Source organism: Xenopus laevis, chromosome 4S (assembly GCF_017654675.1).
Source record: "Xenopus laevis strain J_2021 chromosome 4S, Xenopus_laevis_v10.1, whole genome shotgun sequence".
Classification (NCBI taxonomy): Eukaryota; Metazoa; Chordata; class Amphibia; order Anura; family Pipidae; genus Xenopus; species Xenopus laevis.
Window position 1 is genome coordinate 66888398 of NC_054378.1, and position 106814 is coordinate 66995211.

General features: G+C 37.2%; 3 protein-coding genes across 7 annotated transcripts; 2 read left to right on the forward strand and 1 right to left on the reverse strand.

Moving 5' to 3' along the window:
* The first annotated feature begins 31533 nt into the window (after positions 1 to 31533).
* Positions 31534 to 44488, forward strand: psma4.S (proteasome subunit alpha 4 S homeolog). The gene is given in 9 exon segments (NM_001087221.1): positions 31534 to 31617; positions 34336 to 34360; positions 34505 to 34547; positions 35437 to 35599; positions 36363 to 36440; positions 37054 to 37142; positions 38651 to 38781; positions 40246 to 40369; positions 44204 to 44488. Coding segments are annotated over 8 exon segments (786 nt in total). The 5' UTR covers positions 31534 to 31617; positions 34336 to 34357; the 3' UTR covers positions 44359 to 44488.
* A 2824-nt stretch (positions 44489 to 47312) lies between these two features.
* hook1.S (hook microtubule-tethering protein 1 S homeolog) lies at positions 47313 to 83469 on the reverse strand. Of its 5 annotated transcripts, none has more exons than XM_018260779.2 (22): positions 83261 to 83469; positions 74830 to 74915; positions 73442 to 73514; positions 72120 to 72170; positions 70208 to 70340; positions 68871 to 68938; positions 66068 to 66130; positions 65646 to 65729; positions 63023 to 63186; positions 61709 to 61849; positions 59885 to 60086; positions 59557 to 59667; positions 58516 to 58603; positions 57393 to 57447; positions 56635 to 56775; positions 54978 to 55071; positions 53845 to 53879; positions 53681 to 53763; positions 52930 to 53030; positions 52450 to 52551; positions 50263 to 50331; positions 47313 to 50066 (listed from the first exon to the last, which is right to left on the reverse strand). In XM_018260779.2, exons 2-22 carry the CDS (start codon positions 74850 to 74852, stop codon positions 49902 to 49904), a joined length of 2046 nt encoding a protein of 681 aa, XP_018116268.1. In that variant the 5' UTR covers positions 74853 to 74915; positions 83261 to 83469; the 3' UTR covers positions 47313 to 49901. The 5 variants fall into 5 exon arrangements, with proteins under 5 accessions (XP_018116268.1, XP_018116266.1, XP_018116265.1 ...); XM_018260777.2 differs by lacking the exon at positions 83261 to 83469 and adding an exon at positions 81996 to 82654; XM_018260776.2 differs by lacking the exon at positions 83261 to 83469 and adding an exon at positions 81857 to 82653.
* A 5404-nt stretch (positions 83470 to 88873) lies between these two features.
* On the forward strand, positions 88874 to 106547 carry XB5864909.S (provisional ortholog of ring finger protein 170 S homeolog). The gene is made up of 6 exons (XM_018260782.2): positions 88874 to 89133; positions 92462 to 92540; positions 93633 to 93741; positions 104320 to 104393; positions 105099 to 105209; positions 105910 to 106547. The coding sequence occupies exons 1-6, from the start codon at positions 88970 to 88972 to the stop codon at positions 106213 to 106215; spliced, it is 843 nt and encodes a 280-aa protein (XP_018116271.1). The 5' UTR covers positions 88874 to 88969; the 3' UTR covers positions 106216 to 106547.
* Positions 106548 to 106814: the final 267 nt, after the last annotated feature.

Here is a 106814-nt window from a genome sequence, read left to right on the forward strand (position 1 = left end):
GTACAACACATGGGTGTATACTGTATATTGAACATACGGATAACATAAAAATATCTGATACAAGAGTTCAATCGGATCCTGCTTACAGTCTACAATCTAAAAGGAATATATTTGTATTCAGGTCTGAGGTATTGTGGGAAACCCATAACATCCCAGAAACAAATCTGTGTGAGCCAGTTATAATACATATTACAACTGTTAAAGAATATACATTGACACATACTTTCAAAACTATAATGTCCACTATAAGTAGAAAGAAGCAAAGAATGCCAACTCCAACTAAAAGTTCAGACTTGTGTATTGAGAAAGACTTACAACTAAGCAAGGCAAGATATTATATCAAAGCATGCCTTATTCAGAATCAATACACATTCAGGTCTACAGAATGGTAGCGGCTACTGCCAATATTTCTTTCAGCCATGATAAATTACAGAAGTTTGTGGTCTTCCATAGAAATGCATGGAAACTCATGCAGAATCAGGGGAATTAGAATGGTGCCTATTTTCCTGTGCCAAATACTGGAAGGTGTTAGAGCTCTCTAAAAGATTTTTCTGAAGAGGACATTGGTTTTGTCTGTAAGGAAATTCAATGCCAGAGATAACAAGCTGGCTAGAATCTGGTTTGTGGTGATAAGCAGAGCTAACATGCATAAGTGGGCACTGAGTTAATGAGAAAGCTTTATTTTGCTCACTGAGTGTTTCAGCCCCTGTTACCACTGGATAAAGCCCTACTGGGGATTTAACAATGACTGTTTTTATTTTCTTCATTATTCCAAACCTGCTTCTCCTTTGTTTCAGGTTTTATCTCCATTATTATTAGGGGTTTAGCTAAGTATTTATAACTCTCGGCTGCAAATACAAGGCAGAAACACACACACTCCATACTTATATAAAAACAAAAAAAACAGCTTTGTTATGTATATCAGTAATTTTATACATAGAAATACTGTAGTATCTATTATCCAGACTTGGGGGTTTTATAATTTGGATTACCAGATCTTGAGTCTACTAAAAAAACATTTGACAGAAAATAATGCCACCAATGTGGATTCATACAGCTTAGTCACCATGAAGTACAAGGTCCTGATTTATTATTACAGATAAAAATTACACAATGTTAAAAAAAAACGTATTTGCTTAAAATGGACCTGTAATTTCAGTAATTCTGGATATTGGATTTCCAGATAAAAGATCCCATACATGTCCTGTAATTCTTCTAATTTAAAAGTTGCTTCTTTGTATATTTAATTTACCAAGACGCTATCTCTAAAAAAAAGTTTACTAAAAATTTGTGGAAAATAATGCATTTAATCTCCTGCTAAAGATGGATGAAGTATCTGCAAGAGCTGGGCTGGATTTTACCCACAGCAGTGCAAGACTTTTACAATTCAATCCAGGTAATTGTGTTGCTTCATTTCTAACACAAACACAGGTCTCTATGAAATATAATAAATCAAAGAGCCCACATGTAAAAGTTTGCTGTATATAAATACAGTCTTTTCATGAAAAATATATATTTTTAATAGTATTCACTCTGGCTCATGCAAAGGCAGGCACTCACAAGGGCCGGACTTTGTGAGCGGAGCTCCAAGGGCGCAGTGCAGGCCCTTCTTGTGTGCACGCCCGCCAGCAGAATGGTCGGTCCTAGTGCCGGCTCCTCACGAGTAAGAGCGAGCGTGCTCTCAAGCATCCGAGCACTTGGAAGCTTTGACTCCCCAGTGCTCCTTAGGGAAGCGGCTGGGCGGCATGCCTCCCCTAAAATTTTTCTAGTCCCGGGCCTTTGTGACCTCACCACAAATCCAGGCCTGACGCTCAAGCAACTTTGCACTCACGCAAATCAAGTACACTCATACATGCTAGGTTATATTAATCAATGAATGGACAAAGCAAGTATTTTATTCCCATATTCAATCGCTTGAATTTTTTGGATTTTTTGGAAACTTCAAAGATAGGGAACTCTGCTATTGACTTATGCATAACCTCAGCAGATCTGAGATGGCAGATTTTCGGATTCAGGCTTTAATAAATCTTGAAAAATTTGAGTTTGAAAAAAAAACATTTTTTGAGTTTTGCCCCAAAAAGCCTGATCTGAGTTCAATAAATAACTCCCTTTCTGTCTAACCCAATATTGGCATTATGTGCTTTAAATTGTGATTATTTTTTTTTTGGGAAAGTGGAAGTTGATAATTTCAAATGGAAATTAGAGATGCAACATGCATGCTGGTTTATTAATGAAGTAAGATGATTGTTAAAAGTTAACAACAAAATAATGATGGCTGTCCATTGTTTGTAAGGAATTGCCAGAATACTGTCCCTTGAACACTGTCATACACAAAGTGACTTTACTTGTTTGTTACCCTCCAGCTGTCTCTTGTAGAAAATGGGTTACATAAAACATGCAAAATGAGGTATATATAGCTGGAGCCCAGTTTTATAATGGTTCATTAACTGGGACTGTAATGGTACAGGCGCCCCAATGCAATGGATCTTAAAGTTATCATTTAAAATCAAGCATTACAGTCGTACAGTACAAAACAACAGAATGTACTTTTCTCCCTATCCTTGGAGCTGCATACTTTTCACAAAGTATAGTTGCCCTCAAATGTTTTAAATGTTTACTCTTGCTAATCCTCATTCACAGAGCCCACCCCATACTGGTGCTCTCATTACCCCTGTCTCTGGACACCATCAGCTCTCCTCCATGATGGGTCCATGAGTGAGCATAGCTACCCTCCTTTCCTTTATACCACTATGGTAAAGCCAACTGACTCTTCTTTACCAGAGGGGTGTCTAAACCAAACATGACCTACCATCAAAAAGTGAAGTTACACCTCTCTTCCAGCAACACTTACAGCTAATAAGACCAACTACACTGTGTGGGGGAATGGCTAAACTACTACTTTGTTCAAACCTAATGAATACATTTTAAATCACCTCACCATAGAGCTTTATGATGAGATCTGACATGTGGAGTTTATACTCTTAAAACATTATCACTTGGACACACTCTGTGACTATCAATAAATAGGTTATCCAGTATACAGGACCTCTGTGTGGCTTCTATTTTGTCTTGTTTTTGTCCATGAATTGTGATGCCTTGATGAGTATCCATGGAGCAAACAGCACCACAAATAATGACCTGTTTTTGGGATTGTAAAGCAGTGATCCAATAGCTTCTTTCACCAAGACATTGAATCATCAGTTAAGTCAACAACCAGGCCTCACACACAGCTATGGAAAGAAACTGTTGTAGTTACAGATGTCTGCAGACAGTACAATTATACACATTTTTTTGCTTGGCTCCACAGTAAAAGTGTAAACAGAATGATTCAAATCCAATGCTCTCCCAATCTCACATTTCAGTGCAGAGAAAGAGGAATGATAAATACTTGAATGTGACTCACAGACAGACCCACTTGTTTTGCTAATGGATGCTTCTATACTATAGTGAGGCTTTTTGAAAGAATGGTCTGTTGAAAGCTGGAGCTGAGTACAGAGCTGAACATACAGCTTCATATACTATACATTTAAATATTACGGGCTTTTATTCTTGAGAAAAGTTGATAATTATGAAGTGCTCCCTCTCCTTAGCGTTCCATATGGTGATGGTGAAAATCCCCATCAAATAAGGACCAGGGGTGTCACAAGGTTATTAAGAAAATGTTCAACTTTCCGTAATGTTTATAAAATAGTTTGCATTCTCAATAATTGAACTTGTCTTGCAAATTCAGTTACCAGAGATTATTTAAAGTGAAAAACAAAGTTTATTTCACACAAGCTTCTGAATTTTGAACTCACAAAGAGTAAGAACCCTGAACAAAAGAAATCACAGAGTTTTTATAGACATGTAAAAAGGGAGTTACCAGTGGGAGAGCATCACTCCACAGAACAGAAAAAAAACTGCTCTTATTTGCAAGCAGGTGGCTCTGCCCTCAAGGCCAGGGTACTAGTGACCAAGCCTAGGTTGAGAACAGAATCCACCCAAGTGGGGGGGGGGTTCACGGGGGAATTTGCATAAACAGAGTTGTATTCTCTGTCAAACTATTGAGCTCTACTAGATCTCTACTGATCTCCATAAGTTCCTCCAGATCGGAGTATTGCAGTCCTATCCTTCAGAAATAAGAAACCTTCCAAAATAACAGATCGACTTTTATACATAATAACTATTAGAATTATATCTTGCCAGAGGTTTTCAATTATAATTTTTATCACTTTACAATACACAATAACAATTTTCCCAATAAGCCTAATGTATACATTTTGTGAAAAATATTAAACTTTTTTTACATGTAAGAACCTTAGTGCCATTTGTCTGAATTGAGGTATAATACCTTTGGCTTGTAGGATTGCTATTTAAGCTTTTCTACAGGTCACTGTATCCAAAATACTTTTCAACATGCTACAGCATTATTATTATTATTATTATTTTCCATAGCACAGTTTAAATAAAAGGCCATTCTAATAATGTTCCCACAATGGCCCTAATGCATCATACAACTAATACATTAAATTTATCTGAAGCTCTCTATTATTGGTATTTATTCACTATTATCGTTCTTTATTAACTGTTTTTTTTTTAATATGACACACAAGGCTTTGTGTTTCAGCAGGGAACACAAAATTCATTTAATTCACCATTGAGGGGATCACTTAACTCATCAGGATCATGAAAGGACATCTGTTTTGGTGAGCTGGGGAAATAAGGTGGCGCAGGTGTTATATGAGTGTAAGAAGAGAAAGTGCCTACAAAACTATAAAACAAACACCAGGCGAGATACATTATTACTAGCTGGTTAGCCAAGCTGTCTGTAATCCTATTAGTTGCTTGACAACCGAACGCTTAGGCGAACCTGCGTGACCAGTTTAAGCTGTAAAATTGATGCCACCCTGGATTCTTCATATTGTGAAAATTAAGAATCTGAAAAATGACCAGCTCATGGTAATGATTTGGGCAAAGGCCAGTGCTGTTAAAGCGGCAGCTGCTGTATAACATTTTTGAAAGCAAAGATAGCATTCCCAACCAGAAAGGCTTGTGATTAACCAAGCGCTTCTGCAGCAGCTGAGCACCTACCAGCTCATTTTGGCTGTTACTTCTTTTCTGTCTGAAATGTACAAGAGCAGAAATACAAATGAGATTTGTCTTAATATTTTTTAACTTGTCTATGAAAATACCTTGAATTGGTAGGATTATATTAGATGCCTGTAAGCGATTCAAAGAAAAAAAGGGCATGGTACGAATTTACCTTGGTGCCTCGACATCACAGGGGTCCCCTTGGCCAGAAATTATCTTCGATAAAATAATAAACTACATAATAGCATATCTTACAATAAGTACAGGTGTGGAATCTAGTATCCAGAAACCCGTTATGCTAATATTCTGACTTGTGACATTTTCCATACAGTAGTATTTAAACAAACTTTATGTTTATGAATTAGCATTGTGCTTGGTGAGAATCTAGCATGAATCCATATTAATGTCTGAACCATCTTTTTTTTACTATAGAAATGTTTATTACTAACTACATATTACAGAATTACAGGAAATTTGCTGAAATTTACTGAAAAACAGATATTAGAAGAATTACAGCTAATAAATCATACACCTGTTTTATTTTTTATTGCAGAGATGTCCAAAACTCTTATAGAAATAGTTAAACTGCAACTCCCAGAATACTTAGGTAACCATAGGTAACAATTGCAAGGCTGCAGGTTGGATAGGCTTTATGCTTTACTTTGTTACTTTGTAGCAGACAGAACTCCAGTATTGCACACACATATTGTACACACACATATGTGTCATTATATAGGAGAAATGTCACTGTGATGCCTGTGCAAGGCAGGAATACATTTTTCAAGCACTGCAGGCTGTAATATACTGTATAACATGCATTTGCCTGTTTTATCTCTTTCTTAGTTATACCTATTGCTCCACATAACTGCTGATCAGTAATTTATAATCCAGTTGCCGGCACATGGTTAATTTATTCATCTCAATGAATTCCAGAAAGGGAAAAAAAATCATTAAATCGCTTACTTGAAACTCACATAGGGTCACCGTTCAATTAAATGTTGCGGCTTTTAAAGCCAATTCATTATGTGTAACACTAAATCTACTTATCAATTCATTAAATGAAACACACATGCCGACTTAGTTTACTACTAAAGCAGGGGGGTAAATTATATTCACAAAGTCCTCAGATTCCTAGAAAAATATTAAGCAAAAGGAAAATTTCTTATAATGCATTGCTTATACTGGTTTCAAACATAAAGTAATTTTTTAAGGCCTGTGGTTATAAATTGCTCTCATTATGTTTTTAACATATTTAGGAGTTTCTACAAAACACTGGAATATACATGTAAAAAATGATGGTTTGGAAGAAAACCATGAATTCCTGAAAATCATCTTGAAAGCACCAAAGAATGCTGTACATGGAAAAATCTATGAAGCAACTATAGAGATCATCCATCTAAGAGGAGTAAACTTCCATATTTAAGGAAAATCCTAATTCCTACATTCTAAAAGATATCTTTGGTACTTTTAAATACAATAAAACAGGGAAAATCTATAACTGATGCAACATAAATTCTTTTCTAGTAAATTGGAATACCTTTGCTGTGGAATACATTTTATAACGAATAAGGCAATTTAGTACTTGTGGGCAATTTAGTACTTCGAGGATGCTTTGTGTCTTCAGAATATATATGGTGGAATGTTAGAATTTGCCCTCCAGTAGGGGTCCTTAGGTGTAGCTATAGGTAGTAAATTTTAGTGTCAACCATTTTCTAACACAAAACCACCTGACCCTTTAGGAAGAACCCCCCTTACCTATAAGCTTTAAACCAGAAAAAGTTACGTGATTTATCAACTGGCGGTATGAGATTTCTCACTTGGGTTTGTATAATGTCATAATGTGCTCTTTAATTTGAACATTGAATACAAGTTGTAAAACAGACCAGCAAAAGCAAGTCGGATACAAGGAAAACACTTTACACAAATCCTAAAAAGCATTCATAAATATCCCTTCTGCTGTATTGTGTTAACCAACTAAAGATATTAAGTAGAAATCAAATATACGATGGATAAATATAAGACCACAATCTCAGCAATTTCTACAGAAATTGACTTCAACTATAAATATAAATTTATGATGGCCACTGTCAACAAAAATACAATCAGTCACAACAAGAATGACACTGTTTCTATTTCACTTACTAGTAATATATCTGACAATGAACTGGTACCTCTTTGCACGTCCCTCTGGTTTGTTTTCGTATGGTAATCTGAGACAGGGATTTAATTCAATGAAATTGTGAAAGAGGAATGCCACAGGCTGCAGTCATTAGAAAAACTCTGCATCCCTTTAGGTTACTTCATTTTAATTTAACTTTTCAAGGTGTTTAATATTTCCACTTCCTCATAAGAGGAAGTTGCTGTGCAAAGAAAGAAAGTATTCTTTTCATAGGTGGGAATTAAAAGTGTGAGCATCTGACCTAAATTATATAGTCAATTTATTGTTCAATTAGTTTAATTTATTGACCTAATTAAATAATAAAAGATTATTGGGCTTTGAAAGTTTTACACTAAGTAAGTACATTTCTTTCAGCTATGATAGAGCAGAAAATACAAGCTTATGCATTTTTATACCTGATTTATATTACAACCCAAACAATCCACAATTTGGTCCACTGACACAGATGATTACATTTTTGTCCATTTGTGACTAATGCCTCTGGATAAATCCCTATCTGTATGTGTGTAATATCTTTGTTACAGCCCAGATTGTTTACATGTTTATGGAATGCCACCAAGAGTACATTGTGTATACGAAAAAGGCCATAGGCTATAGGTTTTGCTTGCTGTGTTAGATTTGCAAGGAATAAAATAATCTGCTGCATCAAGAAAAATTCAGACAAAAATCAGCACTTTTGATTTCCTGCTTTATGATAAAAAGTTGGATTTATTGAATCTTTAGTCAAGAGTGACACCCTGTGGTTTTATGCACAATCTGCTGGCTTAATGTGAGTTTTTACCTATTGGATTTTGCTCAACTGCAATGTTGGCAGTCAAGATGCAATAGGAAAGGCACAGCAAATGAATACAATTGAAATAGAATACATAGGGGTAGATTTATTAACTTTTGAATGGTAAATATGAATTATTATAATAATATTATATATTATTAAATCCAATTAATTCTTATATTTAAAGATTTTTTATTATTTATTGGACATAACAGTTTATATACATAGACAAATATTTCACCACATTTGATGGGCAGCTACAGTCACATATTGTTAGTAGACAATAGTGGGGCTTACAATTTAAAAGGGAAAGAAAAAAGAGATACAGTGAGGGTGACCAATGTGGTTGCACAGTAACTATTAGTTAGGATGGTAATAGTAATTGCATAGTAAAAATTGGAAACCAGTAGTTAGTGTGTATGTGATGGGGTGGGGTTAGGTAGGTGGACGAGGTGTTGATTGCTTAGGTTATATGCTTGAAAGAAAAGGTGGGTGTCTGATCATTTTAAGTCCTGGAGGTTCAGAGAGTGGCTGGATGTGAGAGAAAACGAGGAATTTATGATTGAATTCTTGTGTGTTAAAGAAACAGTAACATCAAAAAATTAAAGTGTTTTAAAGGAATGACAATATAATATACTGTTGCCCTGCATAGATAAAACTGGTGTTTTTACTATACACACAATTAGAGCTTACATAAACAAACTGCTAGGTAGCCATGGGGGCAGCCATTCAAGAATCTCATTATGTACTACAGAGCTTATCTGTTATCTGCTGTGTATCCTGTGCCTTTTCAGCTTTGAATGGCCCCCATGTCTACACAGCAGCTTGTGTATATAAACTATAGTAATGTTACTGAAGCAAACACACTAGTTTTACCAGTGCAGAGCAACAGGACATTATTTTTTCATTACTTTAAAATACTTTTTTTCTTTTTTTGTTGCTGTTCCTTTAATCACACTGGTTGCCTGCAATTTTGCTTTGATCTACACAAACTGCTTTCACTTCACTGCCCCCTCCCTCTTTTGATGCTCTGTTCCCTTCTCACTCATCTTCTTCACAAACGTCTGCCATGTTCCATGCAAACCAGTTGAAATAATGCCTGTAAATGGCAGAACACTTCATTATGAAATATGCATTGAATTATGAATTAGATAACATGGCAGTATCTTCAGTCGCAGACATACTAGAAACCTGATTCGTTGTTTTAAGTACTGCCATCATGACTGGTTCCAATTTGTATATAAATAAATCAAAATATTATTGAAAACACATTAGAAAGAAATTACATAACAATGAAAACAAATACCTACTAAATATTTCAAGATATTTCATAAAGCTTCTGCCATTAACTGTAAATGTGTTAATGTCCATGGAATTATGCAATATCATTTAGTTAGTACCAATAATCATACCAATAAAGATATTAAATCATTTTCCTTTTAATATACAACTCTGAAAATATTAAATATAATCAGCTTTTGGTGAGTAATCTGAAGAAGAAATTAGAAGCAAGCCAATTTATACTCTGCAAGGAAAAGACCCAAAAATTCAGAAAATGAAATTACAGATATGGGATTTATTATTCGGAGACCCGTTATCCAGAAAGCTCTGATTCACATGAAGGCTATCTCCCATGGACTCTATATTAATCAAATAGTTCAAATTTTGAAAAATGATTTTTCTCTGTAGTAATAAAACAGTACCTTGTACATGATTACTAATATATATATACTGTAATTAATCTTTATTGGAGGCAAAACAATCCTATTGGGTTAATTGAATGTTTAAAGTATTTTTTTAGTAGATTTAATATATACTGATTCAAAATACCGAAAGATACCTTATCTGGATACACTGAGATCCCAAGCATTCTGGATAACAGGTCCCATACCTGTACTATGTATAATACTGGCACAGAATTGTAAGAAAGTAAGGTGATATTCCAGTTTTTCTTTTCTCTTTATTATCAGGTAAGTGCAGACTGCAAGATTCAAAATCCAGTGGCTTGAAGTGGAATTCAGAAAATACTGGCCTTTCATTAAAGCACCTGTTTATAAATGAACGGATTGCAGCAACCAGCCATATATTACTTGCCAACATAGACAGAGAGACTTACAGACGTCCTCTTCTGCAGGCAGGAGCAATCATTGCCAAGGATCTACCTTCCCAGCATACAGGACAACAGCTGCAGCCCTTTGAAAGCCGCATGCTTGTATGTAAATGTTACTTTGAGAAAAACACATTAATAATTCTGGCAATAGCTAAGAAGGTATAACTCATATGTAAATGATAGTTTTCTTCCCAGCAAATGAAAAACGTATATGGATTATTGCACAAATTTAATTATCTAATTACTCTGATCGAGGTTTCCTAAGTGGTTAAAATAAATTGAGCTAGCAGTTGAAATTACTGCTAAAGAGTGCTTGGGCCTTTGTGGCTATTTAATTAGATCTCTGTGATGAAGATGAGACAGCTTCACTGATGAGATTAAGGCGCTTATTGAGGGGGGAGGTAAAGAGCATATTTAGGAGATGTGCAATTCAGTAAGGGTTTTTTTTAAATAAGAGCTGCCAGACCCTGCTTTCATGAGCTTTTCACGTTCTCTGATATATATATATAAATATATATATACTGTATATATAAAATATATATAAATATATATCTATAAAATATATATAAATATATATCTATAAAATATATATAAATATATATCTATAAAATATATATAAATATATATCTATAAAATATATATAAATATATATCTATAAAATATATATAAATATATATCTATAAATATATATAATATATATCTATAAAATATATATAAATATATATCTATAAAATATATATAAATATATATCTATAAAATATATATAAAGGCTGGAAATATGTGGCAAGTGTGAGCCACATCTGGTTCTGACAAGCTGCTCTTGAAGCAATGTTTATATGCTAATATTTTTTCTTTTATATTGTGGTAGCAGAGATGTATTTGTAAAAATGTTTTATACTGTGGTCGAAGGCGAAAGGAATCTATTACATGGAGCTCATAGGTGCAACACAAACATGGGGTGTAAAGCCAGTCCTGCGTGGAACAGCGGCTCACTAAAGCAAGTTCCACCAAAGTATTCAGGCACAAATTCAGTTCGGATAGAAACAGATAAGTCATAATATTTGGAACATTCGTAATATTAGTGGGAAACTATTTTGTATTGTTTCTATGGTGGTACTTAAAGGAATTGTTCTGTATAAAAATAAAAACTGTGTAAATATATAGACTGTGTAAAATACATTTTTTTCAATTTAATATAACAGCTCTCTCCACTGATTGGTTGCCAGGCAGTAACCAATCAATGACATGAGGTGGATCAAATGGGTCATAACGGTTTGTTTCTAAATCTGAGCTGCATGCTAATTGCATGCTAAATACTAAGGATCAATTGCTAACTCACTGAACAGTTACTGTATGTCCCATGTGGCCCCCTTCAAGTCACTGACAAACTCAGAATTAGAGAACTGAAAAGAAGGAAGTTGGGTTCTGCTGTATGTGGCAGTTGTTAGCGAAAATTTGACAGAAATCCAATCTGCAGGGGACATCACCAATTTACTAAGAGGCATAGAGGACAGTTCACCAGCAAAAGAGTACATCACTAACGAAGTACTAAAGTGCGAATTTTACATTATGTTACTCCTTTTGCCAGAGTTCCCTTCGCTAGCTTAGACCTAGTGAACTGATTAAATGAAGCTATATCTTCCTCAATCTTATGTCAGTGACATCATATCCTGTATGCCGAAAGTTATAAAAATTAAAAAACAACGCTTACATTTTTTCATATTTTAAAATGGGATTGTCTTTAAAAGTTGTAACTGTTAAGAATATTTGTTGTAACCTTTTTTTAAACCAATTGAGGGGCATGTCATATTTGTTTTAGGGTGGTCTCATGTCTAGGGCATTAGATGATCTTTTTTGTCTTTATTTTGCTTTATTTTGTTTTTTAATAATAAGTGGCCACTTTTTGCACCAACATCACTAATAAATGTCTATATGACCTATATGTACCCGACCTATTCAAATTGACCTAATCGTAAGTGTACTAAAGAAGTTTCGTTAGGCATAAACAAACGTTAGCGAAAGTTCGTTATGAAATGCTCAAGCATACAAATTTAAGCTAGCGAAACTTCACTAAGACGCAACTTCACATTTTTTATTATTGGAGTCAAAACAACCTATTGGGTTTGATTAATGTTTAAATGTTTTTTTGGTAGGCTATCCGAATTACAGAAAGATCCATTATAAAGAAAACCCTAGATTCTGAGCATTCTGGATAACAAGTGCCATATTTGTACAGGTATGGGATCCATTATTCAGAAACCCGTTATCCAGAAACCTCCAAATTACGGTAAAGCTGTCTCTCATAGACTCCTTTTTAGCCAAATAATCTAAAATTTTAAAAATGATTTCCCTGTTCTCTGTAATAATGAAACAGTACCTTGAACTTGATCCAAACGAAGATATAATTAATCCTTATTGGAAGCAAAACAGTCTCTTGGTTTTATTTAACGTTTACATGATTTTCTACTAGACTTAAGGTATGAAGATCCAAATAACGGGATGATTCATTATCCGGAAAGCCCCAGGGTATGGATAACAGGTCCCATACCTGTACTGTATATGTTTGTATCAGACTTTTTTAATATTGTGTTTTCTTTTATATAGGATTGATGTCAACTGGAGAAGGCTGGCTGTGGAGCAATGGAAGACTAACCTGTAGTAATCTAAGACAAGTTGACTCGTCAAATCAAGCAACAAGTGGAAAATGTGTCTTTGTCTTGAAGAAGAAATAATGGTTAGCCAGACGATGTGCTTCGGGTCAGAAAGAGAGATCTGTCTGTTCTCTTCCTCTTCTGAACATGAGTGATTTGTCCTCACTCAAATTGGGAAATAAATGATTGTTACATTTAACCTCTCAGAATAATAAAGACAGGGTTTACAGATACATTATGTTTTATGGCTGAGGGGCAGTATCTTTATAATGCGCTGCATTTGCATCTAATGCATTAGTCCCAAAGGCTTAGACAGTGCCAGGAAAAAAAAAAGAACTGTTATGCTATTTTATGATTACACCACAAAAATCAAAATGAGATGTCTGAAACGATCCATATCTCTGCCAAATGCTTAGTTACATTTAGCACTTAATCAGTCTGAATTTTAAAATGGGTGTATCTTAGATACTCAGCTGCCTCTTGACACAGAGTACAGATATTTCCATAGCCTCAAAAACAAAAAACTGTATGGGTTTATAATTATAGAAAGTGATTAAATAACAGTTCATGTACTGTACATATAACTGTAAAACTTTAAACCCACTAGAAATAGTAACCCCTCATCATAAAATAAATGTGTCTAGAGATTATTGGGGCAATATAAAATGAATACAAAAAATGAGACCAATGATAATTTTTTCTTTGTCCCACACAATAGGGGGCAGATTTATCAAGGGTCGAATTTCGAGGGTTAAAAAAAACATTGAATCCTTCGAATTCGAATGAATTTACCGCAAATACTTCGATCGAACAATCGCATAAAAATCTTTCGACCGAACGATTTTAAGCGATTGATCGAAGGATTTTTATTCGATCAAAAAAAGGTTACAAAAGTGCTGGGGAAGGTCCCTATAGGCTAACATTGAACCTCGGTAGGTTTAAAGTGGCGAAGTATGTAGTCAAATTATTTTTTAAAGAGACAGTATTTCGACTATTGAATGCATTTTGGAGCCTGTCCACTAAACTGTGTGTCATTAGCTACTGTCTGCTCCTTACACCAACACTTACCCACCATCTTTAAAAACGATTGTATAATTTACAGTTTGAGCCACCATGCAGGGTATTAAAGGGGTTATAAACACAAAAATAAAATGTTACATAAAAATAAAGAAAGAAAATATTGTTCTAACCAGCTTTCTATTTTCTGCACTGCTCCTTCTGGCTCTTGAAACAGCTGAAGCCAACTGATAAACAGACTTCTGATGAAGAAGCATGGAAGGGATTGTGGGAGTTGAAGTCGTGTTTGGAGGAGAGCTGGTTTCAGATGTTTTGAATTACAAATAAATTTACCAATAATTTTACGATCATTTAAGAATAGTCTGTGTATATATATATTGGAATTCTTAGAATGCCATTGTAAAAAGCTAAGGTGGGGGTTTGACAAAGTTTTGGAACATAAAGAGGAGCTTGAACCCAAAAATTCTGAACACATCCGATTTTAGAGCAAATAAAAAGATTATATACGTTCATTATAAATTAAATATAACTTGAAACAGTCACAATACATCCTTCTATGTACAACTTGGACAGGTCATTAAACATTCTGTGATGGAAAGTAATCTACCAGATTTAATTTGGCTTTATAAAAAAGCATATATTTACCCAGATTCTTCTGCAGATTCTCATTAGAAAGGCTTAAGTGATCTGCAAAGCTACAGCACCAAATCTCCTCTTTAGCTTGTAAGGGATTTTACAGAGGCCATAACTAAAGCCATTTCATTGTGTATTCATCTGGGGCTCCTATGCAGATTTCCTAAAGTGGTGACAATGCAGATTTATGCTTGGTGCATTCTGAAAGGTCATGTTAACCAAGAATACAGAACAACCTTAATCTCATCTATCTGACTTAATATATTCTCCAAGTAGCAAAGCAAGACATGAGTAGTGGGCAAAATTCCATATCAAATGTTAAGTATTCTCGTATGAGATTTTGTTTTAGTAGAACATTCTAGTAAGCATTTTTGTAGGCATTTAAACAATAATTGGCTATCCCCTGATGTAATCTTGTAAAATATAAATTAAAATATTATTATGAGCCTTTCTTTCATACATGTTGTGTTATTTGCACTTTAAAAGTACAGTATTTTAATGTGACTTACAAGGAAAGGGAGTGAGTTGCCTATTCTTTACCACTAATGCTTTGCACTTGCTTCGCCTTTATCTATTAACATGGTGTAATTCATAACACAACCAGTATAATCTCAATACTATACTATTTTTGCCTATATGACTTATTAACCAACTGCAAGGCATATGGGGATAATAGGGTACACACTTGCACCCTTCACTTTGCTGAATGGCTACAGGGGACTGTGTTTGCCCCATAAATACAGTGCTGCCTGTATTTAGCAACATTGTATTCATGAGGGGTATGTAGGGACGGCATGTACTAATAACCCACTGGCCCTAACTGAGCCCTGAGAACAAGTTAGGAAGCGCCAGTGGGCATACTGTGCTACAGATCCCTCATTTTTGGTATGAAGGCAGTGCTATGTTGTAGCATGAGGCATGTAAATACCTTCTGTTTTCAGAAGGCTTTACACTGCATGTGAAAGGCTTTCTTACTCTTTTTAGAGTCTCACCTTAACCAGGTCAGTTTCTCTGCTTTGCTACTCTCCAAGTCCTACCCACTCAGAAGCCATGTTCCAATATCTTGCACTGATGAGATCTAACAAGATAGAAATAGGCTGTCTGCAAGTTTGGATATACTTCCATGTACACTACACACACCTGTAGTTGCAAAGATAGATAAAATAAATGCCCCAACTGCTGAAGCAGCACATATTGAAAAGGGTTTGATTAATTGGGTTCAAAATCAGATTAGCACACCCATACCTGCTGTATTTTAAACATATATGTGAAATATCGCCATTTATTATGTCTAATGTCCCAACCCTATTAAGCACCCTCATAATACTGGCAGAGCATTGAAACAGTAAAAATTGAGATGGCCAGTTCATCATGTTGCAGTGTATTGAAAAGGTCAGAGCTATAGAGTTACATTCGCCATAATCTCCCATTATACAAATCCCTCATACATCTATTGCTGTCTTGTGGATTCCCTCCATTCCCTACACTGAACAAAATAGATGTTACTATTTAAACCAAGCAATATAAAAGAATCATTTTCTTTGCCAATAATAAATTGAGTCCTTAATTTCATTATGCTGATTTACAGCACCCAAGTGTTGTCAATGTTCTGAAAGAGAAGATGAAAAGAGGATCTCGGGTAAGAAAAGGTATATCTTGCACCTTCCACTCCCAGACAGAAAATCTGCAAATTCTCAAATGTGCATTCCACTCAGCTTCACAATTAGTTCGGATCTTAGAATACAAACATGTTACAAAGTGTAAATTTAAACCTAGTATTTCAACTAGGTCCACATACACTACATGCATGTGGCCACCTGTTTGTCCAACATTCCTTTACAAAATCAAGGGAACTTAAATGAAGTTGGTCCTCTCTTTGCTGCATAAACAATCCTTATACAGGATTAGCTTTCATTCTTATGTAACAGATTAGACAGTATTGGCGAATGATTGGGCCTGCCTTGAATCTATTTTCCAATTCAGGACTTAGGTCTAAATTTTCACTTTGGAAAGATTTGCCAAAATGCGAAAATTCTTCTTGGCAAATAAACACTAGTGAAAATTCATCAGCACAAGTTTCTTAGCGAATTATCTCTAGAGTTACTTTCTTCCTAGTGAAACTTTGTTAACACTTACCTGTATGCTTACATCATTTATAATGTGGTGGGTACATACAGGTCATAGGTGTGTCTTTATTAGTGATGGTGAAATTCCTGGATGTGGACAATTATTATTAAAAATGTGCAAGGAAGCAAAATGAAGACAAAAGAGATCCTCTATTGTCCTAGATATTAGCCTACCCTAAAGCAAATGTGGCATGAGCTTCAAATGGTTAGAAAAGTATTAATAATATATATTTAACAGTTACAACTTTTAAACATAATCCCACATTAAAATATTTAAAAAAAGCCAGTGTTTTAAATTTTTTTATGACTTTTTTTTAAATACAGGATATGATCTCACTGACATAGTGATGTTGAGGATGTACAGTAGCTTCATCTTAAGGCAGGCAAGTAGACTTTGGCGAAAAGGGTAACGTCTTGGAAAAATTTGCAGATTAACGATTGTTGGTCTGAGCAAAAAATTCACATGGCAAAACGGTGAGAAAGTTCTCTAGCTCTGAGGTTTTTCACTAGCAAATGGTCTTCTTCGTCTTTTAGTAAATGAGCGATACCTTTGTGAATTGTCATTTTGGGGAATTTTTGCCCCTAGGTGTTTTTAAGGAATGGCAGAACTACTCTACAGTTACATTGCTATTAATGTCCTGTTATAAACATAAGAGCATATATGAAAACTGTTATAAGAACTTTGTAAAGAAAACACTAATAGCATTTAAATAGAAATATTAGTATAGTTTTAGTCTTGCTTGGCTCTCTGGCAGTGATTACCAGCAAGGAGCATGTTCACTGGAAGTCAGACACATATTGCCTTCCAGTGCCTCGGTTTCTGTTGGTAATCAGCGCCATAGAGCAAGGGGCAAGAAGAGGCATGGCCAGACATAGCAGCTGCCAACCCCCTTGTACGCGTACAAACTGGATTTACCTTTGTCATGACACATATTTTGAAAACAATAATCACATCAGTTGATTTATCTTGAATTAAAACTTCTTAAACGATAAATCTGAGAGTATGTTTTACTTTTACAATCATGCTTATTGCCAAGCTGGTGCTTCAAAAGTGAAGCATTTACTTAATACAAGGCTAAATAATGAGTATCCCTTAAACCAATGAATGAACATGCCAAGTCTATTTTAAGCCATCTCAGACAGTGGCTGAAACTGAAGCCAAAATTCAAGAGCAGAAGAAATGTCCTCTTTTATTTTGCTACATGAATGTGGAGTTTGATATTTCTTTACATTTAATTTCATTTAATCATTTGCCCGTGCCCACCATGTTGGAAAACCAAGTTTGCCTCTGTGTTATAATTAACAAATGTTAACAAACTTATAATAACTATCAGCATGATTGTCATCGCCATTTTTATGCCAATTCTTAGTTTCTCACTCTGGAATGTTTCTGTTGCCTACATTTTTAACAATGGCTTAAATGGATACACAAGGCCTGAGGTGGTGTAGAGAGTGGCATAGATGGCAGCAACTGGGTGTGTAAAAAAACAAAAATTCACACCTTTATAGTTTCCACGTCAAATTTCTTTAATTGATGGCATTACATCTTGTAAAATCAGATATAAATAGAACTACTTTATAATAACTATGCCATTTATTTTACACCACTTTTTCCAGCGTAAATCATTTTATATAGCATGATAGATAGGACCCTAAATGAATTGTGTGAAGTAGATAAAAGCCCTTCAACTTCATTTTAGATAAAAAGTATCATAGCTGTGCCACACAAGCCTGGGAAAAACATACAAACTACTTACATTTGGTGCCTTTGTTTAGGACCTTACTGTGTATGTTATTACTGTAAATGTACACACTGTAGCCATTCAAAAATAATTTTATATACCCCCTTTTATCACACATTTAAAACATTCTTCTGTCATTTGTGGATTTTTTTCCTTTCAGGCAGACACTTTATCCTATGTATATCTTGCATAATTATAAATATTAATTCTCTGTTATCAGAAGCTTCCTTTACCCTCAGGGACACAAGAAAAACAAACAGTGCATCGCTAACATGTACTGCCATAATTGCCTTCAAGATGAATTATTTTATTCGTTATCCTAAGTAGGTGGCATATCTAAAGGGATTGCTGCCATCTAGTGGTCTTTAAAAGCAAAAAAAGACAGTGCTGGTTTAGGGGCAATGCACTGGTAAATAGTTTTTTCAAGTCAAGCAAAGGTCAGTTAACTGTGTATTAGCCAAACTGCTTATGAGGATCAATGTTGTCTTAAAAATTAGGTGAGGACCTCATCTGAGGGAGTCATTCTTGTAGGCTGAAGGCTCAAAGTACAGTCAGATCAATTGCTACTTGTCACTGAGTCCTTGAGATTAAATGGCCATGCTGATGGGGAAGCCAGAAGTGTGCTTGTGCGTGTCTCAGTGCCTAATGTAAATCACCCTTCACTTCATGTACAGGTATTGGGTCCGTTATCCGGAAACCCGTTATCCAGAAAGTTCCGAATTACAGTCTCAAAGACTCCATTTTATCCACAAAAAAAAAAATCAAAATTTTTAAGAATTATTTCCCTTTTCTCTGTAATAACAAAACAGTAGCTTGTATTTGATCCCAACTAAGATATAATTAAAGGGGGAACTTCAAACCAAAATTTGATAAAGAGGCCCACATTACCCCTAATATACCCATCACAGTTACCTGTTTCTATGCTGAAATCCAGCTGTTTAACAGTTCTTCTCTTTCTGCATCATTTGAAATCCTGGCAGGGAAGGAGGGACTAAACACTGATGTTACAAATTGTAACAACTTCTCCACAGCTTACAGACAGCATGCAGGAACTACATAACCCACAATGCACTGCAATGTACCATTTCTTATTGAAATCACATGTACAGGGAATTGTAGGGTTTGGAGGATGCAGGCTGAGGACAGATTGCTGTTGATACAAAGTAACAGTAGTCAGCCAGCTCAGCAAAGTAGTCAGAATGATCAGCAGAAAAACATGGGGCTAGACTTAGGGAAGTGTACTAAACTATTAAAAATCATGAAAAGTCTGCATATTTTTTAATTGATATATATTGCAAAGTTGCTTGAAATTATCTTTAATTTTAAAAAGCTTAAGTTATGTTTGTGTGAAGTTCCCCTTTAATCATTATTGAAAGTACAACCAGCCCAATGGGTTTATTTAATGTTTACATGATATTCTAGTAGACTTAGATATTAAGATCCAATTTACTACATTGGGAAGACAAGATGAGTCACCTCGCACACCCTGGCCGTCAGAATTTTGCGAAACCTGGTGCTTACATAGTTACATAGTTACATAGTTAAATTGGGTTGAAAAAAGACAAAGTCCATCAAGTTCAACCCCTCCAAATGAAAACCCATCATCCATACACACACCCCTCCCTACTTTTAATTAAAATTCTATATACCCATACCTATACTAACTATAGAGTTTAGTATCACAATAGCCTTGGATATTATGTCTGTCCAAAAAATCATCCAAGCCATTCTTAAAGGCATTAACTGAATCAGCCATCACAACATCACCCGGCAGTGCATTCCACAACCTCACTGTCCTGACTGTGAAGAACCCTCTACGTTGCTTCAAATGAAAGTTCTTTTCTTCTAGTCTAAAGAGGTGGCCTCTGGTACGGTGATCCACTTTATGGGTAAAAAGGTCCCCTGCCATTTGTCTATAATGTCCTCTAATGTACTTGTAAAGTGTAATCATGTCCCCTCGCAAGCGCCTTTTTTCCAGAGAAAACAACCCCAACCTTGACAGTCTACCCTCATAATTTAAGTCTTCCGTCCCTCTAACCAATTTAGTTGCACGTCTCTGCACTCTCTCCAGCTCATTTATATCCCTCTTAAGGACTGGAGTCCAAAACTGAACTGCATACTCCAGATGAGGCCTCACCAAGGACCTATAAAGAGGCATAATTATGTTTTCATCCCTTGAGTTAATGCCCTTTTTTATGCAAGACAGAACTTTATTTGCTTTAGTAGTCACAGAATGACACTGCCCAGAATTAGACAACGTGTTATCTACAAAGACCCCTAGATCCTTTTCATTTAAGGAAACTCCCAACACACTGCCATTTAGTGTATAACTTGCATTTATATTATTTTTGCCAAAGTGCATAACCTTGCATTTATCAACGTTGAACCTCATTTTCCAGTTTGCTGCCCAGTTTTCCAGTTTAGACAGATCACTTTGCAAAGTGGCAGCATCCTGCATGGAACCTATAGTTCTGCACAATTTAGTATCATCTGCAAAAATAGAAACAGTACTTTCAATGCCCACCTCCAGGTCATTAATAAACAAGTTGAAAAGCAAGGGACCTAGTACAGAGCCCTGCGGTACTCCACTAACAACACTGGTCCAATTAGAAAATGTTCCATTTACCACCACTCTTTGTAGTCTATCTTTTAGCCAGTTCTCTATCCAGGTACAAATACTATGTTCCAGGCCAACATTCCTTAATTTAACCAGTAACCTTTTGTGTGGCACTGTATCAAATGCTTTAGCAAAGTCTAAGTAAATCACATCCACTGCCATCCCAGAATCGAGGTCTCTACTTACATTCTCGTAAAAAGAAATTAAGTTAGTCTGGCAAGATCTATTACGCATAAAACCATGCTGGCACAAACTCATAGTATTATGATTTGCTATGAAGTCCGGTATCTTATCCTTTATTAACCCTTCGAAAAGCTTTCCTAATACTGACGTCAGACTAACTGGCCTATAGTTTTGAGGCTGAGAACGGGATCCTTTTTTGAATAGAGGCACCACATTAGCAATTCGCCAGTCTCTCGGCACAATGCCAGATCTCAATGAATCCTGAAAAATTAAGTAAAGAGGTTTGGCAATCACAGAGCTAAGCTCGCTAATTACCCTGGATGAATACCATCTGGCCCTGGACCTTTGTTAATCTTAACATGTTCAAGTCTCTTTTGAATTTCTTCATGTGTGAACCATGCATCATTAGTTGTATTACTAGAATTGGGAGTGTTAAGAAGGAAACCTTCACTTACTGGTTCTTCATTTGTGTACACAGATGAAAAATACGAGTTCAGAATCTGCGCTTTTATTTTGTTTTCATCAACCAGCTGACCCCCCTCTGATAGTAAGGGTCCCACCCCTTCCTGCTTCATTTTTTTACTATTGACATATTTAAAAAATAATTTTGGATTTTTTTTACTGCTTGCTGCAATATCCTTTTCTATAGCAATTTTAGCTTGCCTTATAGCTTCTTTGCATGATTTATTGGCCTCCTTGTACCTTATAAATGTTTCGGCTGTACCAGCTAACTTGAAAGCCTTAAAAGCACGTCTTTTCTTACCCACCTCAACACCAACGCTTCTATTGAACCAAAAAGGTTTTGCTTTGCAACGACGTTCCTTGCTTACAAGTGGAATATACTGACAAGTATATTTATTAAGCAGCATTTTAAAGACTTCCCATTTTTGTTCTGTGTTTAACCCTGTGAAAAGCATTTCCCACTTAATATGTTGCAGAGATGCCCTTATACTGTCAAAGTTTGCACGTCTGAAATTTAGTGTTTTAGTTACTCCCTTATAGAATTGCTTCTGCAACAGAATCTCAAAGGAGACCATGTTATGATCACTATTCCCTAAATGCTCACCCACACAAATGTTAGAGATGAGTTCAGTATTGTTAGTTATTACAAGGTCCAAAAGAGAGTTATTCCTAGTAGGTTCTTGAACGAGCTGGAATAAAAAGTTGTCATTCAGCATATTTACAAACCTACTAGCTTTTTCTGTCTTAGCAACCCCATTACCCCAGTCAATGTCTGGATAATTGAAGTCACCCATAGCAACAACTTGACCCAGCTGTGAAGCCGCTTGTATCTGCAAGAGTAGCTCGGCTTCATACTCGACACTTATACGAGGTGGTTTATAGCATACACCAATGATAATTCTTTTTGATACCTTTTGCCCAGTCGAAATCTCTACCCAGAGTGATTCTACACCCTCACCAGTGCCAGCTATTTTTATTTCTTTAGCGCATGGCTTTAATTCAGGCTTTACATACAAACACACTCCTCCACCCTTTTTAATCCCTCTATCCCTCCTAAAAAGGGTGTAACCATTTAAATTCACAATCCAGTCACATGTTTCATCCCACCAGGTCTCAGTGATACCAATTATATCATAATTTTTAGAGCATGCAATTAATTCTAGGTCTCCCATTTTACCTGACAAACTCCGTGCATTTGCCAGCATACAGCGGAGGTTATTACTTTTACTTTTGAAATGTGCATTACTTGGTAAAGAATTATACGTTAAGTTAGTATTATTCTGTTTTCCTTGTAACAGAGGGACCTCCTTAGCTGGTAAACTGTATGCCCCCCTCACTCCTCCCCCATGACCCCTTACTAACCCCACTGCCCCGTCTACACTAGCTTCCCCATAATCCTTTCTCTCACCCACCCCCCCCTTGCCTAGTTTAAACACTCCTCCAACCTCTTAGCCATTCTTTCCCCTAGCACCGCGGACCCCCTTCCATTGAGGTGCAAACCGTCACGGCTGTATAAGTTGTACCCAACGAAAAGTCAGCCCAGTGCTCTATGAACCCAAACCCTTCCTTCCTGCACCAAGACTTTAGCCACGCATTAAGCTCCCTAAGCTCCCGCTGTTTTCCTAAACTTGCACGTGGCACAGGCAAAATTTCAGAAAAGATTACATTGGAAGACCTTTCCTTGATCTTAGAGCCTAGATCCCTGAAATCATTCTTTAAGGTCTTCCATCTACCATTTATTTTGTCATTAGTACCGATATGCACTAAGACAGCTGGGTCGTGCCCAGCCCCACCCAATAATTTGTCTATCCGATCAACCACATGCCGAACCCTGGCACCAGGTAGACAGCAAACTGTTCGGTTGTAGCAATCCGGACGACAAATTACCCTATCCACTTTCCTAATAATTGAGTCCCCTACAACCACAATCTGCTTGGCAGCCTCCACAACAAGCTTGACAAAGGGGTACGCCCCGAAAAGTTGCATCCGCAAATAAACGAGCAAGCGTTTCCCTGCTAGAAATATCCTGTTGTGCCAGTGATTTTCTACTTCTCTAAGAGCTACATTTTAATAATGGTGCCTTATCTAAGAATTCTCTTTATACTCTGTAGAAGTGGATGTTTTCCTTAAGGGGATACCTACACCAGAAATGAAACATTTTTATATCTATCATTGTCTTTGCATGCTGTTTATAATTTTGCCATAGAAGTATTTGCCTCATACATTTACATTACCTATCTGATCCCCCATGTTTCTATATGAGAAGGTTGCCATAGTTGTGCATCAATAGTCTGTTAGCATTAGATATGTTAAGAAGGAACAGTCAGGTTGGCATAACAGTCAGGTTTAGGAACTTCCAGTGAAAATTACTGACAATTCCTGACCTCCAAGGGTCAGGAATGACCCTTTTGACTTTTGCAACTGTCCTATGGTTGTCTTCATTGCTGTCATGAGTTAAAACAACAAAACTGTTGCTGTAGTCTACAAAATGCATGGTTCCTAGTGTCCATATATTTGTTACCTGCTGCCACAGTTTCCCACCAGCTGATTGACTGTGATCCACTGCCCACTATAACAATTAAAATAAAAGTCTTGTGTCCTTTTCTTAAAAATAAATGATTAACCTCCAGCAACATAAACTGGAAATTTAGATAAATTTTACAGAGGTTGATGACGCATAGAAAATGTAGATGAAAATAAGAAAGGAAATACTTAAAAAATTCTAGAAAATGGCAACCAAAGCAATATCAATGACAAAAAAAATGAAAGCAAATATGATGTAAATAACCCTGCTATTTTACAGCAGGAGGCAACCCTGTGCTGAATGAAAGTGTATTTGATATTTCTTTCCCACCCAGCATCCTTAGTAACAAGAAGGGAGTAGTAGGGATTATATTGCTCACTGCATTCCACTTGAATATGTTTGCCTTTGCTGAAGAAATTATATTATGGATCTCATTTCATGTTACAAGAAATCCATAATAACAGATATATCTTGAGGCAGCCAGCTCTACACAAAGCCTACTGGACAAAGGCAGAATGAATATAAACACAGTCCTTCAGCCACTGGGGTTTTGTTATGCTGTGTTTCTTAACAAGGAAATCTCCATAAACATAAGTATGTTCGATTTGATTATCGGTTTCTGTGTAACTATATAAACTCTCAAAATGGGGTGAGTTATGATGTTTTTGTTTGTTCTTAAAATGTGGTTAACAATGGAGGCTGCGGCATTGTATGGTAATGCAAAATAAACTTTCCAAAATGGCACCATATGACCGTTATCTCTTACAGAGTATCGGATTATGGATTTGAATCTCAGGATTGGTGTGTTCCCCGTTCAGCAATCGCTAGGGCTCTCCTATGCCCGTATATAAAGACAAATTCTGTTTTTTGTTTCAGCCTCAACAACCCAAGGTTTTTTGGGTATACAGCAATCCAATCTTGGAAATTACATTTACAGAGTACCTGGGTAAAGATTTGCTGTTGACTATTCATGTCTAACACAAGCAGCCCGCAGGCAGGAAAGGATGTAATGTCTGAAATCAAAGAGAAAATTGTTGGAAACAAATATATACGCTATAGAGTGGATAAACCAGAGATGGAATTAGTGCAGTGCCATTTACTCCTCTGCCCCCAAAAGTTCATAATGAGGTAAATGGTACCCCTATCCCATAGCTTTTGGAAAAATGGATGTGGGAAATGTAATCACTTCTACTTAATAGGTGCCCATCACTCCAAACCTTAAAGCCTGTGAGAAGAGGGGTTTTACATAAAGAGAAAAAATATATTTTTGTCACTCCTATGACCCCATGTCTGGACTAGGATTCTAAATACTCCCTTGCATTTTAAGTACACAGAGGCCCTAACAGCCCCCCAGGCGCAATAAATAGTGACTATGACAATGTCATTTCATACCCTGCCTAGCCACTAGTTAGTAGGTCAGAATGGAATATGACCTTAAGAGAGTCTTAAAAGAAAAATAAGCAAAAAAATAAGAATAACAATAACTTTGATTTCTCACAGTCAGTGTGTATTTCGATAGTTGAGCTCAGTGACACTAACAACCAGATTCGCATTAGAAAAAGGTAGAATGGAAACACTAATAATGCAAACACCATAAAAAAGATGAAAAGTTGCTTACAATGGGTCATTTTATATTGTACTAAAAGTTAATTTATAGGTCAATGTGATGTTTCTCATCACATCAGACCCAGTTGCCAGTTCCATGGGTTCAAAGAGAGACACACAAGTATGTCAGTGCATGGAGCATGAAGACCAAAGCTAGCATAAATACAGTCCGCTCATGAGCCGGTCCAACATTTGGGGGGCTATTTACTAAACTCTGAATGCAACAATCACGAAAAATGTGTGTGTTTTTTTATATAAAGTCAGACTTTTAAAAAATCAGGAATTTTTCTGAATTTTTTAAACCCCGAGGATGTAAAAGTCTTTATCTGAAAAGCCAGCATCTCAGACCTGTCGAGGTTGCATATAACTCAATAGGAGAAAGTCCCAATCATTTTCTGATGTGCGCTGGGTTTCGGGCAATACCTCGAAGTTTTTGGGTGAAAATTCCGAAAAATTTTCGGGAAAATGTAATAATAAATAAGCGTAAAAAACCCGAGCAGATTTGATCGGCGTTTGTAGCAGAAAATATTGAGATAAATTCGGACTTTGATAAATAACCCCCTAGGACTAATGCCTGAAAGTTTTTCCTTCCTGCATGTAACAATGTCATTGAATTTCATGATGTGCCAGTGTACAGTGGTGTATCTACCACACAGCTGGGGATACCTGGAAATCAGGGGGGAATGGGCAGTGGGGTCTGCTATATGATAGTTCCCCTCCTCTGTTCCTTCTGATGGTTTAACTTGCTGTCTGATAATCATCAATGCTTGTAAAAATATAAGGCCTGCCATACATTTTAATGCCTGAAAAAAGTGAGTGAGTTCTTGAATTCTAATTCTTCGAACACTGTCAGATGAAGGGTAGTGCCAACATAGATACTAAATCCAGCCTAAATCCAGATACAATACTTGACAGTTTTTATTTACTGTGCTTGAAAATAAATTCTGATTTGGGTACACAGTGTCACATAATGACTTTACTATTTAGCTTCAGGCAGTCTGCACATCTCATCAAGCTCCCATTTCCCTTTCACTGCTCAGTGCTATTGTGAATAACAACATATTCTGCAAAGGAGGAAAAATACAGTAAATTCAATTTTGTCTTGAGCTCCAAATTTTTAAAGTCTGCTTACACTAGAATCCCTTGTCTTACAGATGAGAAGCAAATGTTGATTAGTTGCAAATAACTAGAGACCAAGCAAAAATCACCCCAAGCAAAACCCAATAGGCTGGCTTTGCTTCCAATAAGGATTAATTATATCTTAGTTGGAAGTTCAATGTACTGTTTTATTACTACTAAGAAAAGGGAAATCATTTTTCGAAATTTGGATTATTTGGATAAAATGGAGTCTATATGAGACAGCTTTTCTGTAATTCAGAGCTTTCTGGATAACGGATCCCATATCTGTATTTCTAAAACCCCTAGTTTTTCAGGCATTACTAGCGAAAAAACTTTCTGAAAACCTCTAAAACTCTGAATTGATTAAAAATCGTCTCATAGGATGAATGCAGCTCCTCCCATTGACGTCTATGGGACCTCAACAGCTTTACTTGGCACAGTTTTGTGGTTGTTACACTTAAAGGAAAACTATACCCCCAAAATGAACACTTAAGCAACAGATAGTTTACATCATATTAAGTGGCATATTAAAGAATCTTACCAAACTGGAATATATATTTAAGTAAATATTGCCTTTTTACATCTCTTGCCTTGAACCACCATTTTGTGATGGTCTCTGTGCTGCCTCAGACATCACCTGACCAGAAATACTACAACTCTAATTGTAACAGGAAGAAGTGTTGAAGCAAAAGACAGAACTCTGTTAATTGGTTCATGTGACCTAATAAGTATGTTTTGTTTGGTATGTTTGTGTGCACAGTGAATCATCCCAGGGGGTGGCCCTTATTTTTTAAAATGGCAATTTCTATTTATGATTACCCAATGGCACATACTACTAGAAAAGTATATTATTATGAAAATGGTTTATTTACATTAAGCAGGGTTTTACACATGAGCAGTTTTATGTGATATCTTTTTATAGAGACCTACATTGTTTGGGTGGTATAGTTTTCCTTTAATAATTTTCAGATTTTTAGCGTTTTTGGGAAATAGAAAAAGATCGTGAAAAAAAATAGAAATCCAAATTGTAATAAATTGGCCGCATAGTCTATAGTTTTCCCACTAAATGGCAGAATGCATGTTATTCAGTAAAACAACATATTAAACATTAATTCTTGGGTACCATGAAAACCATAGAAGTATTTAATGTGCCTGCCAGAAATAAATGTTTTTTTTTTTCAGTAAAATTATAGCAGTGCTGTGATACTGGAATATATTCAGCTTCCTAAATCTAGACTTGAACCTGCAGCCATCTGCTTGGAGACAAAGCAACTGCCAAGTGATCTGCAAGCAGACTGATTATTTATGTATTCTATCATTAAAAATGTATATTGCAATCTGTCATTTCTGCATATGGCTCACTAATATCTCCATGGGAAAGCTAGTAAACAGGGAAATTAAAAATGCACTAATAAATAATAATCAATATACTGCCATGTAAGGTGGTCATTCTCACAAAAATTCTGCTTGCTCATAACATTGACACAAAATTAGTACACAATATATAAAACAGCAGATTTTCACTTCCCTTCCTACATTTTAAGGAAGAAAAAGAAGAAATGCTGAAGACATTGTCAAAGGGTCAAATGATGGCAACCATGAACCAGGGGTACAGTAAAAATTCCATCTTACTAAGATTTATTTCAACATAGTTATGTATCTCCCAGATACTGGGGTTTATTTATCAACTCTAGGCAGAGCTACACCTGGTCAGTAACCAGCAATCAGTCAATGATTAGCTTTTTTCCATTCAGATGCAGGTAAAACAATGAAAGTAAACATCTAATTGGTTTTGTGGGTTACTGCCCAGTGGAAATTTGTTCATAAGTGACCCCAACAGTTTCTACTCAATTATGCCTGGTTGAATATTAAAAGTATAGTAATATAACATATTTGAGGTCATTTATGATGCAATTCATTAAGGTCTTTGCGCCCACACCTGAGTGCCACTAGATCAACGATTGTTGGTTAGGTGTTGCATTCCCCATTAAAATATGCCAGGGAAGGGCTGTCCAACTGCCTGCCCTATGCTCCCTGGTTGTGCCATACTCTGCCTGTCATACACTGCCTGGGTGTGCCATAATCTGTCTGTTCCATGCTACCTGGATGTGCCATACTCTGCCTGCCCTGTGGTGCTTGGGTGTGCCATACTCTGCCTGTGTGTGCCCTGCTCTGCCTGTGGAACATAAGTCTGGTATTTATTTTTCATTTGAAAATTATTGTTCTGGGCGCCTAAAGTGTTTAATCATGTGCGGGGGGGGGGTGCTGTGTTAACCATAGGGGAGGAGGAGGCATATGGATTTAAGGGTATGTCTTAACATTAGTGATGGGCGAATTTATAAATTTAGGCGTCCATTTTGACGCCAGCGTATTGTCGCCTGGTGTCAAAATCGTTGTTTCGAAAAATTTTCACCACTTTTGCGAATTTCTCTGGAAATTTGCAAAATTCGTGGCGAAACGGGACAAATTCGCCCATCACTATTTAACATGTCTTAACTTTTTTCACCACCAAATCCACATGGAATTTTCCATTTTATCATGAAATTTTCCCAAAAAATTATTGTGTGTACTTTTTCGTATTTGACGCCCAAATACCGTGTCTTTTTCAGAACCTCAGCACAAATCAGGATATCTTTGAGACATCTGCCATTGACTTCTACATGAACTCGGCATGTCTGAGCTGGAGTACTTTTTTTTTGGACTTTTAACACCATCAGGGTTTAATAAATCACAAAAAATGCGAGTTTTTTTATGAAAAAATTGTTGTTTTCCCTTTAAAAGTCCAAGCAGAAAAAATCGAAACTTTGATAAATAACCCCCTATATGACAAACATACAAACGTTCTTCTTCCTTGTCTAATGTCATGTAATCTCTTCAGTCCAATGACTACTGCATTTACACTGTATTTTCATATCTAGTATAAAGCTGACCATAGACGCAAAGATCCGATTCCTCGATTCGTACGATTTTCGGGCCGCGTGTGGAGAGTAATTTTTCGTCCGGTGGAGATCGGCGTTTGGTCGATCGGACAGGTTAGAAAATTTCTGTCGGCTGCCGATAATATCTCTGCATGTATTGCCGATCGTAGGTTTTTCAGAGGGAGACTGTCGCTAGCTTTGGTCGGACATAACTTTCGTATGATTGCTGTTGGGCAGAACATCGGCTGATCTGTTCTTTAACTACTTATTTGATCTGAATGGTAAGACTTTGATTGGAATGGTTAGTGGCGGGTCGGGAGATGAGAAAGTCCAATCGATCTTTGCCTCTGTGGCCAGCTTAAATAATTCTAAAACAACTGGACTTGTTGAGTAATCATTGAAGACGTTTCACTACTCATACGATCAGCTTCTTGGCCCCATGTGGTTTCAAGCTTTTATTTGGCCCTCCAGTAGCTTTAATGTTAAAGAGATGTACAGGGCAAATACATGCAAAACAATTTTTATTGACATTTCATATATGTAAAACATGCAAGGTTTCAAGACTATGGGCAGGACTTGATGACGCGATTGGAGCCGACACGTCGCAATGCGACTAAACGCATGCGATGTGTCGGATTTTTTAAAGGAAACGGAAGTGAAGGAGAAATCTCTCAGGTAACAACTACATTTATCCGACTGTCGGATGAAAAAAACGCTGCATTTGCATCCGACAGTGTAGTTGTTACCTGTGATTTCTCCTTCACTTCCGTTTTCTTTAAAACATCCGACACGTCGCATGCGTTTAGTCGTATTGCAACGTGTCGGCTCCAATCGCGTCGTCAAGTCCTGCCCTAAAACAATGTAAGTGACATCTCTTCATAAATTACAATACAGAATTTCACTTATTTGGTGTTGGGGTTGCCACCTTTTCTAGAAAAAATACCGGCCTTCCTATATATTTATCTTTTTTCCCTATAAATAACATTGGGATCAACCATAATTTTTACCGGTCAGGCCGGTAAAATACCGGCCAGGCGGCAACCCTATTTGGTGTCTGTGGAGCAGGATAAACACAAAGCTATGTAAGGAAGCAGTACCAGTGCATTTGAATGTGCAAATGGAAATATTTAATTTCATTCCAGTTCGGTACTGGGATTTAAAATAGGCCCTAGTCAAGTACATAAAGGCCCAAACAGACCTCCACCAGCCCATAGTGACTGTCTACTCTATGGTATGTTACAGCAGCCCACTGACACTTGTCAGAGCCCACAGATTGCTGCGAGTTGGGGCCTGAACGACTCTTAGACAAACGTGGTTAGAATCTTGACGCAAAAGCTCGCGCGTATGGGCCATTATTATCCGTCTTCAATTCAATTCACATGAACAGAGCTGTACTTTCCCACAAACACTCAATGTCGCACTTCGCCTAAGCCGAGCATCAGTTCATTCAGGCTAAAGAAGGCTGGCTGGCAGTGGCAACTGGCAAAGCAAAACATATTGTGGGCAAACACGTAAAAACTCTGCAAAGTACTACATATGTGCCTTCCCCATTGTGCAAAATGCATCTATGAACCTTATCATCCCTATAAATGTATATGTGAGTAGAAGTCACAAAAGATATCGCTAAACTGCGTTTCCATAGCGAACGTACATCCTCTTCGCAACTAAAAGCTTGGCCCGCATCAAATATGGCAGTATAGCTGCTTCAGCGCTTTGCGTCTAAAAACGTATCCAAGCTTACGTATCACGTACAGAAGGAACCCAATGCACTGGGCATGCGCTGGCGGCCATATTTGGGGTATTTTGTGTGCTGTGTGACTGAGCTGTTTTGGCCGGCTAGGTGGATATATTCCTTCGGGTTCTGCCCTTTGAAGCTGACAAGATCATTGGTAAGTGCTTGTCATAGAGACCTGCAATTGTGGGACCCGGCGTAATTGTGTCGCTGATGCAGACACACGAATTGAGCGATGACAGGGCACATTGCACACCTTCCTTTATTGAGTGTTACTCACTTTCAGTTTCTTCTTCATGAGGCTGTATTTACTTGCAAATAGGACAGGGCCGACTGCATGGTTAATGCCAAATGCCTGCTTATTGCAAGGATTTACATTTCAAATCCCCATCATCATAGACGTCATGTGTGCATATCTGTACCAAGGGGGTAGTCCCTAAAGAGTGCCAATATTTATGCACTGCCCCCCCCCCCTCTTGCTCCTCTTTGTCAAAAATGGACAGTCCTGGAGTACTATTTTAGTGTGTGCCACACCATTCTGATCTGCTGGCTGTTATTGCTCAGCACTTTTGCCACTATAACCTGTCAGAATCATTTTTTCCGAATGCAAATGTATTTGGCCTAATCCCTCATCATTGCCATTGATTTATATAGTGCCAACAAGTTAAGCAGTGTTTTACATTCGTTTATAACAAACCCAGAGTACAATAGGCTTCGAGGGACCAACTCGCAAGAGTTTACAAACGAAAGGTTAGGGTACAATTGAGACATAATGGTTTCACAAATGTGTGATTTATGTTACAGCTATGACTAATTAATTCAGGTACTTTGAATATGTTTCCCTAAACAGCTGGGGGTTTTAGGGATAGTTTAGAAAGAAGGAGAAAGTCTGACCGCTCAAGGCAGAGAGTTCCAGAGAGAAGCACAAGCCCGAGAGAAGACTTGTAAATCGAAAGTGATGAGAGGTGAAGAGAGGTGAAGGAGTGTATTTTGAAATCAGAGATGAAATATAGGGAGGGTATTAATTGTTATGGCCTTGAATGTAAGTGTGAGTAGTTTGAATTTGATTCTAGAGGAGATTGAGAGCCAGTGAAGGGTTATACATAGGGGAACAGCTGATGTTGAGATAGATCAATGAGTCTAGCAGCAGCACTTGGAGTTGGTGGAATACCCGCAAAGGAGTAGGCTGCAATAATTAAGGCACGAGATAAGAGACTGGGTAAGTGTTCTGGTTGTGTCTGAACTAGGGTTGCCGGTATTTTACTATTACTATTTTACTATTAATAGGGAAAAAGGATAAATATATAGGAAGGCCGGTATTTTTTTCCAGAAAAGGTGGCAACCCTGGTCTGAACTGAGATAGTCATATTTGGGCAATGTTGAGCAGCTGAGTATGACAAGATTTTGCAAGTGTTGGATGTGTGGGGAAAAATACAGATGCAAGTCTAAGATAACTCCTAGGCAGCAGCATGCCTGTGTGGTTGAATGAAAGGTGATGTTAACTGTGAGTGGGGTCTGAGGGAAAGGTGAAGATCTTGGAGAAAATATAATAAATTCGGCTTTAGAAAGCTGGTTTCAGGTGGCGCTGATACATCAGAGGAGACAGCAGAGAGGCAGTCTGTAACTTGGACAGAAGGAGATAGGTCAGGAGTAGACAAGTAGATTTGGGAGTCATCAGCATAAAGGTGAGTACAAATGACTCAAAGTTTTCCTAGCGTAGTAGCATAGAGTGAGAACAGAAGAGGGCCTACGACAGAGCCTTGAGGAGCTCCAAGGGGATGTAGTATAAGTAGAGTTAGAGAAGGCAACTTCAATGGAACAATCAGAAAGATAAACTGTAAACCATGAAAGAGCAGTGTCACGAATGCCAGCTGAGTATAGAATGTCTAGGAGGAGTGTGTGATCAACTGTGTTAAAGGCTGCAGAGAGATCTAGAGTAATGCGTATGGAATAGTGACCTTTAGATTTTGCCAGGAGACGATCATTGGTGAGTGCAGTTTCAGTTGAGTATGTTGGGCAGAAGCCAGATTGCAGGGGGTCTATTAATTTGGATGTGAATAGTTAACGGAAGAGCAGCGATCAAGGGAAAGTTTTTTGAGGATAGAAGTGATTAGTGCTTGTTTGTATAAAGATTGAGAAGTACCAGTAGAGAGTGAAAGATTAAATAGGTGGGTAAATGCAGGAAAGAGTGTGTCAGAGGTTGGATAAAGGAGATGAGAGGGTATGGGGTCAAGGGAACAGGTTGTAGGATTTGAGCAGGCTAGAAGTTTGATAACTTCATCTTGTGTTGCAGGAGTGAAGCAGTGCAAAGTAAATGTAAGAGGACTGCAAGATAATGAGATTGTTGTCCCATGGTATGCTCAGTATAAGATCAATTTTATCTTTAAAGAATAGAGCAAGTTCCATTATTGAGTGGAGAGTAGAGAGGTGCGAATAGTAGTGAGTTAAATGTGGCGAACAGGTGTTGCCATTTAGAGGATAGAGAGGAGAATAAAGAAGAGAAGTACTGTCCATTAGCTATTTATATAGCTCAATTGTTGCAGAATATCATGAACTTTCAAATGTACTGTTATATTCTAAAGTGTTGTAGCAAGTTTATGCGTTACAAATGTTTTTTGCTCTAAAAAGCAAAACCACTAATGATAAATCTGCCTCTTCGTGTCTATTGACCTTCACAAAGAAGAAACAAAAACTGGTATCGATACTGTTTAAAGGGACAGATTACATGGAGTTATAAATTTATATATGTATGCATGTATACATATTTATGAATACTGCATGTTATAGTACAATATATTTGTATGACTTTTTTTTTAACAGATGGTTAATTGTTTTATTAGTAATCTGGTGTCTTTTTTTTTTTTCTATCTTGCAGAGTAAAGTGAATATCATACAACATGGTAAGTTGTTTTTTTTTTTTTGTTTCCCCCCCCCCCCCTAATTCAACTGTTTTATTCAATGTGCATTATTATATGAATGTTGTTAATCTAAATGGGATTGTATATTACCCAAAAGTCATAAATTACATTTTATATTTTTTTTAGTCTCGAAGATATGATTCCAGAACTACCATTTTCTCCCCAGAGGGTAAGTGTTAAAGCCTTAGGGTTGTTCTGCCTATTTGATTTGCTTATATTTTGTGCTGTTCGTTTTTTCTTCTTTCTGGACTCTACTATATATTTATTTATAGTTTTTGGTGGGTTTTTCATAAACACTTTATTTCAGGCGGGTCATGAATAGAGGAGGAAAGGTCTACAGGAAAGGGAGTTCGGGGCAGTGTAGTGGGCACATTAAGTGGACAAAGGTCTATTAGAGCATTAATGTCATTGAAATCTATTTAATATTGAGATTTATTTTTTCAACTTATTTATAACTTTCACCTCCTGTGCTCTTAGGGTTGGTCAGTCCAAAAGAACTGTGTTAAAATGCATGCTGTTTATAAAAAGTCAGGTCAATAGAAAAGAAAGACTTAGGAAAATGTATATAAAGTAAGACACACACTCACTGTAAGTTGCTCCGGGAGACTTCTCCGTTCTCTTACCTCCCAGGGCGTCTCTCCCATGGCTTCTGAGGTGCAGGCGCGCGCTTCCGGCAACGTCACAATTTCTGGTCGCGTGCAAGTGACGCTGGCATCAGTTCGTTTGCTTTCGTCTCTCGCGTTTTGACGCTGAACGTCATTTTCAAAATTTAAATAAAACAATCTGTTTGCTCTTTTGAGAAACTGATTTCAATCAGAATTCTGCTGGAGCAGTACTATTAACTGATGCATTTTGGGGGGAAAAAAAATTCCCATGACAGTATCCCTTTAAAAGCTATATTGTGCTTTTTGATCCAAAGGGCAAACAGTTAACATGGGGCAATTTGTAAATGTGAGATATTGTACATCCCCCATCAAGTATCAAAACAAAACTGTATATTTTTGAAATGTGAGAAATGTAAATTATTAATATATATATTTTTTCTTTTCATCTATCAGGTCGATTGTACCAGGTAGAATATGCCATGGAAGCTATTGGCCATGCAGGCACATGTCTGGGGATTTTGGCCAATGATGGGGTTTTGCTAGCTGCAGAAAGACGCAATATACACAAACTTCTGGATGATGTGTTTTTCTCTGAGAAAATATATAAACTAAATGAGTAAGTAGGTATTCATATTTTCAGCACAAAATCAAGTCTTTTCCTTAAGGATGTCCTTCCTTGTGTATCATTGGTTCTTATGGGGGCTACAGTTATTTGCTCCATTGTATTATGCATACATAATTAATGCAGAGGTACAAATATAACAAAGCTTTATTGTTCACTTGTTTTTTTTTCTATTTTACTCAAATAGTTAACAGACCCCAGAGTATAATCATAACTTTATTGTTAATCTTTGTGATTCTCCTTTAGTTTCAGCTTGGAAATGAACTTAGATCCACATCACAATTATACAGATGTACATGTGCTGTAATTTAGAAGGATATATTTGTACTTTTGGCATATTAGAACGAGCGGTTAATGCAATTATTTCGAGATTTGCAATTGAAATCTTAGGGATACTACTGTCCATAACACATAGAATTACTGCCTCGGTACGGCAGCCCTTTGGCATAATCAGATCAGAGAATATGGTTTTTGGGTTGGTTTAAATCTTCGGGCACTGAAGCCTGATCCTTCATCTAATTCGTAACTTGCACCCAGAATTGTTTTGAATGCATCTCAAACTGCTGATTAGATTGCTGTTCAATTTTGTGAGCTATGACACACAGGACTTTTTGATTGCAATGAACCTTCAGAAATACCTTTATGAAAACAAAGCTTTCATAATATCACTTATTATGTGTAGCCTCTTATAATGTCAAGATATAAACAAATTGAATTTGAAATTTGAATTTTTTATTATGCTTATTACATTTTTCAGTGATATGGCATGCAGTGTGGCAGGAATAACCTCAGATGCCAATGTTCTAACAAATGAGCTGCGCCTTATTGCTCAAAGGTAAGAGAGGGGTATCTGGCATGTTTTTGAAAAATATTTTTTTCTGCTTACTACTTCTACATCCAGTCCATTCTAACATATGAAAAGTCACTAGCTTTTTGTCAGCATAATTCAAACTCAAAGCAGGTCAGGTGAATGTTCTTAACCTATATTATTTTACTTGCAGTCAACTTCTTAGATATTTTTTGTTTTATAAGACAGTATATTGCAATCAAAACAAAATAAAATCATTCTTTCTATGTATGCTTATGTTTTCTTATATTTTTTACGACTTTTTTTTTTAATACTTTGAAGGCAAGTTGTGTGTGTGTGTGTGTGTGTGTGTGTGTGTGTATACTTAGAAGGAATCTTATGTAAATACACATTAAAGAACTACTGCTTCTAGGAAACGACTTTAATTTTAAAACAAATGACACAGTTTGTTCCCTATACAACAAGCAGGGGTTCACCACTTACGGTAAACTCCACAAAAGAGCCCCTACATCTTTAAATTTGCTATTTATAGGAATTACTAAGAATAAAAATGTATACACTTGTTTTTAGAAATGACTTCAAAACCATTTTTATTTCAGAGTTGCAGGTTAATGCTTTTATTATGTTTGTTGTTTTCTAGGTATTTACTGCAGTATCAGGAGCCAATCCCCTGTGAACAGCTGGTCACAGCACTCTGTGATATAAAACAAGCGTATACACAGTTTGGAGGTAATCTGCGTTTAATTGTATTTGCCAATGGTAACAGGTATGGGATCCGTTATCCGGAAACCCTGTTATCCGGAAAGGCCGTCTCACATGGACTCCATTTTATCCAAATAATCCACATTTTTAAAAATGATTTCCTTTTTCTCTGTAATAATAAAACAGTAGCTTGTACTTGATCCCAACTAAGAAATAATTAATCCTTATTGGAAGCAAAACCAGCCTATCGGGTTTATTTAATATTTACATGGTTTTCTAGTAGACTTAAAGACATACGCCAGAAATTACTCTTTTTATTTTTCTTTTTTTTTACATCTATCATAATATTGCCTTGAACTTGTAGGATGTATTTTCTTTTTCAGTCAAAACTAGTATTGTACAAACGCACCAATCATTGTACTGATAAGCAGCAGTGTAACTATAGAGGAAACAGACCCTGCAACTGCTGGGGACCAGGAGCTATTGTGGGCCCAGTGGGACTGATAAATAGTTGAGCCCCTTTTAGGGGATCATTTTGTGCATCAGTTCTGTACTTGTGTATAAATTTGTGTATACAATAGAATGTGCTTAAGCTTGATAAAGAGCCAGCAGAACTGGAAACATGTTGTGTATTAAAGGAGAAGTCAACCTGTGGGGAAAAAACCCTGTACCACCCACCCCAGGTAGACCTTACCTCTCCCCCCCCCCATACTTTGTGCTTACCCCTCGGCACAGACTCTTCCAGCAGAGTTGCACGTATCCATCTCCCGAGACCTGTGTGCGCTTACTGGGAGATCGGCAATTTCCATGTAATTCCGCGAATGCGCAGTTGTCGCAAACTGCTCCAACTCCCAGTCAGCGCACTGTGGACTCTGAAGATGGATGCGTGCAACTCCGCTGGAAGAATCTGCGCCGAGGGTTAAGTTCAAAGTATGGAGCATTTCCCCGGGGGGGGGGTAAGCCTGGGGGGAGGAGGGAGGGAAGTCTACCTGGGGTCGGTTGTACAGGGGTTTTTTCGCACAGGTTGAATCCTCCTTTTAGCACTTAAGCAGCAAGTACTGCATTGTCCGTTTCTCTCAGTGGCTTCATTAAACTACTTAGAGATACCAAAGTATAATTATGAATCTCTGTATTAGAAAATGGGTTTTGGAATATTTGGACTCTATATCGAAGAGCAACCACATTTATGAGGCTTTCCCTTGCAAGGCATGCTATTTTCTGTTCTCTGAGTAATTCATTCAAATTTAATCAGAGGTGGTGCATCTTATACCTTTTCTTACAGTACAAGTCGGTGCTGTACAGTAAAACAGGAACCACTGTTTACAATCCTTTTCTGAGGCCATTACCTACAGGTATGGGACCTGTTATCCAGAATGCTTGGGACCTGGGGTTTTCCGGATAATGGATCTTTCTTTAATTTGTATCTTAATACCTTCAGTCTACTAGAAAATCTGGATAACCGATTTCCGTATAACAGATACCATACCTGTATTATCTATTTTTTTTAATTAATTATTTATTTTTTTTGGTTACAGGAAAACGCCCATTTGGCGTGTCACTTCTTTACATTGGTTGGGACAAGCACTATGGCTTTCAGCTTTACCAGAGTGACCCAAGTGGGAATTATGGAGGCTGGAAAGCTACATGTATTGGCAATAACAGTGCGGTATGTACTTTTATTATTTCCATATTCGACTGCTGTGCATTTTTTAAACTAATTAACTAACTAACTAACTAACTATATTATTGAAGTACTATTTCAAGTTTTCATTTACATGAATCTCACTAGGTGCCTGAATGATTCCTTCCAGCTCAGAAAATAATTGCCAAATCCTCTTTTCCCCAATGCGTTTGTATCAGGTAGCAAGGATTTGTACAGGAGATTGTACAGTGGATTGTGCTGCATATGAGCATTATTATTACTAGGGATTCACCGAATCCACTATTTTGGATTCGGCCGAACCCCCGAATCCATCACGAAAGATACGGCCGAATGCTGAACCTAATCCTAATTTGCATATGCAAATTAGGGGTGGGAAGGGGAAAACAGTTTTTACTCCCTTCTTTTGTGACAAAAAGTCACGCAATTTCCCTCCCCATCTCTAATTTGCATATGCAATTTAGGAATTTAGGATTCGGTTCGGCTGGGCAGAAATGTTCGGCCGAATCCTGGATTCGGTGCATCCCTATTATTGACTACTGTCCGTGCAATACACAAAATAGCTTATTGCTCAAAGTATTGCTCAAAGTAGCATTCTGATGAATCGGCACCGCTATCACATTTAACAAATTCTTCCTGACTTTGTGGAACATTAGATAAATGGGAAAAGTAATCAAACAGCTTAGAAAATGTAAAGATTCACCAGTTTGATTTAATAACGCAGACCCTTTTGTTAGAAAAACAAACATTTTGTAAATATATCCTAGGGTGCATTGTTCAAGCCAAAAGTAGAATTTTTTTATTTTCTTACTTTGGGAGCCCTTGACAATCCATGTTTATTGATGTGAAAATGCACTGATGCGTCTGTCAGGATAACAGACCGTTCAATTTATTTAAACCCAACAGCGCGCACACAAATTTGGGGATATTGGCCAGACATAGCTGATACCAGCTGAGGGAAATCCCCAGCCCTGATTTGTTATTCTACTTGTACAGTTATTAATATTTTCTGTTTATACACCCCAGTACCTTCCAACTTTAAATGTTTAGTGGGAACTTTCCTGTTCATCATGTAAGATGCTCTCTAAACTTAGTTATGCCACATCAACGCACTGTTAAGAAACTTCTCCGGGTCTAAATACCCCCATGAAATAACATTGTACTACCAAGTAATTGTACTTTTATTGTTGAATTTGTTTTTCCTCAATCTGTACTACATACAATGATTGCCCTTGTACTGCACTGTAATTATATTCTTTGTACTTTCAATAAAACAGCATTGTAATAAATAAAGGTAGTCCCTTTAAAAGCTTAATACTATGGTAGCTATAGGGATCTGTTTCTACCCTCCATGTCATTTTTTTGGATTCACTTTGGGGATATATAATAGTGCAACATCAAGCAAAATGTTTGTGACAATGTGCTTTTCATTTTTCATATACAAAATGATGTTCACGTGCTTCCTTGTAGGCAGCTGTGTCTATGTTAAAACAAGACTACAAGGAAGGAGGAATGACGTTGAAATCCGCTCTTGCTTTAGCTGTTAAGGTCCTCAACAAGACCATGGATGTTAGCAAATTGTCTGCGGAAAAAGGTATTTTCTTTTGTTCTGTTTGTTGTCTGGTGAAAGCTGAAGTTGAAATAATGTTTTAAATAGCACTGGCATGTTTAGGTCCATCTTTTATGTTCCATTCAGCTGTAGGTTTTTGTTTTTATAAAGTGGCATAACTTTTGTGTTAATGCAGAATACTGATACTGCTCCCCATTTATATGCAAACAGCAGATTCTCCAGGCAATAATGGAGTAAATAGACTGATATTGCCGTGCAATTACACAGATTCTTTGCCCACATTTCTTTTTTTTTTTTTTTAAAGTTTTTATTTTAAATTTGAAACATACATCAATTACAAGAGCAATAGAAAGTATAGTAGAAAGGAAAAAGTTGAGAGAGAAGGGGGGAGGTAAGGTATAAAATGTCATAACCAATATATTAGTATGTATACAGTTAACCAGTTTGCACATTCAGCCAGGTACCGTATATACTCGAGTATAAGCCGACCAGAGTATAAGCCGAGGTACCTAATTTACCTAAGAAAACTGGGAAAATTTATTGACTCTAGTATAAGCCTAGGGTGAGAAATTAATTTTAGGACCTGGCCAATTTAAATTTTTTTCTTACTATATTTTTTTCTCCTTCACTGATCCTTTTTAATTATTTTTAACATTATTTCTCTGCCTTCATTTTCTATGCAATTTGCCCTCTTTGTATTTCCATGTGTCATTCTCTTCTACACAGTACATGAACAGTTCTCCCTCATTATGTCAAATGTACAATTCTTCCACCACCCACTTTTTTTATTTTAATGTTCTCTAAACCCCCTGCTTCTATTTCCTTTTATGCCTAAGATGCCATATATATCTGCTTTCCCTGTACCTTTGCCCCCTCCCCACCATCCACAAATAGCTTGTGTCTAGAGTCTAGTACTTTTTCCACTGTGCCTTTCTTCTTCAGACTTGACATGCTTGTAATTTACAGTCATGGTGTGACCTATGTAGTACAACAAACCTGGAGGAGCACATTGTACAAAAGAGATAAACTTTGGCCCCAGCCAAATTATCAATCACTGAGCTACGTGGATCGGTTGCTTCTAGCTGAACTCTGGCTCTGACACTGATCAGTCACTGCGCGACAGCAGAAACTCCGTACCGATCTGCTCCGTAACTCCTACAGTGTCCAACTGCGGCCAGAGTTCAGTAGAGGGTTACAAGCCAAAATGATTGCACTGAAGTGGTTTGTTTGAAAAAGAAGGCAAACGACTTACCACATTACTCATTTGCAAAGCTACACCCCCAGTCATCCACTCGTTCTGGCCCTGCCTGTCCTAGTCTTAAACACATTACGTTTAAGAAACTCAACACCAGCCTATATCTCACTTACCATCCACGTGTGCCAAGGTTCTCTTACTTGCGGGAGGAGCGCGCAAAGTTTCTTGAACGCGCCGCACTTGCCATTTGGGATATGTTGATTAACAGGCAAAAATTAAGGGCAGCTTGTGAGGATGTAGCGGCACTGGAACACTGTGACCCCGTAGCCATGCGGCACCTGTTGGTTCATTGATGGGAGTCAGATCTCACGTGTATGAAGAGGGGAAACTGGGCCCCTAAAACAAGGTGGTTGTGGGTAATCCGGCCCTGCGAGTACTTAGTGACGAGAGCTGAGAGGGGAGGGGCTGAGGGATAAGGAAACAGAATCAAGCCACGAGGGGGGAGAAGTATGGGCAGCACGAAGGAGTCACTGCACGCTACAATCAGTGAGTAAGCAGAAACTTTTTAGCTAACTCGAGTATAACCCGAGGTAGACTTTTTCAGCACATTTTGGGTGCTGAAAAACTCTGCTTATACTGGAGTATATACGGTACCCCATATAGCTTCAAATTTTCCAGGGCAGCCTCTTGAAAGATAGGTCAGCTTCTGGTTTGAGAGAGAGTCATTTATCAGTTTTTGCCAATATTGTATTGTGGGAGGGTTGAGTGATTTCCAGTGCATTAATATGGCTTTTTTTTTTTTGGCATGATATAGGAGCTGTAGGTAACAGATTCTAGAATAGGAATGCAACTGCAAGTCCCCTATTATCCCCAACAAACAGGTTTCTGGTGAACAAATACTTGGTAGTGCGAGCTTTTCATTCAAATATTGAAGTACTGCACTCCAAAATCTCTGGGTTACCAGACAGGACCAGAAAATATGGAACATGGTACCAGGTTCAACTCTGCACTTGGGGCATAGATCCGATACATTGTCATAGATTTTTGCCAGGCGATAGGGGGTTAAGTAAACTCTAAAAATTTAATTTGTATAAGCCTGTCCCTCATAGAGATAGATAGCTCTGTTACAAGCTGTAATGCGTCCTTCCATTTTTCTTCATTCAGGTCAGGGATATCTTCTTGCCATTTGCCCTTAACACTCTCAAGGGGAGAAGGACCGGCGGTAGATAGTATCGTATACAACCAGGATAGGGGTTTTGTTAGGTCTAATCTGTGTAAGTAGGTCTCAAGGGTCGTCACCTTTAAATTTACAGGTTTTGTTGGAAATTGTACGTTGAAAGCATGTCATAATTGCAAATAAAGAAATAGCATATCTGGGTGGGGTAGAATTCCTGTTGTATTGTGGCATATGGTTTACAGTCACCCCCAGACCATATCTCCAAGAGTTTTGATCCCCATCTGTGCCCACCTGGCGATGTCTGGGAGTGAGTGAAAATGAGGGAGGTGATTATTGCCCCACAACGGGGTATGGGGGGACCAGGCTGTAGAGGTTCCTCGGACCAGGTTTTGAGACTTCTGAAATGCCTGCACCACTGTGTGCATAGGAGTAGTGGTTTTGCCCACATTTCTTCAAGATATAAGACCATCATATCTCAATTAAGTCAGTTTTTCTGCAATGAGAATGTTGATGCTTTTGGCTCTAGTACCATGAATTTATTGATATCAACCCCACAGCAAGAGGGGAGCAGTAGTCACCAGAGGACAATGCCTGCTCATGTTGGCATCTTCCAATCTGCCTGCTGGTTTAATCCTGGTGATGTTCAAGGAAATGAGGTTTGTAGGATGAATCCAAGCAAGCGATTTAGCTGCAAAATCCTTTATTAATCCTGCTGATGGCATTGAAGGATTTAGTCATGCATACAGGTCTAGCTGAAGTTTTTATCAGCCTCTTATTTTGGTTCTATAAAAGCTGATTTGTTTAGACAACAGGGAGCAGTTTTTGTTCTCAGATGAAGCAGTTTTGTTGGTTCTGCTCAAGGGTTAGGGCACACGGTCAGATTCAGGGAGATTAGTCGCTGAGCGGCAGATCTCCTCTTCTTCGGGGCGACTAATCTCCCCGAATTGCCTTCCATCGGCTAGAATCTCCTCTTCTTTGGGGGGACTAATCTCCTCGAACTGCCTCCCGCCTGATAGAATCTCCTCTTCTTCGGGGGGACTAATCTCCCCAAACTGCCTGCCTGCTAGAATTTAAATCGTCGGCGGGATGGCACTCGGAGGGCTTAGTTTTCCAAAGTTGCCTCACGAGAAAACTTCAGGCGACTTTGGAAAACGAAGTGCTCTGAGTTCCATCCCACCGGCAATTTACATTCTAGCCGGTGGGAGGCAGTTCGGAGAGATTAGTCGCCCCGAAGAAGAGGAGATTTGTTGCCAGCGACTAATCTCCCTGAATCTGAGCGTGTGCCCTGACTCTAAAATGTAATCTACAAATATGGCTTTTGGTTAGGTTTGATATTCCTTTAAAAATGTTTGTATTTGGTGCATCTCAAATTTCCATATGGAGAATTCTTACTGTTTTTAGATCTAGTGTATTTAAACCTGTCCAAAATATGTCAAAACAGTGTTTTCCATGGAAATTGTGGTGACTTTTTTTTATTTTCTTGAAGTTGAGCTTGCTACACTAACACGAGAAAATGGAAAGACAAAAATAAGGGTTCTGCAACAGAAAGAAGTTGAAGAGCTGATAAAACTTCATGAAGAGGAAGAAGCGAAGATTGAGCGGGAGAAGAAAGACAAGGAGCAGAAAGAAAAAGATAAATAAGGAACCAATCTCCAAAAATAAAAGAGCCAGTTCATTTTCCTGTATATTTTCCCCTTACAAGAATGTCATTGATTTACTCAGAGTTGCTTGGTTCATCTTGTTTAAAGCCATAAAATAAACCCAACTTTTTCTTACGCCTACTCATTTAATGAAGGGCAACTTCAAATAATACATGGTTTCCTTGCTCACCATACATGATTGACTAGTGGAATGAGTGTGTGTACTTGTCTTGCAGCAGGATTACTCTATATACTTAGCTGTAGTTGGGTACTACTTAATGAGGCTGTGGAAACACTTAGGGGCAGATTTATCAAAGGTCGAATTTTGAATTCATGTGAATTTTCTTTAACTCTAATAAATTCGAATATACTTTGAATTCGATTGGGGGGTTATTTAAAAAGAATTTCTAAAACTCTGAATGAATATTACCAACTGAAAACTCAAATCAAATTCGACTAAACTCAAATCGACAAACATGTTCAAATTGGTCCCTGGAGCTCTCCCATTGACTCATACTTGAACTCAGCAGGTTTTAGGTGGCAAATAGTCGAATTCGATTTTTTAAAGAGCCAGGGTTTGATAATCCTTAAATTCAAATCAAAACTCGAATCTAGTTTGGATTATTCACAATTCGAATAAGTATGAGTTTGGACCATAAAAATATTTGAATTTTCAATTCGACCCTTAATAAATCTGCCCCTTAGGCATGCACTGTTGTCTCATCCAGATTCTGCTCTTGCAGCCAGTGGTACTGATAATGCACCAGCAATGTGTATGAGAGAGGGTATAGTAACCAATATGACAACATGAATGTGCATAAAATTGGCCAGTAGTCTTATAGTGGCACAGACACTACAATTATTCTTAACATATTAATGTAAACTTAAAAAGAAATTCCTATAGGTCATGATTAGTGAAATTTTGCACCAGTTTTCGCTGCTCCGATACTGTGCCATAAAATACAGATGAATGTATTTAATGTTTTGCTCTTGGCCAACCACCAAACAGGGAAATTGCAGGATTTCTCGACTGTATATACAGACCAATGCCGTTTCTGGGGCCACATTATCTGTACTAAATGCCCAGTGATGATATCAGCCTGTTTGTGGAAACCTTAATGGAGAACTAAAGCTTAATGAGAGAAGTAGGGCTTCTGTAGCAGCACAAGGCAACCCAGCACTTTAGCAGTAAAGATCTGTCTCTTCAAAGATACCCCAGTAGCTCCCCATCTTCTTTTCTGCTGATTTACTGCACATGCTCTGTGCTGTTGTCACTTACTGAGCTTAGGAACTGACAATTATGACATTTCTAGCCACATTCCTTTTTAGTGTTTAGTTCTCCTATAAGCAAAAGCTGATGAAGAGAAACCACAATATTACTAGATGATGTAATACAGACCATGCTTGTGAAAATTCTGTTAGGGGTCATTTATTTATGTCCATGATGGAAGAACTGGGAGCAAATGATGCTCATTTAACCAGTGTCCATCTATTGTAATGCTGTACTTACCACCTGCCATAGGTTACATACAGTATTCTGCTGCACCTTGTGCCTGCAAACACTAACTGACTGCTGAATCACATGCTGGATAGGGTGTGTGTAGTGTTGCTACCAGCCCACCCCTCATGAAAAAAACAATACAGATCTTGAGGCTGTGTAAATATATAAATAAACCTTTAAAAAAATAGTTATTCCTCAGGTTGCTTTTGCAATTTATATAAATGACCTATTTTTTTCAGTTTCAAAGCTACAGTATGTACATTTTTTGTTAACCACCAGTATAAAGAATTTTGTAACAATCAAAGGATATTCCTTAATAGAGAACTAAACCCTAAAAATGAATAGGGCTAAAAATGCCATATTTTATATAATGACCTTACTGCACCAGCCAACAATGATCCAGGCATTCAAACTTGTCACAGGGGGTCACCATCTTGGAAAGTGTCTGACACTGAGTGTGACACTCACATGCTCAGTGGGCTCTGAGCAGCTGTTGAAAAGCTGATGCTACAAGGCTGATTATTAAATTTTGATGCTAGTTGCACTGGTTTCTATGCTGTCATGTTTTAATTATCTGTATTAATTACTAATCAGCCTTATATTGTGACATTTCTATTCTATGTGTACTGCATATTGAGTCAGTCCCCAAGCTCACTAAGTGACAGCAGTACAGAGCATGTGCAGTGAATCAGCAGAAAGGAAGATGGGGAGCTACTGGGGCATCTTTACTGCTAAAGGGCTTTGGTTGCCTTGGGCTGCTACAGAAGCCCAAAAAATAAATGTACAACATTTCTAGCCTACTTCTTTAGTTTAACTTTCCTTGTCCTTTAAATTAAGAAGGAAGTGTTCTGATGTTGCTCTGCTAAGGAAGCAAATACCGCTGCAGCACCTTGTAGTTGCAAAGTGAAAAATTGAATTTATTAGGTCAGACAAAGTTTCGGGTTAACTCTCGCCCTTTCTGAAGGCTTGATAAAGGGCAAGAGTGAGCCCTAAACGTTGCCCGGTTGTCTGATCTAATAAATTCAAATTTTCACTTTTGCAACTACAAGGTGCTGCAGCTGTATTTTCTTCCTGGATGTCTATGTAATCCCTGGGAATGGTTTCCGATCTGCTTTGCACCCACTTCAAGTTCTTACAAGGTGGTTGAAGCACAAACAACTTTTACTACTTTGGCTCTGCTCAGGAAGGACATGGGAAAGGACATCTGAGGCTTCTGATCTCTTTCCTCAGCAAATGCTACATTAGAAAGCTTCTCTGTATTTCTCTATAAACTTCCCGACTGTACAGTTACATGAACTAACCAGCAGGTGGTGACGTTGTTACAAAAAGATGAAACTGAAAAAAGAACATATAGAACACTGAGCAATGCCCCTAAAGAGAGAGAGCACAAACGATAGCACTTATACGAATGGGTAAGAAGCATTTGTAGTTAATACTGTTTAGTTAAATACCACTCAAGGTAAAATAATACTTTAATAAACGGTATGATGGTTTCATACAGAAATCATGATTAAACGGATATACAAAACATTTAAAACAGCAGGTATTTGCAATATGGATACACATTCATATTCATGTGTACTGATGCACATACAGCAATGAAGGTATTTATAACAAAACATCACACTGGGCCAACCACACTACTTACTGTATGTGAGCTTTCTGTTCCTCTCTTAAGCAAGGGTCACATACACAAACAGAAATGGGTTAACTCAGAAATCTAACAAACAAATCTAAACAGTGCTTTGCAGAGATTTGTAATCACTGTGACCTGGTGGGGCTTGCAATCTAGTCCCTGTTGATTTTCAAATACACACTAAGGTCAATTTCATCTGAAGCCAATTAATCTTCCTGTGTTTCAAAAATGCATGCAGATACAGGGGGAAAAAAGCCTTATTTACTGGGTGCGGGTTAACAAACTGGTGCAAGGGAACATTTTTTCCTTTTTGCACCCTGCCCATGAGTAGCACCCATAGGCACAAAATAAAGCACAACAACCTGCCTCTCTCCCACAAATACAATATTGATAGTGTTTAGCAGCACTGGATTTAGGAGTGGTGGGTGGTACATGGCTGACCCTCTGGATGCCCCCTAGCTTGTGGGTCATTTAGCCAGGCACCACAAGATGAGGGAATCCATATACTTATAGGCACATTTATTAAAGGTCCAATTTTGAATTCATGTGAGTTGTTTTTTAAAACTCTATGAAATTCAAATATACTCGAAATTGGACTGGGGGGTTATTTATAAAATAAAAACGAATATCTAAAACTCGGACTAATTTTACCAACTCAAATCAAATTAGAATCGAATTTGCCTAAACTCGATTTGAGTTTTTTTCTGAAAAAAACAAATGTCAGTAAGGCTACTAACGGCCAAATTGGTCCCTGGCCCTCTCCCATTGTCATATACATGAACTCGGCAGGTTTTAAGTGGCGAATAGTCGCATACGAGTTAAAGGGCCAGAGTATGATAAATCTCTAAATTCTAGTTAAAACTCAAATCGAGTTTGGATAATTCACATTTCCAATTTGAGCGTTCTGACCATAAAAAAATACTTATTTTTGTTGTTATGGTTCATCTCCAATTATATGCAGAAGTTAGGTTTGGCTATTACAGAAGCCTGGCTGATGTCAGAAAGTGTGAAATTAGAGCTCACAGTAAAATTTCACCTCTATTCATTGCTGTGGGATTTTCAGAGACATATCTATCAAATGGTGACCTCTAACGTCCCCATAAATAGAGAGAGGTGGAATTTTATCAAATTGTGAAATTAGAGCTCACTCGTGATGGGCGAATCTGACTTGTTTTGATTAGCCGAAAATTCACTAAACAGTTGTATAGGCGACAATTTTTTGATGTATGAGAATTTTTTTGACCTATTGGAGTCTATGGTGTCATTTTCGTGTCGAAACTTGGCGAAATTTCGCTTATCACTAGAGCTCGCCAAAGTAAATCTGTCCCATAGCGTTTATAGATTGCTATAAATGCAGCGGACCCAATAGGAACTAGGGTATGTCCACTTCAATTTAGAGTAGTAACGCCGCAGCTTCCTTTCCCCTTTATATTTTAGAAACAAGCTGTATGCTGAAGGAGTATTATTTATCTTCCTAAGGTATAGAAACACAAGTACAATGTGGATTTGAACCCCCACCCATATACATATTTGAAAACATTAGAAGAAAAAAAAAACCTTTCTTTACTGAAATTTGTAAATAGATGTCTTGAACTTTTTTTTTTAGTATAAACACCTAAGTAAACCATCCTTTATTAGGAAAGGAGCAGCAAGTAGCACTCAGCCAGCTGCATTAACAGGAACACTGAGCAAGTCACATGCTAAAGCATGTTTAAGAGAGAAAATCTATTTTCATAGATGCTCTGTGAGGGGATATTGCATTTGGAGAAATTACTGTACATCTATCATGCTGAGAATTGCAATAAAAAGCTAAAATAGCATGGGGGGATCCAAATGCAGTGTCCCCTTTCTTATTTTAACACTATGTAATCTTAATACATTTGTTTAGGCAAAAGACAGGCTTGCCTTACATTATAGTTTATAGAGTAATTTGATTAACAAAAAGCATATTTTGTAGCTTCATAAACCAAAACATTTGTACGAAAAATAATTTGGCCCAAATCAGCTAATTTCTTATAATAACCATGTCAGAGAACATTTCTGTGATACTATTCTTGAATGGAAAACAAAACAAATCAAATATATCGCTTTGCCAGTATTATACTATAAAATACACATCAATACATATTATGTATATGTGTACACACACACACACACAAACACTGCATTACTTTAGCAATTTAAAGTATTGTCCAATAAAACATACACACTTACTTTGTCAGCAGATTCTTAAAAACATTGTATGACGTTGCATGACAAAAATACAAGAACAAAGTAAATCCCCAGAATTTGGAAATAAGCAGCTGATGTCCCGCATCACCTTTATTGCATGGTAAGAAAGAGAAGCTAGAAATCCTAGTAAGTGCACTTCAGTGTATGAATATATATATATATATCTATTGTTTGTTTAGTTGGATGCAGTAGGATGTACAGTCACAGCTATGGTTCTCATGGCATTGGTCACATTGCGTTGCTGGGCAAGGAAAGACCTGGCAGGGCTACCAGCCTCAGAATTCATTCCTCCTCTTCCAGATAACCTTGACTCCATGGCCAGCTTCTGGTGTGCTATACCCTAAAAAAGGAAAGTATATCAAATCTGTGATTTCACATTTATAAGTATAGGATCTATTATGTGTAATGCTTTGGACCCCTCCCCCCACACATATATACTGTGTGTGTATATATATATATATATATATATATATATATATATCATGGACTGGGCAAGAGGTAAAGATCAATCACAGAGCAAATTTCATTTAGGTTACCTTATTATACCATGCTGTTACTATTAGTTTTTCCTCGTATTCTCTCAGTTTCGCTTGCTGACATTCACTCTAAACAGAAGACAATAAGCATTGTGAGAAATCCATTCTTTTTTTTTTTGTAACATATTTTTACTAGTTATTGTCATGAATAAACAGAAAGGTAAGGAAACATAGGATCAATAAGCAATAAAATAGAAGAAAAAACAGGGAAAATCATAGAGTTATAACGGTTCAGTCAGATTTTCAGTATACATGTTATGTTCTTAATGGACAGTGGGTTCTACATTGATAGTCTCTATAGATTAAATCATTATTTGTTCTAGCAGTGCAGAAGAGGGTAGGTCATTGACTGGTTCCTCTTTGTTCATGGTATGGAGGGGCTGCTGTGAAAGTATTAGGGTTATCTACCGTATCTCCCATATTCTGTAAGCTTGCTGAGTATTCTTCCCAGATTTGCCATATTTTTATGTATTGATGTGCCGTGTTACTTATTCTGGCTGTCATTTCTTTAAACCTTTTATTACTCTCAACCCTGGAGATAACCTCTTTTATGGTGGGAGTCATTGAAGATTTCCATTTAGAGGTTAATGCTATACGAGCTACAGTGATTTGGTTGACTATTCTTTGTGCGGGCTTAGTAAGATTTGGGATTGGGAGGGCTAATAGCAGGTAAGGCATTTCAATCTATAATGTGGTGTTCAGAACTTTACATATTAGATTAGAAATCTCCTCCGAGAAGCCTGCTATTTTGGGGCAAATCCATAGAATGTGGCTTAGTGTACCGGCCGTTGTGCATCCCCTCCAGCAATTAGGATTCGCCTGTGGGAATATTTTGGCTAGTCTATCTGGGGTTATGTACCATTTCTTTTAAAAGCTATTGTATTTCCGGTGAATCCCCAGTGCTTCTGAACCTATGCGGGTGTGGTTGGGGGACATGCCGCCACCATAAAATTCTGCCACCCTAAGCCTGGGCCTTTGTGGCCTTTCCATAAATCCAGTCCTTATATTTTACAATAGGGGGTACTTTATTCACTGTATAATACTACTGGATCCCTGTTTGCCAAAACTCATTAGAGTCACTGCTTGTTAGATAAAAAGAAAAGGCAAAATGAAAAGGGGAATTTTTTTTAAATGTGGCACCTTATGCCGCTTTTTGTGATAAATATTGTTCTCTATAAAATGCATCAATGTAAGATAGCGTATATATGTAAAACATATGAATAATGCCTTTACAGGATTAATATTCTTTTCTAGTAGTAGTATTTATAGTAGTAGTAAGTTAACTTTTAATATGTTAAAGAATGGCCCTTTTCTTAGCAACAATTCAAATGGTGTTTAGGTTTTTAATAGATTTTTATACATTTGGATTACTCTTATGCCTATATCCAATTTTCAAAAGGGGAACACTAGACCCAGTGGCCATATCTCTCTATACAGGCATTTATCCCACTGCTTGGTTGCTAGAGTAAACTGGACCCCAGAAACCAAACAGCTGATAAAATAATTTAAAACTACAAAACTACAAAAAATTAAGACCAACTGTAAAAGATTTCAGAATAGCATTGCCTACACTATAATAAAAGTTAATTTGAGGGTAATCTACTCCTTTGAGTACTAAAGTCTTTGTTTTTGGTTCTGGTTTGTAAAGTAAGGAGACTTTCAGCACTTCCTGGGTCACAAGCAGTTGTCGGACATTTGACAAAAAATGTTTCTGAGTTTCCGCCTCCACTCAGTTCAATGGCAATGCTCTCTACAGTTCAATGGGCAATTCAGCCACTGCCCTAAACAAAAACCCTGTCCTGAAAAGACAGCCAAAAAATATCCACATATTTTTTAAGCAGCCTTTTACTTTAAATACTTTACATTTTCCCCTTTAGTGACACTAGGGCAGTCTCTCGGCACAATAAGGGAACAGAAATGAGTCCTAATCACTTAATTATAAATGGTCTTTCTAGGGTCATATTTAACATACTTGTGCTAATATCCACTTCCTCAGCATTTTCAAAGTCAAATATGATGGCAGAGAATCACCACAAAGGTAGCAGAACAGGAGAGGAAACGGGATACATAAAGCTGTGTTTTCCCCAAATGGTAGCAAATTGTGAATGGATTAGAAAATTATTTTGTTCAAGGGAATTTTAATGGTGAACAAAAATGTCATGATAGTTCCCATTAAACAGTACTTACCTCTAATAGCTCAATTTTTTTGTCTTTTTCAGTTAATTGCTTTCTTAGTAGCATTATTTCCGCCGAGGCTGGGTTTAATTTTGGATCTAACGTTTTTATCACCTTAGAACAGAAAATGGAACAGCCATCAGTCAGTAAATATAGTGTAGCAAAAATTTGCAAAGGGCTTCAGTGTGCACAGTATAGAATAAGTGTAAGAACAAGTAATGAGAGTGATTATCTAAACAACAACAGTGTCTGTGGCTTAACAAAGGGCATAGCATGGCAGTTAGATGGCTCTTATGTCAAAAATCCAGGCTAGCTAGTTCCCTCTAGACACGCTGTGAGGGCATTCGTCTAATCTATTTAATGTAAAAAAACAATGTTTAATGTATTTTTGGAGTAATTTACTCCAGTCTTTCAAACCTTGCCTCATGGCTGAAGTGCCCTGCATCCCCTGCACAACTATTCCGCACTAACCACACTGACCACCACACTTACATTCTTTGCCTTCTCCAGATAAACCTTATAGCGATCTTCCATTGCTTTCGTGTCCTCATCTTTTTTGCGCAGTGCTGCTTCTAATTCTTCAATCCTTTCACCTATCAGACACAAAATACAATGGTACTCATGAGTTCACTTTATTCTTTTTATCACATATCAAAATAGATATATTATATATGAGAAAGAGAGATTAGTTTTACTTCATTACATTTGTATCAGTCTGGCAACAGGCTTATATACTTAAACCATAATAGGGGTTTGGGTGGAAGTTCATGGCTCTAAGGGGGAAAGTCACATGAGCTCCAGGAAGTTATCAGAAAGTAATGCTCAATCAGCCTTAGTTCCTTTTGCTGTTAAACATAAATTGTTTTAATTCTGCAGACAGCAAAGTCCTTGCCCCAATTTATAATACAGGCATCTGTATACCTTAAGTCTACTAGAAAATCATTTGAACGCAATATAAAGCCAATAGGCTGGTTCTGTTTCAATAAAGATCAATTATGTCTTAGTTTGGATCAAGTACAAAGTACTGTTTTATTAATACAGAGAAAAAGTGGAGTATTTGGATAAAATTGAGTCTATTGGAGAAAGCCCTTCCGGATAACGAGTTACCAGAGAAAGGATCCCATACCTGTACTAATTGTGAAGCAACCTACATATAGCGCTCTCAGACAGTGTTCAGCCTTGTTTAAGGTAGCCCTAGAAAGCTGATGAGTCTTGTGATTATAAGTGTGTATAGGCAACTTACTGTTCTGATTTGCATCTGGTTGCAGATCCTCAAGAAGTTCCTTTTTGGTCTCAATAGCTTCATGCACTTCCTTCAGTTTTTCCCTGTGGGGTATAATTTAGTCAGCTCTTATGCATTACATTAGTACAAAAGTGTTGGTGTATAAAGTAAAAGGTCTTACTTACATTTGAGCTTCAATTGTTTTTTTCAACGTGCTTGACTGTAAATAAAAGTAATTAGTATTAACACCATAATATAGCAGCACAGCAAAGACCAGAATTGTAGAATTTATGGCACCAGAATCCTGCTAATTATAAAATCCCTTGAACTTAAACTGTTAATTAGACATGCACAAAGAAGTTTGTAATGTAATGTTGTTCACAAAAATTTTGTAATAATAGCATAACTATGAGCAGCATTGCACAGGGAAATACGAAAGTGTAATGGTTCTTCTTAAAAGCCCTCCATCATAATCTGAGAACAACAACTGCAGATACTAAGCAAAACAGAATAGCTAGGGACCCAGTATAGCAACAGCTCTACTCTTGAACCAGCAGTTGGAGAAGAATAAAGGAGAAGAAATTGTAAAAACACTGGAACATGGCCATTTATAAGGCACTCCACACTGACTACAATTGCTAATACTTTTGAATGAAGTGCATTAACTATCTTCTATGCAGGAACTGGCCCAGGGGCTATTTAGGAGCAATGAAGAAGAAGAAGACAAATGTGCCCTAGGCTGGTGCATTTTTGAAACAAAAGAAGTACTGGCCTGGGCAGGAGGTTGGCAATTGAAGTAACTGGGGAACACCTAACAAATTGACAACCCTGCAATTTTATCAGCCTACTCATTTAACTAGTATAGTAAAACTACAATATATACACATTATGAAAAAGGTTTATGAAAAATTAAAGAGAAATCTGTAGGATTCCTGGTGATTCAATCTTTGCTGGAACTTTGGTCATGTCAATTAAATTAGCCTATACATTTGCTACAATGAACAGGCTCATTGGAACAAAATCATTTTGGAGTCAAATAAAAAGTAAAAATAGGTAATATCAAGCATTATCACAACCAATCATTTATTTTACTATTCCCATAGAATTAGAGGAATTAAAAGAAGGAGGCTGAAAAAAAACATTTTGAGTGAAGCCTAATAAAAATGAATATGACAAAATGCTTTCTATTTGTGTTACATTAACATATGGCACAAATTCAATTCCAAAAGAAAGACATATTTATTTTTTTATAGTTTTTAATTGTTCATGCAAAAGTGATCACCATAATGCACCTTTACTTATATAACAGTATACTTACCCCTGCTGTTTCAGCCTCTGTGCCTTCATTCTGTAGTGTCTTCTGTAGATCTCCAACTTGTAACTGCAGCTCCTCTACACGCTCCATGTTTAATCTGGGAGCCAAAAATAAAAACAATTTAACAGAATGTTTAGGTTAAACACATGTGGTGTTTCTATGCCTTTGTATTTCAGCCAATGGCCTGATACCCCACCCCTTTACCTCCTGTTGTTGGTATGAATGACAGGTATGATTGACTCCTGATGGCTCTCATTCATCGATGACAGGAGGTAAAGTGGGGTCAGGTATGTCTCTGCTGACAGATAAATGCTATGTGCACCATAAGCCTTAAAGGAGAACTAACCCTAAAAAAACAAATATTGCTAGAAATTCCATATTTTATATACTTAACTGACTGCACTAGCCTAAACTGCCTTCACAGTTTTCACAGGAGCTCCCCATCTTGGATTTTGACACACACATTCTCAAAGTGCTCTGGGCAGCTGTTGAGAAGCTAAGCTTAAATTCATAATAATAAACATTTTTTAGTAGTATGTGCCACTGGATAATCCTAAATAAAAAATTGCCATTTTAAGAATTCCGTCCCCTGGAATCCTACGATTCACGCTGCACACAAACAAACCATACATGTTAGGTCAGATGAGCCACTTATTATGATATAAATTATATGTTGCTTAACTATTCATTTTGGGAGTATAGTTTTCCTTTAAGATGCATCCCAAATTATCAAGTGGAAAATGATGCACATCTGTGATTAATCAATCAGCCTTATATTGTGACCTTGATATTATATGTATATATATATATATATATATATATATATATATATATATATATATATATATATATATATATATATATATATATATATATATATATATATATATATATATATATATATATGTAGTGGATCAGCAGAAAAGAAGATGGGGAGCTACTGGGGCATCTTTGGAGACACAGATCTTTACTGCTAAATGGCTGTGGTTGCCTTGGGCTGGTACAGTATCCCAAACATAGTTTACAACATTTCTGACCAACTTCTTTAGTTAAAAAAAGTAACATAAAAAAATAAAAGTTTTTAAAGTAATACAAATATAATGTAGTGTTGCCCTGCACTGGTAAAACTGCTGTGTTTGCTTCAGAAACACTACTATTGTTTATATAAATTAGCTTCATTGTAGCAATGGGGGCAGCCAGTCAAAGGAGAAAAGGCTCAGGTCACACAGCAGATAAGCTCTGTAGAACATAATGTTATCTGTTATCCACTATTTATCCTGTGCCATATAGCCTTTTTTCAATTTCCGCCATTGCTACACAGCAGCTTGTTTATATGAACTATAGTAGTGTTTCTGAAGCAAACACATCAGTTTTACCAGTGCAGGGCAACACTACATGAGATTTTCATTACTTCAAAACACTTATTTTTTGGGGTTACTGTTCCTTTAAGCTTTAGTTCTCTTTAAAGGAACAGTTCAGCATTCATACTTTGATGACTGTGTTGTGGTTTTGCCATTCTACTCTTTTTATTTTCATAAAGGGCCCCATAGCAGGATCAGAGTTTCATTTGCTCAAAAGAACAACAGATCAACCAGAAAACCTGTCGTGCAGGGTATATGCTTTAAAATTGCATAGGTCATGTAAATTCTCTTCATGTCACCTGTTTTCTGTTTCCAGTTCACTCATCTTGCGCTGCTTTTCTTCCATCTGGGACTGCAAATCTGTAATTTTTTGATTCTCTGACCCCTCTTGTTGTAGGCGCAGCATCTTATTTTCATGTTGTAGCCTAATAAACATTTCTCTGTTATACAGAGTAGAAAGCAATCATTAGTGTAAAAGCTTGCAAGTAGACAGGAGAATAGCATTTGATGAAGGTGCTCTGTGGTTTACAGGATGTGAACTCGTAAAACATAAGCATACAGTATATGCCCTGCTTAAATTTACAGGCAGGGAACTACATGAAGGGGCTGATTTATTATGCAGTGTAAAAAATATGTCAACAAAATTTGCGACACATCACAAGGCTTTACCATGTAAAAAATGGCGTAATTTTTTCCTAGATCGACTTCAGCAGGAACTTACTTACAAAACTTTGAAGCAGTGTAAAAGAGCGGTGGCTTATCTAAACACTTTAATAAATTCACCATTCATTTACACAGCTTTTTTATGAGTTTTTTTCTGCAAATTTCATTTTTTAAAAAGCATAATAAATAGGCCCCTTATTCTTGTTAGCTTCCTTTAAGTTCAGAACAGTAAAGATATTCGAAAAGAAAAATGTGATTACCTAGAGAATATAGATAACTAAGATTTTACCTACTAAAAGAAAAACAACTATTCTTTAATAGAACACTTCATTAGAAACTTAAACTTTCAGATGGCCTAAAGGTGCATTTACTTGAAAACACAGATTTTAATTACCGGTATTCAGCAGGTAGAAGTTCTGCAGCAAGATTGTCAATGTTTATCACTCCATCTGAAGGAACAAAGGTTATAGGCTTATAATATTTCAAAAGTTAAATATACTGAATACAGTATAAAATTTAGTAGGATGTCTTTTCTCTCTGGAGAACTTCAGTACAAACTGAAGTTTAAAAGAAAATATTCATAGCTAGAAGCCTCTCTCACTTTCTATTCATTCCAATGGGATTTTCAAAGCATATTTATCAAACGTTGATCTCCACTGATCAATATGATTCTAAAAATCCCATAGGAATGAATAGAACATGGGTGAGATTTCTGTGGGGAGTTCTATTCTCACATTTCAATAAATCTGCCCCTTAGGGGCCGATTCATCAAGCTCAAGTGAAGGATTCGAAGTAAAAAAACTTCGAATTTCGAAGTGTTTTTTGGGCTACTTCGACCATCGAATGGGCTACTTTGACCTTCGACTACGACTACGACTTCGAATCAAAGGATTCGAACTAAAAATCGTTCGACTATTCGACCATTCGATAGTCGAAGTACTGCCTCTTTAAAAAAAACTTCGACCCCCAACTTCGGCAGCTAAAAGCTACCGAAGTCAATGTTAGCCTATGGGGAAGGTCCCCATAAGCTTGCCTAAGTTTTTTTGATCGAAGGATATTCCTTCGATCGTTGGATTAAAATCCTTCGATTCGAAGGATTTAATCGTTCGATCAAAGGAATAATCCTTCGATCGTTCGATCGTAGCATTTGCGCCAAATCCTTCGACTTCGATATTCGAAGTCGAAGGATTTTAGTTCCTAGTCGAATATCGAGGGTTAATTAACCCTCGATATTCGACCCTTGATGAATCGGCCCCTTAGAGTTCTCCCACATAGTATTCTCCAGCGATGGTGGTTTAAGCAAATAAAATTGGAACACTAAAAAGCAGGCTGGCAATAAAAGGATTCTAGAAGCTCTAATTTCCAAATGTGTTTTATATTTGAGTAAAATAAACTGGCCTATAAACAAACTAAAGGAAAATTATATATAGATAATAATGAAATAATATTTCATTATTAGTAATATATAATAATATAATGACATTTGATAATGATAATAATGAAATAAAATAGGTTACCAGACTGATTGAGATGATCTTGTTGCATCATTGAACATCTTAGCTCTTCATTAGTCTCCTTTAGAGCAGTGCATTGAACTAAAAGCTTCTGAAAAATAGATTGAAATATTAATACAACGGCATTGGGCTGCAGTCATTGAAGGGGTAGTCCATCGTTAAATGAAAATGTTGCATGATGTAGACAATTAAAATGAATTATTTCAAAATTATTTCACTTTTTTTGTTTAGCAGCTCGAGGTAATGGTTTAAATTAAAAACTGGAGATCATTTCATAAAAAAAGTAACATAACTATTAGTGAATTCTACGTTAAACTGATTTGCTTTGAAAAGAAAACTGGTAGCCTCACAGAGCAATGGGTTTTTGAACTCCAGTGTCAGGGATCCCAATTTGAAAGATAACAAGAAGCAGAAGAAAAAGGCAAAAAACACTGAAAACTTTCTGAGCTGCCATGTAGTAATTATCAGTATTAATTACTAATCAGCCTTATATTGTGACATTTATGTTCTATGTGTACTGTATACTGTATTGTGAGTCGGTCCCTAAGCTCAGTAAATACAGAGACAGCAGTACAGAGCACGTGCAGTGAATCAGCAGAAAAGAAGATGGGGAGCTACTGGGGCATCTTTGGAGGCACAGATCTTCCCTGTGAAACGGTTGTAGGTGCCTTGGGCTGGTACAGAACATAATGTACACCATTTCTAGCCAGAAAACGGAACGGCTTAGCGTACAAAGGTACAGAATATGGCGTTTAATTTATTTACTGATGCGGATTTCATTACAGAGGTTTATTTTAGGTTGTTAAAAGGTGACAGGTCCCCTTTAATACATACATTAAAATGTTGATTTAACATCCCCTAATTTTACATTTATCCTCATTCTACACGGTTATTCATTTCCCTGATGTTACACCAGAAAAAATATAAAATGGGGGTTCTGCTGTAATTATAAAAATAGGACCAAATACCCCCAGTAGTACATTTTTGCAGAGTGGTAGTAATATATTATATCAATTTAGAAATATATGCTGGAGATTCTCTTACCTCCTTTTCCTTTAATACAGTCTCCTGCTTTTCCTGAAGTCTTTTCATCTCATAGGCCAATGTATCTGCTCGCTTAGACTCCAAAGAAAGCTTGTTGTGAAGCTCTTGAACCTTTGAAAATAAAATATCTAAACTGCATAAAATATCAAGATAACTTTTTAGGTACTGACTTTCCACACTGTACCCCTTTAATAAGGAAGCATCTCAATCTTTCCTCACTCCCCATACATTTTACAATTTACAAAAACCCTTGTAAAAGGGTTTCATTTGTAACTGTCCCCCCTAAAAGTCCAAACCCTAGTACATATTGGATAATCTTTATTCTCACCTGCCTTTTGTAACTTTCTAACTGCACACGAGCAGCATTTGCTTTCTTTAATTCCTCTTCCAAGCTTACAATATTATGCATGTACACTAAATTAGTATCCTCCAGAGATTTCACTTGTCTGCGCATATCAGCAAGATCCTCCAGTTTCTTTCGATAAGTCTCCACTGTTGATTCTAACTTTGATGCTTTATCTGTAGTAGCTCTAAAGTATGATATGGAGAAAATGGTATTTTAATCTATGAATTCAATTGATCTAAATCTGTACATAGTCAAGTATGTGGAAAAGAAAAAACACTTTTAGTAACTGTCGTGTTAGTAATGTGCAGTGTAAGAAAAATCCATAATGTTACATGTTTGAAAGGGAAAGAAAATCTAGCATAAATCTAGCATTAAAGCCTATGGGGACCTTCCCCATTACTTTGCTAAGGTTTTTTTGATCGAAGGAAAATCCTTCGATCGATGGATTAAAATCCTTTGATCGATGGATTAAAATCCTTTGAATCGTTCATTTTTCCTTCGTAGGATTTGCGGTAAATCCTACGAATTCGACATTCGAATTCTTAGGATTTTACATCGAGGGTCGAATTTGAGGGTTTATTAACCCTCGATATTTGTCCCTTAGTAAATGTGCCCCTAAATGTTGCTGCATTGCAAACTACTCTGTAAAAGCCTGGACAGGATATTAGACTGTCTGTTACAAAGATAAATTATATTTCTAACCATAAAGAAAGAGCAAATGCAATTACAGTGCTGCTTCAATAATGTACCTGCTTAAAACACAGGCCTGCATTGCTATTATAAAAAAAAAAGTGACATTTAATTGAATTCATCCACTTTATTGGCAAGACTGTTTATAGACTAATTGCCCGGTATTAAATGAGGCAGTCTAAGAAGCAGCACTATGATAAATTAAATACTACAGGGTAAAAATAAGCTTAAGCAGAAATCATCTGTACACATCTAAATTAAGGATGAATTACATGTCAAAATTAACTTAATATCTGGCAGATGCTGCCAACTGTGCAATAGATCTATAGTACTATGTCATTTCTAGGATCAGGCTATTGTCTAAGAAGCAAAAATGCCTAGTTACTGAGGTTAGTGATCTTAGTTTGCAAAGACGTACGAGGTTAAAGGCCAGTATGGAAAGCAGCAGAACAAAAGATGTAAAATAATACAAACACCATCAAAAATAAAAGCTCAATTCCATTTTTATTAGAGTACAATGTCTGTTGTAAAATGAAACTCTTTAAGGAGAACTAAATCCTTAAGATGAATATGTCTAGAAATGCTATATTTTACAGTACATATGAAACTTATTGCACCAGTCAAAAGGTTCCCATTTGTGTAATAGTAATGATTCAGGTCTTCAAAGTTGTTTTCCATCTTGCATTTTATTAGAAGGTTCAGTGACACTGTACATGCTCAGCAGGCTCTGGGCATCTGTTGAGAAGCTAAACTTAGGGGCTGTTGCAAATCATAAAGTAGAAAATAAGGATTATCTGTCATATAGGATGATGCTACAAGGCTGATTTTTATTATTTAATGCTCTGCTTTCTGAGCTGCCATGTAATGAGAATCTGAATTAATTACGAATTAGCTTTGCATTGTAACTTTTATCTATATATACACACACACACACACACACACACACACACACACACACACACACACACACACACACACACACACACACACACACACACACACACACACTAGTTTGTCCTAAATATTAATTCATGTTAGGGTGAATTAAAAATTGTAATTTGAGAATTTCTATATCCTCACATAAACAAGGTGAAATACTTTTTTTTTCACATGTACCTTAGAATATCTATTTCATCTTTCAAAGCTCTTGATTCTTCAGCAAGACTGGCCAGTTCCACATTTCTATTTTGTGTTTCAACCAACTGTTTTTCTAGTTCCTCACAGTGAATCCGATAGTCTTCTTTTGCAGCTTCAAGTCTGGAAATGAAAGGATGTATTTGTTTAATAGAATTAGACATGAAATCAAAAACAGAATATTATATACAAGCAAATTATTATAAGAGGGATAATGCTTATATTTTTCCATGTAACAGTCCTCAATTATATTAAAATGATAGACTAAAAGGGATCTAAATGCAAAACAATTTTCTGCAATTTACTGTTTTTAAAAGTTCCTGAAATATTTGCAAAGACTAGACTTTTGCCACAACTTAAGAGTCAGCAACCCCAGGGTTAACTGAATACAGGAAGCACATTTTGGGGGTTATTTACTAAAACTCGACTTTTTCCCATGATTTGAATAAAACAAACTTGACCAAACTCACATCCATGAATTTGGTTTTTATCAAATCTAATTGTGTAACTTTTTCAAATTGTCATGCACGAACTCAAATTATCTGAGTTTTTGAGAAATTCGTGAAGGCAAAAAATATCTTCAAATGGTTAAAAGGGACCTCTTCCATTGACTTTTACATGAATTCAACAGGTTTTAGCTGAAGTATTTTCATATTCTAATTTTTGGCTGCTTTGGGACATAAAAATAATCTCTAAAATTCGACGTTTTTTTTACTTTAAAAATTCAGGTTTTTTTCACAAAAAAAACTCGACCACACACTTGACCTTTAATAAATAGACCCCTAAAAGTGCAGAGACAGCTAGGGTCGCCGACACTCTGGGCTTTCAAAGAAAGGCCCTAAAATTAAAATGTGCCTAGCAGTTTAAAACTGTATAAATTGCCAGTATGTCAGAAATTAATAAATACTGCATATACATATAAAAGTATATAAATTGCAAAAGTGTTCAGAGGAGAACTCATATATAATGCTAATAGTGTTCTCTGCTGAACCAGTTTCACAAAAAATTTGCAGATCCATGGCTCGCGAAAAAATTTGCCCATCACTAGAAATGGCTTCATATCAAGGGAAGGTACAGTATGAACTAAGATGAGTAAAGGGAATAACAAAAATGAAAAAGAGGGCTTGACTGAACAGAATAAAGAGAAGCGTAAAGAGAAGATTTTTGCTCTGGGGTTTTCGTTTCAGCAAAGAGAAGAGCCAGCCTGCAGTTTGAGGTAAACAGTTATAGTCACTGGGAGGTGTCTAACAAATTGCACTAGTGATTATCCCCTTCCTTCCCCTTTGAAGTAACTACCTGTAGTTATCGTCTTTCATCTGCTCCAAGTGTATTTGCATTTGGGAATATTTCTTTGACACCACGGGGCTTGGTTCGTCAAATGTATCCAGCTGATCGAGTCTTTCATTCTGAAGTTCATTTTCAGCAATTAAACAGTTTCTTTCATCCTGGAGAGCAGCCACCTATAGGAATGCATGGGCATAGGGACTTCAGTTTTAACTGATTATGAGAACTATGGAAATTCACAGAATCTGTCCTTTACATTTAACATGCATCAAGAAGGATATTCTGTTCTAGATCTACTTGTGACACAAAATAGAAGTTTGGGAGTAGCCAAGTCATGCTTCAAAAGTACGCATAAGCTGCATTCAGCAAGGTTTAGAAGCTCTGGGGAAGAGTTCATGTTTTATTAGACAGAGCATACTATTAGTGCATTCATGGTTTAAAGAGACAGTGACTTCAGTTTAGTGTTGTGGAAACTGTTGTAAATAAGCTCAGTGCATTACAAACACCAGAATGTTAACATGGTAGCAGTAACACATTACATCTCCAAAAATGGTAACATACCTCACTCACATTCTTGGCCAATATCATTGGTGAATGAAACCTTACAAGTAAATTGGTCATGAATTAATTTAAGTGCTATGCATTTATGAAAGAAGCTCAAACTCAAATATCAGGTGCCCTCCAAGTTAAGCAGTGGAACAAACCATACAAAAACCTGAGCTCTTCTAAACCCCAACTAGTGATGGGCGGGCTGGCCCGATATTCACAGGTCGGGTTCAAGCCGTCCTCGTACGCTTTTTCGCAGGTTGTGGGCAGGTGCGGTTTGAGCTCTTCTCCTGCTCTTCCCGCCCGCCACCGATACATGCCGGCTTCCGACTTAGTCTTTTATAGACGCTACGCCTGCTTGCCCGCCCCTTTTGTGATTTATTGGCGGACGGGTCTATAAAAGCAACCCAGAAGTGCAGATTCGGGCGGGCACGGGCTAAGGGAGGGCGGGTTAATTTTGGGTGTGGGACAGCTACAAGTAGAACAATGAATGCAGCAATTTGATTGGTTGCCATGGGTTACTGCCCATGGGCAAATTTGCTCAGTGTTGATAAATGACCCCCCCCCCCTGTTTCCAGTATGCCATTCATCTGTGCCTCAGGGGAATCTTAAATGTTGCTTCAACAACACAAGTAATTAATATATTATACATCACACTTGGGGCAGATTTATTATGGGTTGAATAGAATTTGAATTTTTGAATTTTTTTCCTGGTGTCAAAATTCACACATTAGAATTTTAATCCCCCAATTCGAATGTAAATTTGAATGTGGGATTTATCACACCTCAACCATTGAAACATTTCTGATTCGAATATTCGCCACCTAAAACCTGCTACATTCATTTACAAGTCAATGGCAGAGGTGAACCATTTGAATATGTTAATTGCCTTCCTGACATTCAAGTTTTTTTTTGGAGGGAAAACTCGATTCAAATTAAATTTCAAATGCAATTAGAATTTTTGGGTCGCGACTATTCGATTGAATATTAGACATTCAAATTTTTACTTATAACCTCCCATTTGAGTTGTGAGTATATGCAAATTTATATAAAAAAAAAAAAATCAAAAATCTGCCCATTAAAATCACCATTAGAAAGTAGAAGATACATTTCTGCAAGACAGTCAGGAAAACCTAAACATTCAGGAAAATTAATTTGATATGGTAAAGTAAATATGTAATAAAATGTAACAAAATACAAGGTCAATGATGGGGCCAACATAGGATAAAAGCCAACTTGTACTTATTCAATGGTAAGGAACGATTACAAATCTTATGTAACTGATCACAGGTAGAAAAAAAGCACAGCATAACTACTAAAATCATGGTCTATGTCGAGTCCGACAAATAAGGAGTCGTTATTCTTGCATAAAATTTGGGAGTAAGGCCAGCATAATTAGTCAATCTGATTTCTTATTCATTCATTAACTAAGGGACAGAAATAGAACATCAAAATGTATGTTACACAACAATTTTCAGATATTTTATAACTAACTTTTATGTAAGCTAGCTTTTATGAAAGCTTCTGTTTATATTATATATTTATTCACTGTGCACTGGAATGCACAGTGTTTGAAAATAAAATAAAACTTTATTCACACACACACACATATATATATATATGCAACAATAAAAAATATTATATTTTAAAAGGGAGTGCTGGTCTGCTGATAATTGATATATATATAATTTTTTTTTTTTACAAATTTCAATCTTTAAATTCAGGGGATTTATATGTTTTTTTTCCCCTTGTGGTTTTATGATCAAAGTTTTTTTCTGATAATCTGAGTATTTCAAGCCAGAATAGGGTGCAGAGCACAGCAATGCGCCAGTTTCAAGTTAAATGAGCACTAAGGAGTGTGATTATGCACCCCTCAGTGCTCTTACCCCTACGTTTGTTGAAAAGTTAAAGTGTTTTTATGAACAGTGAAAGCATTATTAGTCTACCAATATCTACTAATATTTTATTTTCATGTTATTACAATGTTACAATTTTATCTTGAAAAGCTTACTTTCCAAGAGTGAAGAGAGGAAATTAATTCTCATTTCCCAGTCCTATACAACGTTTTCATTGGGCTAAAGTAGCTTACCTGTAAGTCAAGCTCTTCACAACGTTGCTTTAGCTCTTCTTTTTCTGCCTGTGCTTCATGTAGTGCATCAATTGTCCTCCTTAGCTTAAATGTGAAAATCAAGATAACAATCATATTTAAAATATTCTTAGTGGGAAAACATTTCTTAGCAGATTAATTTGGCAGCATAGTAATAATACATTCTAAGTGTTGTTTCATATAACTGAAGAGTTTATTTACAAGAATGGACAACATGGTAACTATGCAAGCCACAAATGCAACTCCTCTGAGAAACTGTAAATTGCAGGGGGCTGTTTATTTCCATTATTAATGCGCTTGGCTGCAGCCCTATTCATTGTTTTAATAGTCTAACATAGTAGCTTACTGCTTGATTTGGCATACAGATATGACAGCTACAGAAATTTGCCTCTTACATTACATACCTGGCTTTCCAGGTCTCCTGATAGATCAGCCGTAGGAGATTCCAAAGTTTCCTTACTCATTAACTGTAAAAAAAATTAAAATTATCTTAATTTTTTTTGCGTTTTTCCATTCATTTATATGGTATTTTTTAAAAAGTATATATCAAAAGGGTGAACTCTAACTTACTCACTATATATATATATATATATATATATATATATATATATATATATATATATATATATATACACACACACACATTCTCATGGAAACGAAGAGAGAGCAGCAGGATGGAGTTCTGTGTCAGCTGAATCACCTATTAACCTGAAGCTCTGTGTGTTATATGTGCCTCTCCATATGCTGTTTCTATCTATAAGCTGTTTGTGAATCTATCAGTTTCTGTGTGAGCTGTAAAGTATGTGTCATGTGCTAAAACCTCATCTCCTGCGGGAGTAAACCTGTGGTCATTGTCTCTGACAATAAACCGTTTGTTTGTTTGCACCAAAGAACCTCCTGGCGCCCAAGTTTCTGTTTTTTGTGTACAGTAGCCTGTGTGGGTTGTAGTCCCACAACACCTTAAAGGGAGAGCTTCCACTTAGCGAAGCCCCTGACCCTGTGTGTAAGTCGCAGTGTAACCCATGCTTATACCGTTAGCTGGACACTTTAACTAACTGTGGTCAAGATTGTCCCAAGATAGCGCTACAATAGTATATAGGTGGGACCACAAAACAACAATGTAAAATGAGGGAAAACTTAAAATCAGGGGATGTAAAATTGAGGTTTCGCTGTATTTAGTAACTATGTCAGTACAAGGACAATGATCTCTACTCTTCTAATCTATTCAAACTGACCGAGGCTGGCACAGGCAGATTCATAAAAATTATATAAATAGTAAGATATGTATCTTCAAAGCATTGACACTCTATAAATTAGAAGTGTAGGAGAAGGAAGCTTTTCAATTTACAATCTGCACCACAGTGTATTTATAACATCTGGAATCTGAAGCAATATTCCTGGTGCTTAAATATAAGTTATCCCATTAGCCCAGTGAAAGCTGGACATTGTGAAATACTGCTTTTGTTTTTAATTTTCTATATAATAAAAACTGAACATTCATTATTTTTACCATTAATATTCAAATTATTTATTGTGTGCACTAATTTGCATTTAAGCATTTTGGAGTTTATAATGCACCAGTTTTGCATAATATACATTCAGAAATATTGTATATTGGAACTTGCTTAGAATTACTAACAATTTCATAACAAAAATAAAATAAAAGACTACAATACTTGTGAAAACATTAAAGGGCAACTCCACAAAAGCATAACTTAAGCTTTTGGAAAAGTAAACATAATTTCAAGCAACTTTGCAATATACAGTACATCATTTAAAATTATGCAGGCTTTTCATGATATTTTATGTTTTCTTACAGTTCCCTAAGCCTACCCCCCTGCTTGACTACTTTGCTAAGCTGGCTGACTACTGTTACTTTGTATCAACAGCCATCTGCATCCTCCGTGTGCATGTGCAGTCAATACATTTTTGGATTGTACTCTACAGTGGCACTGCACTTTTCTTTGGCACCCACCAAGTAAATTAGGCTCTCTCTGCTGTCCTTTAATGAACATACAGTGTATAACTAGGTCCAACACAGGCTAATTTGCAGGGTTTAGTCTGTACTGTGCCATGTTTCCAAGCCCCACCAACTGCACATCAGCAGAAGTGAGTACATTCCTCCATAACATGATGTTCTTATTTAAGGGTGAAAGGTCACAGTAACTATGGGCACTGATGTCCTATAACACAAAAGGTATTACATAAAGTCTTCGCTGGGTGTTGTAAGTAATGTATCAGTGTTTGCAGATGACACAAAATTATCCAGCCCAATTAATTCCATCCAGGATGTGGCATCCTTGCAACACGATCTTGACAAACTGGCAATCTGGGCAGCTAAGTGGCAAATGAGATTCAATGTTGATAAATGTAAAGTCATGCACCTGGGATGTAAAAATATCCAAGCCACTTATACCCTTAATGGGACTGCACCAGGCAAATCCATTATGGAAAAGGACCTTGGAGTCCTTGTAGATGATAAACTTGGCTGTAGCAAGCAGTCAGCAGCATCAAGGGCAAATAAGGTCTTGAGCTGTATTAAAAGGGGCATAGAGTCACGGGACTAGGGGGTCATTCTTCCACTGTATAGAGCACTTGTAAGGCCCCATCTAGAATATGCCGTACAGTTTTGGTCTCCATCACAAAGAACATTATTGTATTAGAGAGGGTACAGAGAAGGGTAACTAAGCTGGTGAAAGGTATGGAAAATCTTAGCTATGAGGAAAGACTGGCCAAATTGGGGATGTTCACGCTGGAGAAGAGGCGCTTAAGGGGTGATATGATAACTATGTATAAATATATAAGGGAATCATATAATAATCTCTCTAATGCTTTATTTACAAGTAGATCTTTCCAGCTGACACAAGGTCACCCATTCCGGTTGGATAGCTTTTTAGCAAGTAAGGGATTACAGGGTTATGGGAGATAGCTCATAGTACAAGTTGATCCAGGGACTAGTCCGATTGCCATTTTGGAGTCAGGAAGGGATTTTTTCCCCCTCTGAGGCAAATTGGAGAGGCTTCAGATGGGTTTTTTTTTCCTTCCTCTGGATCAACTGGCAGTTAAGCAGATTAAAAAAAAAAAGTTGAACTTGATGGATGTGTGACTTTTTTCAACCTTACTTACTATGTTGCTATGTTACTATTATCAGTTATAAGTATATATATTTTTTTATCTCATTCTATTGAAGGCCAGGTTAATTCTCACCTCTTGAATAGCAGTCATGACAACATGCTGAACTGACTCTTCCAGTGTCATAATGACCTGAATGTGTTCTGAAAGAAGAAAGCTATTTAGGACAAATGATCGCATAAACACAGTACCTTTATAATTTTCTCTGCAAATGACACAACTTATTAAAACGTAGAATGGTATGTTTCTATTAAAAATAGTAATTCTATCTATAACTTCATAAAAATTAGGAACCCCCTTCCTTCCCGACCCCCAGTTCACTTCTGATGGAGCCCCTGAGAACCTTTCTGTCCATGAGGTGTTCATTTTTCATGAGGTGTTCATTTTTCATTGGCACTGGAAAATTGGAGGTGACAGTGTAGTCTTTAAGGCTTGTAAACGGCACCTCTTGCAGCACACAAAAAACAAACCCTCCTAAGGCTGAGATGCTTGATGACTTTGCTAAGGTTGCTTACCTACAGGTTACCTGCATTACCATATTTGCCATCCAACATAGAAATGAACAGCTGCCACATATATGCTACATGCCCAAGCTCTTTTGATGTGAAAGATGTGTTGGGGCTCTTGACTAACAAGCAAATGTGGAAATAACTGATTTGATCTCACTAGTGATCTAGTGAGACCTCAGTTCCAGTCGGGACACTTTGTTCACTGTAGTTGGTGTCAGGTCTGGACTGAGAGTCAAAATAGGCCCTGGCATTTCAGGTACACAGAGGCCCAAACAGTCCCCACAAGCCCACTAAATACTGACTTTCTATGGCACCTTATAGCAGCCCCTCTGGCATTTGCCTGAACCCACAGATTGCCAGTCCGGGTTGGTGCATGTTATAAGTATGCACAGCATACCAAACATATGCAGATGTTCAGCTTTGCCGTTAGAATTCTGTGAGTTGTAGTTCGGCTATGGCTGGAAAACCACAAGTTAAAAGAGATGTGAAGTCCCAAAATCTTTACCTTATAAAAGAAAATGTTCTAAATATTCAAATATACATACAGTAAATTAAAAATGTTCAATGGCTTAAAAGCTATTTTTAAATAAAGCTGCAATCACAACATTTATTTAGCTGTAATATTAAGAATTAATCGAACCTTTGGTAGCAAAGCTGACTTCTAGACTTAATCTAGACCCCCGGAGAAAAAGGTTAAGAAACTGTTCTAAGTCAGATCCACAGGCCTCCAGCTCTCATCCTTCATTACTACACAGAAGGGATTTGAGACTAACATAACTTAAATAAAATAAATAAATGGCAGTCCCTACAGTTGCAGTTGGTATAAAACAGATATAATACAAATTGATAACATTAGTAGAGGAAAAAGCCAGGCCAGGGGAAGCTATAATGTGAACAATGTACCTTGTTTCTTTTCACAGTTAACAGCACACCCCAATATCAGCTGAAGTAATCTGCCCATTTCTGTTGCATCTGAATGGTCTGCAATTTGATTTAGATTTGGAAGGAGGTATTCTGAAATATGCTGGTCTAGGAACTAAGAAAAAAAGTTGTTTACTTTACATTTCTGAGTTTGTATTTAATATTCAGTTAGAAACAACAATTAAAATATTGTCACAATGTACACATTCAAACTTTAGTAGCATACCAAGGGCTGTTTTAAATCTCATGTGTCTGCATTCAGAGCTGTTATGGTTTCAAACATACAGTATATACAGATATATAGGGAACATAACATACTGTATATTCATAAAGGGGAAAGCAATTTGTAACAGGCCACAAAGATGCATTCATTTAAATGTTTTATTATGAAAAGTGTCGGCAGTGACTTCAGTTTGTTTCATTTTTGTTTATTAATGAAAATGATTGTTTTATTTCCAATAGTAATGTCACTGCATACTTATCCATTTACCATAAAACATAATAAAGATGTACAATAATATTTTTAACTAAACATCCACACATTACCAGCCTGGGTACCAACATCCTGGACTAGTATAAAGTAATAGGAGAGGATACCCTTATTTTTAAAAAAAGACAAGGAAAGTCTTTACCACAAGTTTAAATATATAAATTAATTCCCCTGTCGTACCCAATTGATGCCTTTTTGTTAAAAACCTTTTATTTCTCCTGTGGTTAGTAGTTCCTATTAGACCGCTTCAACATGGGCACCATATTTGCTACCTTGATGTCATTAAATTGGTCGCTGTAAACCAACTGGGCATGTGCAAAATCAAAATCATGTGTTCAATCGCTGACTGCAAGTGTGCACTTCATTCGCTGACTGCAAGTGTGCTTTGCATGTTGAAAACCCTGGAAAAACCATCAGAATTGCAGTAGCTCCTAAGTTTTCCTGCATCAATAGGCACACTTGCATGCAATTCAGACTGGGCAGAAATAATTGTACTTGATACAAATTTGTGTAAGGGGTATGTTTAGGTGAAAATAACTTTAAATAGCATCTAATACCTCTTGTATCATTTATTGGTTGTTTTGTATGTTTCATATATGAATATGTTGGTGCGTTATAAATACTGATACGCAATCACCAAAACGACTTAATACCTAGTCATAGATTATAAAGAGATACGCTTGTCCCTCAAAAGGGAATTTGAGAGATTTGGGAGATTTGGGTTGTTGGTTTATCTTTTTGAAGAAATTGGTGATTGCTCCCGCACACCTGTCTGTGCAGATAAATCCAAATCCACTTGGTGCTTCAGTGATAGAGGTAACCGGCAACCTCAAATCAGATACTGAAAAAAGGCACACTGGCACACAATATGTGAATGCAGGTGAAAATTTTGCAAAATATTTATTACCGGAAGTGCAAAGTGCAAGCACTTCCGGTAATAAATATTTTTCAATGTTTTCACCTGCATTCACATAGTGTGCCTTTTTTCATTATCTTTTTGAAGAACCCTACAGGAATTAACATATGGGGATTTGTGAAGATCTAAGAATATGGGTAAAATATAAAAAAAAAAACAATTTATCTCATTATTTATTTTGGCAATATGTCTTGCCAGTATTATGGATCCCATAGTTATGGTCTTTGGTAATGATACATTTACACTAGCCAAACCTAGAACAAACAAATTTTTCTGTACTATATTTATAATTGGCACATTTTTTATTTTTTAATTAATAGGCAGAATACATTTTCAACATGCCCTGGTTACTGTGCCTGTTAAAAGTATTTATATAGGCATTCTTATACTACCCATTTAACAAAAAGTAAGAAAGCATCAGATTCTAAAAATCTCAAATGTTTGTGAAATACAGGAGAAAAACAACTAATTGTCAGAAACATTCTTACCTCATGGTAATAATCAACAATACCTTGTAGAATCTTCTTTAGATTATTGATCTTAAATACAAAATGATACAAAAATATTTTTGGTTACCATAGTTTGAGTACATATATCCATATATATCCATGAGTTCAAGACTGTCATTGCCAGCAAAGGGTTTTCAACCGAGTATCAGAAATTAACATTTTATTTTCAGTTTTTTTAATTTGTCCAATTGCTTTTGAGCCCCTGAAATTAAGTGATTGTGTTAAAAAAAAGGCTTTAGTTCCTCACATTTTTATGCAATCATTTTGTTCAACCCACTGAATTAAAGCTGAAAGTCTGCAGTTCAACTGCATCTGAGATGTTTCATTTAAAATTCATTGTGGTAATGTACAGAACAAAGATTAGAAAAAACTTGTCTGTGTCCAATGATTCATGGGCCTACCTGTGTGACTCACAGAGAATTTGTCTAACCCTGACTTAAAGGAAAACCATACCCCTAAACACTACAGGTTTATACTGTATAAGATGATGATACCAGGAACATCATAACTCAAGCACAGCACATGCAGTTTTATGTCCTGTGTGTAATAAATTATTTGTATTCCTGGAAGACCATCAAGATCAGTACAGGAAAAAAAGACTTTCTCACAGCAGGTTCATATTAGCAGGTAAATGCAGCTCAAGGTAAAGGACAGAAGGCTTTGCCAAGCTGCAAGAGCTTTGTTTTTATATTTAAAAGATAATCAAGTTTTAGAGGGTACTATGCACATTAACTGTACACTACAGTATAGCATTTTAAAGTGTCACCCAGACACAAAAATCTGTATAATAAAAGTCCTTTTCAAATTAAACATGAAATCCAATTTATATTTTTTATCAAAGCATTCATAGCTGTTGTAAGCTCATTTAAAAATCTCAGCTGTCAATCAAATATTGTCTGCCACTCTGCATAGAGGCAGGAATTACTTTCACTTCCCATTCAGCACTTCCTATTTGTCACTGCTCTCCCTACATTCCCCCTGTCTCTTCACCATTTAATTGTGTAGCCAGTGCATGGGGATGGACATCGGGTCCCTCATTCTGGTGCACAAACAAGATTCTGAGATGATGCAAGACTTGCCTTAATAACAGTGTGCACAAAATGGCTGCTGCCTGCTTGCTATAATTTTGAAATCCCAGACTGAAGGAAAGAAGATCCAAATAATTTATATAGTGTAATTAAAGTTCATTTTGCTTGACTAATGTGATAAAATAGGATTTTGAATAATTTTTTGGGTAACGGATCCCCTTTAATGTCCCTGTCATATTGTCTGCACACCACAAAATAAAAAGAAAAAAATACCTTAATTCTTTTATTGTCCCCTACATCATCTTTAATGCGAGAAAGCCAACCCTCATCAAACCAAGTGTAATCTCTGTTAAAAGAAAAAAAAAAGTTATCCATCCTAAAAGATCACACAAAAGTATCTAGACCTCTATATATGCAATGCATTAAAAATAACAAACATTCAGTTTAATACTTTCTGGGATCTGACTGATTTCCAGTGCCTAGGTATGGTTTCCCTAGAATATATCCTGATCTCTTTGGAGTTTGCATCCAGTTATCTCAAATCTAAATGCATGTAACAAAATATTTTCCATTTAGTGCATTTCACCTATATGTGTGTCTTCTTTCTTCTTCTAACCTATGGGACATAAATGAGACCACCTATATGTGAGACCACACATTTTTTGCTTCACGCAAAAAGTAAAAAAAAAATAAACCGCCAGTAAAAAGAGGTTGGTTGAGAGTGCGAGTCCATTAAAAGAACATAGAAATACTTTGACTTCTGTAAAACTGTAACACTGACCTTTATTGTTGATACAGAACCTGTAGGATTACAAAAGGATTAGCTCAAACAATTCTGCTAACGCAGAACATGGTACAGGTTCCATTATCTAAGATGCTTGGAACCTGGACATTTCTGGATAAGGGATCTTTCTGTAATTTGGATCACAATACCATAAGTCTGATAAAAATTATTTAAACATTATGTAAACTAAAATGATTGTTTCGACAAAAATATAGAGTCATACAGCTTAGTTGGGATCAAGTATAAGGCACTGTTATATTATTACAGAGAAAAGGAAATTGTCTTTAAAAATTATTTGCAGAAAAGGGACTCTACAGGAGATAGCCTTTCCCATAAATTTGAGTTTTCTGGATTACAGTTTCCATACAAGGGATTTCACACCTAAACTCGCACATTTAAATAAACTTCATTGAACAATATAATAGGGTGTAAGGGAACTACCCATGAATTCAGCTCATTTTTGATACAGTATTAAATGGACTGGAAGGAAGCTGATGTCATTCCAAAAGACAAGTTAGTTCATTCATTAACTAATCAACAGGTCAAGCATTGTCAACCATGAAGCAGGCTTTAAAAGAACAATTTTCCATTATTTTGCATGCCCCTTCTCAACATACAGTATTAGTGTGACAGGCAATATGATTAATACTTTGCAAATCATCAAGAAAGGTACAAGGTATGCGTGATAGTGCTGGAAGATTGTGTGATCCGCTCTCTTTCTGGTACCCAGTGGGATACAGAAGGCCCCAGATAAAGTAAGGGGTATCTTTTCAGTACTCAAAAGGATCTCAAATGAAGAATTTGATAAAAGTTATTTAGGCAATATTAACAGATACAAAAGACGAACTCTCTCATTAAATTAAATGTAACAACTTACATCTCATGCAGTATCTGTGCCATGGTAACACCATTGGTCAGGTCCTGGATAGTTTGACAAGGAGCAACAGTGTTGAATGTTTGCAGCTGTGAAAGTAAAAAGCAGTGCAATGAAAATTCCACAGAAAAGCTGAGATACTAAACATGGGTATGCTAGATTTCCAGCAAACATTTTATTAAACTCACTTATTTAAATTCAGCTTTGCATTAGAAAAGGAGGGTGGTTCAACAAATACTGAGTTGTACTCAGTGGGAACGCTGTTTTGAGGACATGTAACAAAATGTCATTCACTGAACACATAGGATTAGAGAAGAGCATTACTATCTGTATACCACTATAGGTAGTGTCAACTGACACATTCTGAGAAATATCACAGCACACAAAATAATCTGTTTTTGTCACTTTCTATTTATGTATAGTGTTCCTGTAATGTTTAACACCTGCAACAGCAGTTTGCTTTATGAAGAAGATAAAAATACCAGTATAAATGAACCTCAAAAGGCTGAATTACCAACTAAACCAACTTTCTCAGTGTGCTTCTAAATACTTGACAAGCTTAACATCACAAAGCTGCATCAAATTACAGATATATAGAGTGTCCTGCTGCCTTTTATAAAGCTGGACAGACAAGTATAAAATAAATGCTTAATTGCACACCTGGCAACCGAAAAAGCAAAAATCAAGATCCTAGAAATATACAGTGGTAAAATAAGCCAAATCAAGTTTTATGCAAGAATTTAGTACAAGTCAAGATCTGGCCATGATCATATACTCTGTGTCCCACACTACAGTTATGGAATAAAAAACTGCATATATCCTTATCTCATAGACGTTACATAAAGAAATGTATGCAATTTTGTTCCATTCATGCTTATGATGTGATTAAACTGTTTGAAGTAGACATTCAAAGGTGGCTACCAAGTCCATTTAAAATCATTAGCTGTAAAGAACTGCATCTGTTCAATTATATAAACTTACATTAATGCCAGTGGAAAACAAAAACCTATCAACGAAAAAAAGCAGGATGCAGTATACCTTCCAACAATGATCATAAAAATGTCTTTATATTCTAATATCACATAAATTATTTTTAGACATATGATACTGGAGAAAACACTTAGGGGGTTATTTATCAAAATCTGGAAAGTTCTCACTATTTTCTGAAAACTACTCCGAGCAAATCTGCACACATACTTTTTCCCCCTATTTATCAGTAAATTTCTTGTGCAGGAAAAATCTCGATAAAACCATGAAAAAATCCAAATCGTATGCATTTTTGGGGTTTGTTGCCGAAAACTGCAAATTTTTCAGATTTGACGCCTGCAACCTCTGACTTTTTCGGATTTGGCGGCCAAAACCATGAAATCTTCGTATTATTGAACGAAACCCAGCACATCAGGATATCAATGGGACATCTGCCATTGACTTCTACATGAACTCGGCAGGTCTGAGTTGGAGTACTTTTTTATTCAGACTTTTATAATACACCATGGAAGCACCATATTATTGAACTCTAAGGGATCTGCAAGTTTAAAAATACACTTCTCTGAAATATGCTGCATATTTTCAATATGGTGGCCTAACTCTTGCAAGATGGAATGCACATATACGTATTTGCAGCGTTGTCTGCTGGTGACGTTATTACACTGCATATTCATGATCAGTCTGGCTACATTTTTCATGGAAATTTCTTCTCCGGTTGGCTTTTTTTCACAAAAGTTTCTTCTTCTAAGCTGAATTGTGGGGTACAAGAAAAACCAGAAATGCATGCTGGGGAAAGAAAACTACAGCCTGAAAAAAGTAAACCCCCATCTTTCCACATACCCAACCAATTATTTGTTTCTGCCACTGATCAAATGCTATGTGCAATTAATAAACACAATTAAATCAATATTTGGTCTCCAGTGTAATTCATTAATACATTTTTGATATACCATCTATTTATATGGATTATTATTAAAAGTGCATGTGCTGAAATGAATTGCGTATTAAGAACAGCTAAGGCTGTCGGCGTAAGTAAGTGAATCACTATTTGAGCTCAAGACTAAAAACCAGCATTTGAAAAATTAAAGCAAATAAAATGAAAATAGTATAGAGGTGGAGAAGTCCCAAGAATCTGCTACCTGGTTATATTACTAGGCCCTGGGACCCCCACATGCGGTCAAAATTAGGCTAGAAGGTTTTAAAATTGAGATATCAATTTTAAAACCTTGTAGCCTAATTTTGACTGCATTTGTATTCTTTCATTCTCTTTGACTATACGGCACTGTGGGATTTGTGGTTTTATAGGGAAGATCAGTTCTCCTTCAGCGATAGCAAGGTAGTCTTGAGACCACAGGTCCCAGCGTCCTACTTTCCCCCCCCTGTGGGGTCCCAGGGCCTAGTAATATAACCTGGTTGCATCATTTTCAGCTGGTGACGCAGGCAGGCAAGAGGAAATGTCAAGGCCAAGGATGTTTGCTGCAAACTGAAGATTATCACTGTGGATAACAAGATGGTGCAGTGCACTTTGAGTACCCATAGTCCTTCCACATGTAGTATGAAAGTGGGAGAGACTATGAGCCAGGGCTAACATGCATTTAGTAGAAAAATATTTTTCTGTACTGAAAGTAAAAGTGTTGCAAAGTAGGTTCTCAGTACTTCATTAGTATTGGCTTTTGAAATGGTCTGCATGTCACTTTTAGGTTGTATTAATTATACAAAACAGTTTGTATGTGATACACAAACATACAATAAAAGCTAAACTAATAGTCAGTGAGTAGCATTGGGCGTATTCCTGCAGAGCAGGAAGCTTGACGTGGACTCTTACAGTAATACTACATTAAAAAAATATATATTGTAAATTAAGACTTTACAGAAGGGTGGAGTGAAGTTTGAGCAAGCTGAAGAATTTTTGCGGTCACTGGATGCCAACACGAAACATAAATTAACACAAAGTGATGAATGTGAATGGCAAACACAGAGTAAAAAAATGTAATATCTTGTGGTCTGAGGGTGACCATTATGTACATACACTTAGATAAACAGGACATACACTCACATAAGAGCAACACATAAGTTAGATAAATGTTTCTTTGATGGGCAAATTAATAGTACAGCATGTTGTGAGCAAAATACTGTCTCTCTCTCTCTGCCTGTTTATGCAATACCAGGGGCTTCTATGGAGGATGCCGCTATATTGCAATCTAGGGAAGCATTCTACATAGACTACAATAAATACAGCCCACATATTAGTCAAAGAGATCAGTTTTTTTTGCTTTTGTAATCTATGAAAACATATGGACAGGGTCGTTCCTGCCATGAGGCAAGGTGAGCATCTTGCCTCAGACGGCAGGGAACGGCCAGTTACAAGGGGCAGCTAGTGCAGAAAGTGCAGTATGCGCTCATTACACTAGTGATGTCGCACCTTTTGACCCGCTCTGACGCTAAATTTTTAAGCGCGGATCGGGAGACAGCATCGGGGCTGCTGCCTCAGGCGGCAGTAGCCTGCGGATCGCCCCTCATATGGAATACTGTGTTCTGGACAGATCCCACAGGCCTCAGTACCAAAAACCAAAGAAAGCATTTCACCAGAAGAACCTGATGCCAATTGTAAAGCATGCATGTGCAAATAATTTTTTTGTTTTGCTGCATCAGGGCCTGGGCAGCTCACCATTATAGCATTCACTACAAATTTAGAATAATGTGATACTATCTGGTTGAAGATCAGCAAAAAGTGGACCTTGCAACATGACAATGATTATGTCAAAGACCAGTAGACACTTATTAGAAATAACTACTTGTGGTTGTGCAAAGGGGGCAAAACAATGTATTAGGAAATGTTTTTTCTGTAGAAAATATATATATATATTATATATTTTTCAAGACGGACCAGCACTCCAGAAATTTTCAATAAAGTGGTTTAGTTACAACATTTGTGTATCCAACGTTTCGACCCTCGTTGGGGCCTTTATCAAGGAAAAATACATGGAATACTTGACCAAGCACCCACTAACGAACTAAGGAGCAAGAGTGCGGGTACCTCCAGAAGTGATAGAGATAGAGAGATAGAGAAATAGAGAGATAGATATATATGTGGTACCTGCACAACGTCACCAACTCCCACTTTTCCAGGTGCTTGGTCAAATAAATATGTAAATGTTCAAGAGGGACCAGCAATCCAACGTTTCGGCCCGCATTGGGACCTTTATCAAGGAGATATATATATATATATATATATATATATATATATATATATATATATATTTATTTTTTGTTAAATATATGATTGCAAAGTTATTTTTTTTGTTCTTTTGTTTAATTACATCACCTTTATCTCTATATAGAAATATTTCAAATGAGATCAAATATTGATATCTATACATATGTAAAAAAGAAAAAAAAAACTTTCCGTGGGGTGTAGATACTCTTTCACTAAACTGTAGGTAAAGAACAGAATGGGTAGAAAAACAACAACAAAAGAAGTAGGTACTCATGAAATCAACATTCAGGCCAAATAAAGTAGAAAAATGTTCATTGATGAAGCACCTCTGATGAAGCCTTATGCACTTCTCACTAGAGGCACTAAATCATTGGCTGAATAGAATATTTGGATACATTGGTGTCGCCAATTAATAATCAGCTGAAACGTTAGCATTCAGATGAATATTGTTTGATTTACTAATTTTAACACAAACAGGATTCTGTTTTTTTACACTGCTCGCCCTGCCTACATTTGTTTTTATTGTTAGCACATTTGTAAAGATAGTGGTTAACTAATAAACAGTTTTTAATAACATCAGTGGGACTTTGCATTTCTTCCTGGAAAAGTGTCACTATCTTCCAGTTCACTTGAACATTGGGGTAAAGTTACTGGGGCTCATTTATAAACACTGGGCAAATTTGCACCTGAGCAGTAACCCATAGAAACCAATCAGTGATTAGTTTTTTTTTTCAGCCAGCTGCAGGTTGAGCATTGAAAACAATCTGAGTGGATGCCATTGGTTACTGGCCAGCTGCAAATTTGCCCAGTGTTTATAAATGACCCCCAATATCTTCAAACTTCAAAAAGACCCCTTGCTGCGGACAGCACTTATACTTATTAATGGGCTTAATGAGTTATTTTCATGGCAGTGCACCATAAATTCTGAGATTCTTACAGCCAATAATGTTATGTAAATTTCCCTGAGGCATATTCATTAAACGTGTGTAAAATATTTGGTGTTACACAACACTGCACATCAACGCTGTAACACCATGTTAAACTGAGCCACACTGTTTAAAGTGATACTGACACTAAAAATTTTCTTTTCAAAATATTAATCTGCATTAAAAGTTACCTATAGGTCATGTCGATAGTTCTGCTTTTGTAAGTAATTGTCACTTAAAGTTCTGCTTTTGTAAGTACCGGTAATTGTACTTGAAGTTCCTAAACCTGACTCTTCCTAAACCGGTCCCTTCTTAACCTGTCAGAGTTTCTAATACGAACAGACTACTGCTGCACAAATATGGCAGCCCCCTCATAGAGGAACAGGGTAGAAAGAAAAGTAATGTAAAAGCATCAGGCAAATTCTTTTATAGCAATATTATAAATAGCATTGAAAGATAATGTTATGATAGATAATAAAAAAGGTTATTTTCCGACATCAGTATCTCTTTAAAAAGACAAGTGAAGGGTAAATTACCAGGAGCTGTTAATTTGTTAAGCAACCCACAATGATTATAATCACTCAGACCCTGGGCCATAGCTCTTCTTCGCCCAGCATAGTATTCTAGTGAGTTCCACACCACCATCTTTTTAGTTGTCTTGGGATCATCATGCTAACTCTGGGCTGTGCATAATGCGCAGTACGGTAAATTTGACTATTTTACTCTGAAGTTTCGATTTAACTCTTCTGTGCATGTAAAGAAACCAGCTGGAAAAGTATGGACACAGATCCAAAATAGGCCCTGGCATTTGAAGTACTCAGAGGCCTAATAAATAGATACGGTCTATGGCATCTTACAGGAGCATTTGCCAGAATCTACAGATTGCCAGTCCAAACCTTATTTCTGGTAAAGGAAAAAAGACGGAGGCACTCACTAGTATAGTACCCTGGCTGGCATTGGGGCTGAGGTAAGTATTTAGAAGAACTGGAGGCAGCCAACAAATTACCCCCCACGATGCAGCCTGGGACACAAGACAGTGGGCAGTAAAGGGAAGCAGCAGCAACAGTGTTGGATAAGGAGGGGGTGTGTTGAGGGGAGAGGACACAACACTGTTAGAAGCAGTAGAAAAAGAGTGTCTAGAGAGTCTGAGTATTCTAAATATCAAGTATATAATCAAGTCTGAGTATTCTATATATCAAGAGTTAACCCTTTCTTCCACTGTTAGAAGCAGTGCAGAGAGATAAACTGTGCAGAGGAGTAAGGGACTGGGGTAAAGGGTAGAGCTGACTCTGTTGAAGAAGGAAGAAGGTAGCGAGGGGACTTACTGTAGTTTACAGCTGAAACCTGTCGAATAACTCCATAAATTGTTTCCTATAATATATTATTCCTGCACATGTATGTGTCCTTATCACATTTCCCTTATTTTACATTTTTTCCCAGGGTCCCTTGAAAATCATAGAGGGGAGGGGGTAGTGTATATGATGTGTGCCGTGTGCTGTCTCCCTGCAGTTCCTGACTGATGCCACATCCAAGCAGATGCTGCCGACCAGCAGCCGCACACAGGAAATGTGACAGGCGCCTTCTGTAGCCTCTCATTACAGGAAGCTCGTTGATCTACGCACTCATTTCCCACACGGGTCCCTGAGGTTAAAGGTCTCCCCTCACCCAGTGACCTCCAGCAACTCCTAGTTGCTGGTTATTGTGCAGTACGTAGCACTACAGTCTCAGACTCAAGTCACACGATCAACGCAGCCCTCCGGGTTGTCTACTAACTACAACTCCCAGAATCCCCTCTAAAAAGTCATGAGACTTGGAGGTCAGCTAAGAAGACTTCAGTAACTGCAACTCCCAAAAGCTCAAATGACGTCAGCCATGCCAAGCACATTAAGCCCCTTCTTACCCAGATAATTAGACTCTCGCACAGCTCGTTCTCCTTCTCGGCCATGATCGCAGTCGCTTCCTTTATTGTTTTTTTAACCCCAGATCTGTCACTTTTTTGTTACCCACCCCCTTCTTCTTCCGACTGCGGTTGACCTCACCTGAAGAGCAGGGGCGGGATCAAAGAGAACAAGAGGCATGGGCCAAAAGGATATATCCTCCGCCTCCTGCAGTAAGGACTACACTATTCACGCACATCACGTAACTAAAGAAGCGTAATCCTGCGCTGTGAATATGATATAACTACACAATGTACGCCCTGGCCTGCTGTTGTAGCTCCAGCCCAAAGCCTCAAACAGGGTTGCCTAATTTTCAAAAGCGGCCCAAATCTAGCCAAGAAGAGGCACTTCAAAAGTAGCCAAATATAACACGTGCAGTGAAAAAAAAAAGTCTAAAAAATAAATGAATACATGTGAAGAAAATACGACACATTTATCCGTGAAGCAAAATGGGAAAGATACGCCCCCTTCAACAGGGGTGTAACTACAGAGGGGGGCTCAGGAGGTATAGTGGCCCCATGAGGCCAGAATACATATACAATTTCAATAAATATTGCTAAAACAATTTAACCTCTAGACATTTTAGTGGCTAGCCCCAAAATTGTCTAAAACTGAGGAAAGTCACCGGAAAATGCGAGAATACAGACCCCAAAATTTGGTAACTCCCGACTTCTACACAAGTCAGTCCCATTGCATGCTGGATATTGTAGTCTTACATTAAACATGGCAGTCTGCAAATTGTTAAACAAAAACTACATTGCCCAACATGCATTGGGAGACCCAGGCATGGCACATTAGGGCAAGAAAAACTTTTGCTGGTTTCCAAAGTAAAAACCAGCCAAAGGCCCAAAAAGTAGCCCAAATCTATACCTTGGCTAGTTGTACTTTCAAAACCCGCCTGGACTTTAAATTAGGAGCCCAATTTAGCTGGAAACCAGCCAAGCTGGCAAACCTGGCCTCAAATGGTTTACAGGTTCACGCAATAGCAGGTGATTGCCGCAGGCTCAGAGCCAATCCATAGTAAAAGTAGAAAGGACCCACTAAACTAATCACATGCAAAGTATAATGAAGGATATATTTGATTGGTAATAAAGTGGCAGTCTGTCTGATTTCAATTGTGCGGCTTTCTTGCTGGCGCTTTACAATGTTAGTACGGTTTTTTTCAAGGGGCCGTGGAGAAACATTAAAATCATGGGAAATGTAAAATAAGGGAAATGTAAAAAAGGGAAATGTGTGAAGGACACAAATGTGCAGCAATGATTGTTATTTGAAACACAGTTACTTCACTGAGCTAGTTCACACATTTCAGTAGTTAAAAGTGCCTTTTCCTCACTCCCTCCTCTTACACAGCTCACTACCCTACTCACGGTCTTGTGCCCCAGTCCCTTACTCCTCCTTCAACACAGTTTGCCTCTCCAGACTGTTTTAACAGTGTTGTGTCCTCCTCCTCCTTCTCCAACATGCATTCATTTACTACTGACACAGTCTTGTGTCTCAGCCCCATTGTCCTTAAAGGAGAAGGAAAGGCTAAAATTAAGTAAGCTTTATCAGAAAGCTCTATATAAATACACCAGTAAACCCTCAAAGTAATGCTGCTCTGAGTCCTCTGTCAAAAGAAACACAGCATTTCTTTCCTTTTATTGTACACATGGGCTTCAGACTTCCTGTTTTCAGCATAAACCTCCAGGGCAGGGCTTGAGCATGCTCAGTTTGTTCCTCCCATCCCTGCTGTAATCTGAGCTCAGAGCTGTAAGTGAGCAGGGAGAGACTCAGGCAAGAAGTGAGGTCACACCAAGCTTATATGGCAGCTTCTATCCTAAACAAACAGAGACAGTGTCTACAGCTGTTTACTCAGTTATGGTAAAGCATTCTGCAGAATAAATATAGCGTTCTAGCTTGCACTATTGTGGCTAATCTGTTGACAATAAACTGTCTTGGAGCTTTCCTTTTAAGCAAAGCTTGCCTCTCCAGACTGCTGAAATACACAGGCCAAGAATCGGCCCCTACACTGGCATTCTCCTCCAATCCTTCCTACACCTGGAACCATTGTGTCAACTCTGGTGAAAGCACACGTTGTAAATTGTGAGTTTTGGAGCAAGGATGCAAACTCTTGCTTTTCGGCAGTGCCGGGCCAGGCCAGCTGGGTGCCCAAGGCAGGCAACCTGTCGGGCCATGTTTCTCCCCTCTGGGAGCAGTTTGCATGCACAGACAAGTGTGGAAACCAGCACACGCATCCAGTGACAGGCACACGTGCAATTTGACTATGGGGAAGCACTTAATGTAATGTGGCTGTGCCGAGTTACCAGACACAACACTAAGTAGAACTTCATTTTATTACAGAGCTTCTCTTAACGTGTGTCGCCTTATGTGGGCATGTCCAGATTAGGGTTGCCACGTTTTGGTCCAGTTGAATCCGGGCATTAGGCGTGCCACAATGGGGCAGGTTCAGTGACACCCCCCCCCATTTGAAAGCTGGAAAGAGTCAGAAGAAGCAGGCAAATAATTAAAAAACTATGAAAAAGAAACAATCAAGGGCAATTGAAAGTTGCTTATAACATAGTAAAAGTTAACTTAAAGGAGAAGGAAACCCCCTGGGCGCAAAACCCCTCCACCTCTCCCCTGTGTTGCCCCCCTCGCCTACCTGTCCCCCTGGGCAAATGCCCCTAACTTGTTACTCACCCCTCTGCGCAGGTCCTGTCCACGGAGTTCACAGTCGCCATCTTCTCCCACGAACGTCTTCTTCCTGCTTTGACCGGTGTCTTCTGGCGCATGCGCAGTAGGAACAATTACCGGTACGGATCTACTGCGCATGCGCCGAATGTCACGAATGAAATCTGAAAACTTCGTGACATTCGGTGCATGCACAGTAGATCCGTACCCGTAACTGTTCCTACTGCACATGCGCCAGAAGACGCCGGTCAAAGCAGGAAGAAGACGCGTGTGGGAGAAGATGGCGACCAGGGGCGTAACTATAGAGGAAGCAGGGGGGCCCAGGCGGTATAGGGGCCCCATGAGGCCCTAATTCATATACAATTTCAATAAATATTGGAGAAACAAGTCAACCTCTAAACATTTTGGGTGCCTGAAAAATAATTTGCTGTGGGGCCCAGTAATGTCTAGTTACGCCACTGATGGCGACTGTGAACTCCGTGGACAGGACCAGAGCAGAGGGGTAAGTAACAAGTTAGGGGCATTTGCCCAGGGGGACAGGTAGGCCAGGGGGGAGGAGGGAGGGGGGCAACACAGGGGAGGGGTTTTGCGCCCAGGGGGTTTCCTTCTCCTTTAAATGTGAGACACCACTTTAAATTGTTCATACAAAGGAATTTTGTTTTGCATTGCTCATTTTGTTTCTGTTATTAAAGGAAAACTATACCCCTCAAACAATGTAGGTCTCTATAAAAAGATATTGCATAAAACAGCTCATATGTAAAACCCTGCTTCATGTAAATAAACCATTTTTATAACAATATACTTTTTTCGTGGTATGTGTAATAGGGTCTGCATCCGACAGTCGTGTCACGTCGGATCAATGCTGCAACTTCATCCGACATTTCTATCTCTTACCTCTTACGTCGGATTGCGCCAAAAACGTCTGTGTAGTCCTACCTATAGATTTGTAGTATTTCTGGTCAGGTGATCTCTGAGGCAGCACAGAGACCATCACATAATGGTGGTTCAAGGCAAGAGATGTAAAAGGGCAAAATTTACTTAAATATATATACCTGTTTGATAAGATTCTTTTATATGCCACTTAATTTGATATAAACTATCTGTTGATTAAGTTTTCATTTTGGGGGTATAGTTTTCCTTTAATGTAGTTTTTATTACAATGCTAGAACAGGAGAAGCACATGCAGGGATACAGATATCAGATACAGCTGTGTGTTGACTATTCTAAGCCAAGAATGGCAAACAGAGAGCACAACAGCATAGGAATTCCTCAAAATGTTACTATGTTTGAATGGTTTGGACACAGATAGAAATTATAAAGCAACTCTGGCTACAACTGCGGGATCCAATTCATAGTATACAAGCTGTAGGTGTGAAAACTCTTAGGGCAGGGCTCCACGGACGATTCGGCCGCGATCCGACGTGCTGCGTAAAGTCGCAGGCATCAAGTCGGATGCGACGGAAATAACAACGATGCGACACGATCTGACAATTTAATTACTTACCTTATTTCCGTCACATCCAACGTGATGCCTGCGATTTTGCGCAGAGCGTCAGATCGCGACTGAATCGTCCGTGGAGCCCTGCCCTAAAATGAAGCAGTAGGAACAGATGCTTTAGATAAGTAATGGGTCAAGCTGGTTATAGGCCAGCATGTTCAATAAACAGACTGAGGTTGTGCTGAGCATTAATTAGGAATGTAATCAAGGCAAGAGGCAGCCTGAGTTTATACAAGCAGAGGTCAGCATGAGAAAGTCAGAACTGAATTTGGAAATACTACACATCAGCCAGCTGTGTGGGCCCACACACACATATATATATATATATATATATATATATATATATATATATATATATATTATATATATATATATATATATATATATATATATATATATATATATATATATATATATATATATATTTTATATATATATATATTTTTTTTTTTATAAAAATCCTGGGATTCTCTACAAAATTGTGTTATTACAAGTTTGCCACAGTTGTCACAGGAAAATTTCAATTTATTAAAGAGGTGGTATAGTATGTTATAGAATGGCTAATTCTAAGTAACTTGAATTATTTGCGTTCTTCTTCTGATACTTTCCAGCTTTCAAATGGGGGTCACTGTCCCCATCTAAAAAAAGCAATGCTCTGTAAGGCTACACAATTATTGTTATTGCTACATTTTATTACAGTCTCTTATTTAAATCATTGCATAGTTGCTACGGTAATTTGGTCACTAGCAACCAGATTGCTAAAACTGCAAACTGGAGTGCTGCTAAATAATTCAAAAACCACAAATAAAAAAAATGAACACCAATTGCAAATTGTCTCAAAATACACTTTCTCCATTATACTAAAGGTTAATTTAAAAGTGAACATCTGATTCCCTTTAAATGTATTTGCATCCAAAGCCACTACTTGTACTTCTGTATAGTTGCACTCCACTCCACTGCCTTTGTCCTGTCTCCTGTTATGGATTTTGCTCAAGGATCCCACAGAGACCGGCAGCAACCGATACAGCGAATTTGCACTTAAACAAATTGGACGTACATGTCATTTCGAGCAATTTTGTCCAGCTTGTGCAAGCATGTGAATTTTGACTCGTTGCCCACAATTGCATCCACAGCACATCTCTTCCTCACATACACAATGACGACGGAATTATGGGGGAAAATGCTACATTGGGGGTAAAAATTGATCACTGCATATTGGTAAGTAAATGATCCCTGTTGTACTATTTGCTGGCTTTGATTTTTTATGTTTGTAAATAGATGCCTATCAACTTAGTATTGATAGCATATTATTTCATAATTGTAGGTACTCTGTAAACTCTTCCAAGCTGTTTTGTTATATTTTGCTGTGTAAGCAGGTGGCCTCTTCATAATGGAAAATGGATAGTGCATTCATTATATAGATATAGTGAGGTCCCTGGAGATCTCACACTAGGGTTGCCATCCTTCCGGTATAAACTCATCAGGTGGTGTGGGTGGGGCAGTGACATCACAGGGGCAAATTGAGGAGGGGAATTGCTAGATCACCCTTATGTTTATGTCACAAAAAATATCTATATACTAAAGGGAATATTCATAATGATTGAAACGGGTAAATATTAATAATGTTGTGTATTTATAAAGCCGTGTTATTCCTTCAGGTGAATTAAAGGGGACCCATCACCCAAAAAAATTATTAAAAATCCTATTTTATCACATTAGTCAAGCAAAATGAACTTAAATTACACTATATAAATTATTTGAATCTTGTTTCCTTTAGTCTGGGAATTCAAAATTATAGCAAACAGGCAGCAGCCATTTTGTGGACACTGTTATTAAGGCAAGTCTTGTATCATCTCAGAATCTTGTTTGTGCACCAGAATGGGGGACCTGATGTCCATCCCCATGTCCTGGCTACACAAATAAATGGTAAAGAGAACAGGGGAATGTGGGGAGAGCAGTGACATGTAGGAAGTGCTGAATGGAAAGTGAAAGTAATTGTCTGCCCCGCCTCTATGCCCATGGCATAGAGGAGGGGCAGTCAATATTGATTGACAGCTGAGATTTTTAAATGAGTTTGCAACAGCTATGAATGCTTTAATAAAAAATAGAAATTGGATTTCATGTTTAATTTGAAAAGGACTTTTATTTTACAGATTTTTGTGTCTGGGTGACAGGTCCACTTTAATGCAATGCATTTTGATTGCACAAACAATGCATTATCAGGAGCTTATTGTGTATTTACCTAGGTGTACCATTTATTTTTTGCCACACTAACCGTAATGTACAATATTTTACACCATCTCAAAACTGTTATAACCCATTCAAGCTGCTGAGACGAAATCATTGTGATATAATTAGTGTGAGCAATCATAATTTTACGCAACCTTTTTTAAGCTAACACCTCTTTGTATGCCAGAGTTTTATACCACTCTATACAAGCACCAGTATTTATAGTTTATAGTTTAAATTTTTATACTCAACTGTTGTGGAGTTTTATCAAACATACATAAACAATTTATTTATAAGATCACTATTAATCTTCTACCCTTGGAATGGGTATTGTCTAGAAGACTGACATTGCCTAATTTCCAATTAAAACGTAATTAATCTTTACAAGAATTCGTCAGCATGGTTTAAGCAATGTTGTACAACAAACTCCATCTGCCTGGCAATGAGTTATCTTCCCTTGTGTCACATGATCAAAATACTTGTGACATGGCCATGATCAAGTTAATGGTTAATAGAAATATTTCTCAATGTTAGTTTTTGATAGAAAAAAAGCCAAGATTTGCTTTTAATCACTTTACCGTTGTTTAAAATGAATTCTATGCAAATGTAGATCTTTTCTTAAACTGCTTTTCATAGTTTAGCTTTATTAGGAAAACCTTGACATGGGCTTATCAGATTAATGTTTAACAGAGACAGACAGCTCTCTAGTGTGTGGAATGAGGCCACATTACAACAGTTTGCTGTCAGCTGGCCTATGTGCAGGACGTGCAGACTGCTTTCTTGTTTGACATATGCTCAAGGCACTATGCTCAGTCATACATTTTGCAGCCCGGCAGAAACAAGGTAAGAAAATGTGCTGTATTTGAAAGTACTGTGCAGATGTCTTTTAATGTGGGCTTTTTAGCACCAAATGCACTATACAAATAGTAAAAATTCCCAGCCCACACTAGTGCAATGACAGTAAAGTATATTTATTGCAATAGGAATAGTTTTGCTGAAAAGATATGTTTCTAGTACTTTAAAGACCCTCTTCTTATATGAGTGCTGGACCTTTATGTTATTACAACTAGTATGTGTGTATCTATTTATAGAACTAAGGAATATATCATTTAGCTAGGTTTTATATTTCAAAACTAGACCTTTCTAGCATACAACTCTAGTTTTTCTACTATTTAACAGCAAGCTGCTTCTTGGACATATATAATATTCCTTCTTATATGACATAAATAAACAGGGCATAATGCTCCTGGTTTTTTTTATACATCTATAAGCACTGTAAGGTATTATTTACTTGCTGCAAAAAGAGTCAATATACTAAATGTGGAAAGCTTATTTTATAGAGTTCAAAAACATTACTTTTTTAAAAAAATAAAAGTTATTCAGAAATACATACTTTCTGGAAAAATAAATACTAATATGTACATGATATTATTGGACAGATATAAAGCAAGGACATGGTCACTTTACTTCTGCATGACTGAACTTTACCATAACAAACCTCAGTGTTTTCATAGTGACTGGGGGATGGGGGTGGACAGGAGAATGCAGTCTGATAAAGGGTATGTGTGTAGCTGTATTCACATGCTGATTTTATTCCTAGTACGTAATCGTACATCTTTGCTGAACTATACAGTTTTTGAAGGCTTACTGTTATTAGCATGTAAACTTAAGTGCAAACAATTAGTGCAAAATGTAGATAGATCACTTGTAGATAAAATAAACATTCTCACTAAACAGAAAATATACAAAGAAACACAGATGTTTAACAACAACAAAAAGTTCTTCTTGTACTGGGAATATGCTTTTCTCTTACACAATAATTTAACATTTTCTCCCCTGGAGTAAATACTGTTGCAGAACTTTACATAGCCTTTAATCTGAGGAGAAGAGAGAGAGCATTTGCTGAGTGTTCTTAATACAGATACTGGATCTAATATTCAGAGTGTTTGGGACCTGGGGTTTTCTGTCTTTCAATAACTTGGAGCAATATTCCTTAAAGGGATCCTGTCATCGGAAAACATGTTTTTTTCAAAACTCATAAGTTAATAGTGCTACTCCAGCAGAATTCTGCAATGAAATCCATTTCTCAAAAGAGCAAACAGATTTTTTTATATTCAATTTTGAAATCTGACATGGGGCCAGACATTTTGTCAATTTCCCAGTTGCCCCAGGTCATGTGACTTGTGCCTGCACTTTAGGAGAGATGCTTTCTGGCAGGCTGCTGTTTCTCCTACTCAATGTAACTGAATGTGTCTCAGTGAGACATGGGTTTTTACTATTGAGTGTTGTTCTTAGATCTACCAGGCAGCTGTTATCTTGTGTTAGGGAGCTGTTATCTGGTTACCTTCCCATTGTTCTTTTGCTTGGCTGCTGGGGGGGGGGGAAGGGAGGGGGTGATATATCACTCCAACTTGCAGTACAGCAGTAAAGAGTGACTGAAGTTTATCAGAGCACAAGTCACATGGCTTGGGGCAGCTGGGAAATTGACAATATGTCTAGCCCCATGTCAGATTTCAAAATTGAATATAAAAAAATCTGTTTGCTCTTTTGAGAAATGGATTTCAGTGCAGAATTCTGCTGGAGCAGCACTATTAACTGATTCATTTTGAAAATAACGTTTTTTCCCATGACAGTATCCCTTTAAGGCTACTAATGGACATTTAAAACACATTGCTATACCATCAAGTTGTAATGTAAGCTCTTTATTGAGTTACTGCCAGGAGTAAATCATATATAACCTAAAGGAACTACAACTTTATTTCTTTAGAAATTGCTTAAGCAGGTTTAGTAAGTGTTTAGAATTGTGCCTCAGTTAACAGGGGAGTGATCTGCAGCAAGGTCAGTAATGTTTGTAAACTCAGGTTTCAGCCAATCATTTAACTGTTTGTAGGTCAACTGGTTCATTTTTAGCTTGACTTTAAAACATTCCTGTAATGACAGACCTTTGTACTGCCAAGAGCAACTCCTTATAACTGTGCAACCTGACCTCTAACTATTCACTGCAGTTAGGCAAGCTTCCCCCAGGAAAGGGCTGTGGGCTGCAGCTTGTCAGTCAATGGCATATTAGTGATAAGAAGAAAAACCTATATTTTAAAATAAATGGGTTTGAAAGCTGAGTATAATTACTATTAGTAAAATTATGCAGTAAAATATGATTACCGTTAATGGGTAATGTACTGGCTAATTCAAATGCCAATATTTTGGTATTTGGGAATATTGGTATTCCTAAATCTGAGAGGTTCTGTGTTCAATATTTATTGTTCAGTAAAACAAGACAAAAATTGTACCACTTAAATACTTATATAATGTGTGGAATACAGACTCTGACCCTGAGTGTATATTTAGAAGCCCCATTATAAAGCAAATTGGCTTCTGTTGCTTGCTAAAACAAAAATTAGAAATAGTTGTAACAGGAATTAGATTACCCCATGGAAGGCCAAAAAGTGGTGATACTTTAGTACTTTTTACAATGTTACATTGCTTTTAGTTAAAAGTAAAAATTTATATTCTGATGGCAGTATCCAAGCAAGTTAAAGGGCACTTATAGGGGCTATGCCCATGTGCATACATCAAGACAGGAGGCTACATTAAACACATGCTTGTGATGAAACATTGCTGCCCCTATCAGGAGTGTCCTCATGGTGCTGGTGATATAGCCATAGAAGGGTTTTTTTCAGCCTACATTTCCTCTGGGAGTAAAGCTGGCCATAGACGCAAAGATCTGATCGTACGAATCGAGGATTCGTATGATTTTCGAACCGTGTGTGGAGAGTCCCGACATTTTTTGTCAGGGCGGAGATCGGTCGTTTGGTCGATCGGACAGGTTAGTAAATTTCTGTCGGCTGCCGATAATATCTCTGCGTGTATTGCCGATCGTACGATTTTCATTGGGAGACTGTCACTAGCTTTGGTTGGACATAGATATCGTACGATTGCTGTCAGGGGCAGAACATTGCTGATCTGTTCTTTAACTAATCTGACTGGTAAGACTTTGATCTGAATGGTTAGTGGAGGGTCGGGAGATGGGAAAGTCCGATCGTACGATGATTCGTACGATCGGATCTTTGCATCTATGGCCAGCTTAACAGTTTTCCTCAATTTGTGCCCCTAACAAACCAGCAGTATAAACTAGACATTACAAACACTTTGTAACATAATTGTGTATTTACAGGTTTTCTTGTGGTTACAAGCTTGATATGAACTCACCAAAACCAGAAAAGGAAAAACTGTCTCTAAAAAAGAAGAACAAAGTGAGTGACTGAGACCAACTGGCTTTAAGTTGATCGGATTCCTTATATATTGAAAAATCTGGTGTTCCTCTACAAGTGACATTTGTGCTAGTATATGCAAACCTAGTTATGTACCAACATGATGTTTTGCACTTGTATAAAGAAGTACTGTCCAACTTACAGTACGGCTTGGAGATTAGGCAACATATACTGTAGATATGTCCAACTTCTGGCAGAAATTCAGTCATGTGCCCCTCATATCTTGACCATACATGTTCCAGTGTAAAAAAAGGATCTTAGGACAAAATTAGGTTTGCCATAACGCTAGTCAGAGGTTCATAAAACATCGTCATATGCTAAATTGGCCAAAGTACCACTATTTAATTTTAGGACATAAAATATTCTGCAGCATATCAAACATACTTGTTATCCCAGATTGCTCGGGACCATGGGTTTTCCAGATAACGGATCTTTCTGTAATCTGCTACAAAATCATGTAAACATTAATTAAACAAACAGGCTGATTTTGCTTCCAATAAGTATTAATTATATCTAATTTTGGAAAAAGTACAAGGTACTGTTTCATTATTACAGAGACAAAGGAAATAATCTAAAAAAATGTGGATTATTTGAATAAAATGAAGTTTATGGGAGACGGCCTTTCCGTAATTAGGAGCTTTTCGGATAATGGGTTTCCAGATAACAGATACCAGACTTGTACATGCACAAGCCTCCTGAAAGTGCTTTAATTTTATGCCTAGCAGCACCCTTTCAGAAATGTTTCAGGGCTTCTTTTGCTTTTAACCAGCCTTCTGATTCCTTTAACTGGAGCAAAATTTAAACTAAAAAATATAAGCTAAAAGTAGATGCACATTTAGGAATTTTTTAGCCATGTTTCTGCCATTTTTTTTTGCCATAACACCATTTATTAAATTTCCCTGTATGCATATATTACATACCACTGGAAACATATATCATGTTTTCTAGAATAAAATATCTGTAACAAACTAGAAGAGCTTAGTAAAAAATAATGAAGTGAGACTAAAATGAATGTCAAATATTTGTAAGGCCTTTATTGACTGACTTTTTAGACATGTCCATTTATGGTTTCAGGACAGCTACAAATCCCGGCAATCTCATTTCCACAATGATCTCAACTGCCCAGTTTGCCTGCAGACAGCTACTATACCAGTAGAGACCAACTGTGGCCACTTATTTTGTGGTAAGCAACATTGTGAATGTGCTTTAAAGGGTTGTTCTTTGGTGATTTGTACATTCTCAACCTCAACATTTATAAAAAAAAAATCCTGACTGTCTTTTAAAAACTAGCTTCTCAAAAAAAATTTTATTAAAAAGCTCACCAAGTTTTAGACAGTGAGCTTTTATTATTATATATCATTTATTTATTTATTTATTTATATATAGTTTTGCCTGAACAAAATCCTCGAGGAATAATAAATATGGCCCTCAATGTTAACAATTGTTTATATTTTTATGGGAACGGTCTATTTCCTTTGACGGACGAATGGCTAGTGTCAGAGGGTTTATATCTATTATCCGAAACCCCCAGTGCTTGAATTGGGGTGGGATGGGATCCCGTTACTTTTTTGAAATGACCAATCTCCATCCCCTCAGGCGGGATGGAACGATTTATAATACCGAAACTATGTGGAACCGTTTTTTAAAAAAAACTTCCCTTTGTTTTTGCGCTTTAATGTAGGTGGAAGCGTGCGCCATGTGGGACGGAGTTCCCTTCCTATCCAAAGTATAGATAGGCATAGCGTAGGCGGAGATAGGCAGAGAGGAACCCCGTCTGCTGTAGTCTGCAGAGAGGAAGCCCGGTCTCGGAGGAGGGGCCGATGCAGCAGTATCGCGTTGGCGCGGCACAGCGCTTGCCTGTGTTCAGGGTCTGCTGCCTCACCTGCTCCAATTACTCACACGCAGACACGCCGACGGCCGTCAAGTCAGTGCTTCACCGGTGACCGGGTGACCAGCCTTCTCTGCAATTCTGCACAGCACACGCAGGACTCACCCTGTCCCAGGTCAGGTCCCTAGTCGCAGTCCCAGCCAGCTGAGCGAGCAAGGCCCAGGTAGGCACTATGCACGTCCACGCCATCCATCCATTCCTGATTCAAATGGAGGTCCTGATTCTGTCCCCAGAGACCCTTAAATTAATATTTCCAACTATCGCCCTCGTATGGTCTAGTGTCCCAGTGCCTAGGTAGAAAATTTCAACAGATAGGAATGTTTGGGACAATGCCACCCTTATACTATTTTCCTTTTCTGATCTTTAATTAATGAATTGCTGGCCTCTTAATTTTTAAGATAATTAACTCAATTTTTAATATTTCGTTTTTTTTAAGCACATGCACTTTAATTAATTGATTGGCTTATTTATTATATTATTTATAAACCAAAATAATTGATTAATTTATTAATTGATTGATGTGCTGGCACTGTATTGATTTGGGCATTATTGCATATGATTGAATTGGCACTTAGCGCTTATTTATTTATTTATTTAAAATCAATATTTGTAGAGTGTGGGGTTTTACTGCTGCTCTATTTAAAGGATTTCTAGCCATGTTGTCATGTAATCAAGACCTTGAGCATCTTAAAAATTTACCATTCCTTGCCCCTGATCTTTGAAGGGGTGATTGAATATTTGAATATTTGAATTATGGTTCACTTTTTAAGGTAACTTTTTTTTTTAGTATGTTATAGAATGGCCAGTTCTAAGCAATTTAGCAATTGGTCTTCATTAATATTTTTTAATTTGTTAAAAAAAATTGAATTATGTTGTTATTATATTTATAATTATTTTGCCTCTTACTTGACTTTTTCCAACTTTCAAATAGGGGTTGCTGACCTATCGGAAACAATTGCTCTGTTTTTTAGCTTTTCATAAATCCTTTCTAGTCAGGCCTCTCCTATTCATATTCCAGTCTCTTACTCAAATCAGTGCATGTTTGCTAGGGTCATTTGGGCCCTAACAACCAGATTCCAGAAATTGCAGACTGGAGAACTGCTGAATAAAAAGCTAAATAACTCACAAGTCACAAATAATAAAAAATGAAAACCAATTGCGAATTGTTTCTGAATATCACTTTCAACATTATACTAAAAGTTATTTTAAAGGTGAACAACCTAATGAACAGGGGGGGTTCCACTTCCACAGATAAACTATTTAATCAGATTTATGTTTTCTCAGAATTGCTTCTCTCTTGCCACTTCCTTGCTGCCAAACTTTCTGTTCATTGGCCATGGTTTAGTGATCTTACTTGCTTGTCTGGGATCAATTGAGTGCCCATTGGCCATTTCTACAGTGATTATACTGGCACAGCTAGGGTTTGCATGACTTGGTTATGTTTTTTAAGTGGTTGTGTTTTTTAGGGGGTGTGGCCATAAAGTGGGCATGGCTTTGTAGACATTTTTTCAGCGTGCTTAAAATGGTCCTGACTTGCGTTTTTCTCCTGTGTGTGCCATGATGTTGCAGGAGCCGGTAAGGCTTGATTGGTGTGAGCATGTGTGCAGCATCCTGCCAATGTGCCAATGTGCCAATGTGACATGCTTACTGCGTGTGTATAATGTGTGTGTGTATTTTGTGTGTATTGTGCATATGTGTGTATAGTGTATGTGTGTGCATAGTGTATAGTGTATGTGTGTATGTGTGTGCATAGTGTGTGTGTGTATGTATGTGTGTGTGTATATAATGTGTGTGTGTGTATATGTATGGCCACCAGCCTGCCGGGTCTCCACATTGGCCGGTTTGTCTGTGTGTCCAGTGTTCCAGGCTCTTCCTACTGCAATCGCCTGTATGAGTATGTGGGCTAGTGACTTGTTTTGAAGAAAACAGGAACCGACCAGGCAAAACAGGCTCCATGTGTGTGTGTGTGTGTGTGTGTGTGTGTATATATATGTGTGTGTACTGTGTATATGGACTCATTGCTCTTATCCTGGGCACAATGATAGTACCTGAAATCTTGCCATGCGCCTGACTAGTAGCTTTATGTGGGATTGAGCAGGAGAGACCGACCCACTGGCCGGTATGGTTGGTTCTTGCAGAGCAGAGTCAGTATTCTGTTGCGAATGTGCAACATTTTCACATGTTTAAATAACTGGCTCAGTTGTGCATTTTTTGTATAATGGCACAGTTGTTACTGGCTCAGTTGTGCATTTTTTGTATAATGGCAACGCTTGAGAAGTTGACCCCTGACTTGAGATGAATGCGCATTGTGCAGTTGCACACTTTAAAAAATGGTGGCTGAGGTAGGCAAATAAATGAGTATAGCAAGGCAGTGCAGATGGCTAGGAAAGTCTGGTGGCAGAAGAAGTACAGAATGTGTGTGTGAAACACGGGGAGGATGGCTTTACTCACTGAAACAGCTAAACGCTTATTATGGTCTCTTGGAATTTGGCAGATAAGGGGAGAGGCCAGAGGGAAAAAACACTTAATGGGCAAATGGGTCTGAATTTAGGGAAATAAAATACAGCAGAGGGTGGAATAAAGTTAAAGGAGGCAGAATGCAGATAAGGTCAGGAATGAGCTGAGAACATTAACGTATATATAAATGAATGATAGGGCAAAAGAACATCAGGGAAAAGTAGATAATGTACACAGGAAGAACAGGGTCGGACTGGGGGGCCCGGGGCCCACCGGGACTGCTGGTCCAGGGCCCCCGCCCCCTACTGCGCCGCACCGAATTCGGCCGCTGGAACGCCGCCATGCGCATGCGCGATCTGCGCTTCTCGTGCGCATGCGCGAGCGGCGCTTCTTGTGCGCATGCGCGAGCGGCGATGCGCATCGGCGAAAACTTTTTTTTTCCGAAAATTTCTATATCTACGGGGGTCTGGCCCGGCGGGGGCCCACGAGGTTCGGGGCCCACCGGGTTTTTTCCCGGTGTCCCGCCGGGCCAGTCCGACACTGAGGAAGAATGAGAACATATTTTGCTCTATTAAAGTAGGAAACTTTGAAGCAAGTAGTAGGATGTGGGTGAGAACAGTAAAGAAAAAGAAAATATGTGAGGATGAAATAGAAAAGATTAAAGGGAAAGTTTACCTAGCAAAACGATTTTTTTTCAGGACAACCAAGGCTTTCACAATCTGCTGATATATTTTGTGTGAGTCCACTTCTATAACTTTACAAGCTTCTAAATGCATATACTGTATATACATTTCATTTGAAGCAGCATAGGGGGTTCATCACAGTGAGGTTGGGGAATGCACTGCCGGGTGATGTTGTGATGCTGATTCAGATAATGACTATAAGAGGGACTTTTTGGACAGACATAATGTCAAAGGCTATTGTGATTCTAAACTCTATAGTTAGTATAGGTATGGGTATATAGAATTTTAATTAAAAGTAGGGAGGGGTGTGTGTGTGGATGCTGGGTTTTCATTTGGAGGGGTTGAACTTGATGGACTTTGTCTTTTTTCAACCCAATTTAACTATGTAACTATGTAAATGTAAAATATTAGGGTCATTCTATTTCTTGCAATATTAAAAAAAATATTTTTGATAAACATGGAAATAGCAAAATAACTGGTGGGCGAGACCTATTTAAAGTGGGTGTGGCCTATATTGTGGGCGTGGCGCGCGGCACTTCGGCCATCCCTCCACCTTTTTGAACCCAATTCAAGCACTGGAAACCCCCCATACTCTCCGATGCAACAACGCCAATGGTACAAGACAGGGTAGACTATAAGGGCAAATGGTCAACTGTGGACAGTGGTCACTCATATAACTGATACTAGGCCATAGTAATAAATAATCTTCTTTCTGCTGTTAGAGTGTCAGCATGTCTCTAATGCCCTTTTGCAGAAGTGTTAATTAAATAGCTGATTTTGCCATCCTGTCTAAAATTACCAGACACCAGCTCAGGCATTTGGGACCAGAAAACTGTTTTGTTGCAAAACTGCACATCTTGCAAGAATGTATAAATGTATATGCCAGTAAATCTCCTTGCCAGACCATGTATGGTATTTACGTATACCCCTTTTCACAACTACTGCCTTCTGAAAGCTATATAACACTTGGACCAAGAGGTGTGTCTTTGGTAATTCCTTGGGTGACATTCCGTGTGTTACTCCAACAGCTTACCCAGACAAAACTGTGTTGTGTTGTGTTGTATTGAATAAATTGCTGACTATTACTAAAGGTTTTCTTTTACTGAGTTTTGTCTTACACAAGGTCAAAATGGTATTACTAAAAATACCATCACAATCAAACACAATCTGCCTTTGTTTACATGAGACAATAATTTGCAGGCCTTAGAAAATATCCAAGCATTAATCTAAAAGTCTTACTGAAAACCTTATTTTTGCATCATAAGTGTATGCCACCTTAAAGCAAGCCTTCAAATTTTGATATGCACCGTTTAAATTCTCAGTGTAATATTGTGTACAATAACATTGCAAATTGTTGTTCTTATTTACAGTATTTATTGTTTTCTGTTTGCATTTCCACCTGTTTGTTTCTGCAACATTATATCCATTCAATACCACATGAAATGGCAAAGGCAACTGAAAAGGTGGCTTATTTAAACATTTATTTATGCTGCATACTATTTATAATAAAATGTATATAATTACTGTAGAAACCAATATACAAATTTCTTTGTAATATGCTAAACACATGTAAATATATAGAGAGTATGTTGTGACGGGTGCACATAAATTGAAGAATTTTGTAGGTGTGTTTAGTGCTCACCTTTCACTTACTTTCCACTCACCTTTCACCATGAATGAAACTGAGCAGAGGGGTGTGTGTTTTAAAATAATGCTATGATTAGTTATGCATCATTGGAATCTTGTGTAAGTGCAATTCAAGTGCAATTCAATGGATTTCATTATCTCTATGCAATTTTTTGCATTAAAATGACCCATTAGGTAACAATATTGTAATACTGGGACAATGGCACCTTTTGCCTATAATATGGTAGTGTAGGTATTTACAGTAAGACATCCTAGGCAATGAGCAATATATGGACAATTTACAGGAGACCCCAAATTTTAATCTCCAGATTTTAAATTCTCCTGGAATTAACACTGATTGTTGTATAGTCCCACATACATACAATGCAAAGATAATTATTATGTCTATGTAACAAGTAACAGCTGTTAAGTAGCAACTGTTTCAGATTCTTAATGTGGCCATAGACATAGACATAACAATTACAATATTTCTTGGAAAAGATCTAACCAAGAAAGATTGTTTGTTTCAATACACACTTGTAGAGCTGAATCCTCAGATAAACAGGTAGATATACAGGTAGAAACAATAGAATTCTACCTGTATCTGACGATTCAGCACTAACAATGGCCAATGTTTGGGTGCCTTCAAAGGCACCCAATCAAAATTTTCCATCCAGCCCGATCGACCAGCTGACCAATATCCAAATCTTCTGCCCATATCGGTCGGCTCTTTTCTCACCTTACATGCACCGAATACTGTACGAAAATTTGTTTCTTGCAATATTATCTGTGCGTCTATGGCCACCTTTAGATAGCAAAAGGGAGGAGGTTAGACAGTGGGTGGGAATATCTGAGGAACACTCATAGTGGGGAGTGTGAATCGGAGGTATGATGTGAATAAAACATTTATAATTATTATCTGAGAATGATATACATACAAAGTATTTTGTCTGGTTGTACATCGAGATGCTAAAGAAAAAATGTTACACAGTCTAAATATAAATTGTGTGTTGTTCCATTTCATAGGGCAATTTCCAGACTCCTAGTGGCTAACTCTTCCAGGCTTCATACACAAGCCCAGTGTAAAACAGCTCAGATTATCAGAGCTATTGAGGAAATGAGTTCCAGACAGACAGTAACAGTTCCAGTTCAGTTCTGCATGATTGTGACCTGGCCAGGATTCTGAGCCAGCTGGGGATCTATCATGAGGAAACAGCTGGGATCTGGATCAATGCAACTTCATTTAAATAAACAAAATGTTAATAATGACAGGGCACGTTATTGCTTTATGAATAATTGTCATTGTATACCCTGAAAATGGTTACAAATTGTGTGCAGGAAATGTCAAATCCTATTTGTTCTAATTCCTGCTCAGCTGCCATGCTCTTTCATTAAGGCATTGATCAAGGAACACATGTTCAGGAAGCCAGTTTGCAAATGTAAATGCGTGTGTTCATTTAGAATTGCTTTCCTCCTAAAACAAACTTATTTAATACATATTTTATTTATTTGTAGATTCATATGTTTCACTGGTAACACTTTTTTACTTTTCCTAGGAATATTTCTTTTGTTGCTGTTCTGAAATATGCCCCCAAGTAATTTAACGGCTATGTTTTATTTTTGCACTGCATTTGGTTATATTTTATTGTTTACAGTACTTGAGATAAGACACCTACACTGACATGGGGATCTGCCCAGACATTTTAGTATTGTAGCTAAATTACATTTTCCTTCATTAAATATTTTCTTTAGATTTATAACAATTCTATGGGTTTCAGTGCAATGTGTCTGCCCAGCGTCACCTTATCCTTATCCCATTGTAAAAAAAAAAGAAAAAGAGAAATTTGGCAGTGCACAAACTACTCATCTTGACACAAAGGGGCAAATTCACAAGGTTGAAGTTTGCCATAAATCCAATCTGCAGGGACATCACCAATTTACGAACAGGCGTAGAGGACAATTACTAGCGAAAGAGTACATCGCTTATGAAGTTTCGCTCTTTTTCACCTGGTGAATTTTCACACAGGTGAACAATCGTTGCTTCACAAAATCACTAAAGTGCGCATTTTCCATAACGTTACCCCTTTCACCAGAGTTTCCTTTGCCAGCTCAGATCTGGCAAACTTATAAGATGAAGCCACATCCTCCTCAGTCTTATGTCAGTGACATCATATCCTGTATCCCGAAAAGTTATAAAAATGGCTGGCGTTTTTCATATTTTTAAATGGGATTGTATTTAAAAGTTGTAACTGTTAAAACATTTTGTTTTAACATTTTTTTTAACCATTTGAGGGGCATGCCACATTTGTTTTAGGGTGGGCTCATGTCTAGGACAAGAGAGGATCTCTTTTGCCTTTATTTTGCTTCCTTGGACATTTTTAATAATAAGTGGCCATTTCAAGCAATTTCCCCAACATCACTAATAAAGACATATATATGACATATATATGACCTATAAGCATACTAACGAAATACACAGCTTTCTGCTGCCGAGACGAAACTTTGCATTTTAGTGAATTAGCATAGTGGTAGCTACTTAGTGCTTGATGAAGTGGCACGAAGTGTGGCAAAGCCTTCGCAGGTGAAACTTCACCCTTTAGTGAATTTGCACCAAGCTGCTTAAGCCTGTTACCAAAGAAATCTGACTATATTTAGTACACTTTTTTTATTCAAGCCAGCATATTGATATTGTTGGTGATATTAAAAAAAAATACATCAGTTAAAGGAACAGTAACCCCAAAAAATGAAAATGTTTTAAAGGACAACAATATAATGTGTTGTTGCCCTTAACTGGTAAAACTGGTGTGTTTGCTTCAAAAACACAACTATGTTTTATATAAACAAGCTGCTGCGTAGCCATGAGGACAGTCATTCAAACACAGGATACACAGTAGATAACAGATAAGTACTAAAGAAACCTACTGTATAATATAGAGCTTATCTGTTATCTGCTGGATAATCTGAGCCCTTTTTCCAGGTTTGAATGGCTGCCCCCATGGCCACACAGCAGCTTGTTTATATAAACTATAGCAGTCTACCTGAAGCAAACACACCAGTTTTACCAGTGCAGTGCAACACTACATTATATTTACATTACTATAAAACACTTTAATTTTTTTGTGTTACTGTTCCTTTAAATTCAACACTTCAAAGGTCTTTACACTTAAAAGTTGCTCTGTAGACAATGAATTTGGTGCTCAAATTTGGGCAACATGAAAAAAAAACTAACCCAAGTCTTACTGTAAAACACCTAAGGCAGGAATCAAGACTTCCAGATTTACAAAAAACAAAACATTTATTGGATATGTTGAAAATAGTCCCAATTACCTGCTCAGTCATACAGAAGAGCTTAACGGGGTTATGTAATAAAATACACTATGGGCCCTATTTATTAAATTTCACATTTTTCTTGTCGTAAAGCTTGAATTTTTAGAGGAAAAAATAAACTCTGATTTATTATGTTCTGAATCTTATAAAAATTTGAATCCAAAAATACTCCAGCTAAAACCTGTTGAAATCATGTAAAAATGAATAGAGGTAATGTGGCATTAAGGAGAAGTCTCTATAATTGGAGTTACAGTTCTCCAACTTGGGAGTATTAGGGTGTGAGTTATAGATCTCCATTTTGATAATCAAGTAAAAGGTAATTTTCCCAAATAGGTTGTCAGGCTTATTATGTGGATATATATGTAGAGAAGGTTACAGAAGGGGTTAGTTGGGGCGTCCCCCACACCCCTCTCTTTCCAGCTACTCATGCCCCCAATAATGGACTGATCTCAGCAGATCCTACATTCTGGTCCTTCTTCAAGGGGACAGTTGGGCACGCTCACTTGGTGACAGGTCACTTAGCGCTGGATCCAATAGCCTTTTCGCGATGTCTCTACTTTACAAGTAACTCTTTCTGAAAATCCAAGATGGCGCCTGATGTGTTTCAGATTGTGCGTTCCACTGCAGAGCGAAAAACTCAGAATTTGCTCAGACCGAATGTTAGCAATTTACCGTCACGTGGATCCAGCGCTAAGTGACCTGTGACCAACCTTGAAGAAGGACCGGAATGCAGGATTTGATGAGATCAGTCCATTATTGGGGGGCACGTGTAGCTGGAAAGAGAGGGGTGTGGGGGACGTCCCAATTAACCCCTTCTGTAACCTTCTCTACATATATCTTCACATAATAAGCCTGACAACCCATTTGGGAAAATTACCTTTTACTTGATTATCAAAATGGAGAACTATAACTCACACCATAATACTCCCGATTTGGAGAACTGTAACGCACACCAATTTTGCTCTACATAATTGTTATTGCAAGACTGGGGGAATTATCCAATACAACCTAGGAGATTTGGACAATTCCTATTACTGTGATTTTAAGTGACCACCTACCTGAATAATTTTTAAAAAAGCTTTTTTTATATATTTATATTGTTACATGTTGGGTTCCTGGTAGGCCAGGTTTTAAATGAATTTTTTTTTTCAAAATAAAATTCTTATACATTTAGATTAATTTGGTCTCCAAATACACCTTTAATTAATTTACTACTGTTTTGAAATCATGTAAAAGTCAGTGGCAAATGATATTTTCTACCTTCAGGATTCTCTTTAGTTTCAGGCTGTTTGCTTTGCTTTTCGTTTCATAATCTTATAAATTTGAGTTGTCGCTCACACAACTTGAAAAATTTGTACAATTCGAGAGTCAAATAAAAAAACCCGCACAATTCGAATTGTTGCACAATTTTGTCTCAACTTTTTCTGACACCGATTTTTTCAAGAATAATTATTAGTAAACTAAGGCGATTTGGTAACATTTAAACCCTATGGATTACTGCACCCCGGCAAAATTAGTTTAATTACATATGGGGGATAGTATTTGTTCCTGTTGAACAACAGCACTTAGTGGTATATTGAAGAGTTGACCTTGATCAACAACTAATTTTTTTTAATCATATACCTGCAAGACTATATGACATTCAGGAACATATGATTTTTGTTACATGGAGAACAGTCGGACTGAGTATTTCTAATGAAACATTGTTTATGTAAATTACAGATCAAAGGGAATATTTTATTACCTGTTCTTTAAGCAGCCTGCTTTCTGTTTGTCTTAGGTTCCTGTCTGATGACCTACTGGAAGCATGACCCCTGGTTAGGAGCAATGAGTTGTCCTCTTTGCAGACAAAAGGTAACAATGCTGAAAAGATACTGTGGCAAAACTGGACTCTTTGTCTTAAGAAAGGGATGGTTTTTATAATTTACGTATGTTTTACAGCTTTTTAAAACAATGCATCTGACATTTCTAGGCACATTTCTCTTGTTTTATGACTGCAAGAGTACTGATGACTTGCTTGTAGTAATATTTATTGCCAGTTTTGCATTTATCAGAGAGCCTTGAACTAATAAGCATTATAGGCTATGATTTGTAGGGTTTTATGCTGCAGTCAAAATTGCTCATGTTGGAAATGGAATAATGTTGAATAAACTGGCTTCCAGAAGTGACCTATTATTTCTAATCAGTCAAAGTTCTAACACAATTTTCCTGTCAAATATTAGGGTATATTACCCTGTTAATACAAGGAGAGAATATTTGTGATTAATTATTTTGCCTGTGTTTTTATTTATAGACCTTCTAATTAAAATTTGCTGAAATACTGTGATTATGATTACACTATTAATTTATGTGGTTACAACCACAGAAGACCAGCCAAAGTATTTTCTGTACTTTCTGATTTGATCCCATTCTTAGACTGAAAAATAAATACAGTATTTTTTTTAGCATTTTTAATGTGACAGTATTAGCATTTTTTAATGCAACATTATTAGCACTACCTAAACTATACACTATCACAGCATAAGCTCTTCCAACAAAACATATCATGTTTATTCGTAGGTTGTTATTCTTTACAATGATTTCTGTGAAAATCAGCCAGACAAGCTGAGCAGAGACATTGTACATGACATCAGGCATTACAACAATCGCTTCTCAGGGAAACAAAGACCTGTAAGTAAATGAGCCGATGAATATAAATTGTCTTACAATGTGTATATGAATGGCTCTACTGTTGTCTTCCTCAACTGTAAATTGGCTTTATTATTGCCTTTTTACTTTATTTAGACCAATCATATATTTTTATTGCAAATTAAAATATGATGAAAGCAAATTTTCTGATTTGCTACTGTGGATTGTGCTTTGGGACATAAGGTTTATTTACATTATAGTAAACCTGGTTAACTGCTAATTGGTTCAGAGGAAAGAAAACTATTCTGAAGCTGTCCCTGTCGCATTAGAGGGGGAAAATGTTTCAGTTCTAAAAGGAAAAATCCACCAGATCTACTTAATTCCAGTAACCCTGTAGTTTATCATATGCTGACCCTTTTTTGGCACTTTAAGCTTGAATCTCTTCTTTCTGATAATTATTAATTAATCCCTGTCCTTATAAATTCCATACTTTCTATCAGCTTAGTTAGACATCATAACCCTGTGCAAAATAGTAGGATTGCAGATAAAGTTGACTTCATTTATTTTTCTTTATATTTCTTCGGAACTTCATATCCTCGTGACTTCTCATGTTCCGAAACTTATTCTGCTCTGTGAATGAGGCCTAAGCCCATTTTTACCCATTGATAGAAAATAAACAAATACATTTTTATAATGATTTAAAGAAAACGAGCCAGTGGTGTAACATTTCTTTTTCTTTCAGTTCACAGATTACCTCTATGATATGCCATCACTGCTGCATCTGGGTTTGAGAAGAATCTTCACTATGGGCGGACTTGTGTGGGTCTTTTGCCTTAGGATTTTAGTGTGCTTGTTTGGAGCAATTGTGTGCTTGTCTTCTCCGTTTGATGTAATCTCAGATCCCATGTGTGGAATCCTCAGTATTATTGACGACCTAGTTGTAGTCTTCCTTCTTTTAATTTGCATTATAAACATTTTCCAGCAGCTTGGCCAGGACGGCAGGAGCATAGGCCATTCTACAGAAGACAGCAACATGTCAGAATATTGACCGGCACAATCTGGCAATTTGCTTTATTCAACTTTTCTACAAATGCTATTACATATCTTCATGTTAAACATTATCTACATTTAAGACTGAACAGTGACCTAAGTGATCAGTTTGCGTGGTGATGACACACCTACACCAAATATTCCATAGATGGGACAAATGTTACAAAAGCATCCATTTTATACTGTGTTGCTGAGTAATTGCAGACATGGGAGGTGGCATATCCATTACTGCAGATGCAGGAATATTACATAGCAAATTAGGTTGAAAAAAGACACACATCCATCAAGTTCAACCTTTTAAGTCTATATATAACCTGCCTAACTGCTAGCTAATCCAGAGGAAGGCAAAAAAAACACATTTGAAGCCTCTCCATTTTGCCTCAGAGGGGGGGGGGGAATCCCTTCCTGTCTCCAAGATGGCAATCGGACCAGTCCCTGAATCAACTTGTACTATGAGCTATCTCCTATAACCCTGTATTCCCTCACTTGCTAAAAGGCAATCCAACCCTTCCTTAAAGCTATCTAATGTAAAGCCTGTATTACTGATTCAGGAAGAGATTTCCACGTCTTCAGCTCTTACTGTGATATTAGTGCAAC

What these genes read in the sequence shown, in the direction of transcription:
- hook1.S (XM_018260776.2), bottom strand. Translation starts at nt 81,901, where the DNA reads ATGGCCGAGAAGGAGAACGAGCTGTGCGAGAGTCTAATTATCTGG. An exon ending in ATGAAAGACGATAACTACAG is followed by an intron (nt 61,850 to 63,022) that starts GTAGTTACTTCA and finishes TTTCATTTCCAG; the next exon opens with ACTTGAAGCTGCAAAAGAAG. An exon ending in GAACTGGAAACAGAAAACAG is followed by an intron (nt 55,072 to 56,634) that starts GTGACATGAAGA and finishes TTTGGCTCCCAG; the next exon opens with ATTAAACATGGAGCGTGTAG.
- XB5864909.S (XM_018260782.2), top strand. Translation starts at nt 88,970, where the DNA reads ATGTTTAACAGAGACAGACAGCTCTCTAGTGTGTGGAATGAGGCCACA. An exon ending in TGCAGCCCGGCAGAAACAAG is followed by an intron (nt 89,134 to 92,461) that starts GTAAGAAAATGT and finishes GTGTATTTACAG; the next exon opens with GTTTTCTTGTGGTTACAAGC. An exon ending in TCTCAGGGAAACAAAGACCT is followed by an intron (nt 105,210 to 105,909) that starts GTAAGTAAATGA and finishes TTTTTCTTTCAG; the next exon opens with TTCACAGATTACCTCTATGA.